Source organism: Salmo salar, chromosome 14 (genome assembly GCF_965601325.2).
Source record: "Salmo salar chromosome 14, fSalSal1, whole genome shotgun sequence".
NCBI lineage: Eukaryota > Metazoa > Chordata > Actinopteri > Salmoniformes > Salmonidae > Salmo > Salmo salar.
The window spans coordinates 44,805,772-44,949,950 of record NC_138304.1 but is presented as its reverse complement, the minus strand read 5'-3'; the positions used below and the strand labels follow the sequence as shown (position 1 = coordinate 44,949,950).

The window sequence follows — 144,179 nt, the reverse complement described above, 5'->3', positions numbered from 1 at the left end:
AGAGGTAGTCATTCAAAAATCATGTTAAACACTATTATTGCACACAGAGTGAGTCCACGCAATTTATTAAGCACATTTTTACTCCTGAACTTATTTAGGCTTGCCATAACAAAGGGGTTAAATACTTATTGACTCAAGATGTTTCAGCTTTTCATTTAGTATTCATTTGTAAACATTTCTAAAAGCATACATTGAACAAAAATGTAAACGTAACATGTAAAGTGTTGGTCCCATGCTTCATGAGCTGAAATAAAAGATCCCAGAAATGTTTGGTAAGCACAACAAGCTTATTTCTCTCAAATGTTGTGCACAAATGTGTTTACATCCGTGTTAGTGAGCAATTCTCCTTTTCCAAGATAATCTATCCACCTGACAGGTGTGGCATATCAGAAGCTAATTAAATAGCATGATCATTACACAGGTGCACCTTGTGCTGGGGGCAAAAAAAGGACAGTCTAAAATGTGCAGTTTTGTCACACAACACAATGCCACAGATATACACGTTTTTATGGAGCGTACAATTGGCAGATAATTGAATGTTCATTTTTCTACCATAAGCCGCCTCCAACATTATTTTAGAGAACTTGGCAGTACATCTAACCAGCCTCACAACCGCAAACCACATATAACCACATCAGCCCAGGACCTACACATCTGGCTTCTTAACATGTGGGATCATCTGAGACCAGCCACCCGGACAGCTGATAACACTGTGCATTTGCCAACTGAAGAATTTCTGTACAAACTGTCAGAAACCGTCTCAGGGAAGATCATCCACGTGGTCGTCGTTCTCACCAGGGTCTTGACCTGACTGCAATTCGGCGTTGTAACCGACTTCAGTGGGAAAAAACTCTCCTTTGATGGCAACTGGCACACTGGAGAAGTGTGCTATTCACGGACTATTCACAGTTTCAACTGTACCGGACAGATGGCAGACAGCATGTGCGTCGTGTAATTTGCTGATGTCAGCAATGTGAACAGGGTGCCTCATGGTGGCGGTGGGGTTATGGTCTGGGCAGGCATAAGCAACAGACAATGAACACAATACGACAGCGTGTTCCAGTTCCAACCAATATCCAGAAACTTCGCACAGCCATTGAAGAGGATTGGGACAACATTCCACAGGCCACAATCAACAGCCTGATCAAGTCAATGCGAAGGAGATGTGTCGCGCTGCATGAGACAAATGGTGGTCACACCAGATACTGACTGGGTTTCTGATCCACGCCCCTACCTGTTTTTTTAAGGTATCTGTGACCAACTGATTCATATCTAAATTCCCAGTCATGTGAAGTCCATAGATTTGGACCTAATGAATTCATTTAAATTGACTGATTTACTTATATGAATTGTTGCATGCTGCGTTTATATTTCTTTCGGTGTAATTCCATTATGAGGTATTGTGTGTAGACCAATGACACATAATCTTAATTTAATCCATTTTAAATTCAGGCCGTAACACAACAAAATGTGGAAAAAGTCAAGGGGTATGAATACTTTCTGAAGGCGCTGTATGATCTGCCATGCTGATCACTGTAAGGTTGTATTCAGCGCGCGTGACAAATAAAATATGTATCTACCATAGAGTTGGATAGAGGGCACTTCTATGTATCTTTGGCATAATGGTTTCTTTGACAGCATTCGCAGCACCATTGAGTACTATATCCAAATATCTCTATCCAACTCTTTGGTATCTACACATTGAGAGACACATTGGTTGGTCAGGTTTGATGTAAATAAATACCTGTCCAATATTCTTTCAGGTGCTCCCTTCATAACGAGTAGGTGGCCATTTTCATTGTCCTCTTGTTCATGAATGGATAGCTTTAAAAGGAGAGAGAGATGGTAGAAGATAAGAGTATATATTAGTGGGAAGTGGTTTTTACATTTTCAACTTTTTATCTTTGCTGTCATTACATATTTGGTGGTTCAAAGGACTTGGATAGTTCTGTAGGTGTTTTTTTACAACAAATAAATTCATTTTGGTTTCTGCAGTTGTTTCTTTGATGTATATGTTTGTGTAGTAAATGGTTGTAGGGGGTAATTATATACCTGGTACTTGTTGGTCGAGTTGAAGGGTATCTCTCCCACTTTGGCGTTTCTTTCTCTCATGGAGCGGACACACCCACAGGAGAGCTCAATACATTTCAACAGAGCAGATTCCGACGCATCGCCCGCAGTGTCCCTCTAAGAAACACACAGCATCAAACAGTCAGTAGGAGACAGTCTATTCACATTGTCAGAATGGGTTGCTGGCTGGGAAAATATTGTCAGTACTTTCAGTATGGAACTCTGCTGTTATTGTAGCAGTAATGAAGGGATTTTATTCGATTCAATGTCTGCTTCCCCAAAACGTTTTTTTTTTTAAAGCAGACGCTTTTATCCAGAGCAACTAACAGTAGTGAATGTATACATTTTCATATTTGTTTTACTGGTCCCTCGTGGGAAACGAACTCACAACCCTGGCGTTCCAAGCACAAATGCTCTACCAACTTTCATATTAAGTGCACTAAATAAGCACCATTTGGAATGCAGACAGTGGGTGTGGCTAAATTATATTTAGTCACATGGGTATAGGTTTAAAGTGGGCCTTCATAGAGTTGGATAGAGCACACCCTTGCTACAAAGCATGTTTTATGTGCCATCTAGCCAACTCTATGTGAACATTCCCTACCTTCAGAATGGGGAAGTTTTCCTGCCCAGCTTTGAACTCAGCACGGTTACAGAGTCCAGCAACACGGGACAGAGCATGCCATGTAGCCGAGCTCTTATCAAAGGTAGCACCTGAGAGAGAGAACACATGAGAAGCATTAGACTTTACAGAGGGAGGGTGTACTGTATCAATGTGACTGAGCTAGGGTTGCAAAATTCTGGTTACTTTCCCCAAATTCCCAGGTTTTCAAGAAATTCCCGGTTGAAGGATTCCCAGATTTCCTGTGTTTTTCATCCTGATTCTGGGAATCTTCCAACTGGGATTTCTGGAAAACCTGGTCATTTTGCAACCCTAGACTTAGAGGAATGATGCACTGTGTCAATGTGAATTAGCTCTATCAGTATCAGCATTCATATTATAATTCAGCTCATTTTTCAGAGCAGAGTAGTCCGCTAATTCAATGTGTCTGGTTGAGTGTAGAAAAGACAGATGATGTCTGTGGGTGGTCTCACCAGACTGGTCCTCCGTAGTGTCGGCCTCATGGATCATGTTGTCGAACCACATGTGGGCCACGGTCATGCGGTTCTGGGTCAGGGTGCCTGTCTTGTCGGAACAGATGGTGGATGTAGAACCCAGGGTCTCCACAGCCTCCAGATTCTTGACCAGGCAGTTCTTCTTGGCCATACGCTTGGCAGTGAGGGTGAGACATACCTGAGAGAGAGAGGGGGAGGGGGTGGGGGGGTTGGATGGATGGATGGATGGATGGATGGATGGAGAGAGAGAGAGAGAGAGAGAGAGAGAGAGAGAGAGATGGATGGATGGAGAGAGAGACAGAGAGAGGTGGATGGAGAGAGAGATGGATGAGAGAGAGAGAGAGATGGATGGAGAGATGTACAGAGAGAGAGAGAGAGATGGATGGAGAGATGATGAATGGAGAAAGATGGATGGATGGAGAAAGAGAGATGGATGGAGACATGGATTGATGGAGGGAGAAAGAGAGATGGATGGAGAGAGAGAGGGAGAGATGGATGGATGGAGAGATGTATGAAGAGAGAGAGATGGATGGAGAGAGAGATGATGGAGAGAGAGAGATGGTTGGATGGAGAAAGAGAGATGGATGGAGACATGGATGGATGGATGGAGAGAGAGGGAGAGATAGATGGATGGATGGAGAGATGTATGAAGAGAGAGAGAGATGGATGGAGAAGGGATGGATGAAGAGAGAGAGAGATGATGGAGAGACAGATGGATGGAGGGAGAGAGGTGGATGGATGAAGAGGGATGGAAAAAGAGAGAGAGAGAGAGAGAGAGAGAGAGAGAGAGAGAGAGAGAGAGAGAGAGATGGATGGATGGATGGATGGATGGATGGATGGATGGATGGATGGATGGATGGAGATGGATGGAGAGAGAGAGAGATGGATGATAGAGAGAGAGAGAGAGAGAGAGAGAGAGAGAGATGGATGGAGAGATGGATGATGGAGAGAGAGAGAGTTTGGGTTTGAATCTGGCCCACTGCTCTTAAGGGCTCCACACAGTCTATGCAATGGATCCTCAATGGATCCGACAGATCTTTGTTTGCGTAGTTCTGCACGTAGTTCTATGTACTTTTGTGCAGCTGAATTTTTTTGCAACGCGACACAAACGGAGCTCCATAGCGTAGATGGTGAGATCCCTCTCCACCTCTCTGTCCTATCCAATAAATAAAACATATGTAAGGAGAAGGACTTCCCCACTGCTTATTAAAAAAATGATTTGGCCCATATAACAGTCAGACTCACAGTGACGGTCGCTTTGACAGACTAGCATCCTGTCCAGGGGTGTACAGGAGATGGGCTCCTGCACTATGGGTCATTCTGGCTCGGACATACAAGGCTTAACTCACAGTGACTGTGGCCAGCAGGCCCTCGGGGACATTGGCGACGATGATGCCAATGAGGAAGATGACGGCCTCCAGCCAGGTATACCCCAGGATGATGGCCAGGATGAAAAAGCTGACCCCCAGGAATACAGCCACGGCCGTGATCAGTTGAATGAAGTGTTCAATCTCCATATTGATGGGAGTCTGGCCCGTCTCCAGCCCAGAGGCCAGGGTGGCAATACGACCCATCACTGTATGGTCTCCAGTCCCTACTACTACACCATGGGCTGTACCTGAGGGAGGGAGTGATGGGGGGGGTCAGGTCAGGTCTCCCTTGTAAAACATGTCTTCTGACTTCAATGGGACTTCCTATATAAATAAAGGTTAAATACAAAATAAATGAATAAAAAGACAGGAAAGGATTTGTCCTACTGACCCTCCACACAGTTGGTTGAGAAGAAGGCGATGTTTCGAGTCTCCAGGGGGTTCTCATGGGTGAACTCCGGTGTGCGTGTCTGAGGCTCTGATTCTCCAGTCAGAGAGGAGTTATCCACCTTCACACACAGACAGAAAAAAGTTATCAAGAAAGAGAGAAAGAGAGAAACTATATGATCCAGCCTTCTTGGACTCCCTCCCATCTCCTCCTCTCCTCTCCTTCCCTCTCCTCCTCCCCTCTAATCTCCTCTCTTCCCCTCCCTTCCACTCCCCTCCCCTCCCCTCTCCTTCCCCCTCCTCCTCCCCTCCCCTCCCCTCTAATCTCCTCTCTTCCCCTCCCTCCCTTCCACTCCCCTCCCCTCCCCTCTCCTTACCTTGCAGCCCGCGGCTGAGACGACTCGGAGGTCGGCAGGGATCCTGTCTCCCCCTTTGATCTCCACCAGGTCTCCCCTCACCACTAGCTCTGCATTGATTGTCATCTTCTCTCCTTCCCTGATCACTAGGGCTTGCTGCCAGGGATGGAGGGTTGGAGGGATGGAGTGAAGGAGGGATGGAGGGATGGAGGGATGGATAAGCGAGAGGAGGGATGAAAGAAAAAGACAAAGGGGAGGATGAAACAAGAGAATTAAACGTTTTTTGGCAAACATTCATTGGCAAATCCAAAGTTGGCTCAAATTATTAGCTGTGTTATGTTGGGTAAGCTTATTATGCTTATCAAGTCAGTGTAAGGCCCACTCGAGGCACTCAAAGGAAAGAAAATGGTCCTCTGAAGCTCAGTTAGTAGAGCTTGGTACTTATAACGCCAGCATAGAGGATTCAATTCCCAGGACCACCCATACATGAATTGTATGCACAAGCAACTGTAAGTCGCTTTGGATAAAAACGTCTGCTAAATGGCATATATTGTTATTATATTACAGAAAATTAGTCTAAATCTAAGACTATACAAGTGTTATAGCCTTTACGAACTGTTATAGCCTTTACGAACTGTCGGCGTCCCAAATTGCACCTTACACACTATATAGTGCATTACCTCTAACCAGCACCCTGGGACCTGGTCAAAAGTAGTGCACTATAGAGGAAATAGGGCCCTGGGCCCTGGTCAAAAGTAGTGCACTATAAAGGAAATAGGGTGCCATTTCGGAATCACACGTACACTGTGCAGTCTCAGCTCACCTGAGGAACCATGTTCTTGAAGGAGTCCATGATGCGGGAGCTCTTGGCCTCTTGGTAGTAGGAGAAACAGCCAGTTATGATGACCACAGCTGACAAGACCACACCCAGGTACAACTATTATGGGAAAGGGAGGGAGGGAAAGAGAGTGAGAGAGAGAGACAGAGAGAGAGAGAGAGAGAGCGACAGAGAGAGACAGAGAGAGAGACAGAGAGAGACAGAGAGAGAGAGAGAAACATTTAACTTGCTTTGGCAATGTAAACATGTTTCCCATGCCAATAAATCCCTTTGAATTTCATTTAATTGAAAGAGAGAGGGAAGAGAGAGAGAGACAATTAGAGAAAGAGAGAGAGAGTTAGACCCAACCAAATCATTTTTTATTTTTTTTTAATAATTACTTGACACATTGGAAAAAAATTACAAAAAAACAGAGCAAACTAGAATGCTATTTGGCCCTAAACAGAGGGTACACAGACCACTGTGACTGACCCAAACTTAAGGAAAGCTTTGACTATAGTACCGTACCAATCAAAAGTTTGGACACAGCTACTCATTCAAGGGTTTTTCTTTATTTTAGAATAATAGTGAAGACATCAAAACTATGACACATAAAACACATGGAATCATGTAGTAACCAAAAAAGTGTTAAACAAATCAATATATATATTTTTTTAGATTCTTCAAAGTAGCCACCCTTTGCCCTGATGACAGCTGGAACTAGAGAGAGACATATCTGCACTCTGGATTGTGGTAAGACGACATCAACAGGACAGGATCAGACTGCTGGAGGAGAAGGTGAGGGGGGTGGTGGAGAGGATCAGACTGCTGGAGGAGAGGGTGAGGGGGGTGGTGTGTGACAGAGAACAACCCATTAGAGAGGTGGCCACCCCCACAGAGAAGCCAGCAGAACAGCCCACCTCAGCACCCAACCAATATCTTGACACCACAGTAGAACAGTCCACCCCAGACCCTGACGACATCACAGCAGGACAGACAAATGAAGAACTCCAAGCCAAGGGGATACCACCCCCTCTGAGCACCCCCCCTGTCAGCCACCCTGATAGCCCTTCTGAAAACCCCCCCACACCCACAGAAGACATATACAAGCCACAGATTGTACACCTTATGGACTCAAATGGGAAATATATACAAGAAAATAAACTTTTTCCCAAACACACAGTGTCTAAACTCTGGTGTCCAAACACCCAGCACGCCCTAGACCTTCTGTCTGAGGACCAACTAGGGTCACCCAACCACATAATAATACACACAGGCAAAAACGACCTGAGAGCACAGCAGGAAAGTGTGGCCACAGCACTCAAGGGAGTGATTGAAAAATCTTCTTCTACTTTCCCCAACGCACGTGGTTATCCCCACCCTGCTACCATACAGCGGGTAAACACAAGTATTTCCCATGACTGTGCCTTACAACCAAATGTTTACCTGGCCCACCACTCCACCCTGGACTTGAACAGCCTTTATGACCAGGTCCACCTATACAAGGCAGCAGTGCCCACCTTCGCCCGGACACTGAAGGACATCGCCCTCAACCACAGCCCCAACACCTCACACAGGAGTAACAGATCAATAGACACACCGCCCAGACCAGCGAGACACTCTCCCAGACCTGCGCCCCCCCGCCAGACCTAGACATAAAGGACCCACGCTGAGAGGACATACATCCAGACCACAGCACCACCAGCCACATCCACACCCCCACCCCAACCAATCAACATCTCCCCAAGTCAACCACACCCCATTTAGGCTCCCTCAGATCAGACCTATGCCCCTCCTGCCCACCCCATGCCCCCCACCCCCGCAAAGTGGGCCTCAACATGGAAGTCACATATAAGCCCAGGCTATGAGCTGGCAAACAAGTGAGGCTCTGCCCTCACTTATTGGTCTGAGACCAAATGACACGACTAACAACATTGGACACTTTATGGAACACAAAGCCTTCACTATCTCATCCTGGAATATCCAAGGCCTGAGGTATTCTGCCTTTGGCCTAAGAGCAGGAACCTGGACTTCACCAAAGAAATCAGAAACACATACATTGTCATCCTACAAGAAACATGGTTTAGAGGAGATGGACCCACTGGCTGCCCTCTAGGTTACAGAGAGCTGGTAGTCCGATTAACCAAACTACCAGGTGTGAAACAGGGAAGGGACTCAGGGGGTATGCTCATTTGGTATAGAGCAGACCAAACTCATTCTATTAAATTAATCAAAACAGGAACATTTTACATTTGGTTAGAAATTCAAAAGGAAATTATCTTAACAGAGAAAAAAGTCCTCCTGTGTGCTACCTACAATTATTCCCCCACTAGAATCCCCATACTTTAATGAAGGCAGCTTCTCCACCCTGGAGGGGGAAATCAATCATTTCCAGGCCCAGGGACATGTACTAGTCTGTGACGACCTAAATGCCAGAACCTGACACCCTCAGCACACAGGGGGACAAACACCTACCTGGAGGTGACAGCATTCCCTCCCAAAAATGTCCCCCTAGCTACAACTATGACAAAACAACAAAAATTGGTCACAACTCCTGCAGCTCTGTCGCACGCTGGGTATGTACATAGTCAATGGTAGGCTTCGTACACTTATCATCTCTTGGCAGTAGTACTGTAGACTACTATCACTGACCTCAACCCAGAGTCTCTCAGAGAGTTCACAGTCAGCCCACTGACACCCCTATCAGATCACAAAAAAATCTCAGTCTACTTGAACAGAGCAATACTCAATCATGAGGCATCAAATCAAAGGAGCTGAATAATATTAAGAAAGGCTATAGATGGAAGGAAAGTAGTGTGGAAAATTACCAAAAAACAATTAGCCAACAATACATTAAATCCCTTTTAGACAACTTCCTGGACAAAACATTCCACTGTAATAGTGAAGGTGTAATCTTGGCAGTAGAAAACCTAAACAGTATATTTGACCACTTAACTTCCCTGTCAAATCTAAAAATGTCAAACATAAATCTGAAGAAAATTAACAACAATGACAAATGGTTTGATGAAGAACGCAAAAACAGAAGAAAGAAATTGAGAAACCTATCCAACCAAAAACATAGGGACCCAGTAAATCTGAGTCTACGCCTTCACTATGGTGAATCCCTAAAACAATACAGAAATACACTACGGAAAAAGAAGGAACAGCACGTCAGAAATCAGCTCAATGTAATTGAAGAATCCATAGACTCTAACCACTTCTGGGAAAACAAACAACAACACAAAGAATTATCTATCCAAAAAGGGGATGTGTGGGTAAACCACTCCTCCAATCTTTTTGGCCCTATAACAAAGAACAAACAGCAAAAACATATACATGATCAAATACAAATCTTAGAATCAACTATTAAAGACTACCAGAACCCACTGGATTCTCCAATTACATTGAATGAACTACAGGACAAAATACAATCCCTCCAACTTAAAAAGGCCTATGGTGTTGATGGTATCCTCAATGAAATGATAAAATATACAGACCACACATTCCAATTGGCTATACTTAAACTCTTTAAATCATCCTTGGCTCTGGCATCTTCGCCAATGTTTGGAAACAAGGTCTGATCACCCCAATCCACAAAAGTGGAGATAAATTTGACCGCAACATATACTGTGGGATATGCGTCAACAGCAACCTTGGGAAAATCCTCTGCATTATCATTAACAGCACACTCGTACATTTACTCAGGGAAAACAATGTACTGAGCAAATGTCAAATTGGCTTTATAGAAAATTATTGTACGACAGACCACGTGTTCACCCTATTTGGCAAACAAACAAACCAAAACAAAGGCAAAGTCTTCTCATGCTTTGTTGATTTCAAAAAAGCTTTTGACTCAATTTGGCATGAGGGTTTGCTATACAAATTGATGGAAAGTGGTGTCGGGAGAACAACATACAACATTATAAAATCCATGTACACAAACAACAAGTGTGCAGTTAAAATTGGCAAAAAACACACACATTTCTTTCCACAGACCCGGAGGGTGAGACAGGGATGCAGCTTAAGTTCCTCCCTCTTCAACATATATATCAGCGAATTGGCGAAGGCACTAGAATAGTCTGCAGCAACTGGCCTCACCCTACTAGAATCTGAAGTCAAATGTCTCCTGTTTGCTAATTATTTGGTGCTTTTGTCCCCAATCATGGAGGGCCTTCAGCAGTACCTAGATCTTCTGCACAGATTCTGTCAGACCTGGGCCCTGACAGTAAATCTCAGTAAGGATAAAATAATGGTGTTCCAAAAAAGGTCCCGTTGCCAGAACCACAAATATAAATTCCATCTAGACACCGTTGCCCTAGAGCGCACAAAAAACTATACATACCTCGGCCTAAACATCAGTGCCACGGGTAACTTCCACAAAGCTGTGAACGATCTGAGAGACAAGGCAAGAAGGGCCTTCTATGCCATCAAAAGGAACATAAAATTCGACATACCAATTAGGATCTGGCTAAAAATACTTGAATCAGTTAAAGAAACCATTGCCTTTTATGGTTGTGAGCTCTGGAGTCCGTTCACCAACCAAGAATTCACAAAATATGACAAACACCAAATTGAGACTCTGCATGCAGATTTCTGCAAAAATATCCTGTGTACAACGTAAAACAACAAATAATGCATGCAGAGCAGAATTAGGCCGATACCCACTAATTATCAAAATCCAGAAAAGAGCAGTTAAATTCTTCAACCATCTAAAAGGATGCAATTCCCAAACCTTCCATATCAAAGCCATCACCTACAGAGATATGAACCGGAGAAGAGTCCCCTAAGCAAGCTGGACCTAATGATGTTCACAAACACAAACAGACCCCACAGAGCCCCAAGACAACAACACAATTTGACCCAACCAAATCATGAGAAAGCAAAAAGACAATAACTTGGAATTTACTTAAAAACAGAGCAAACTAGGATGCTATTTGGCCATAAACAGAGAGTACACAGTGGCAGAATACCTGACCACTGAGACTGACCCAAACTTAAGGAAAGCTTTGACTATCTACAGTCTCAGTGAGCATAGCCTTGCTATTGAGAAAGGTCACCGTAGGCAGACCTGGCTCTCAAGAGAAGACAGGCTATGTGCACACTGCCCACAAAATGAGGTGGAAACTGAGCTGCACTTCCTAACCTCCTGCCCAATGTATGACCGTATTGGAGACACATATTTCCCTCAGATTACACAGATCCACAAAGACTTCGAAAACAAACCCAATTTTGATAAACTCCCATATCTACTGGGTGAAATACCACAGTGTGCCATCACCGCAGCAAGATTTGTGAGCGAGAGAGAGGGAGGTAGAGAGAGAGAGAGGGGGAGGTAGAGAGAGAGTGGGGGAGGTTGAGAGAGAGGGGGGAGGTAGAGAGAGAGAGAGAGAGAGGGGGAGGTAGAGAGAGAGAGAGAGAGAGAGAGAGAGAGAGGGGGGGGGAGGTAGAGAGAGAGAGAGAGAGAGGGGGAGGTAGAGAGAGAGAGGGGGAGGTAGAGAGAGAGGGGGGAGGTAGAGAGAGAGAAAGAGGGGGAGGTAGAGAGAAAGAGAGAGAAGGGGAGGTAGAGAGAGAGACAACAGGATGAGCAGACAAAGGTTATTATCTTCCAACTATTATTTTTTATATTTGACATGTGAAACGGCCACACAGAGCGACAGAGATAATTACAGATACCTGTAATAATCTGAAGTACCCCAAAATACCACTAGATGTCATCTGATAAAATAAAACTTAAAAACGTGAAAATTACCAAAATTCTGGTAGTTTACTGGTAAACGTCAAAAGATTCTAGTAACATAGTTTACAACCCTAATCCAAAGCTATTTACAGTCATGCGTGCACATTTTTTTTTATGTATAGGTTATTGGCTTTGCACTGAACAGTATATGACATAATATCAACATATTAGTCTGTGAAGTGAAGTTTATGTTGATGATGACGATGGTTGTTTGTAGTACGTAGCATGTAATATGTTTGCAGTCAGGTGTGCACTGATTACAATAGGCAGTGTTCGCTAATAACGGTACTGTGACTATATAGCCTGAGTGCCAGTCTGTGACTATATAGCCTGAGTGCCAGTCTGTGACTATATAGCCTGAGTGCCAGTCTGTGACTATATAACCTGAGTGCCAGTCTGTGACTATATAACCTGAGTGCCAGTCTGTGACTATATAGCCTGAGTGCCAGTCTGTGACTATATAACCTGAGTGCCAGTCTGTGACTATATAACCTGAGTGCCAGTCTGTGACTATATAGCCTGAGTGCCAGTCTGTGACTATATAACCTGAGTGTCAGTCTGTGACTATATAGCCTGAGTGCCAGTCTGTGACTATATAGCCTGAGTGCCAGTCTGTGACTATATAGCCTGAGTGCCAGTCTGTGACTATATAGCCTGAGTGCCAGTCTGTGACTATATAACCTGAGTGCCAGTCTGTGACTATATAGCCTTAGTGCCAGTCTGTGACTATATAACCTGAGTGCCAGTGTGTGACTATATAACCTGAGTGCCAGTCTGTGACTATATAGCCTGAGTGCCAGTCTGTGACTATATAGCCTGAGTGCCAGTCTGTGACTATATAGCCTGAGTGCCAGTCTGTGACTATATAACCTGAGTGTCAGTCTGTGACTATATAGCCTGAGTGCCAGTCTGTGACTATATAGCCTGAGTGCCAGTCTGTGACTATATAACCTGAGTGCCAGTCTGTGATTATATAACCTGAGTGCCAGTCTGTGACTATATAGCCTGAGTGTCAGTCTGTGACTATATAGCCTGAGTGCCAGTCTGTGACTATATAGCCTGAGTGCCAGTCTGTGACTATATAACCTGAGTTCCAGTCTGTGACTATATAGCCTGAGTGCCAGTCTGTGACTATATAGCCTGAGTGCCAGTCTGTGACTATATAGCCTGAGTGTCATTCTGTGACTATATAGCCTGAGTGTCAGTCTGTGACTATATAGCCTGAGTGTCAGTCTGTGACTATATAGCCTGAGTGCCAGTCTGTGACTATATAACCTGAGTGCCAGTCTGTGACTATATAGCCTGAGTGCCAGTCTGTTTGTGCTATATCGTGCCATCTCCTTGTTACTCAGTCCCATTACAAAAGGCCAGAGCACACACAGATCTGGGACTCAGGCTAATAACTGACATGAACATATAACGTACAATAGTCTGGCTGATAGACCATGTTAGATGTAAAGAAGGGTTGTAGTGTATAGACTGCTATACTGTAGGGAATCTGGAGTGATTGATAGCCACCGAATGGGATCAAAGGGCCATGGCTGTGCAAAGGACTGGAGTGTTATCGTGTAGTGAACAGATGTTATGTTGTCTAGCCTTGTGGTGGTTCTTACGTTGTCATTGGCTGGCTCGTCCTCTGTGGCCACCTGGATACTGTAGGCCAGGAAGCAGAGGATGGCACCGATCCAGAGGAGCAAGGAGAAACCCCCGAACAGCTGACGGCAGAACTTCACCCACTCTGGGGTGGTGGGAGGAGGAGTCAACACATTGGGCCCCTCCCTGGCCAGCACCTCCAGAGCCTTGGCATTGGTCAGACCCTGGAACACAAGTACCGTCCGTCAAGGAATAAGTCAATAGACACACCATCACTACGGAGACAGTACAATTCACAACAACAGAATCAGGTTTTTTATTTGTAGTTGCCCTTTGTGATAGAAGCACCACATTTCACATCACAACTATGACATGTCTAAAGAAGTATTTTTGACTATAGTGCCATCATTGATTTTGTCTCTGGCGTCCATTTCCAATATGGCCACTGAACAACATTGTGGTTCTGTGTGAGATAAGGTCAGTAGGATTAAAGATGTGATATACAGACCTCTGTTACTTCACTGATATTCACTATAATACCACTGAACACAACTAATAAAGATCCCTTGGCTGCGTTCCAATGTGGGACAGGGATGAGAACCCTGTGGACTCAATTTGGACCACCATGGACCAAAGTAACAGTTGTGTCTGTGTGTGTAGCGAGGATAGAGGCAATAGCTATGTAGAGATTAGATCAGGCCTGGGAGACTAAAGTTATTAAATAGCAGAGCAGAAGGAAGAGAAAGCAGCTGTGTGTGTGTGTGTGTGTGTGTGTGTGTGTGTGTGTGTGTGTGTGTGTGTGTGTGTGTGTGTGTGTGTGTGTGTGTGTGTGTGTGTGTGTGTGTGTGTGTGTGTGTGTGTGTGTGTGTGTGTTGTGTGTGTGTGTGTGTGTGTGTGTGTGTGTGTGTGTGTGTGTGTGTGTGTGTGTGTGTGTGTGTGTGTGTGTGTGTCGGTGTGTGTCGGTGTGTGTCGGTGTGTGTGTGTTTGTGCATGCTTGTTACCCGAGTCAGGTCGACTCCGTAGCGTCTTCCCAGATCGTCCAATGATATCTTGTGATCATCCTGAGAAAGAACAGCAGAATAATCTGACTTCCTCAAATGTACTGTCACAGCCAGGTCACTATTCAAAATCAAACTTAGCACAATCACGTTTTGACACACGTGACAGCCAGATGGCAACCCTATTCCCTGTTAGGTGCTAGTCTGGTCCCTTATCTGTTTGGTGCTAGTCTGGTCCTTTATCTGTTAGGTGCTAGTCTGGTCCCTTATCTGTTTGTGCTAGTCTGGTCCCTTATCTGTTTGGTGCTAGTCTGGTCCCTTATCTGTTAGGTGCTAGTCTGGTCCCTTATCTGTTTGGTGCTAGTCTGGTCCCTTATCTGTTTGGTGCTAGTCTGGTCCCTTATCTGTTTGGTGCTAGTCTGGTCCCTTATCTGTTTGGTGCTAGTCTGGTCCCTTATCTGTTAGGTCCTAATCTGGTCCTTTATCTGTTTGGTGCTTGTCTGGTCCCTTATCTGTTTGGTGCTAGTCTGGTCCCTTATCTGTTAGGTGCTAGTCTGGTCCCTTATCTGTTTGGTGCTAGTCTGGTCCCTTATCTGTTTGGTGCTAGTCTGGTCCCTTATCAGTTTGGTGCTAGTCTGGTCCCTTATCTGTTTGGTGCGAGTCTGGTCCCTTATCTGTTTGGTGCTAGTCTGGTCCCTTATCTGTTAGGTGCTAGTCTGGTCCCTTATCTGTTTGGTGCTAGTCTGGTCCCTTATCTGTTTGGTGCTAGTCTGGTCCCTTATCTGTTAGGTGCTAGTCTGGTCCCTTATCTGTTACGTGCTAGTCTGGTCCCTTATTTGTTTGGTGCTAGTCTGGTCCCTTATTTGTTTGGTGCTAGTCTGATCCCTTATCTGTTAGGTGCTAGTCTGGTCCCTTATTTGTTAGGTGCTAGTCTGGTCCCTTATCTGTTTGTGCTAGTCTGGTCCCTTATCTGTTTGTGCTATCATTCCAAATATGTTTGACATGACAAGGAGTGGCTTGATGGCACTAACAGACTGGTACCCAGACTAATTTGGTGCACTACTGCTCTGGTCAACAGTAGTGCAGTTCATAGATTGTCTTCAGAAAGTATTCATACTCCTTGACTTATTCCACATTGTGTTGTGTTCCAGCCTGAAGTCTTGCCATCCAGGACCTCTACACCAGGCGGTGTCAGAGGAAGGCCCTTAAAATTGTCAAAGACTGGAGCCACGCTAGTCATAGACTGTTCTCTCTGCTACCGCACAGCAAGCTGTACCGGAGTGCCAAGTCTAGGTCCAAGAGGCTTCTAAATAGCTTCTACCCCAAGCCATAAGACTCCTGAACATCAAGTCAAATGGCTACCCAGACTGCTGCTCTTTAATTATTTGTTCCTTTTATTTCTTATTTATTTTAGGTATTTTTCTTAAAACTGCATTGTAGTTTAAGGGCTTGTAAGTAAGCATTTCACTGTAAGGTCTACAACTTCGGCGATTGTGGCAAAATTGATTAAATAGATTTTTTGCTCACCCATCTATATACACACAATGCCCCATAATAACAAAGTGAAAACATAAGTATTCACACCCCTGAGTCAATACATGTTAGAATCACCTTTGGTAGCGATTACATAGATCTTGTCATAGATTTTCAAGCCGATTTAAGTCAAAACTGTTATTAGGCCACTCAGGAACATTCAATGTTGTCTTGGTAAGCAACTACAGTATGTATTTGGCCATGTGTTTTAGGTTATTGTCCTGCTCAAAGGTGAATTTGTCTCCCAGTGTCTGTTGGAAAGCAGATTGAACCAGGTTTTCTTCTAGGATTTTGTCTATGCTTAGCTAAATTCTGTTTATTTTTATTTTAAAAAATCTCCCTAGTCCTTGCCAATGACAAGTATACCCATAACATGATGCAGCGCCCACCATGTTTGACAATATGAAGAGTGGTACTCAGTGATGTGTTGTGTTTGCCCCAAACATAATGCTTTGTATTCAGTACATAAAGTTATTTCCAGTTTTACTTTAGTGCCTTATTGCAAACAGGATGCATGTTTTGGAATATTTTTTATTCTGTAAAGGCTTCTTTCTTCTCATTCTGTCATTTAGGTTAGTATTGTGGAGTAACTAGAATGTTGTTGATCCATCCTCAGTTTTCTCCTATCACAGCCATTAAACTCTGTAACTGTTTTCGTCACCATTGGCCTCATGGTGAAATCTCTGAGGGGTTTCCCTCCTCTCTGGCAACTGTTAGGAAGGATGCCTAAATCTTTGTAGTGAGTGTGTGTATTGATACACCATCCCAAGTGTAATTAATAACTTCACCATGCTCAAAGGGATATTCAATGTCTGCTTTTCTATCTTTTTTACTAATCTACCATTAGGTGCCCTTCTTTGTGAGGCATTGGAAAATCTCCCTGGTCAGTGTGGTTGAATCTGTGTTTGAAATTCACTGCTTGACTGAGGGACCTTACAGATAATTGTATGTGTGGGGTACAGATATTAGTTTAGTCATTCAATAATCATATTAAACACTATTATTGCACACAGAGTGAGTCCATGCATTTTACATTTACATTTTAGTCATTTAGCAGACGCTCTTATCCAGAGCGACTTACAGTAGTGAATGCATACATTTCATTTCATACATTTTTTTTCTTTTTTTTTTTCTGTGCTGGCCCCCCATGAGAATCGAACCCACAACCCTGGCGTTGCAAACACCATGCGTTGCAAACACCATGCTCTACCAACTGAGCTATTACTTTTTAAGCAGATTTGTACTCCTGAATGTATTTAGTCTTGCCATAACAAAGGGGTTGAATACTTATTGACTCAAGACATTTTAGTTTTTCATTTATAATTCAATTGTAAAAATACTGAAAACATAATTCCACTTTGGCATTATGGGGTATTGTGTGTAGGCCAGTGACAAAAAAAAATCTCAATTGAATCATTTTGAACTCAGGCTGTAACACAACAAAATGTGGAATAAGTTAAAGGGTGGGTATACTTTCTCCAAAAGGCGCTGGGTGCCATTTTGGACTTAGCAAGGGGTGTGAATACTTTCGGAAGGCGCGGTAGGTAACAGGGTGCCATTTGGGACCTCTCACCATGGACACCTCCTTCTTGAGCTCATCCAGTTCCTTCTCCTTCTTCTTCTTCTTCCCTTCTCCATTTTCAGCACCACTCTGAGGAATGATTATCACATTAAACAAGCACTTTACTCAAACCTCCCACATACTGACCGACTGAGTGTGTGTGTGTGTGTGTGTGTGTGTGCGTGTGTGCGTGCGTGCGTGTGCGTGTGCGTGCGTTGCTCAGATTGGAACAGTCACTGTTGAAGAATGCAGCATCGTGGATATCATCTGCTGATGTCACTCTCGTTTCCCAGCAGCACGTGTGAATGAGTGAAAGAGCGACAGAGAGAATGAACATGTGTGAGAGAGACACACATTGAAAAAGCAAATCAAAGGCTGTTAGAGAGTAGCGAGCTGGTGGAGTGCAGGAAATGTCTCCCACAGCAATTTCCCCAATTTGCTCTTCTCTATGATACTGTATAACAGACACCTGCTAACAACAAATGTCAGCTAGAATTGAAGAAGTTATACAATTGAAATTCTGTAATATGTGTCAATAGAAATATTTATAATATAATGATGATTCCAGTTATCTAGGCCCTAATCCTACTATCCAGTGTGCTTACAATGTGTCTCTTCACTGCGGCATAACCAGCATCATAGCAGACGCTATTAGAAAAAACAGCTTAGGTTTTCCATCATGCCTTACTATATATATGTGAAATGACTAGCTAACTTTCCCAAAATGTCCAGATTTTTGAGTTTGAAAGATTTCTGGCATCAGCAGGATATCCGGAATCCTCCAACCAAGTTACCGGCATTTTACAACTCTAGATATGACTGGTTGGTGTTAGACAATAGGTTGACCCAACCATAACACAACCATATAGTCATGTGATGGACTGCATGTGTGTGTGTGTGCATGTGTATATATAAAGCAGAGTTTGGGTCAATTCCTTTTCATTTCAGGAAATTCAGGAAGTAAACTGAAATTCAAGTATTCACCAATGTTTTGGAATGCTTTGAGTTTACTTTGTAAATGCAAATAGAATTGAGTCCAGCTCTGGTTTAAAGGATAGCAGAATACCCCTCTGTATATGCATGAATAAGTAGGTTAAGAGAACTTACCCCTTTCCCCATGCTTGCAGCGTTTCAACTCTAGGTTGAAATGTGAAGGACAGACGTTTCGTCCTGACAGACAGACAGACAGTCCTGATCTTTAACACATGGAAAAGACACGGGTGGCTTTTTTTGGGACTGGGACTGACACCCACTCCTTCCCTCCTACCCTTGCCTCTTGCACCCTGTCAGGGTAACCTGAACCTTCCCAGCATCGCTCCCCCGGCCCCTGGGTACACAGAGGGGGCTGTGTGCCGGAACCTGCACCTGTTGTTTCCCTCCCTGTCCCCCTGTGTGAGGAACCACCCCCAGTAGAGCACTGTTAGGCTAGCCCTTCTCTCACCACTACAAACACTAACAACAACAAACAAACCAAAACACTATATCAACCTCATGTGTACCATTAAATAACAACCCTACTTTACACTGATCATTTAGGACTAAATAAACCAGGCAGGAACCAGGGCTAGGGACCACTGTATACAATCTTACCCAAATTTACCAAAGACACAGCCAAACCCAAGTGATTAATCTGGGTAAATCTAACACCACACGGAAAGCTACAGAGAAACACTACTACACTGTATATTTCTAATGTAATCTACTATGACTTCCATAGCAGTTATATTGTGTTACTTGCCACCAAAAAAGGATTGCAAAAGATTAGAAAAGTAGTTATACTAGGCCTTCTCCCATTATTCAAAACCATTGGCAAATAATATAAGTAGATGAACAGTTTTTCTCTTGTTATGTCAGTCACTGACAGTAACTCAATTAGCCCTTGTCAGCTACCATTTTTTAGATTGGTAAATTAGTCTGTAGTAATCATGGTCGAATTACTGACTGGGGAGACTCCATTTATTTTGTTAATCACTCTCACTCAGATATCATATAAAAAAACTGCTAATATTTCTCTCCATCCTATGACAAAATGTGTAGCGTTACAGGAAATTAGCCTAGCAGTTAGAGTGTTGGACCAGTAACCAAAAGGTCACTGGTTCGAATACCCGAGCCGACAAGGTAAAAAATCTGTTGGTGCCCTTGAGCAAGGCACTTACCCCTAATTTTCTTCAGGGCTTCCGTACTACTATGGCTGACCCTGTAAAACAACACATTTTACTGCACCTATCCGGTCTACGTGACCAAAACAAAACATTTTACGCCCTTGCATAGCCTAACAAGCATTCAGAACTACACTAACCACCTTGCATAGCCTAACAAGTATTCAGAACTACACTAACCACCTTGCATAGCCTAACAAGCATTCAGAACTACACTAACCACCTTGCATAGCCTAACAAGCATTCAGAACTACACTAACCACCTTGCATAGCCTAACAAGTATTCAGAACTACACTAACCACCTTGCATAGCCTAACAAGCATACAGAACTACACTAACCACCTTGCATAGCCTAACAAGCATTCAGAACTAGACTAACCACCTTGCATAGCCTAACAAGTATTCAGAACTACACTAACTACCTTGCATAGCCTAACAAGCATTCAGAACTACACTAACCACCTTGCATAGCCTAACAAGCATTCAGAACTACACTAACCACCTTGCATAGCCTAACAAGCATTCAGAACTACACTAACCACCTTGCATAGCCTAACAAGCATTCAGAACTACACTAACCACCTTGCATAGCCTAACAAGCATTCAGAACTACACTAACCACCTTGCATAGCCTAACAAGCATTCAGAACTACACTAACCACCTTGCATAGCCTAACAAGCATTCAGAACTACACTAACCACCTTGCATAGCCTATCAAGCATTCAGAACAGAAGCTCAGAGTAAGGATCTTGAAAGAGAGAGCTGAGGCCTTATCTTTACTGATACATATGGACTTTGGCTTGACTTAACACACAAGATAAGTCTCTCTCTCGCCAAAGTATTTTCCTCCCAGCAACCACCTTCTTTTTTATAATCACATTACCACGGGCAACATCTGAAGTTTACCTCCCTTGTCCTCCCCATAATCTCCCCCTCACTGTGCCAGTGCCTCCTGTAGCCCCCTGCAGTTAACAAACACCTGAAATGAAAAATTATTTTATTTTCCGCTCCTGGAAAATATGCACCAAAAAAATTATAAACACACAGAATCCCCCTCCATGTACAAGGGTAGAAATGTGTGTGCAAACAGTTTGCTCCACCCTATGGCAACACATGTAGAATTGCAGGAAATTAGCTATAAAACTGCTAATTTTTCTCCCGCTTCATGGCAAAATGTGTAGAATTGCAGGAAATTAGCTGTAAAACTGCACATTTTTCTCCCGCCTCATGGCAAAATTTGTAGAATTGCAGTAAATTTGCTTAAAAACTGCTACATTTTCTCTACGTCCCATGGCAAAATGTGTAGAATAGAAGGAAATGAACGCTAAAACTATGAATGTTTTTCTCTGCTGTCAAGATGGGGGCCCCTAAAATGTTTTGCTCGCATGGTGGGGAGGCCAACAACATGTCGCTTAGGGCCTCTAAAAGTCTAAGGCCGGCCCTGATTGCATGTGTGGGTATGCAGACCCGGGAGCCACTGCGGCCCCCTCATGACGCGCTCAGATTTTTTGTGGCCCCCACCTCGATCCCTAAAATAAATGATCCAATGGCTTATCATAATATATTTGACTCAAACAGACATGGAGAATAGACATTTTAAATTGAGTTTATTTTATTCTTCTTATTCAACCGACATGCGTTTGATGCTTACATTTTTATTTACCTTCCCGTTACAACACATTTTACATGACTGTGGAATTTATATTACTAGTACACTTCAATTATAAGCATAAAAAAACATAAAAAATGTAAGGCGCTTAAAATTTCTAAGAAAGGAATGTTATCTAACAACCTAAACTAATGCAGTACACAATACATCCAACAAAACAGTGTGAAGACATTTTAATGCAGTTTGTAGTATTGTATCAGGAGTCTGTGTGGCCGTACTGAAAGAGGAATGAAAGAAACATTCGAACTACACATCTGATGATGGATAGTTGGTTAAACAGTGTTGGGGTAAACAGAGATATCTAGTTCCTGTTGCCTTAATGAACCGTGGTGTGCTTCACACTAGCTCACTCCCTATGACTACAGCTAAAAGAACAGAATGCATTCAAAACTACACTAACCACCTTGAATAGCCTATCAAGCCTTCAGAACTACACTAACCACCCTGAATAGCCTATCAAGCCTTCAGAACTACACTAACCACCTTGCATAGCCTATCAAGCCTTCAGAACTACACTAACCACCTTGCATAGCCTATCAAGCCTTCAGAACTACACTAACCACCTTGCATAGCCTATCAAGCCTTCAGAACTCCACTAACCACCTTGAATAGCCTATCAAGCATTCAGAACTACACTAACCACCTTGAATAGCCTATCAAGCCTTCAGAACAGAAGCTCAGGGTAAGGATCTTGAAAGAGAGAGCTGTCCTCCCCATAATCTCCCCCTCACTGTGCCAGTGCCTCCTGTGGCACCATGCAGTTTACAAACACCTGAAATGAAAAATGATTTTATTTTCCACTCCTGGAAAATATGCACCAAAAACAATGAACAGCCACACAGAATCCTCCTCCAGATACAAGAGCAGAAATGTGATCAAATGTCATAAGAAGATCTATCACATGTCTGCCTCTCTCAAACAAAACATGGTCTCCATGTGTTTTCGTGCACATGTAAAGTAAAATGTAATGTATAACTATTTACTTTAGGGTGACATACATATACACAGTTTTTCCCTCATCTTTTGTTTGACATGACAGTCTGACTAGACACACAGACACATAAAACACACACTTTTGCCACCGGCAGAGAGCTATAGCTAAATTAAAGTCTTCAATGAGAACTAATGAGGATGATTCTGCCCAGTGTCCATCCCTGGCCAATAGTTGGGCAGAAGACAGCGACGTGGCATTCCAACCAGCAGAAATGGTGGGTGAATAAACGTGCAGGGGTGTGGTGGCATTGGTGGGGGAGTGAGAGAGGTGTTGGTGATCAGGGGGGTGGAGGAGAGGAGTGGTGTCCATCACTGAGTTTGAAAAAGAGAGAAGAGGAGGAAGAAGAGGAGGAGGAAGAAGAGGAGGAGGAAGAAGAAGAAAGAATTGCTGAGTTTGTTTGAGATGAGTTTGTCTGATACAGTCTATATCTAATACAGATAGAAGAGGTTTGATAAAGTCTATATCTATACAGATAGAAGAGGTCTGATACAGTCTATATCTATACAGATAGAAGAGGTCTGATACAGTCTATATCTATACAGATAGAAGAGGTCTGTATCTATACAGATAGAAGAGGTCTGATACAGCCTATATCTATACAGATAGAAGAGGTCTGATACAGTCTATATCTATACAGATAGAAGAGGTCTGATACAGTCTGTATCTATACAGGTAGAAGAGGTCTGATACAGTCTATATCTATACAGATAGAAGAGGTCTGATACAGTCTGTATCTATACAGGTAGAAGAGGTCTGATACAGTCTATATCTATACAGATAGAAGACGTCTGATACAGTCTGTATCTATACAGATAGAAGAGGCTTAAGTATGGAGTGGAGAGTGGATTGGGTAATCTATGAGGGAACATAGCTTAGTGTCACTAAAGGATAGAGAGAGAGAGTGTCTGTGTGAGAGAGAGAGACAGAGGGAGAGAGAGAGAAAAAGAGACAGACAGAGAGAGAGATCCAGTTGCCAGCAAGTGCTAAAATAATGATCTGAGTGGGGGAGACACATGCAGGACGGATTAACGGGACCAAAATAACCAGGAGGAGTATAAGGATGAATCACTTGTTGGTATCCCTCTGTTGTCAGGGCCTGAGAATGTCGACTGGCTGTCAACGTGACATAATTTCAAGGACTCAGTCACAACAACAGAGAGAATAGAGTGCCATTCAGGACATACTCTCATTCACAACAACAGAGAGAATAGAGTGCCATTCAGGACATACTCTCAGTCACAACAACAGAGAGAATAGAGTGCCATTCAGGACATACTCTCAGTCACAACAACAGAGAGAATAGAGTATCATTCCGGACATACTCTCAGTCACAACAACAGAGAGAATAGAGTATCATTCCGGACATACTCTCAGTCACAACAACAGAGAGAACAGAATGATATTCGGGATATACTCTCAGTCACAAACGAACAAGTATTTTCCTGTTTTGCAGCTGTTACAGTAATCCTGTATACGCCCTTATGGAGCCAGAAATAACCTAACCTTCAGCATGCACCGACAGCCAAGCAGCAGAGTCCAGTGTAGAACTATGACCTCCATTAGCTCAAATGTGAAGGGATTGAATCACCCGGTGAAATGAACTACGGGTTGAACCCATCGACACAAGCTGAGAGCTTGGAATCATATTTCTCTAACTCGTCAGTGCAGGGTGCACTCACACTCTCTTTCCACACCACTCTCATCTGATCTGATTGAGCCATTGAGCTAAGCAACCAGCAGCAGGAAACATTAATAGAAATTTCAGGAACTATTTGACCCCTCCCTGAAGTCATTAGTATCTCTACATTAGCAGGGTCCATATATTACACTGCATGTCTATACTGGGTCAGCTCTACTTGATGCTAGCTGGAGGGGTTATATGTTGTATATTCTGCAGAGGAGACACTGAGTTTGATAGGACTACTCTTTCATAGGGCTTAATGAGATAGGACAAGTGCATCAGGAGGTGGAGCAGATGGAAAGGGGTGTGGCCTAAAGGGGTGGGGTCTAAATGTGTGTTGTCTAAAGGGGTGTGGTCTAAAGGGGTATGGTCTATGGAAGCTGAAGCAGTCAGGTGGAAGGAAATTAAGACCTTGAGAAATAAGATTCAGAAAATCTATTGGAGAGAAAGAGATAAGGGAAATGAGCGAGAGCAAGAGAGAAGGGGAGAGAGAGGGTGAGAGAGAGCGAGAGAGAGGGGGAGATAAATAGGAAAGAGAGGATGTGAAAGAGTTGGCATTAAAAGTTTTTCAAACCACTTGAACAGTTTGAATGAGAAGAGTCTGAATACAAAGTGTTCCACTGAAAGGAGGAAAGGGAAAGAGAGAACGCCAGTGTGAGGGGGAAGCCAGACTCTGTCTCCCAAATGGCACCCTATTCCTTACATAGGGCACTACTTTTGACCAAGGCCCAGAGTGCACTATGTAGGGAACAAGATGCCATTTGGGACACAGCTGAAAATAACAAATTGGGTTGTCCCTGTATCCAGGACCCTTGTGATGAGTGTCAGACAGACGTGGTAGAGAAATACTGCCTTGCATCAAATCTAAGATGACAGGATGGAAACAAAGCTTTTCAGATATTGTCATCCAACCAGCAGTCAGATGTTGTTATCCAACCATCAGTCAGATGTTGTGGTCTAACCAGCAGTCAGATGATGTGGTCTAACCAGCAGTCAGATGATGTTATCCAACCAGCAGTCAGATGTTGTGGTCTAACCAGCAGTCAGATGATGTTATCCAACCAGCAGTCAGATGATGTTATCCAACCAGCAGTCAGATGATGTTATCCAACCAGCAGTCAGATGATGTGGTCTAACCAGCAGTCAGATGATGTTATCCAACCAGCAGTCAGATGATGTTATCCAACCAGCAGTCAGATGATGTTATCCAACCAGCAGTCAGATGATGTTATCCAACCAGCAGTCAGATGATGTGGTCTAACCAGCAGTCAGATGATGTTATCCAACCAGCAGTCAGATGATGTGGTCTAACCAGCAGTCAGATGATGTTATCCAACCAGCAGTCAGATGATGTTATCCAACCAGCAGTCAGATGATGTTATCCAACCAGCAGTCAGATAATGTTATCCATCCAGCAGTCAGATGATGTGGTCTAACCAGCAGTCAGATGATGTTATCCAACCAGCAGTCAGATGATGTGGTCTAACCAGCAGTCAGATTATGTTATCCAACCAGCAGTCAGATGATGTTATCCAACCAGCAGTCAGATGATGTTATCCAACCAGCAGTCAGATGATGTTATCCAACCAGCAGTCAGATGATGCGATCCAGAAGGCATGTTTCATGACCTGACAGTAACAGTTAGTAGTTGGAGGGTTTTCATTGACTTATCATACTTTTGGAATCACTATTGTGTCTATGTTCTCCTCAGTATTGTGTCTATGTTCTCCTCAGTATTGTGTCTATGTTCTCCTCAGTATTGTGTCTATGTTCACCTCAGTATTGTGTCTATGTTCTCCTCAGTATTGTGTCTATGTTCTCCTCAGTATTGTGTCTATGTTCTCCTCAGTATTGTGTCTATGTTCTCCTCAGTATTGTGTCTATGTTCTCCTCAGTATTGTGTCTATGTTCTCCTCAGTATTGTGTCTATGTTCTCCTCAGTATTGTGTCTATGTTCACCTCAGTATTGTGTCTATGTTCTCTTCAGTATTGTGTCTATGTTCTCTTCAGTATTGTGTCTATGTTCTCCTCAATACTGTGTCTATGTTCTCCTCAATACTGTGTCTATGTTCTCCTCAGTACTGTGTCTATGTTCTCCTCAGTATTGTGTCTATGTTCCCCTCAGTATTGTGTCTATGTTCTCCTCAGTATTGTGTCTATGTTCTCCTCAGTATTGTGTCTATGTTCTCCTCAGTATTGTGTCTATGTTCTCCTCAATACTGTGTCTATGTTCTCCTCAATACTGTGTCTATGTTCTCCTCAGTACTGTGTCTATGTTCTCCTCAGTATTGTGTCTATGTTCTCCTCAGTATTGTGTCTATGTTCTCCTCAGTATTGTGTCTATGTTCTCCTCAGTATTGTGTCTATGTTCTCCTCAGTATTGTGTCTATGTTCTCCTCAGTGTGGCATTAAGATCGTAATGATGATCGTTTCAGTTGTAAAGGCTTAGATCTCGTGGGAAGGAATATACTGTACTAGACAGACTTACTCTGCCTCCCAAACGGCACCTTATTATTCCCTATATAATGCACTACTACCAATAGGGCTCTGGTCTAAAGTAGTGTACTATATAAGGATAGGGTACTATTTGAGACGTAGCCTTTTAGGTCATTAGGACCGCCTCTCTAAGACCCTCCTCTGCTTCTCTCTCCAGTATGATTTCGGACAGTATCGTCCTCCGTTTAAAACCCCTGTCTGTCTCATTCACTTATTTCAGGGTCAGTTTTTTGGTGAGCTGGGACAGGAAACTGGCTGATTTGGCTGAGGAGGACCCACCCCCATTCCCCTCCCCCTCTTTGTCCCCCTTGGAGAGCTCCAGCTCAATGGTCATCAGCACCCTGTCAGGCCTCTCCCCCTTGGGTGAGTCCCCTCCCCATGTTCCTGCTCTCCCTGGCTGTCTCAGTGCTTTGTGCTGGGCTGTGTGGGCTGTGTGGGCTGTGTGGGCTGTGTGGGCTGTATTTTGGGGCTCTAGCTCTCTGCTCTCCGTATCCTATTTCTTATCCTTGCGTGACTCCTGCTTCTTCTTTTCTGAGGCGGCGGTCTTCAGCTTGGACGGGTCCCCGATGGAGAGAACTGGGACCTGTGGAGAGGAGGAGGGAAGAGGGGAGGAGAGGAGTCACTTCAGCAGGAAATGAGGAGTGTGAGAAAGGAGAGAGGGAGGAGAGGGGAGGAGAGAGAGGGGGAGAGGAGAGAGGGAGGAGAGGAGAGAGGAGAGGTGTGTTAGCACGGGGGACATGGGGGAGAGATGGCCGTGTTAAAAATGAGAAAACAGATGGATTAGGATTGAAGGTCTTTACATCAGAGAAGAGAAGAGAGGTCCATTTAGGAGGAAAAGAGACAGAGAGAGGTCCATTTAGGAGGAAAAGAGACAGAGAGAGGTACATTTAGGAGGAAAAGAGACAGAGAGAGGTCCATTTAGGAGGAAAAGAGACAGAGAGAGGTCAATTTAGGAGGAAAAGAGACAGAGAGAGGTCCATTTAGGAGGAAAAGAGACAGAGAGAGGTCAATTTAGGAGGAAAAGAGACAGAGAGAGGTCCATTTAGGAGGAAAAGAGACCGAGAGAGGTCCATTTAGGAGGAAAAGAGACAGAGAGAGGTCAATTTAGGAGGAAAAGAGACAGAGAGAGGTCCATTTAGGAGGAAAAGAGACAGAGAGAGGTCAATTTAGGAGGAAAAGAGACAGAGAGAGGTACATTTAGGAGGAAAAGAGACAGAGAGAGGTCCATTTAGGAGGAAAAGAGACAGAGAGAGGTCCATTTAGGAGGAAAAGAGACAGAGAGAGGTCCATTTAGGAGGAAAAGAGACAGAGAGAGGTCCATTTAGGAGGAAAAGAGACAGAGAGAGGTCCATTTAGGAGGAAAAGAGACAGAGAGAGGTCCATTTAGGAGGAAAAGAGACAGAGAGAGGTCCATTTAGGAGGAAAAGAGACAGAGAGAGGTCCATTTAGGAGGAAAAGAGACAGAGAGAGGTCCATTTAGGAGGAAAAGAGACAGAGAGAGGTCCATTTAGGAGGAAAAGAGACAGAGAGAGGTCCATTTAGGAGGAAAAGAGACAGAGAGAGGTCCATTTAGGAGGAAAAGAGACAGAGAGAGGTCCATTTAGGAGGAAAAGAGACAGAGAGAGGTCCATTTAGGAGGAAAAGAGACAGAGAGAGGTACATTTAGGAGGTAAGGGGTAGGCAAGTGATGGGGGGAGGTCTCCAGGGCTGCAGGGTGTGACAAAACAAGCATCCTTGAGTTAGAGACAGGACTGCTACATACAGATCTAACATCTAACACAGGACTGCTACGCATCTCACATTCAGCTTGTCACTGAATCAACACTGAATCAACACATCTCACATGCTACACATCTCACATTCAGCTTGTCACTGAATCAACACTGAATCAACACATCTCACCTGCTACCCATCTCACATTCAGCTTGTCACTGAATCAACACTGAATCAACACATCTCACATGCTACACATCTCACCTGCTACACATCTCACCTGCTACACATCTCACATGCTACACATCTAACATGGTACATATCTCACATGCTATACATCTCACATTCAGCTTGTCACTGAATCAAAACTGAATCAACACAATCCACATGTGCATCAGTTCACTCACTCATTCATCAGCACTATAGAATGGACCTTGATAATGATAGCAAATGAAATATTTCTGCAAACCCTCATCTTACTGCAGCTAAAGACATGTGAGTGGGCTGGGAAGGCAAGGGCACAGGAGAGAGAGGCCACACACAGGTGGTTACTATTTAAAGGGGTATATTGTAAGTAAGAGGAAGCTCAAGGGGTAAAGGAATAGGGTATATCCCAAATGCCCCCTATTCTCTATATACTGCACTGCTTTTGGCAAGAAACCTATGGGCCCTGGTTTAAAATGAATACACACTAAATAGAATAGGGCTGCCATTGGGGACTCAGCCATGGTTGGTACGGAAAATACAGCGGAGGAAAGTGGCTTCTGAGTTAGTGAAAAGGAAAAGGTCAGACGAATCTAATTGAATGACTAAAAAAGAGACGCTACTAGAAATATACACTGGGCGGCTATGGACAGGGTACAGGGTAGGTACATGGCTCTACAGTGGCTATGGACAGGGTACAGGGTAGGTACATGGTTCTACAGTGGCTATGGACAGGGTACAGGGTAGGTACATGGCTCTACAGTGGCTATGGACAGGGTACAGGGTAGGTACATGGCTCTACAGTGGCTATGGACAGGGTACAGGGTAGGTACATGGTTCTACGGTGGCTATGGACAGGGTACAGGGTAGGTACATGGCTCTACAGTGGCTATGGACAGGGTACAGGGTAGGTACATGGTTCTACGGTGGCTATGGACAGGGTACAGGGTAGGTACATGGCTCTACAGTGGCTATGGACAGGATACAGGGTAGGTACATGGCTCTACAGTGGCTATGGACAGGGTACAGGGTAGGTACATGGCTCTACAGTGGCTATGGACAGGGTACAGGGTAGGTACATGGCTCTACAGTGGCTATGGACAGGGTACAGGGTAGGTACATGGCTCTACAGTGGCTATGGACAGGGTACAGGGTAGGTACATGGCTCTACAGTGGCTATGGACAGGGTACAGGGTAGGTGCATGGCTCTACAGTGGCTATGGACAGGGTACAGGGTAGGTACATGGCTCTACAGTGGCTATGGACAGGGTACAGGGTAGGTACATGGTTCTACGGTGGCTATGGACAGGGTACAGGGTAGGTACATGGCTCTACAGTGGCTATGGACAGGGTACAGGGTAGGTACATGGCTCTACAGTGGCTATGGACAGGGTACAGGGTAGGTACATGGTTCTACAGTGGCTATGGACAGGGTACAGGGTAGGTACATGGCTCTACAGTGGCTATGGACAGGGTACAGGGTAGGTACATGGTTCTACGGTGGCTATGGACAGGGTACAGGGTAGGTACATGGCTCTACAGTGGCTATGGACAGGGTACAGGGTAGGTACATGGTTCTACAGTGGCTATGGACAGGGTACAGGGTAGGTGCATGGCTCTACAGTGGCTATGGACAGGGTACAGGGTAGGTACATGGCTCTACGGTGGCTATGGACAGGGTACAGGGTAGGTACATGGCTCTACAGTGGCTATGGACAGGATACAGGGTAGGTACATGGTTCTACGGTGGCTATGGACAGGGTACAGGGTAGGTACATGGCTCTACAGTGGCTATGGACAGGGTACAGGGTAGGTACATGGCTCTACAGTGGCTATGGACAGGATACAGGGTAGGTACATGGCTCTACAGTGGCTATGGACAGGGTACAGGGTAGGTACATGGCTCAACAGTGGCTATGGACAGGGTACAGGGTAGGTACATGGCTCTAGTTACAGTGGCTATGGACAGGGTACAGGGTAGGTACGTGGCTCTAGTTACAGTGGCTAAGGACAGGATACAGGGTAGGTAGGTGGCTCTATAGTGGCTATGGGCAGGGTACAGGGTAGGTACATGGCTCTAGTTACAGTGGCTAAGGACAGGATACAGGGTAGGTACGTGGCTCTATAGTGGCTATGGACAGGGTACAGGGTAGGTACATGGCTCTACAGTGGCTATGGACAGGGTACAGGGTAGGTACATGGCTCTAGTTACAGTGGCTATGGACAGGGTACAGGGTAGGTAAATGGCTCTAGTTACAGTGGCTATGGACAGGGTACAGGGTAGGTACATGGCTCTACAGTGGCTATGGACAGGATACAGGGTAGGTACATGGCTCTAGTTACAGTGGCTATGGACAGGATACAGGGTAGGTACATGGCTCTAGTTACAGTGGCTATGGACAGGATACAGGGTAGGTACATGGCTCTAGTTACAGTGGCTATGGACAGGATACAGGGTAGGTACATGGCTCTAGTTACAGTGGCTATGGACAGGATACAGGGTAGGTACATGGCTCTAGTTACAGTGGCTATGGACAGGGTACAGGGTAGGTACATTGCTCCAGTTACAGTGGCTATGGACAGATATTGCATTCTAAATGGCACCCTTTTCCCTATACCCTATTCCCTATTACCTAAAACCTATTCACTATACCCTATTCCCTATACCCTATTCCCTATTCCTTGCTACTGCACAACAAAGGCAAAATCTGACTTCAAAGTATTTTTCTGTCTAGACAGACAGCAATTTCTGGCACCCCATGATATATTCTGATCAAGTGGCTTGTTCTTGTGTCATTACAACAGATGAAAGACATTTCACCAAATTCGTAGTTAGTGAGTTTTGCATTTGTAGGGCAGTATACAGTATATATAGTGCACTACTTTTGACCAGGGCCCATACCTATATAGTGCACTACTTTTGACCAGGGCCCATACCTATATAGTGCACTACTTTTGACCAGGCCCATACATATAGTGCACTACTTTTGACCAGAACCCATAGGGAACGGGGTGCCATTTCGGGCGCAGCCAGATAAATCAGTCAGAAGGTGACTAGAGAGGGGTTTAGGAGCTCAGTCCCTGCCTGAATACTAACACAGCTCACTGACAGACAGCGAGACAGGCAGAGAGACAGGTAGAGGTGGGTAGAGGTGGGTAGAGAGATAGAGAGACAGGTAGTGACAGGTAGAGGTGGGTAGAGGTGGGTAGAGACAGGTAGAGAGGTAGAGATAGGTAGAGAGGTAGAGAGACAGGTAGAGAGACAGGTAGACAGGTAGAGACAGGTAGAGAGGTAGAGAGACAGGTAGAGATACAGGTAGAGAGGTAAAGACAGGTAGAGAGATAGAGAGACAGGTAGAGAGGTAGAGACAGGTAGAGAGGTTGAGACAGGTAGAGAGGTAGAGACAGGCAGAGAGGTAGAGAGGTAGAGAGGTAGAGACAGGCAGAGAGGTAGAGAGGTAGAGAGGTAGAGACAGGCAGAGAGGTAGAGAGGTAGAGAGGTAGAGAGGTAGAGACAGGCAGAGAGGTAGAGAGGTAGAGAGGTAGAGACAGGTAGAGAGGTAGAGACAGGTAGAGAGGTAGAGAGGTAGAGAGGTAGAGAGGTAGAGAGGTAGAGACAGGCAGAGAGGTAGAGAGGTAGAGAGGTAGAGAGGTAGAGAGGTAGAGACAGGCAGAGAGGTAGAGAGGTAGAGAGGTAGAGACAGGTAGAGAGGTAGAGACAGGCAGAGAGGTAGAGAGGTAGAGAGGTAGAGACAGGCAGAGAGGTAGAGACAGGCAGAGAGGTAGAGTGACAGGTAGAGGTAGAGACAGGTAGAGGGGTCGAAACAGGTATAGAGACAGGTAGAGAGGAAGAGAGACAGGTAGGGAGGTAGAGAGACAGGTAGAGAGGAAGAGAGACAGGTAGAGATGGGTATAGAGACATGTAGAGAGGTAGAGACAGGTAGAGAGACAGGTAAAGAGGAAGAGAGACAGGTAGGGAGGTAGAGAGACAGGAAGAGATGGGTATAGAGACATGTGGAGAGGTAAAGACAGGTAGAGAGACAGGTAAAGAGGAAGAGAGACAGGTAGGGAGGTAGAGAGACAGGAAGAGATGGGTATAGAGACATGTAGAGAGGTAAAGACAGGTAGAGAGACAGGTAAAGAGGAAGAGAGACAGGAAGAGATGGGTATAGAGACATGTAGAGAGGTAAAGACAGGTAGAGAGACAGGAAGAGATGGGTATAGAGACATGTAGAGAGGTAAAGACAGGTAGAGAGACAGGAAGAGATGGGTATAGAGACATGTAGAGAGGTAAAGATTGGTAGAGAGGTAGAGATTGATTAGAGGATGGATCAGTTAAACATAAACAGATCCAAACGCTAACGACTAACCGGTCACCTGTGGGGAAAAAGACAGAGCAAGAGAAAGAATAAAAGACAGGGGCTTCTCACGGCCATCTGGAGAGAAAAGACGAAGGATAGACAGACAGGAGAAGGAGGGAGGTGTGACTGAAAGAAAGGGGGAGACAGCGCCTGGATAAAGAGAATGTGAATGAGTCAGTGAGAGAGAGGAAGGAGTTGAGGGATGGAGCGTTAGCTGGGATTAATATTAAATGCACTGTATTATCATTCCAGTACAGCCTGATTGTGTGCTGCTGCTTCAGCCTCCAGGGCAGTCAGCTACTAGCTGTTCCACCTCCCTCCCTCCCTCCCTCCCTCAGTAATGGTGAATGAAGAAGCCACACGAGATCTGCATCCCAAATGGCACCCTATTCCCTATATAATAGTGCATTACTTTTGAATGGTACCCTATAATGGTGACTCCCTCCTAAAATAAAGGTAAAATAAAAATAACTAAAATACACCCCATAGGGCCCTGGTCAAAAGTAGTGCACTATAGAGGCTCTGGTCAAAAGTAGTGCACTATATAGGGAATAAGGTGCCATTTGGGATGCAGTTATCGTTGTGCAAGCCCAGCAAACAGAAATAATGAAGATACAGTGGCGGATAAACATTGTGGCGAGTCAGCGTAGCACTAAATAAGGCCATTTTGATCAAACGGGACGTTTTACGACTGTAACCATACCCTATATATGAAAACCCTATTTGTGTCCCAAATGGCACCCTATTCCCTATACTGTATAGTGCACTAATTTGGCTAGGGGCCCAAAGGGCTCTGGTCAAAAGTAGTGCACTATGTACTGCATAGGATGACATTTGGGATGTAGATAAGGCCTGTTTTAGAGTGTAAGTAAACCCTACATATGAAAACCCTGTAAACGTGTTTACATACCACAGGTTTAACCTGTAAACGTGTTAACATACTGTAGGTTTAACCTGTAAATGTGTTAACATACTGTAGGTTTAACCTGTAAACATACTGTAGGTTTAACCTGTAAATGTGTTAACATACCTTAGGTTTAACCTGTAAATGTGTTAACATACTGTAGGTTTAACCTGTAAATGTGTTAACATACCTTAGGTTTAACCTGTAAATGTGTTAACATACTGTAGGTTTAACCTGTAAACATACTGTAGGTTTAACCTGTAAACGTGTTAACATACCATAGGTTTAACCTGTAAATGTGTAAACATACGGTAGGTTAAACCTGTAAACGTGTTAACATACCGTAGGTTTAACCTGTAAATGTGTTAACATGCTATAGGTTTAACCTGTAAACATGTTTACATACCGTAGGTTTAACTTGTAAATGCATTAACATACTGTAGGTTCAACCTGTAAATGTGTTTACATACTGTAGGTTTAACCTGTAAACGTGTTAACATACTGTAGGTTTAACCTGTAAATGTGTAAACATACTGTAGGTTTAACCTGTAAATGTGTAAACATACTGTAGGTTTAACCTGTAAACGTGTTAACATACCGTAGGTTTAACCTGTAAATGTGTTAACATACTATAGGTTTAACCTGTAAACATGTTTACATACCGTAGGTTTAACTTGTAAATGCATTAACATACTGTAGGTTCAACCTGTAAACATGTTTACATACTGTAGGTTTAACCTGTAAACGTGTTTACATACTGTAGGTTCAACCTGTAAACGTGTTAACATACTGTAGGTTTAACCTGTAAACGTGTTAACATACTGTAGGTTCAACCTGTAAACGTGTTTACATACCACAGGTTTAACCTGTAAACGTGTTAACATACGGTAGGTTTAACCTGTAAACGTGTTTATATACTGTAGGTTTAACCAGTAAACGTGTTAACATATGGTAGGTTTAACCTGTAAACGTGTTTACATACTGTAGGTTTAACCTGTAAACGTGTTTACATACTGTAGGTTCAACCTGTAAACGTGTTAACATACTGTAGGTTTAACCTGTAAACGTGTTAACATACTGTAGGTTTAACCTGTAAACGTGTTAACATACGGTAGGTTTAACCTGTAAACGTGTTTATATACTGTAGGTTTAACCAGTAAACGTGTTAACATATGGTAGGTTTAACCTGTAAACGTGTTTACATACTGTAGGTTTAACCTGTAAACGTGTTTACATACTGTAGGTTTAACCTGTAAATGTGTTAACATACGGTAGGTTTAACCTGTAAACGTGTTTACATACTGTAGGTTTAAAAGAGAGCAGCCATTGTGAGGAGAAATGAATCACACATGGGGAGACTTTGTTTATATTTCAGAAACCTTTGGCTTTGTGTTTTATTATTCATTTATGCAGCCAACCTCTGGGCGTTGTGTGACTGACTGTCAGTCATGTGACAGTGTGTGTTTCCCAAGTAGCACTCTATTCCCCGTATAGTCGACTACTTTTGACAAAAATCAAATCAATGTTTATTGTTCACATACACAGGATACAGAGGATTTAACACTATTACTAAAAGAGTGTACTGCTTTTGACCGAGGCCCATAGAGTTCTGCTAGTAGTAGACTATATGGGTCAGTGGTCAGCAACAGGTGGCCCGTGGCCAAAACTGACCAGCGAGTGATTTATTTTGATCCCCAACATTTTGGGGGATTTTTTTTCCTTCGTTTTAGGTCAAAAAATACTAAAATTACCAGGAATTCAACAAGAAATGTTTTAATGTAGGAAATATGTTCCCAAGTATTTTCACAGATAAAAGAGATATGTGATCGTGTCTCAATGAAATCAAGGTATGACATTTGTTTTATTTTCAAGTACAATCTCTTTCTGGGCTTAATTGTGGTCAATTTACAGTATACATATTGTTATAATTCTGTTCCGGCCCCCGGACCATCCGTTCCAACAAAAATCAGCCCGCAGCTGAATCTAGTTACCTACCCCTGATATAGGGAATAGGATTCCATTTGGGATGCAGCCAGGGATCTGTGTGAATATGAGAATTAGTGATCACTCGGGTACTGAGGTAAACAGAAGCGAACCCTGCCTCTAAGCCCTGATACTGTACTGACCTCCAGCCGCAAGCCCACGACCCAGTGCTACAGTATATTCGCTAGCTGCATACTTGCTTTTCTATATATGTTTCTGAACAATGCTATAAGAAAGTGACTACATGCCACACTTTCCCTGGTAGGGTTGTATAATTCTGTCAAATTTCCCAAAATGTCCAGGTTTTCCCAAAATTCCTGCTTCAGGAAATTCTGGATATTTTTTTCAAGTTACCCGAATTTTGCAAACCTAGTCCCTTGACTACTTCCATGAAGATGTCTTAGTTTATTTCATATTTACACTGAGTTGAATTGATCGATAGGATGGAATAATATAGGTATTTAGGTGTTTGTAGTTTAACAGCATGTCATACATCATCATCTATTTAACAAGAAATCTCTCTCACAAAATAATAAAACTTGATTCGCCCTGGAGGAACTCCTGCTAATCCCAAAAGCACACAAGAAATAATGAGTGTTTTATTAATCCAATACTAAGGTCATGTCCCAAAATGGCACCCTATTCCCTATATAATGCACTATTCTGGTCAAAAGTAGTGCAGTGTATAGCGAACAGGGTGCCCTTTTGGCACGCAGCCTAAGAGCTATCCATCCCCAAGCCCTGCACTTATCCGCAGTGTGACTCTGTGTAATTTGGGATAACTGTGAGCCAATAATGGGCCAGTGATTTACATTTGACTCAAAGGAGGTAGAATCAGCAGGTCTCCCTCGTATTCTCCTTTCTCTCCCACTGAGAGCAAATCAGTTCCATTCACAGGGAATTGAATTACTGTACAACAGGACCTTGCTGCAGCCATTTCACAGTGCTGCTCTTCTGTGTTATTATCATTATGCCTTAAAGCTATTTACCCATTGTGTTTGTCTGGCCTTTGAGGAGGTTTAAAATTAAGGGGGGGGATAAGAGATTGGAGGGGTGGTACTTTAGCTCGAGGGGTTCTGGGACTGTGTGGTTCTGGAACTGTGTGGTTCTGGGACTGTGTGGTAATGGGACTGTGTGGTTCTGGGACTGTGTGGTTCTGGGACTGTGTGGTAATGGGACTGTGTGGTTCTGGGACTGTGTGTGTAACCATGGTGTTATAGTATGAGCTGTTATATACTGTAGGTGCTGTACTCTGACATGACTTGTGTTGTAAGGCACTTGTGTGCTGTAGTTGTGAGCTGTTGTTGTGATTGAACTGCTGTCGATGTGTAGTTGTTGTGAGTGAAGTGATGTCGATGTGTAGTTGTTCTGAGTGAGATGCTGTCGATGTGTAGTTGTTCTGAGTGAGATGCTGTCGATGTGTAGTTGTTGTGAGTGAGGTGCTGTCGATGTGTAGTTGTTGTGAGTGAGCTAATGTCGATGTGTAGTTGTTGTGAGTGAGGTGCTGTCGATGTGTAGTTGTTGTGAGTGAGGTGATGTCGATGTGTAGTTGTTGTGAGTGAGGTGATGTCGATGTGTAGTTGTTGTGAGTGAGGTGATGTCGATGTGTAGTTGTTGTGAGTGAGGTGCTGTCGATGTGTAGTTGTTGTGAGTGAGGTGCTGTCGATGTGTAGTTGTTGTGAGTGAGGTGCTGTCGATGTGTAGTTGTTGTGAGTGAGGTGATGTCGATGTGTAGTTGTTGTGAGTGAGGTGATGTCGATGTGTAGTTGTTGTGAGTGAGGTGCTGTCGATGTGTAGTTGTTGTGAGTGAGGTGATGTCGATGTGTAGTTGTTGTGAGTGAGGTGATGTCGATGTGTAGTTGTTGTGAGTGAGGTGATGTCGATGTGTAGTTGTTGTGAGTGAGGTGATGTCGATGTGTAGTTGTTGTGAGTGAGGTGATGTCGATGTGTAGTTGTTGTGAGTGAGGTGATGTCGATGTGTAGATGTTGTGAGTGAGGTGATGTCGATGTGTAGTTGTTGTGAGTGAGGTGATGTCGATGTGTAGATGTTGTGAGTGAGGTGATGTCGATGTGTAGATGTTGTGAGTGAGGTGATGTCGATGTGTAGTTGTTGTGAGTGAGGTGGTGTCGATGTGTAGTTGTTGTGAGTGAGGTGATGTCGATGTGTAGTTGTTGTGAGTGAGGTGATGTCGATGTGTAGTTGTTGTGAGTGAGGTGATGTTGATGTGTAGATGTTGTGAGTGAGGTGATGTCGATGTGTAGTTGTTGTGAGTGAGGTGATGTCGATGTGTAGTTGTTGTGAGTGAGGTGATGTCGATGTGTAGTTGTTGTGAGTGAGGTGCTGTCGATGTGTAGTTGTTGTGAGTGAGGTGCTGTCGATGTGTAGTTGTTGTGAGTGAGGTGCTGTCGATGTGTAGTTGTTGTGAGTGAGGTGGTGTCGATGTGTAGTTGTTGTGAGTGAGTTGATGTCGATGTGTAGTTGTTGTGAGTGAGGTGATGTCGATGTGTAGTTGTTGTGAGTGAGGTGATGTTGATGTGTAGATGTTGTGAGTGAGGTGATGTCGATGTGTAGTTATTGTGAGTGAGGTGATGTCGATGTGTAGTTGTTGTGAGTGAGGTGATGTCGATGTGTAGTTGTTGTGAGTGACGTGCTGTCGATGTGTAGTTGTTGTGAGTGACGTGCTGTCGATGTGTAGTTGTTCTGAGTGCGATGCTAATGTTGTGTAGTCATTGTGAGTGAGCCGACGCTGAGAGGACTTGCCTGTCTCTGCTGAGATCCCTCTTTACCCTTCCCTTTCTTTCCATGTTTGCTGGAGGAAACAAAAGAGAACCAAGTCAGGAGGATGTAGAACCTCTGCCTCCGGTGGTCAAAGGGATGTTCTGCTCCTGTAACAGTATAGTACTGCCTGCCTTATAGCTATCGCAAAGAACACAGCACTGTTTCTCCAGCTAGGTTATGAGACACAGCTACATAGATAGACTTTAAAGTGTCAATAGATGTCAACTTCTTTCCTGTGCAGAGGGCTGGTCTAGGGGCAATGCCTCAGCCTCTGACACACATGGCTAGCTTTGATACAACCTGTCCCTAACTTTCTGCACTTTTATTATCTCTCTCTATCTGTTCAATCAAATCAGATAAAAACCACCTAGTGACAGCTAAGACATACAGAATGAGCTGAAGCTTGGACCTCAGACCCAGGCACAGGGACACTGACCTGACACTGAGGTTGAAGACTCTGCGGGCCACCAGGAACCTCATGAGATAGTAGATGACCACGACGAGCACCAACAGACCCAGCACCGCACCGATGATGGCCCCCGTGATCACTCCAGCCTGGATGGGAACTGGGAGAGTGAAGGGGGGTGGGGAAAGAGAGAGAGAGAGAGAGAGAGAGAGAGAGAGAGAGAGAGAAAAAAAAAGAAAGAAAGAAAGAAAGAAAGAAAGAGTAAGAAAGAGTAAGAAAGAAAGAAAGAAAGAAAGAAAGAAAGAAAGAAAGAAAGAAAGAAAGAAAGAAAGAAAGAAAGAAAGAAAGAAAGAGAAAAACAAATAGAGAAAGAAAGAAAGAAATTGGAAAGAGAGCAAGAGGAATGAGGATGAAAATAGAGAGGGAGGGATGGAGAGAAATATGAAGAAGACAAGAAAACACTTTGACATTAAACAACATATTAGCACAAATAAGGGCTTGCTTAAGTGTGCAGCCTGATTTAGAATTCTGATCATGATTCTGGATGATTGTAGCACTGCGCTGCTTCTGATTGTGATGACGGCCCTTTTAATTCACTACAGTGGTTGATGAAATAGACCTGTCTGTATAAACCTAGATAGAATTTGATCCGTTTCTAGAATTTAAGTTTTCCTGACCAAGATGGCAGATGGATTTATTAGGCATGTTGCTAGGGTGCCAATATCTATTCTAGGAACTGTATACATGTAATCCTATAACCCGGTCCCAGATCTGTTTGTGACATCATGCCGCTCCTTTGCCACTACTTGTCATGCCAAAGCATGGAGTGTAACAAACAGACTGATCCTCAGGCTAGTGATTCTATGCTCTCACCTTTTTCAAAGACCAGCAGTCTGACACTGGAGGCGCGTCCCACTATGTCAGGCGGGTTCTTGGCGTCACAGGTGAAGGTGCCGTTGTCTCCGTAGTCCAGGTTCTTGAGTAGGATGGATCCATCCCGGCGACCAGGGTTCCCCACAAACTCCAGCCTGTCTCTGAACGGTCCCTTGTTGTCCACATAGGGGGCACCACCAGTGTAGTGGAAGACCTGGAGCACAGAACAGGGAAGGTATTCAGTTTCTTTCTTGTGTGGTTTTACATCTAGGCTAAGGTTGAATCCAAAATGGCACCCTATTCCCTATGTAGTGAACTACTTTTGTATTGGTAAAGGTTAAAATTAGGGAATACTAAGGTGCCATTTTAGACCAGCCCATCCAGTAGTGTGAGATGAAATGTGTTAAAAGAAGATGCTTGTGAGTAAAGTTCATTAACTGTTTTTGGAGAGGAGTAAGAAGGAAGGAAGTGATATCATTTCAGAGGGAGGCAAGAAGTAGATGAAAGCGGAGGAGAGAAGGAGATAGATAATGAGAGTAGGAGAGAGAGAGACAGGGGGATAAAAGGGGGAGATTGGGAGCCATGGAGGGCAAGTCACAACGAGGAGAGAGACATAATAAGATGGAAACAGTCAGATAAGGTGAGAGAGACTGAAATGAAAGAGCTGGCACCAGGTGAGAGGACGGGATTGAGGAGGAGATGAGAACCGAGTGAAAGTCTGCATCCTAAGTAGCACCCTATTCCCTATTTAGTGTACTACTTTTGACCAGGGCTCTAGTCAGGGTGAGATGGGGAGATGAGTACAATCAGAAGGAGATGAGGACTGAGTGAGGAGGAGGATAATGGAATGATAGAGAATGGAGTGATAGAGAAAGTTAAAGGAGGATAAGGGAATGATAGAGGAGGATAAAGGAGGATAATGGAGTGATAGAGGATGGAGTGACAGAGAAGGATAGAGGAGGATAGAAGAGGATAATGGAGTGATAGAGGATGGAGTGATAGAGTATGGAGTGATAGAGAAGGATAGAGAAGGATAGAAGAGGATAATGGAGTGATAGAGGATGGAGTGATAGAGAAGGATAGAGGAGGTTAATGGAATGATAGAGGATGGAGTGATAGAGGATGGAGTGATAGAGAAGGATAGAGGAGGATAATGGAATAATAGAGGATGGAGTGATAGAGGATGGAGTGATAGAGAATGATAGAGGAGGATAAGGGAGTGATAGAGGATGGAGTGATAGAGAAGGATAGAGGAGGATAATGGAATGATAGAGGATGAGTGATAGAGGATGCAGTGATAGAGAATGATAGAGGAGGATAAGGGAGTGATAGAGGATGGAGTGATAGAGAAGGATAGAGGAGGATAATGTAGTGATAGAGAATGGAGTGATAGAGAATGGAGTGATAGAGGATGGAGTGATAGAGAATGGAGTGATAGAGAAGGATAGAGGAGGATAATGTAGTGATAAAGAATGGAGTGATAGAGGATGGAGTGATAGAGGATGGAGTGATAGATGATAGAGGAGGATAAGGGAGTGATAGAGGATGGAGTGATAGAGAAGGATAGAGGAGGATAATGGAATGATAGAGGATGGAGTGATAGAGGATGGAGTGATAGAGAATGATAGAGGAGGATAAGGGAGTGATAGAGGATGGAGTGATAGAGAAGGATAGAGGAGGATAATGTAGTGATAAAGAATGGAGTGATAGAGGATGGAGTGATAGAGGATGGAGTGATAGAGGATGGAGTGATAGAGGAGGATAATGGATTGATAAAGAAGAGGTGGTTATATACAGAGATGCTGTCCCTGGCTCCGTCGGCCCGGTAGCTCCAGGAGAAGGTGACGTCATCGGAAGTCCAGCGCCAGGAGAAGAATGAACATGACAGACGGATGTCTGACCCCACCAGGGCGTGACGCTCCCAGCCCGTGTAGATGACGATGGCCTCCGACTGCTGGGGCACTATTGGGGTTAAAGACGGGGTTAAATGACAAAGATGAACACTCATGTGGTTCATAATAACCTCTTTTCACACTTCCTTGTTTACCCCATCACCATTGTAGCATTTTATCTATGTGTGTATGTTTCACCATTGTTCATTTTTATGGCGCTTTCAATACAAAATATAAACACGGAAGATCAGCACTGCACGGTTAAAAACTATTTTTCTGGGGATATAAAAGGACAATACTATAAAAACAGACAAGATGAGAAAGTGGACTGGGGCACGCAGGGTTAAATAAGAAAAATCTTAGCTGCACATGCCAAAACTTTGTCCCTGGGTAATAAGACAGAGACAAAGGGATAGAGTGGAGTAGAGAATGTTTTTGAGTTGCAAGGCGTTTTTTCAAGACTATCCTTCCAGACTATTGTCGAGTCTATCGTTCTAACCCCTTGTATTCACATCAATAAACCAACACAACCTTCAAAACTAGTATGGTTTGGATGGACCATTTAATTTACTTTGAAAAGACAGACAAGTAGACCTAGTGGAATAGACATGTTATTTTCAACATTTTTCTTCGGTTTCAAAACCTTTTACATACACTTCAAAATCCATACACACACAACCACTGTTTATCCAAGGGCACAATGTTTATCCAAGGGCACAATGCCATATGAACATGAGTTATGATGGCAGACAACAAGGATTGGAGTTGATTGATACTAACTAAAAAGCTCAACAAAACAAAAACTATCCACAGAATATAAATATCCATAGCTTATTTTTCTATGTTGTGTCTTTGAAATATGAATGTAAATTCTGTATTTGCAATAAAATCTATATAAAACTAATATAGTAAATGCAATACATACCACAGTACATTAACCACCACCAATGTAATGACATCTACAAACATTGCCATCATCAATTATTATCCCTAGTATTTGGGGGTATTAGGAATTCCTTTTGATTCAAGATACTGACTCGCACACAAATCATGTTATACACTATACAATACCGTTCAAAAGTTTGGGGTCACTTAGAAATGTCCTTGTTTTTGAAAGAAAAGCACATTTTCTGTCTGTTAAAATAACATAAAATTGATCAGAAATACAGTGCAGACATTGTTAATGTTGTAAATGACTATTGTGGCTGGAAACGGTAGATTTTTTATGGAATATCTACATAGGCGTACATAGGCCCATCATCAGCAACCATCACTCCTGTGATCCAATGGCACGTTGTGTTAGCTAATCCAAGTTAATCATTTTAAAAGGCTATTTGATCATTAGAAAAGAGGAGTGGGAGTACATTAGAGTGTCTAGTTTGGGAAACAGACGCCTCACAAGTCCTCAACTGGCAGCTTCATTAAATAGAACCCGCAAAATACCATTCTCAACATCAACAGTGAAGAGGCGACTCCGGGACGCTGGCCTTCTCGGCAGAGTTCCTCTGTCCAGTGTCTGTGTTCTTTTGCCCATCTTAATCTTTTCTTTTTATTGGCCAGTCTGAGATATGGCTTTGTCTTTGCAGCTCTACCTAGAAGGCCAGCGTCCCGGAGTCACCACTTCACTGTTGACGTTGAGACTGGTGTTTTGCAGGTACTATTTAATGAAGCTGCCAGTTGAGGACTTGTGAGGTGTCTGTTTCTCAAACTAGACACTCTAATGTACTTGTCCTCTTGCTTATTTGTGCACCAGGGCCTCCCACTCCTCTTTCTATTCTGGTTAGAGCCAGTTTGTGCTGTTCTGTGAAGGGAGTAGTACACAGCGTTGTACAAGATCTTCAGTTTCTTGGCACAGAATAGCCTTCATTTCTCAGAACAAGAAAAGACTGACGAGTTTCAGAAGAAAGGTCTTTGTTTCTGGCCATTTTGAGCCTGTAATCGAACCCACAATTGCTGATGCTCCAGATATTCAACCAGTCTAAAGAAGGCCAGTTTTATTGCTTCTTTAATCAGAACAACAGTTTTCAGCTGTGCTAACATAATTGCAAAAGGGTTTTCTAATGATCAATTAGCCTTTTAAAATGATAAACTTGGATTAGCTAACACAGCGTGGCATTGGAACACAGGAGTGATGTTTGCTGATAATGGGCCTCTGTACACCTATGTAGATATTCCATAAAGAAATCTGCCGTTTCCAGCTACAATAGTCATTTACAACATTAACAATGTCTACAGTGTATATCGAATCAATTTGATGTTGTTTTAATGGACAAAAAAATGTGCATTTGTTTAAAAAACAAGGACATTTCTAAGTGACCACAAACTTTTGAACGGTAGTGGATATATAAAGAAATGCACATTAAAAATGTTCACAGCAGATCACAACTCCAGCGTCCTTGAATAGCTGATGTCAGCCAGCAGAGAACATGTCAATGGAATAAGACTTGACGTTTTTAATAAACATTTTGACAAAGCTGTAAAAATCAGGGGGAAAGAAAAAGGATCTCTGCTCAAGTGTAAAAATGCTGTCAACACACTGTCTCAGAGTGAGCCCCAATATTGATACCCTCACTCTAACTTTGTGAGCCTTATGGAATTTCGTCACAATATAACATCCGCATAACAATGTGTTACAAGACCAACCAATCATCTGACAGGTTTCCTTTACTTGCCTTCCCTTTAATTAATATCTACCAATATCAGTCACCCAGAGTCACCCAGAGTCACCCAGGTTCACCCAGAGTCAGCGACCGACGGGATTAATTCAATGTACAGCTGAGAATGAAATACCAAGCCTGTGTAAAGCATAGGAGATCATTCATCATATCTGTTATTTATTCAAATTGTGTAACTGACCCTATGTGCTCTTTGACCTTTAACCCAGATGTTGATAAAGGTCTGGCAGCGCTATTCACAAATCAAATTAGAAGGTTTAGTCATAGAATTAACATATTAGAAGTAACTTTTTTTAACCTTAAATTAAAGAAATTGAACGCAGTTACACTTCACATTACAGTGGCCTTATAATTGTGAAAATAATTAGGGTTAGGGCTGAGATTAAGGATATATAAAGACAAATCAAATACCATCTTTACCTATTCCAAGCAGTATGACCGATGCTAGCGCCAAAATGGTCAGCATGGTTCCTGAGTCTTTGGGTTCCTAAAGGGATGTTGCAGACGGAGGAGTCCCACTATGGAGCGATGGAGAGATAGGACAGAGTGATGCACGGTGCCAGGACAGAGGACAACAACAGAACCCTACTGTCCCAGGGTTTATACCCAACCACACCCCTCTCTCTCTCCACGGCCCGGCCCATTCCTCCCTCTCTCCCTCTCTCCACCTACACCTCAAATGTACAACAATCTACACCGTCACTCTTTACCACATCATGTATTGTCCCAGAATGATGTCATTTACTGTGTGTGATAGGACAGGACAGGGGTATTCAAATTCGAGTCTCGAGGTCCCGAGTACTTAAGGTTTTCTGTTCTACCTGATAGTTAATTGCACCCACCTGGTGTCCCAGGTCTATATCAGCCCTTGATTAGAAGGTGGGGGGGGGGGGGGGGGGGGGGGGCTGTCTCTAACGAGGTCAGTGTAACCCTGTCCATCATCCCCCTGTTTTTCCTCTCCCTGCACTTTCACCGGGATGCGGAGAGAGGAATGGAAAACAAAGGTCTCAAGTCTTCCCTCTCTCCCTTTCTCTCTCCTCCCTCTCTCCGAATTCCTGCCTGTTTGCTGACGTCTAGCAGACAAACAATGGAGGGAGAGAGGGACACAGGGGGAGACTGGCCTGTCTTTCAATGGAGCCTTCTTCCTCTCCAACCTCTCTCTCTCCTCTCTCTCTCCATCCAGACAAAGCATTGTATTCTCCTCCTGCCTCCCTCTGCAGATCTCCCACTCCGCTTATTCCTGTAAAACAGAGAGAGAGAGAGAGAGAGAGAGAGAGAGAGAGAGAGAGGGGAGAGACCAGATATATATATAGATGGGTTGACATGAGGACACTGGGACACACAGACATGAGAGCCAACACAGATAGAGAGAGTGGGAAAGACGCAGAGAAAGGTTTTCTTTATAAGTACGAGAGCCATCCACTCCAGGAGGATGCACAATCCATCAACCTGTCATATGACATAAATATTCATTAGTTTAGCCGACGGTGACATCTACGGTGGGTCAATTTAACATTACACTCCTGCTATCCGCTGACCCACTATTAGGTCGCTCTCCTCTCCCTATCAGAACATGTCATGTGGCTTCCCATTAGACCAGGGCTGCATCCCAAATGGCACCCTATTCCCTATATAGTGCACTTCTTTTGACCAGAGCCCATAGGGAGAACAACTAGTGGGCCAGAGGATAGATGGCTCTTGTCAAAAGTAGTGCACTATGTAAGGAGCAGGGTTCCGTTTCAACAACATACCGACGGATCACTTCACTAAACCTGTTGGCAGAGATCTAGCTCAGTGTGTGTTCTAAATGATTAAGGCTTGCCATAAGGCAGAGGAAACAGGAAATATTTTATAAATCTGTCCACTGAAAGGAACGTGTGGCAAACTTCCAAAGTTTTCTGCCGTGGCAGAATGGAGATTGCCATGGCAAACTACTGTATTAGAGAGAGAGAGGAAGAGAGAGAGAGAGAGAGAGAGAGACAGAGAGAGAGACAGAGAGACAGAGAGACAGAGAGTGAGACAGAGAGAGAGAACCCTTTATGGTTGTGAGGTCTGGGGTCCGTTCACCAACCAATAGGGCACTAGAACAGTCTGCAGCACCCGGCCTCAACCTACTAGAATCTGAAGTCAAATGTCTAGATCTTCGGCACAGATTCTGCCAGACCTGGGCCCTGACAGTAAATCTCAGTAAGACAAAAATAATGGTGTTCCAAAAAAGGTCTATTTACCAGGACCATGAATAAAAATTCCATCTAGACACCGTTGTCCTAGAGCACACAAAAAACTATACATATCTTGACCTAAACATCAGCGCCACAGGTAACTTCCACAAAGCTGTGAACGATCTGAGAGACAAGTCAAGAAGGGCCTTCTATTCCATCAAAAGGAACATAATATTCGACATACCAAATAGGATCTGGCTAAACATACATGAATCAGTTATAGAACCCATTGCCCTTTATGGTTGTGAGGTCTGGGGTCCGCTCACCAACCACCCAGCTAGCATAGTGGATCTGGGCCGATTCCGGCTGAGAGTCGGGGCACTCGGCTGAGAGTCAGACTCGGCCGACGTCATGTGGCCCGAGTCTGGGCCGCCTTCCGCAGTATTACTTATGTCTAGGATGCGGGGATTGAACTTTGGCCGATTCCGGTGAGAGTTATCTGGCCCAAATGTATTACTTGGGGCTCGGGCCAATTGCGACGCACAATTGGCCCAGCGTCGTCCAAGTTAGGGAAGGGTTTGGCCGGCCGGGATGTCCTTGTCCCATCACGCTGTAGCGACTCCTCTGGCGGGCCAGGCGCATGCACGCTGACACAGTCACCAAGTCTATGGTGTTTCCTCCAACACAATTTTTTTTTGTGGGTGGGTATAATTTGTATGTATAAAATGTAAATAGTAATATTTAAAATTACTAAATCGGGTAATTTTGAATACATTTATTTAAATTTGCATCGGGCCGCTTCTGGGGGTTTCTGGTAAGATGCCGTCAAAGTCAGCTGAATTCCGGTAGACGGAAACGGCCCGATTCTGGGCAGTCATTCATTTTGATTCCGGGCCGGAGTCTGACACCCGATTCCAGGCCCATTAGTTCCGGCCCCCCGGATGAGGGCTGCTTCTGGGCCGATTCCTCATTGCTAGCTGGGCAAGAATTCACAAAATGGAACAAACACCAAATTAAGACTCGGCATGCAGAATTCTGCAAAATTATCCTCTGTGTACAACGTAAAACACCAAATAATGCATGCAGAGCAGAATTAGGACCATACCCGCTAATTATCAAAACACAGAAAAGACCTGGTAAATTCTACAACCACCTAAAAGGAAGAGATTCCCAAACCTTCCATAACAAAGCCATCACCTACAGAGAGATGAACCTGGGGAAGAGTCCCCTAAGCAAGCTGGTCCTGGGGCTCTGTTCACAAACACAAACAGACCTCACAGGACAGCAACACAATTAGACTCAACCAAATCATGAGAAAACAAAAAGATAATTACTTGACACACAGGAAAGAATTTACCAAAAAACAGAACAAACTGTTATGCTATTTGGCCCTAAACCGAGAGTACACAGTGAAGAATACATGACCACTGTGACTGATCCAAAATTAAGGAAATCATTGACTATGTACAGACTCAGTGAGCATAGCCTTGCTATTGAGAAAGGCTGCCGTAGGCAGACCTGGCTCTCAAGAGAAGACAGGCTACAGTGAGGGAAAAAAGTATTTGATCCCCTGCTGATGTTGTACGTTTGCCCACTGACAAAGAAATGATCAGTCTATAATTTTAATGGTAGGTTTATTTGAACAGTGAGAGACAGAATAACAACAAGAAAATCCAGAAAAACGCATGTCAAAAATTGTATAAATTGATTTGCATTTTAATGAGGGAAATAAGTATTTGACCCCCTCTCAATCAGAAAGATTTCTGGCTCCCAGTTGTCTTTTATACAGGTAACGAGCTGAGATTAGGAGCACACTCTTAAAGGGAGTGCTCCTAATCTCAGCTTGTTACCTGTATAAAAGACACCTGTCCACAGAAGCAATTAATCAATCAGATTCCAAACTCTCCACCATGGCCAAGACCAAAGAGCTCTCCAAGGATGTCAGGGACAAGATTGTAGACCATCGCCAAGCAGCTTGGTGAGAAGGTGACAACAGTTGGTGCGATTATTCACAAATGGAAGAAACACAAAAGAACTGTCAATCTCCCTCAGCCTGGGGCTCCATGCAAGATCTCACCTCGTGGAGTTGCAATGTTCATGAGAACGGTGAGGAATCAGCCCAGAACTACACGGGAGGATCTTGTCAATGATCTCAAGGCAGCTGGGACCATAGTCACCAAGAAAACAATTGGTAACACACTACGCCATGAAGAACTGAAATCCTGCAGCACCCGCAAGGTCCCCCTGCTCAAGAAAGCACATATACATGCCCGTCTGAAGTTTTCCAATGAACATCTGAATGATTCAGAGGACAACTGGGTCAAAGTGTTGTGGTCAGATGAGACCAAAATGGAGCTCTTTGGCATCAACTCGCCGTGTTTGGAGGAGGAGGAATGCTGTCTATAACCCCAAGAACTTGGCTATATTAAAACTGTGTAGGTTATTTCCCTGACATTTGGAATCAAGGACTCATAACCCCAATCTTTAAGAACTGAGACAAATTTGACCCTAATAATTACAGAGGCATTTGTGTGAACAGTAACCTGGGGAAGGTGTTCTGTAGTATCATAAATGTAAGAGTTCTAAACTTCCTTAATAAGCACAATGTCTTGAGTAAAATCCAAATTGGATTTAAACCAAAACATCGCAAAACTGATCATATTTACACCCTACACTTCCAAAAAGCATTTGATTCTATTTGGTATAATAGGACTGTTCTACAAAGTTATTGAAAGTGGTGTAGGGGGTAAAACATATGACATAATAAATTCAATGTATACTGGCAATACGTGCAGCATTAAAATTTGCAAGAAAAGAACAGAATACTTTAACCAGGGGCGGGGCCTTTGCCAGGGTTGCAATCTGAGCCCTGCACTCTTCAATATTTACATCAACGAATTGGCCACTATTCTAGAAAAATCCTCAGCCCCTGGTGTTAGTCTCCACAATTCAGAAGTTAAATGCCTGCTCTTCGCAGATGACCTGTACCTGCTGTCACCCACAGCACATAGCCTACAGCAGAGCCTGGACCTGCTAGAGCAGTATGCCAGACCTGAGCCCTGGCAGTAAACCCCAAAAATACTAAAATAATGATTTTGCAGAGAAGATCCAGATCTCAGGGAATTAGACCAAAGTTCTCAATTGGTACAAAATATACTGCAAATTTTTTTTAAGGGAACACTTAAACAACACATCCTAGATCTGAATGAAAGAAATAATCTTATTAAATACTTTTTTCTTTACATAGTTGAATGTGCTGACAACAAAATCACACAAAAATAATCAATGGAAATCCAATTTATCAACCCATGGAGGTCTGGATTTGGAGTCACACTCAAAATTAAGGTGGAAAACCACACTACAGGCTAATCCAACTTTGATGTAATGTCCTTAAAACAAGTCAAAATGAGGCTCAGTAGTGTGTGTGGCCTCCACGTGCCTGTATGACTTCCCTAAAACGCCTGGGCATGCTCCTGATGAGGTGGCGGATGGTCTCCTGAGGGATCTTCTCCCAGACCTGGACTAAAGCATCCGCCAACTCCTGGACAGTCTGTGGTGCAACGTGGCATTGGTGGATGGAGCGAGACATGATGTCCCAGATGTGCTCAATTGGATTCAGGTCTGGGGAACGGGCGGGCCAGTCCATAGCATCAATGCCTTCCTCTTGCAGGAACTGCTGACACACTCCACCCACATGAGGTCTAGCATTGTCTTGCATTAGGAGGAACCCAGGGCCAACCGCACCAGCATATGGTCTCACAAGGGGTCTGAGGATCTCATCTCAGTACCTAATGGCAGTCAGGCTACCTCTGGCGAGTACATGGAGGGCTGTGCGGCCCCCCAAAGAAATGCCACCCCACACCATGACTGACCCACCGCCAAACCGGTCATGCTGGAGGATGTTTCAGGCAGCAGAACGTTCTCCACGCCGTCTCCAGACTCTGTCACGTCTGTCACATGTGCTCAGTGTGAACCTGCTTTCATCTGTGAAGAGTACAGGGCGCCAGTGGCGAATTTGCCAATCTTGGTGTTCTCTGGCAAATGCCAAACGTCCTGCACGGTGTTGGGCTGTAAGCACAAACCCCACCTGTGGACGTCGGGCCCTCATACCACCCTCATGGAGTCTGTTTCTGACCGTTTGAGCAGACACATGCACATTTGTGGCCTGCTGGAGGTCATTTTGCAGGGCTCTGGCAGTGCTCCTCCTGCTCCTCCTTGCACAAAGGCTGAGGTAGCGGTCCTGCTGCTGGCTTGTTGCCCTCCTACGGCCTCCTCCACGTCTCCTGATGTACTGGCCTGTCTCCTGGTAGCGCCTCCATGCTCTGGACACTACGCTGACAGACACAGCAAACCTTCTTGCCACAGCTCGCATTGATGTGCCATCCTGGATGAGCTGCACTACCTGAGCCACTTGTGTGGGTTGTAGACTCCGTCTCATGCTACCACTAGAGTGAAAGCACCGCCAGCATTCAAAAGTGACCAAAACATCAGCCAGGAAGCATAGGAACTGAGAAGTGGTCTGTGGTCCCCACCTGCAGAACCACTCCTTTATTGGGGGTGTCTTGCTAATTGCCTATAATTTCCACCTGTTGTCTATTCCATTTGCACAACAGCATGTGAAATGTATTGTCAATCAGTGTTGCTTCCTAAGTGGACAGTTTGATTTCACAGAAGTGTGATTGACTTGGAGTTACATTGTGTTGTTTAAGTGTTCCCTTTATTTTTTTGAGCAGTGTATATAGAGTACTGCACACACTACAATTACTTAGGTTTAAAAATAAGCTCAACTGGACACCTTAATGAGGCAGTGAATGAACTGAGAGAGAAAGCACGCAGGGCATTCTACGCCATTAAAAAGCAAATTCAAATTGAAATACCTATTCAAATTTGGCTAAAGCTAATTGAATATGTCATTGAACCAATTGCACTTTATGACAGCAAGGTGTGGGGTCCACTTGCAAAACAAGATTTCATCAAATGGGACAAACACCCCATTGAAACCCTGCATGCAGAGTTCTGTAAGATTCTCCTACATGTCCAGAGGAAAACTACAAACAATGCATGGAGGGCAGAATTAGGCCAATATCCACTAATAATAAAAACTCAAAAAAGAGCAATTAAGTTTTGGAAACATCTCAAATACAGAGACCCCCTCTCATATCATTACCAAGCCCTGCAATGCCAAGAGCTGAGCAAAGAAAAGAGTCCCCTCATCCAGCTGGTCCTGGGGCTGAGTTCACAAACCTGTTCTACTAACACACTGAAGCCTCAGGACCAGAACATCCAATCAATCAGAATAAACCAAATTACAACACAGTCAAAACAAAACTACATTAGGAAACACAAGCACAAACAAAAAGCAAAATCCAGTGCTATCTGGCCCTAAATCGACAGTACACTGTGGCTAACTATTTGACCATGGTTACTGATCAAAACCTTAGAAAAACCTTGACAAAGTACAGGCTCAGTGAGCACAGCCTTATAAAACAATTAGAGAGTGTCATTTTCCCAAATTTGAAACCCTTATTCAAGGTTTCAAAGACCTCTCTGATGAGGATAGGCTACCCGTCCTGTTGGGGGAGGACGCAGAGAGCTGTGGATTGGTAGCGCACTACATTGCTGCCTGCCATATGAGGGACAGTGTCTGACAGACCAATCAACCTGCACATGTCCTCTATTGTATGCTTATTGTTATTGTTCAATGCATGGTTACTTTGACCCTTGGTTATTGTTGCTACAGTTGTCAATTTTGATTCTTATTATTTTCATATTGTAAATATCCAAAATAAGCTTACGTCATGCCAATATAGCAAATTGAATTGAATTGAGAGAGAGAGAGAGAGAGAGAGAGAGAGAGAGAGAGAGAGAGAGAGAGAGAGAGAGAGAGAGAGAGAGAGAGAGGACAGAGAGAGACAGAGAGAGATACCTTCTCACAGCAGGCAGCGATAAAACACTCATGTGGTAAGGCAAGACCATGAACAACACAGAGAGAAGAATTAAGGAGAACTCTCAGGCTGTATCCCAAATTGCACCCTATTGCCTCTATATTGCACTGCTTTTGACCAGAGGAAATAGGGAACAGGGTGCCATTTAGGAGTCACATTTAGGTCTCAGCCCAGATAGAAGAGTGGATTTCAGGAGCATCCCCCTCCTGGGTTTCACCGCTGTGTGAATAAAAACAGCTCAACAGGCCAACTGTCTACAGTGTCTGGGTGTAACAGGCCAGCTGTCTACAGTGTCTGGGTGTAACAGGCCAGCTGTCTACAGTGTCTGGGTGTAACAGGCCAGCTGTCTACAGTGTCTGAGTGTAACAGGCCAGCTGTCTACAGTGTCTGAGTGTAACAGGCCAGCTGTCTACAGTGTCTGGGTGTAACAGGCCAGCTGTCTACAGTGTCTGAGTGTAACAGGCCAGCTGTCTACAGTGTCTGGGTGTAACAGGCCAGCTGTCTACAGTGTCTGAGTGTAACAGGCCAGCTGTCTACAGTGTCTGAGTGTAACAGGCCAGCTGTCTACAGTGTCTGGGTGTAACAGGCCAGCTGTCTACAGTGTCTGAGTGTAACAGGCCAGCTGTCTACAGTGTCTGAGTGTAACAGGCCAGCTGTCTACAGTGTCTGGGTGTAACAGGCCAGCTGTCTACAGTGTCTGAGTGTAACAGGCCAGCTGTCTACAGTGTCTGGGTGTAACAGGCCAGCTGTCTACAGTGTCTGGGTGTAACAGGCCAGCTGTCTACAGTGTCTGGGTGTAACAGGCCAGCTGTCTACAGTGTCTGGGTGTAACAGGCCAGCTGTCTACAGTGTCTGGGTGTAACAGGCCAGCTGTCTACAGTGTCTGAGTGTAACAGGCCAGCTGTCTACAGTGTCTGAGTGTAACAGGCCAGCTGTCTACAGTGTCTGGGTGTAACAGGCCAGCTGTCTACAGTGTCTGAGTGTAACAGGCCAGCTGTCTACAGTGTCTGAGTGTAACAGGCCAGCTGACTACAGTGTCTGAGTGTAACAGGCCAGCTGTCTACAGTGTCTGAGTGTAACAGGCCAGCTGTCTACAGTGTCTGGGTGTAACAGGCCAGCTGTCTACAGTGTCTGAGTGTAACAGGCCAGCTGTCTACAGTGTCTGGGTTGAACAGAGCCAGACAGTGGGATAATTACCAGGCATGTTGGTAGATGAGCACCAGTGGAATGTCTTGGACTGGCCGGGTCGGAGGGTTAGAGGGATCTGCTTAGCGTCTTGAGGGCTGGTGGGAGGTGGCGGGAGGCCGAGGATATGTCCCAAATGGCACACTGGCTTTTCCGTATGCTTTTCCCGATGGGTCAAGGTTAAAAGTAGTGCATTTCACAGGGAATAGGGTGCTATTGGACACAGACAATACTTTCTGGTCATGAGGAAAGAGGTAGGGACAGAGGGAGAGGGAGAGAGAGAAAGAGGGAGGGAGGGTAGGAGGGAGGGAGGGAGGGAGGGTAGGACAGAGGACGGGAGATAGAGAGACAGAGGGAGGGAGGGAGGGAGGGAGGGAGGGAGGGAGGGAGGGAGGGAGGGAGGGAGGGAGGGAGGGAGGGAGGGAGGGAGGGAGGGAGGGAGGGAGGGAAACAGTGGGAGAGAGACAGAGGCCAGAGGGAGAAAGGGAGAGTCAGAGGGAGAGAGACAGAGACTAGAAGGAGAGACAGAGAGGCAGAGAGATAGAGGGACAGAGAGACAGAGAGAGAGGCAGAGGGAGAGACAGGGACAGAGAGACAGAGGGAGAGAGAGATAGAGGGACAGAGAGACAGAGAGAGAGGCAGAGGGAGAGACAGAGGGACAGAGAGACAGAGGGAGAGAGAGATAGAGGGACAGAGAGACAGAGGGACAGACAGAGGCCAGAGACCAGAGTGACAGAGGCATCTAGTCATTTAGCTAATGTCCAAAGAAATGATCCAAAGGAGTTGCCAGACAGTCAGTCAGTCCCTCAGAGGAGCAGCCGTGTGGGCCTACACCAAGCAGCACTGGGGAAAACAACCACTGCTGTGGACTAATCACAACACAAACACCATCAACACCCTGGGCCAATATTAACAAAGCGCATCAGTCAGAGTAGAATTGCCTTATAGATCATAATGAATAAGATTACATGGACAGGGGGCACCTGATCCTGGATCAGCACACCTACTCTGAGACGCTTTATGAATACAGGCCAAGATTCTGCTCCCAAACTGGAGCTAACGGGAGAAAGGAGATCTATCCATCCAAAGCCCAGAGTACCACAAGCAGCCAAACCAGCCATGTGAACACACAGTAGACAACTCCAGAATATCCTGCAGCTTGGGGACTGCAAATCAGGATTAAAAAACAATTATTTCAATAATGGTAGAATATGAATAGAAATAGGATTTAGCTTAATATGGTCTTGGTAGATTGCATTGACGAGACATGCAGGTCTATTGTATTCAATAATATATTACAATAAAATGCCAGTGGAGACTGTGGAAAGAACATGGGGCTGTCTGCATCCCAAATGGCACCCTATACACTATATAATGCACTACTTTTGACCAGGACCCGTAGTGAACTATGTAGTGGATAAGGCACCATTAGGTACTCAGCTAGGGTGATAAAGCTGGCCTGACATCATCAAGTCCATTTATCTAAAGGTTATTGGCCAACGCTTGCTGGTCCTGTGCCTCAAGAAAAACACTCATATTCTGTGGGTTCAGATGAGGACAATGGTAGGGCCTGTCCCTCGCTCCCTCTCTCCCTCGTGCCCTCGCATGGCCCGAGATGTCACAGAAAGTACCAAACAAGGGATGGAGGGGTAGAGAGCGACACAGAGATGGAGGGGTGGAGAGAGAGGGAGCGATGGAAGAGAACGAACACATTGTTCTGGGTTGAGAAAAGGGGTATTGTGTGAAAGACAGATAGCCGTGGTGGGAGAAAGAGGAGAGGAGACAAAAGGACAGAGAGAGGTGAAAACCGTTATTTGTCAAACACCCCGAAAAATTCCTAACTGTTTGAGATAATCCATAAGAGTGTTGAGAGACTCTTGGAGCTCAGGAGGGAGGCTGCGCATTTCAGCCAATTTCTCTGCACTGTTAGCAGGCCTTCCCACTATCCCTCTCTCTCTGAACCACAAGCTAGTGAAACAACATCTCCATTTCATTTGACATCTGTCAACAGAGCTCAGCAGTGATGTCATTTGATGTGTCAGTTGCTTTTTCTTTACATGTACAGTGAGGGAAAAAAGTATTTGATCCCCTGCTGATGTTGTACGTTTGCCCACTGACAAAGAAATGATCAGTCTATAATTTTAATGGTAGGTTTATTTGAAAAGTGAGAGACAGAATAACAACAAAAATATCCAGAAAAACGCATGTCAGAAATGTTATAAATTGATTTGAATTTTAATGGGGAAAATAAGTATTTGACCCTCTCTCAATCAGAAAGATTTCTGGCTCCTAGGTGTCTTTTATACAGGTAACGAGCTGAGATTAGGAGCACACTCTTAAAGGGAGTGCTCCTAATCTCAGTTTATTACCTGTATAAAAGACACCTGTCCACAGAAGCAATTAATCAATCAGATTCCAAACTCTCCACCATGGCCAAGACCAAAGAGCTCTCCAAGGAGGGCAGGGACAAGATTGTAGACCTACACAAGGCTGGAATGGGCTACAAGACCATCGCCAAGCAGCTTGGTGAGAAGGTGACAACATTTGGTGCGATTATTCGCAAATGGACGAAACACAAAAGAACTGTCAATTTCTGGGGCTCCATGCAAGATCTCACCTCGTGGAGTTGCAATGATCATGAGAACGGTGAGGAATCAGCCCAGAACTACATGGGAGGATCTTGTCAATGATCTCAAGGCAGCTGGGACCATAGTCACCAAGAAAACAATTGGTGGAGAAATGAAAGGAATGAAATCCTGCAGCGCCCGCAAGGTCCCCCTGCTCAAGAATACATATACATGCCCGTCTGAAGTTTGCCAATGAACATCTGAATGACTCAGAGGACAACTGGTGAAAGTGTTGTGGTCAGATGAGACCAAAATGGAGCTCTTTGACATCAACTCAACTCGCCGTGTTTGGAGGAGGAGGAATGCTGCCTATGACCCCAAGAACACCATCTCCACCGTCAAACATGGAGGTGGAAACATTATGCTTTGGAGGTGTTTTTCTGCTAAGGGGACAGGACAACTTCACCGCATCAAAGGACGGGGCCATGTACCGTCAAATCTTGGGTGAGAACTTCCTTCCCTCAGCCAGGGCATTGAAAATGGATCGTGGATGGGTATTCCAGCATGACAATGACCCAAAACACACGGCCAAGGTAACAAAGGAGTGGCTCAAGAAGAAGCACATTAAGGTCCTGGAGTGGCCTAGCCAGTCTCCAGACCTTAATCCCATAGAAAATCTGTGGAGGGAGGTGAAGGTTCGAGTTGCCAAACGTCAGCCTCGAAACCTTAATGACTTGGAGAAGATCTGCAAAGAGGAGTGGGACAAAATCCCTTCTGAGATGTGTGCAAACCTGGTGGCCAACTACAAGAAACGTCTGACCTCTGTGATTGCCACCAAGGGTTTTGCCACCAAGTACTAAGTCATGTTTTGCAGAGGGGTCAAATACTTATTTCCCTCATTAAAATACAAATCATTTTATAACATTTTTGACATGCGTTTTTCTGGATTTTTTTGTTGTTATTCTGTCTCTCACTGTTCAAATAAACCTACTATTAAAATTATAGACTGATCACTTCTTTGTAAGTGGGCAAACATACAAAATCAGCAGGGGATCAAATACTTTTTCCCCCCACTGTAGCTACTCCATCAGGGATGTAGACATGTAGCTACTCCATCAGGGATGTAGACATGTAGCTACTCCATCAGGACATGTAGCTACTCCATCAGGACATGTAGCTACTCCATCAGGGATGTAGACATGTAGTTACTCCATCAGGACATGTAGCTACTCCATCAGGGATGCAGACATGTAGCTACTCCATCAGGACATGTAGCTACTCCATCAGGGATGTAGGCATGTAGCTACTCCATCAGGACATGTAGCTACTCCATCAGGGATGTAGACATGTAGCTACTCCATCAGGGATGTAGACATGTAGCTACTCCATCAGGACATGTAGCTACTCCATCAGGGATGTAGACATGTAGCTACTCCATCAGGACATGTAGCTACTCCATCAGGACATGTAGCTACTCCATCAGGGATGTAGACATGTAGCTACTCCATCAGGACATGTAGCTACTCCATCAGGGATGTAGGCATGTAGCTACTCCATCAGGGATGTAGACATGTAGCTACTCCATCAGGGATGCAGACATGTAGCTACTCCATCAGGACATGTAGCTACTCCATCAGGGATGTAGACATGTAGCTACTCCATCAGGACATGTAGCTACTCCATCAGGACATGTAGCTACTCCATCAGGGATGTAGGCATGTAGCTACTCCATCAAGTGCAACATGACAGACCAGGGCACTTCCAAATGGCACACTATTCCCTATATAGTGCACTACTTTTTATATTTTTGGACAAAAGTAGTTCACTATAATGTGAATAGGGTTCCACTTCGGACACGTCCTGGGTTCGGTTTAGCAAGGTTCAGTTTAGGTGGGCGGACTCAGTTGATCAGGTAAATTAATCAGGTCCAACATCAGGTTAGTTAATCTGGTCCAACATCAGGTTAGTTAATATAAACCAACATCAGGTTATTTCATCTGGTCCAACATCAGGTTAGTTAATCTGGTCCAACATCAGGTTAGTTAATCTGGTCCAACATCAGGTTAGTTAATCTGGTCCAACATCAGGTTAGTAATCTGGTCCAACATCAGGTTATTTCATCTGGTCCAACATCAGGTTATTTAATATGGTCCAACATCAGGTTATTTCATCTGGTCCAACATCAGGTTAGTTAATCTGGTCCAACATCAGGTTAGTTAATCTGGTCCAACATCAGGTTAGTTAATCTGCTCCAACATCAGGTTAGTTAATCTGGTCCAACATCAGGTTATTTAATCTCGTCCAACATCAGGTTATTTCATCTGGTCCAACATCAGGTTATTTAATCTGGTCCAACATCAATTTAGTTAATCTGGTCCAACATCAGGTTATTTAATCTGGTCCAACATCAAGTTATTTAATATAAATCAACATCAGGTTAGTTAATCTGGTCCAACATCAGGTTATTTAATCTGGTCCAACATCAGGTTAGTTAATATGGTCCAACATCAGGTTATTTAATATAAACCAACATCAGGTTAGTTAATCTGGTCCAACATCAGGTTATTTAATCTGGTCCAACATCAGGTTATTTAATCTGGTCCAACATCAGGTTATTTCATCTGGTCCAACATCAGGTTAGTTAATATAAACCAACATCAGGTTAGTTAATCTGGTCCAACATCAGGTTATAATATGAACCAACATCAGGTTAGTTAATCTGGTCCAACATCAGGTTAGTTAATCTGGTCCAACATCAGGTTATTTCATCTGGTCCAACATCAATTTAGTTAATCTGGTCCAACATCAGGTTATTTAATCTGGTCCAACATCAAGTTATTTAATATAAATCAACATCAGGTTAGTTAATCTGGTCCAACATCAGGTTATTTAATCTGGTCCAACATCAGGTTATTTAATCTGGTCCAACATCAGGTTAGTTAATATGGTCCAACATCAGGTTATTTAATATAAACCAACATCAGGTTAGTTAATCTGGTCCAACATCAGGTTATTTAATCTGGTCCAACATCAGGTTATTTAATCTGGTCCAACATCAGGTTATTTCATCTGGTCCAACATCAGGTTAGTTAATATAAACCAACATCAGGTTAGTTAATCTGGTCCAACATCAGGTTATAATATGAACCAACATCAGGTTAGTTAATCTGGTCCAACATCAGGTTAGTTAATATAAACCAACATCAGGTTAGTTAATCTGGTCCAACATCAGGTTATTTAATCAGGTCCAACATCAGGTTATTTAATCAGGTCCAACATCAGGTTATTTCATCTGGTCCAACATCAGGCAGTCTATAGCGGAAACAGATGCTATAAATGGAAACCAGGTCTGCATACCAAATGCAACATCAGAGCCCTGGTTGAAGGTAGTGCACCATACAGGGAGTTGATTGCCATCGAGCACAAAACCAGAGCAGTACCCTGCCCTGCAGGCACATGTTCTGAGCCAGCTGCCCCTCCTCCCCCACTCTGCAAACCCACACCACTGTCCTGATACACTACCACAGAAGGATATTCTACAGCTCACATTCTACTGTGCAAACATTAGCTGCTTCTTCATCTTCCTAGTTTCAGGTATTGTTTTATCAGAAGAGACAACCCAGGGACAGAGAGACAGACAACCTAGGGACAGAGAGACAGACATCCCAGGGACAGAGAGACAGTCAACCTAGGGACAGAGAGACAGACATCCCAGGGACAGAGAGACAGACAACCCAGGGACAGAGAGAGACAGTCAACCTAGGGACAGAGACAGACATCCCAGGGACAGAGACACAGACAACCCAGGGACAGAGAGAGACAGTCAACCTAGGGACAGAGACAGACATCCCAGGGACAGAGAGACAGACAACCCAGCTACAGTATGTGTATAAATAGCTTACATTCTACTGTGCAAACATTAGCTGATTCTTTCTTGTTTCAGGTATGAATTAAATATCAAAAAGAATATGTATAAAATCTGCCACAATTTATTCATAATAGAAGTAGCAAGAAAGGCTAGGAGAGAAAACCCACATGGTAAAATTTAGAGAGAGCAAGAAAATCCAATAATTAACAGATGGGAAAGGGGAAGACAATCTAAATGTCCATGCCCAGGCTGGCACAATGAAGCCCTTCTCCTCCCCTGCAGAAGCAGACTGACGCCCCAGCACAGGTCACATCACAACCCCCTCACTTCCAAATGCACGCCACAACACACGCTCACTTTGGGGATACGTCCCAAATAGCACACTATTCCCTACATAGTGCACTACTTTTGACCAAGTAGAAGCCACATACAAACGAAACAACCACCAAGTATGGCATCTTGAAAAACACATAACTAGAGCACACGCCACTCTGATTGTTATTACTGTGCACAGAACTCTAAAATCCATTTTACTCCCTGTAATGACCACGTGACCTTGGCTCTCTTCACTGACCTGCATCGTATTATAGTGGATGGAGTCCAGACTTCCTTCCACAGACTTTGTGGATTTTCATTGTCTAATGCAGGCTGGAAATGCATCTGTTTTGTTCTGCTCCATGAACCGTCAACCCTCTTTGCATTTCATCACATCATACCAGGCGGTGTCCTTGTTTCGTCCTTGTTCTTCTGAATATACACAGAACATTGGAAATTGTTTTACACTGCTATTTTGCATAAATTCATGTCTTGAGGAAATCTCATCTCTTGTTGCATTGTTTTGTTGATTTCTACAGGGAACTTGGATTGTGTGGCTGTTCATTTAACTCTGGTGAACTGTTGAGATGTAACCATGTATGGTGTACACATTGTTACATTGTCTACAGTAATATTTGAATAGTCAATAATTGTAACTGACTTGAGATAAGTTAATAAAGCTTCGTGGGTTATTGGGTAAATTAGAATGAACCTCTTCAGTTCCAAGGATACAAGCAATGTGAGCAATGTTAAGAGTTGACCTTGCCTCACATTCCTGCAAATCAGCTTTAGACTTCAATGATGTAAGTCTACAAGAGGATGAACTGAGAAGTATGGGACCATATTATCTACACAACACAAAAGTATGTGGACACCTCTTCAAATTAGTTGATTTGGCTATTTCAGCCACACCCGTTGATGACAGGTGTGTAAAATCGAGCACACAGCCATGCAATCTCAGAAGACAAACATTGGCAGTAGAATGGCCTTACTGAAGAGCTCAGTAACTTTCAACGTTTCCCAGTCATAGGATGCCACCTTCGCAAGTCAGTTCATCACATTTCTGCCCTGCTAGAGCTAAGTGCTGTTACAGTGAAGTGGAAACATCTAGGAGCAACAACAGGTAGACCTTAGTTCCAGTGAAGGGAAATCTTAACGCTACAGCATACAATGACATTCTAGACGATTCTGCTCTTCCAACTTTGTGGCAACAGTTTGGGGAAGGCCCTTTCCTGTTTCAGCATGACAATATCCCCGTGCACAAAGCAACGTTCATACAGAAACGGTTTGTCTAGATCAGTGTGGAAGAACTTGACTGACCTCAACCCCATTGAACACCTTTGAGATGAATTGGAACGCCGACTGTGAGCCAGGCCTAATCGCCCAACATCAGTGCCCGACCTCACTAATGCTCTTGTGGCTGAATGGAAGCAAGTCCCCACAGCAATGTTCCAACATCTAGTGGAAAGCCTTCCCAGAAGAGTGGAGGCTGTTATAGCAGAAAAGGGGGGGGGACCAACTCCATATTAATGCCAGTGATTTTGGAATGAGATGTTGGACGAGCAGGTGTCCACATACTTTTGGTCAAGTAGTGTATATAGTAGACTGATAGGGCTCAGGTTAAAAGTAGTGCACTATATAGGGAGTATGGTGACAATGACATTAAACCAAGTAGTGCACTATAATAGGGTGCAATTTGGGACACATATGTATGGTAATGAAGCTGTGAGTGAGAGGTACTGAGGGTACTGAGCTTTTTGTTTACTCCTGTGGACTCTATTCAAGTCACTGTGTACTGCAAATATTAAGTGCCATTCAACTCATCTTCATTATACTGGGTGGCACATAGGACAAAGGGAACAAAGTGGTATTCACTCACTGCCTGAATTATAAAACCTTAGAAGACATTAAAAGGATAAAGGGAGCTGCCTAGTCAGTTGTACAACTGAATGCCTTCAGGCTCATACATGCTTAGAACAAGTTATAAAGCATACCTGCGAGTTTCAGGTAAAGCGTTACCTAGATACGCATCAGTACAATCTGAACGATGGAAGTCATCAATAGTCTTGACGTTTTTTTTTACTGCATATGTTGAGAAAAATATGTTTAGTTGCTAAAATGAACACACACAAACAGCATATTATAAAATTGGCAAAAGCCTTTATTCACATACTTTATGATGATTTATGAGTCATTGACAACTGTACTTTATACTGCTGTGTATACAATCCCCCCCCAAAAAAGCCTTAGGCTCAACAACAAAACGTTGAACGTCATAACATTGGCAGAGCCTATATCTAGAAACACAGCTGTTCACAGGGTCTTCGCTTTCATTTTTGCATTGGCAGAGCCTTATTCAGGTTCATCATTTAAAAAAGTATAATTATGTACACATTGAGATTTCACCCGAGTCATTGGCGACTGGACGGTCAGCTGATCAGGTCAGAGGTCAGTAGTAGTCCTCAAGGTCAGCTTTGTCGCCCTGATTCTGAACAACCTGCTGCTTCCTGTATAAATCAGCAATCTAAAATAGAATGACAGAAATCAGTGACTTGATTTCAGAGAGATATACAAATGGTTCTGAGGGAGATGTTGAAATACAGAGAAGGCGCTGTGAAAAACAACAACAAAAAAAAACATACAAATAAATCTCCCCTTGACACCTTCTCAAAACGCACTGGAGAAGGTCCAAGGGGAGGGACCTTGGACCTTCTCCTCCAATACAGTTGAGAGAGAGGAGCGAAGACAGGACGTGAGGAATCGTGGAAAGATGAATTGAGAAAGAGAAATGATGTGCAACAAGACAACTCCAGTGTGTCACAGCAGTGTCTCAATGTACCTGTCCTCCTGAAGTGGCCTCCTCTGGCTTTTTATCATCTCTGATCCTCAGGAAGCGTGGGAACCGAAGAGAAATGCCCTTCTCTGGGTCACACTGGGAGACAGGAGAGAGAAAATACATGAATCACCGGCAACACTGTATTTGGATAGTCCCAAATTGTTTTGTAGAGTGTCAACAACATTTCAACTAACTATGCCGAACCATAACCCTAGCAAACGGTTGAAGCCATTCTCTGGGTCACAAAGAGAGAAGATACGAGGACCAGAGAAAATACATTAAAACAGACCCTCTCAGTGAGTGCGGGTTTGACCTGCTAAAAGAACATGAAAACAGACCCTCTCATTGAGTGCGGGTTTTCCTTTCCCAGTTGATGCATTACTAACCAAGCACCCGAAGACTTGACCAGTAAAGCACTTTGAAACCTGGGCTCTGTCCCAAATGGCACCCTCTTCCCAATGTAGTACACTACTCATAAGGCTCTGCTCAAACGTTATGCACTTTATAGGAAATAGAGGGCCATTTGGGACACAGCCCTTGTATAAATCACAGATTAGGGCCCGTATCGACAAAGAGCTTCAGAGTAGGAGTGTTGATATGAATAGGATTTATGGACAGCAGCACTGCTACTCATACTCTGGCCCTGAGATTTATTTTAACATTTATTTAAGTCTGTTAAGAACAAATTCTTATTTACAATGATGGCCTACCCCAGCCAAACCCTAACCTGGACGACGCTGAGACAATTGTGCGCCGCCCTATGGGACTCCCAATCACGGCCGGTTGTGATACAGCCTGGAATCGAACCAGGGTCTGTAGTGACACCTCTAACACTGAGATGCAGTGCCTTAGACTGCGGCGCCCCTCGGGAGATGTAGCCTAAATATTAGACCTAGGCCTATAGGAGTGTGCATTTAAGTTGTGGGTAACATGGGTTCATGGAAAGTCTATTAATTAATATAATTCCCAAAGGAAAGCAACCAGAGCCATGATCTCACAAGAAATTTGGGGGAACTTTTTAAATACTCAAATCTAGAGACGTAAAGAGTTTGTTGAGAATCAACAACACATTTTAGATTTGCAGAGGGGATTAATGAGGTGAAGAGTCTGTGGCGTTTGCATCCCTGTCGGTCCTCAAAGATGAAATTGCATTGAATCGAATGAATAATTTCCAAATTACTTTGGTTGTGTCCCAAATGGCACCCTATTCCCTATATAGTGCACTACTTTATTGGGACCTGGTCAAAAGTAGTGCACTACAAAAGGAATAGGGCCAGTCTTTATATTATTAGTATTGATGTGCCAGTGTACAAACAAGAGTGGTACTAACCAATCCCATGCCAGCCTTGTAGATCGGCGACAGCGATAGGTCGGCACACTTCACTTCCCATACTTGCACGGCATCGAGCCACAAGTCGGGCTCAGTTGATTGGTCCACACGGTAATAGGGGCGGGGCTTTGGCAAAATATGCTCCTGGAAAAGACAATGGCTTCATAGTTAATTGGATCTAAAGACTTTTGGCAGCTTTGCAACAGAAACGCTGGGCTTTGCTTCACAAACGAGAAAAGAACACAGCAACGGTCGACGTATTGTACCTTTAAGAATTTGTAATGTTGCTCCAAATCTTCATCCTTGAAACCTGTCCCAATCTGCAAAGACAAAAGAACCAGAAAATATATTCCCCTGGGGTAAACCAGATGAGACCTTTAGGAGAGTAGAATAACAGAACTGACAGAATTCCCTGTGTTAAATGCCTTTAGCCTAATTGGCCCGAGGCGCTGTCACCTTTCAAAACAGACAAACCAGCAGAGAGAGGAAAAAAGTCACCTCGCAGGCAAGGCAGGCAGACAGGTACACACACACAGACATACAGCCCACACAAAGAACCCCCCCCTCACACACACACACTGACCTTGCAGACTGACTGGAACTCTTCATTGTCCTCATCGTAGCAGGCGAGCAGAAAGCCTCCATAGGTCCCTGTTCTCTTCCCCTTCCCCAGATACGCTCCGATCACACACAGATCAATCGTGTCCCCCACGCCATCCAGATAATCCTTCTTCAGCTAGACAGAGAGATGGGAAGGATTTATAGAAAACGTATTACAAGTTCTTGTGTGTGTGTGCGCGCGTGTGTTTGCGTGCACGTGTTGTGCAGGGTTCTCACCAAAGAATGTAAGAGGAGCTGCGCCACCTTGTGGACAGGCTGCGCCACTATATATACACAGCACCAGTCAACGTTTGGACACACCTACTCATTCAAGGGTTTTTCTTTATTTTTACTATTTTCTACATTGTAGTATAATAGTGAAGACATCAAAACTAATGCTAACCCAATTGAGATGGTTTGGGATGAGTTGGACCGCAGAGTGAAGGAAAAGCAGCCAACAAGTGCTCAGCATATGTCGGGAAAGCATTCCAGGTGAATACCTCATGAAGCTGGTTGAGAAAATGTCGAGTGTGCAAAGCTGTCATCAAGGCAAAGGGTGTCTATATCTCAAATATATTTAGATTTGTTAACACATTTTTGGTTACTCCATATGTGTTATTTCATAGTATTGATGTCTTCACTATTATTCTACACTGTAAAAAAATAGCAAAAATAAAGAAAAACCCTGGAATGAGTAGATGTTCAAACTTTTGACTGGTACTGTATGTATGTCTGTAAATATAAATATGTATGTATATATAAATGAAAAAGGTAAATATATATTTATTTTTACTTTATTTGTTATATAGAAGGCACTTTTTAGTTCTAGATAGCAGGAAATGGCAGTTAATGATGTTCAAAAACGCAAAACTCTCAGAGTCTTGGGGGGGGGGGGGGCTGCCCCTGTCTGGGCGTCCCCCCGGCTGTACACAGCAGCACCACCTTGTTAAATCCTGGGGAGAACCCTGTGGTGTGTCTGTACCTTGAGCCAGTTGTGAGAGCGCTTGGCGATTTCATAGGTGGCATCTTTCTCCAGAGTCTTCACCATGAGTCCCTCACAGGAGTCTGATGAACCCAGAATTACATACAGAAACATTTACAGTGTGTGCCAAATGTAATTTAAAATGTATTTAAAAACAGGAAATGACAACCGATTCCCTATATAGTGCACTAATTTTGACGAGGGCCCATAGAAACATAACACTTAGTGTGTGTCCCAAATGGCAGCCAATTCCCCATTGTCCTTAGATAGGACGATGGCGAATCGACACGCTATCTGACTTAGGACGACGGAAAATCGACACGCTATCTGACTTAGGACGATGGAAAATCGACACGCTATCTAAGGACAATGGGGAATTGGCTGCCATGTCCTAAACCAGGTAGCGTGTCGGTTCTGCCGGCACTGATCTGTCTCGTATCTTGCAGGGTGATGGGATAACTCAGCTACAATGGGTTGTCTAACAGTATTACCTAGGTGACATCGTCTGCTGAACACAATTTCTGCCTGAAAACAGTCTGAATGAATGTAAGCTAAAACAATACATCTATCAATAATGTTATTGGTGAGGAAGTCTTAGTCGCTCCATTTCACATCTAGCGAAGACTTTTTGTGCTTCTCCGAGCATTTCTGAAGTTTGACAATGGGCATGAAAGCTAGCATAAAATGTCCAACATTAGCTTGCTGAACCAGTCCCTGAAACGATGCTGCTAACCAACCAAGCCTCTTAGTAACACACACAATGTTGAATGCTTCCAACAAAAGCTATCTAAGCAAGCTACTTTAGTAGTGCTGATGCTCACATGATGAGTTTTCATGAAGCAGCTGTTGGTCATAGCAGTCGCCTCCCAAGTCAGCTGCTGTGCTCAGCTGACCCAACCATACAGAGTAACGTTAGCCATCGCAGGGGAAACATGCTGATCTACAAACTGATTTCTGATCAGTCCCTCTTAACTTTGGGGCTGCAAGTCTACAACTTCAGGGTAATTTAAACAAGTTAAGCGAGCTTTAAAAATGTCAGTAAAGGTAGAGCTAGCCCAGCTTACCCCGTCAGTACGACAGCTAGCCCAGCTTACCCCGTCAGTACGACAGCTAGCCCAGCTTACCCCGTCAGTACGACAGCTAGCCCAGCTTACCCCGTCAGTACGACAGCTAGCCCAGCTTACCCCGTCAGTACGACAGCTAGCCCAGCTTACCCCGTCAGTACGACAGCTAGCCCAGCTTACCCCGTCACTACGACAGCTAGCCCAGCTTACCCCGTCACTACGACAGCTAGCCCAGCTTACCCCGTCACTACGACAGCTAGCCCAGCTTACCCCGTCAGTACGACAGCTAGCCCAGCTTACCCCGTCAGTACGACAGCTAGCCCAGCTTACCCCGTCACTACGACAGCTAGCCCAGCTTACCCCGTCAGTACGACAGCTAGCCCAGCTTACCCCGTCAGTATGACAGCTAGCCCAGCTTACCCCGTCAGTACGACAGCTAGCCCAGCTTACCCCGTCAGTACGACAGCTAGCCCAGCTTACCCCGTCAGTACGACAGCTAGCCCAGCTTACCCCGTCAGTACGACAGCTAGCCCAGCTTACCCCGTCAGTACGACAGCTAGCCCAGCTTACCCCGTCAGTACGACAGCTAGCCCAGCTTACCCCGTCAGTACGACAGCTAGCCCAGCTTACCCCGTCACTACGACAGCTAGCCCAGCTTACCCCGTCACTACGACAGCTAGCCCAGCTTACCCCGTCACTACGACAGCTAGCCCAGCTTACCCCGTCAGTACGACAGCTAGCCCAGCTTACCCCGTCAGTACGACAGCTAGCCCAGCTTACCCCGTCAGTACGACAGCTAGCCCAGCTTACCCCGTCACTACGACAGCTAGCCCAGCTTACCCCGTCAGTACGACAGCTAGCCAGAACAGCTAAGCAGCTGATTAAGTCACTGCACTGGCGGCCGACATCTTTGCAAATTTTTTGCAGGAGATAGCCTTTGTTTTAATTTTCTCAAACTATTAAATCATTGTCACAACATTTGTATTACTTTAGCTTGTTATTCTGCCTATTTCATGGAGAGTCATACAAGAGCGCATTGATATAATATTTTAGGAACCGTTTCCATTTTTGAATGGCGGGTGCTCGGGAATCCCAACATTTTAGGATGAGTTCGACGTCCTACAAGACAGATTGATTGAAGGACGAGCGTTGCGTAGGAGTGACGCCATCTGACGTAAGACAACGACAATTCCCTTTCTGCCTCAAATTAGTCCTTCTGGAATGTTCTTGGTAAACCCTTCGCTGTACAGCGCACAGCTTTTTTTTTCAAACTTGTATGTTTTTTTTAAAGGAGTGGGGCAGTCCCACTCCTCACATGTTTGTGTATTGTACAGGATAGAGAGAGAGCGCTAGAGAGGAAAGACGGGGGGTGAAATAGCAGTGGGCTGGATGGTGGCCTCTGCTGCAGCACTATACATGATCCAAGAGGTAGCGGCTTAGAATGCTACACCATCCCTGGCAACCACAGTGACCTTTGACCAGGGACCATAGATAGAGCTCTGGTCTAAAGTAGTGCACTATATAGGGAATAGGGTGTCATTTAGGACACAGCCTAAGACATGAATAAACAAGTCAAGGACAGAAGGAGATCACAGAAGACAAGAGTGACCTCGCAAACATGTGTGCGAACAGACTGCTCACACACGTAAAAAAACACACACAACACAGACTCATCCCACAAACCTCGAACCGATTGCTCCAGGAACTCAGCGATGGCGTCTGTGTTGTCTGAGTCGATGGCACGGGCGAACACAAACTCTCCCTCCTTCTCCTGGAAGCTCTCCTTCAACAGAGCCCTGCGACATGACAAGGACTGCTTCACTAGAGACTGACACACCCAGAGAGAGACCCAGAGAGAGCGAGACCACATTAGAGACATATTTTCCACAGATCCACAAAGAATTTGAAAACAAATCAAACATTCATAATCTCCCATATCCATTAGGCAAAATACCGCAGTGTCAAGATTTGTGGCTGTTGCCATGAGAAAAGGACAACCAGTGGAGCACAAACAATGTAAATACACCCAGAGAGAGAGAACCTGAGGTTTACTGTAAATTGTTTATTATCTACTTAACTTGCTTTGGCAATGAAAACATGTTTCCCATGCCAATAAAGCCCTTTGAATTGATTTTTTTTGAGAGAGACGCACCCACAGAGAGAGGAGAGAGAGAGAAGAGACACACCCAGAGAGAGAGCGAGAGAGAGGAGAGACACACCCAGAGAGAGAGAGGAGAGACACACCCAGAGAGAGAGCGAGAGAGAGGAGAGAGAGACACCCAGAGAGAGAGGGACACCCAGAGAGAGGCACACCCACATTTACATTACATTTTAGTCATTTAGCAGACGCTCTTATCCAGAGCGACTTACAGTAGTGAATTTTTTTTCCTCGTACTGGCCCCCCGTGGGAATCGAACCCACAACCCTGGCGTTGCAAACACCATGCTCTACCAACTGAGCCACACGGGACACACCCAGAGAGAGAGAGAGAGAGAGAGACACCCAGAGAGAGAGGAGAGAGACACCCAGAGAGAGAGAGAGAGAGAGAGAGAGAGAGAGAGACACCCAGAGAGAGAGAGACACACCCAGAGAGAGAGAGAGAGACACACCCAGAGAGAGAGAGAGAGACACACCCAGAGAGAGAGAGAGAGACACCCAGAGAGAGAGAGAGAGAGAGAGAGAGAGAGACACACACCCAGAGAGAGAGAGAGAGAGACACCCAGAGAGAGAGAGAGAGACACCCAGAGAGAGAGAGAGAGAGACACACCCAGAGAGAGAGAGAGAGAGACACACCCAGAGAGAGAGAGAGAGACACACCCAGAGAGAGAGACACACCCAGAGAGAGAGACACACCCAGAGAGAGAGACACACCCAGAGAGAGAGAGAGAGACACACCCAGAGAGAGAGAGAGAGACACCCAGAGAGAGAGAGACACCCAGAGAGAGAGAGAGAGAGACACACACACAGAGAGAGACACACACACAGAGAGAGACACACCCAGAGAGAGAGAGAGAGACACACCCAGAGAGAGAGAGAGAGAGAGAGAGAGAGAGAGAGAGAGAGAGAGAGAGAGAGAGAGAGAGAGAGAGACAGACACCCAGAGAGGAGAGACACACCCAGAGAGAGAGAGAGAGACACCCAGAGAGGAGAGACACACCCAGAGAGAGAGAGAGAGCGAGAGAGAGACAAACCCAGAGAGAGACACCCAGAGAGAGAGAGGAGAGAGACACCCAGAGAGAGAGAGGAGAGAGACACCCAGAGAGAGAAAGGAGAGAGACACCCAGAGAGAGAGAGGAGAGAGACACCCAGAGAGAGAGAGGAGAGAGACACCCAGAGAGAGAGCGAGAGAGACACACCCAGAGAGAGAGAGGAGAGACACACCCAGAGAGAGAGAGGAGAGAGACACCCAGAGAGAGAGCGAGAGAGACACACCCAGAGAGAGGCACACCCAGAGAGAGGCACACCCAGAGAGAGGCACACCCAGAGAGAGAGAGAGAGAGGAGACACCCAGAGAGAGAGAGAGAGGATGTAATGGTGAAGATGACCGTTATTTAGTTATAAGTTAGTTATAGATTCATTTTCCATATTTATATTTTTATATTTATTACATTCTACTATTATTTTATTGTTAATAGTTTTATATTTAATATTGTATTATTATTTACTGCCATTTTATATTATTATTTGTCATTGTATTACAATGTATATTGTATACATTCTTGCTTTGGCAATATTGGCAATGTTTTTAATGCCAATAAAGCAGCTTGAATTTGAATTTGAGGAGAGACACCCAGAGAGAGAGAGGAGAGACACCCAGAGAGAGAGAGGAGAGACACCCAGAGAGAGAGAGGAGAGACACCCAGAGAGAGAGAGGAGAGACACCCAGAGAGAGAGAGGAGAGACACCCAGAGAGAGAGAGGAGAGACACCCAGAGAGAGAGAGGAGAGACACCCAGAGAGAGAGGAGAGAGACACCCAGAGAGAGAGGAGAGAGACACCCAGAGAGAGAGGAGAGAGACACCCAGAGAGAGAGGAGAGAGACACCCAGAGAGAGAGGAGAGAGACACCCAGAGAGAGAGGAGAGAGACACCCAGAGAGAGAGGAGAGAGACACCCAGAGAGAGAGGAGAGAGACACCCAGAGAGAGAGGAGAGAGACACCCAGAGAGAGAGGAGAGACACCCAGAGAGAGAGGAGAGACACCCAGAGAGAGAGGAGAGACACCCAGAGAGAGAGGAGAGACACCCAGAGAGAGAGGAGAGACACCCAGAGAGAGAGGAGAGACACCCAGAGAGAGAGGAGAGACACCCAGAGAGAGAGGAGAGACACCCAGAGAGAGAGGAGAGACACCCAGAGAGAGAGGAGAGACACCCAGAGAGAGAGGAGAGACACCCAGAGAGAGGAGAGAGACACCCAGAGAGAGGAGAGAGACACCCAGAGAGAGGAGAGAGACACCCAGAGAGAGGAGAGAGACACCCAGAGAGAGTCCTGACAAAAATATAAAACAATTAGAGTGTCATTTCTCCAAATGTGAAACCCTTATTCAAGGATTCAAAGATTCAAAGACCTCTCTGATGAGGATAGGCTACCCGTCCTGTTGGGGGAGGACGCAGAGAGCTGTGGGCTGGCAGCGCACTACATTGCTGCCTGACATAAGATGAGGGACAGAGTCTGACAGACCAATCAACCTGCACATGTCCTCTATTGTATGCTTATTGTTATTGTTCAATGCATGGTTACTTTGACCCTTGGTTATTGTTGCTACAGTTGTCAATTTTGATTCTTATTATTTTCATATTGTAAATATCCAAAGTAAGCTTTGGCAATATGTACATTGCTACGTCATGCCAATAAAGCGAATTGAATATGAGAGAGAGAGAGACAGAGAGAGGAGAGACACCCAGAGAGAGAGAGACACCCAGAGAAAGAGACACTATTACCACCAATGAAGTTACAAACACAGCAATCAATGTCTAATTAATTATTATAAACTGGGTGGTTTGAGCCCTGAATGCTGATTGGTTGAAAGCCGTGGTAACCAGTTTATAATAGCAACAAGTCACCTCGGGGGTTTGTGATATATGGCCAATATACCACAGCTAAGGGCTGTATCCAGACTCTCTGTGTTGTGCCTAAGAACAGCCCTTAGCCGTGGTATATTGGCCATATATCACACCCCCTCGGGCCTGATTGCTTAAACATCCCATATGGCACCCTATTCTCTATATAGTGCACTACTCTGGACCAGAAGCCTACGGGCCCTGGTCAAAACTAGTGCACTAAATATGAAAGTGTCCATCTCTAATCGACCTTATAATTACTATTCTCATCCACTCACCTCTCCATTGAGATAAAGCAGGTCGAAGGCGTACACACACACTTGGACCTTGATATCAGCTGCAGCCACATCCTACAGAATATACAGTACAGGTCATTGATATCAGCCACATCCTACAGAATATACAGTACAGGTCATTGATATCAGCCACATCCTACAGAATATACAGTACAGGTCATTGATATCAGCCACATCCTACAGAATATACAGTACAGGTCATTGATATCAGCCACATCCTACAGAATATACAGTACAGGTCATTGATATCAGCCACATCCTACAGAATATACAGTACAGGTCATTGATATCAGCCACATCCTACAGAATATACAGTACAGTACACCCACCCACCCACCCACCCACTAAAAGATGATTCCAACCTAGATGTTTTGGTCCCTGTACTCAGTATATTGTGACAGTGAGAGGGCTTGACAGCCCCTCAGCGCTATGCCGATGGGAGGTAGTCCGACTCCCGGCAGGTCTAACCAAACCAGACAGGTCGAGGGGTTAGACAAAGCAGTCCACTTCTTGATCAGAGCCTGGTAGGAAAAGGATCTACTGAGGAAACTGCCACCTGGACTAATCAGCCATCCAGCTGGAATGAAAATGATTACAGAAACAATGAATATTCAGCATGAGGCCCACTCGTTTCTTTACTGTCACCTTTCTCTTCCGTGTGGTGAGAACCTGGAATGGTTGGATCTGTTTCTTCTCTCTGTCCCAAGCTACTGCCTCAGAGTCCAACACACAGGATACCACAGACTCATTCTTTACCTGAGAGAGACACAGCGAGAGAGAGAGAGAAGAAGAGAGAGAAAGAAGAGAGAGAAAGAGAGAAGAGAGAGAAGAGAGAGAGAAAGAGAGGAGAGAGAAAGAGAGGAGAGAGAAAGAGAGAAAAAGAGAGAGAAAGAGAGAAGGAGAGAGAGAAAGAGAGAAGGAGAGAGAGAAAGAGAGAAGGAGAGAGAGAAGAGAGAAAAGAGAGAAAGAAAGCGAGAGAGAAAGCGAGAGAGACACAGCGAGAGAGAGAGAGAGAGGAGAGAGAAGAAGAGAGAAAGAGAGAGAAGAGAGAGAAGAGAGAGAGAGAAGAGAGAGAGAAAGAGAGGAGAGAGAAAGAGAGGAGAGAGAAAGAGAGAAAAAGAGAGAGAAAGAGAAGAGAGAGGAGAAAGAGAGAGAAGGAGAGAGAGAAAGAGAGAAGGAGAGAGAGAAAGAGAGAAGAGAGAAAGAGAGAGAAAGAAAGAGAGAGCGAGAGACACAGCGAGAAAGAGAGACAGGTATTATTCATGCAGTGTGCTTATGTCCATGATAAAGGGGCTAAGATGATGTCAGATTGTTTCCCGAAATTGCACCCTATTCTCTATGTAGTGTACTCTGGACAAAAGTAGTGCACTATATAGGGAATAGGCTGTCATTTGGGATGCTCAGAGGGTCATTGTTACCGTAGGAATGCGAGAGATGATGTCAGGATATTTGGTGGTATTATCCTCCTGGTTGCGACTGAAAATACGCACTTCCCCGTTCTCCAAGATATGGATCTGCACAATACATACAATTATCAATAGTTGAACCCTTCAACCAACACCAGGACAGTGGGATTCCTGTTGTATGTAGTAGAGTAGAGCTGTGTGGCTCAGTTGGTGGAGTATAACACTTTAAAAAAACACCAGGACAGTGGGTTCAATTCCCGCAGGGGCCACTCATAACAAAATGGAAGCACGCACTACTGTCCGTTGCTTTGAATACGCATCTGCCGACTATCATAATACATGTTATATTAGACAGAAACATGCAGGGTCCACCTGTAAAGATGGAGCTACAAGCCAGCTGTATGTTAGAGCGCCATCTGGTGGCCATTTCAGGAGGCAGACAGCAGCTTAACGACCAACAGGACGACACATCACAGAGCTCTCTACAGCCTCCACTCGGGAGGGCCTCTCTACAGCCTCCACTCGGGAGGGCCTCTCTACAGCCTCCACTCAGGAGGGCCTCTCTACAGCCTCCACTCGGGAGGGCCTCTCTACAGCCTCCACTCGGGAGGGCCTCTCTACAGCCTCCACTCGGGAGGGCCTCTCTACAGCCTCCACTCGGGAGGGCCTCACAGAGCTCTCTACAGCCTCCACTCGGGAGGGTCTCTCTACAGCCTCCACCCGGGAGGTCCTCACAGGGCTCTCTACGGCCTTCACCCGGGAGGGCCTCACAGAGCTCTCGACAGCCTCCACCCGGGAGGTCCTCTCTACAGCCTCCACCCGGGAGGTCCTCTCTACAGCCTCCACCCGGGAGGCCTCTCTACAGCCTCCACCCGGGAGGGCCTCACAGGACACACACAGATATAACAAACATGTAGCTGACACACACACACACAAAAGTGAGCAACCACACACACACACACACACACACACACACACACACACACACCTGTGCTCGTTCTCCATCATACTTGTACTCGCAGGTGAAGGCGGCTTCATCAAATCTCTTCATCACCTCTCCTACACCTTTGGTGGGGTGAGCCAGCATGGGCCTCAACGGTACACCTGAGGAACAGGGGTCAGAAATACCACACTGAAACAAACAATACACACACACCAACAACCCCGATGGTCAGTACCTCATCATCTACTCATAAAAGGCTGTCATTTCCCCTCCCGCTTTAAGTACTTTGGGATTGTTGATGTAATGAAAAGCGCTATAAAAATGTAATAAATGATTATTATTGCCTGGAGTGAGTTTGCAGTGGTTGGGGAGTTGGTCAATCCCCTCCTTCAGAATGACTGGGATGATGACATCATAGTTTGGCATCTCACTGGACGGGACAAACAGAACAAAACCATTAAGAAAATCTAATTCACACAGGCTTTGTCCCAAATGGCACTACATTCCCTACATAGTGTACTACATTGTGCAGAACCCTATGAGCCCTGGTCAAAAGTAGTGCACTATATAGGGAATAGGGGGCTGTTTGGGTAATGAACACACTCACTACAGCTGTATTTAGCAGGTTTAGTACCAGTAAGTCTGTTTGAGGATAAGGCTCTTCTCTTCTATCCAAGCTTTCTGTTTTTCTGCACTCATTCCTTTCCCCGCGTCAATCACCGCCGGAGGGAAGTCTGGAATAGACACACAAACGTCTCAGTTGCATCAAGGGCAGACGTTAATATTGTATGTAGAGGCTATGTTGTGAACAAACATGGTGATAATGTCTGTTGTGAAAACGCTTTGACGATGTTGGGGTAATGTGATAGTATTGTGAAAACGTGCTAAAGTTGGGAGGTAATGTTGTTTAAACATTGTGATAACGTTGGCTGGCTAACCTTGTCCTGGAGGAGTCAGACACACGGCCTGACTCAGGGCAGACAGTACACTCTGTTCAGCCAAGCCAATCCTCAGCTTCCCTGCCAGCGACCTGTCGATCAATCAACCAATCAATACAGACATGCATTGATGATGTCCTGCTTTTTGTCTGATGTTGTACGTAGCAGCTGGTAAACAAACAGTTATAAAGTACTATAGAATTACACATCATTTAATAGTCACAGAGATCCAATCTTATTTGAATGCATTAGCGTACCGACCAGCGGGGTGGCGAATTGTGAATGGGCAGGCAGACAGGAGTGATAATAAGTTCAGCTTGACTAATGAAGCAAGACAACATGCTCAACTATATCCTGTGTAAACCAATAACAGGTGACCGGAAGATACAACAAAATAATAATCGATCACATATAAAATGAACAAAGGCTAGAACTCAGTTAGTGCAGAAAGACAGGTCAATAAGGCTCAGGTGAAAAGTATTGCATTACATAGAGCATAGGCTGCCATTTAGGAGACATCCTCAGTTTGACCAGTAGTAAAGTGAAGGACGTAGTAGACCATCACCTGACAATGTATCTGGCTTCAGAGAAACGACATGCTACAAAGAGACCTTTGATGATGTCAATCTTCTTATTCATGGCCTGCAGGCAGGGGGAGAGAGAGAAAATAATTCATTCATTTTAATCAAATTCTAGACTGATAAAAAAACAATTCATCATCCTATTCCCAGGACAGAGAAGTGCGTTTTCTTAAAATCAGTGAATTTATCAAAACGATTTGAGAATTTTACTGTGTTAAACTCTCACACACACTCACAGAATTCCCACTCATGTTCCCGATGTCTTTCAGTTTGTTGAACACACCCCCCGCAATCAGATTGGCTGGCTGGAACATAATTCTCTGGTTGTTACGGGAACTCTCAGCCACCAAACCCAAGTCTCCCTTCTCCGCAGCCTCCGCCTTGATTTTGTCCAACTGTCGCCCTGGCAACAAGAACAAAGATGTGAGAGAGTTCTAAGCCCAAAAGCAAAGGAAGTTAAATAACAAACAACACTGAGAGAGAGTGTGTGTGTGTGTTGTGTGGGTGTCTCACCAGTAGCTTGTGCGACAGCCTTCATAAGAACAGTTTCTCCCACTCCCAGCTCCAGCCCCATGTAAGCAGGACCCAGCTGATTGAGACACAGGTAGACGCAGCACAGCAGGTCCTCTGAGAAAGAACAACAAGAGAGAAACACTCAGCACACTATCTGCAGCACACTAGTCCCTATATAGCGCACTACTTTTGACAAGGTCCCATAGGGAATCGGGTGGCATTTGGGACATATCCAGGGTATTTCACAGCGTTCCTTTACAGATAGTATAGTGCCGTAGGGTTTGGTCAAAAGTAGTGTACTAAATAGGGAATATTAGAATGCCATTTGGGATGTTGCATCCTGCACCTGGGCTCCACATGTACACACCTTAGGGAAAAACTAAAAAAGCTATTTTACCTGGAGAGAGGACGATAACAGAGCGTAGGAGATTTGATAATGTTTCAATGTTCCTCAATCTAGCAACAAAAAAGTGAAAGAAATGCAATTAGCATGTAAAACAATATAAAAGGGAAAATTACACTACAATAAAACACAGGCTGCCCAAATGGCACCCCATCACCTAGATAGTGCACTACATAGGGAATAGGGTGCCATTTGGGATGCATACAAGAACTAACCAGTTACGACTTGGGAGGTCTATTGAAATCTCTTACCTGCCAGAATCTTCCTCAATCTTTTCAAAGGTGCGTGCAACAGCCAAATACGGGACCCTGTGAAAGAAAAAATTAGACAAAACACTGAATACAACTCCATTGAGAGACTTATTTACAGTATCAAAACACTGAAACATTTTTGAAATCTGACACAGCGGTTGCATTAAGGAGAAGTGCATCTATAATTCTTTGAATAACAGTTGAATATTTTATCAACGTTATGATGAGTATTTCTGTAAATTGATGTGCTCAACCACCGGAAGTTTTGGGAGGCAAAACATTTCTGAACATTACACGCCAATGTAAAATGGGGGTTTTGGATATAAATATGAACTTTATCGAGCAAAACATACATGTATTGTGTAACATGAAGTCCTATGAGTGCCATCTGATGAAGATCATCAAAGGTTAGTGATTAATTTTAGCTGTATTTCTGTTTTTTGTGACACCTCTCCTTCCTTGGAAAATGGCTGTGTGGTTTTTCTTGTCTAGGCGCTGTCCTAACATAATCTAATGTTATGCTTTCGCCGTAATGCCTTTTTGAAATCGGACAATGTGGTTCGATTAACGAGAAGTGCATCTTTAAAATGGGATATAATAGTTGTATGTTTGAGAAATTTGAATTTGAACGCTAGCGTCCCACATACCCCAGAGAGGTTAACCTCTTTGGGCTAGGGGGCAGTATTTAGACATCCAGATGAAAAGCGTGCCCAAAGTAAACTGCCTGTTACTCAGGCCCAGAAGCTAGGATATGCATATAGATTTGGATAGAAAACCCTCTAAAGTTTCTAAATCTGTTAAAATAATGTCTGTGAGTATAACAGAACTGATATGGCAGGCGAAACCCCGAGGACAAACCATCCCCCCAAAAAAGAATTCAGCCTACCACTGTTTCCAATGGCTGGCATGTTAATTATGAGGCGGAAACCTCAGAGATTGCAGTTCCTATGGCTTCCACTAGATGTCAAGTGTTTAGAAAGAGTTTCAGGCTGGTTTTTGGAAAAATTAGCTAGAATTTGTAGTTTTTCTAAGTGGCTCCCATTTTGGCTATAGTGTTTTCAGGCGCGTGGATGAGAGCGCGTTCTTTGTTGTTTATCTTCATTAAAGACAATAATGATTCTCCGCCTTAAATTTGATAGTTTATTTACGTATTAGGGTACCTGAGGATTCATTATAAACATTGTTTGACTTGTTTGGAGAAGTTTATTGGTAACGTTTGGGATTCACTTTGTATGCATTTTGTAGGAGGGAAACCGGTGGATTATTGAATGAAACGCGTCAGCTAAACTGAGTTTCTGAGGATATAAAGGACATTATCAAACAAAAGGACCATTTGTGATGTAGCTGGGACCTTTTGGAGTGCCAACAGAAGAAGATCTTCAAAGGTAAGGCATTTATTTTATTGCTATTTCTGACTTTCGTGGTGCACCTGCTTGGTAGATTTTTTTTTTTAATGCTTTTGTGTGCAGGGCGCTGTACTCAGATAATCGCATGGTGTGCTTTCGCCGTAAAGCCTTTTTGAAATCTGACACAGCGGCTGGATTAACAAGAAGTTAAGATTTATTTTGATGTATGACACTTGTATTTTCATGAAAGTTAAATATTACTATTTCTGTAATTTGAATTTTGCGCTCTGCAATTTCACCGGATGTTGTCAAATCTATCCCGTTAACGGGATTTGATCCATATTAAGGGGGTTGGGCGTACCTCTCTCCCTGCCTCCAGCAGGCGTGGTCTACTGGGTGGTAGTTGGGTCTGGACGGGTCATACTGGGCCTGGGCAGTCTTCTCTCTGGGGGTCAAAGACACTCAGATTAATACAGTATACTGCACTATTCAACTCACTGGAAAAAACATCCAGTAATGTACACGTGTACAGCTACTCCTTCAAAGCGATGGCCAGAGAATCGGGACATAGCCTTTCTTCACCTGCACACTTACAGTGACAGGTTTAAAAGCAATGGGTTATTGTAAATATTGGCTAGAGGGAGATTCCACCATTGACCAAAGCACCAATTTTGGGAAAAGGGTGGAGAATGGGATGAAGCCATGGTGTAAAGTTAACACATTTTCATAACCATCTGTGATTCTCTCTTACCCTTTCTTGTCTTTAACATCCTCCGTGGTACGGGACACCGTCGCCTCTTCCTTTATACACTCCCCGCTCTTCTCCTTTCCGTCTCCCTCGCTCTTCTCTGGTCTCTCCATCTTTACAGCAGCCTTCCTGGGAGCTAGATAACAGAGAAGAAACCAACATTCAGACTTGGAGTTTGGAGCATACGGTTTGTCAAACAAGCTTTTTAAAGTATAAAGTACAAAGGGTGTTACATGTCCTTGTTCCACTGCCATCTCTGCAGTTTACAAGTCTCTTACACTTCTTCAGATCTCTTCAAAACAAAATGTAGGTTAAATCCCAAATGGCACCCTATTCCGTGCCATTTGAGAAGCAATGTTACACTCCTTCAGGTTTCTTCTAAACAAAATGCAGAATGCAAACTCATTCATAGAGATGTTCCTGTGCAAGGCAGGAAGTAAATGGGGAAAAATCTCACCAAAGAAACTGCTGATGGTGGGGGCTTTTGTGGCTTGGGGGCATTCTGACACTTTCTCTTCTTTCAAGTCTTTCCCCTCCTTCACTGCCTTCCTTTCATTTTTAGGACTTCCTTTTTCTTTGTCATCCTTTACCACCTTTTGACCCTTAGGACTTCTCTCTTTAGGACTTCTCTCTTTAACCTTTTGACCCTTAGGACTTCTCTCTTTAGGACTTCTCTCTTTAACCTTTTGACCCTTAGGACTTCTCTCTTTAGGACTTCTCTCTTTAACCTTTTGACTCTTAGGACTTCTCTCTTTAGGACTTCTCTCTTTAACCTTTTGACCCTTAGGACTTCTCTCTTTAGGACTTCTCTCTTTAACTTTTTGACCCTTAGGACTTCTCTCTTTAGCCTTTTCACTTTTTCCTTTTTCCTCCTCAGCCTTCTCAGTCGCAGTCTCTTTCACATCAAGTGCTTTCTCCTTCTCTCCATCTTTGGTCTTCTCTTCATCTGTCTCTTTCTCCTCTGGGTTGTTCTGCGCCACCTCAGGCTTATCCACACTGTTCTCTCCTCCCACATCCATCGTTTCCTCTTCATTCTCTACAGAGAAAGAGAAACGGAGTGATGCAACAGAAGAGAGAAGGAGTAGCAAGGAACACTTGTAATGGAGGAAACCCTTACCGGTGCTGTCCTGTGTCTCCTCAACCTTTGCTCTTTTATTCTGCGGTCCTTGTTCTTCCTCTTCCTTTTCACTGCCACTCCTGCTGTCCAGCTTTCTCTTGGGGAACTGCTTCCGTGCTACAGAGATGATAGAAACACAACTAGTTAGAGATGCATCACTACTCTACAGAGAAGATAGAAACAACTAGAGATGCATCATTGCTGAACACATTTTTGTGGCATTAATGAAATTGAAGTAGTCCTTAGAAATATATTTATTCTGTTCATTTTTTTTTTTAAACAACTTGTGTGGAGGTATTTTCTCTTTGTTATCATTGAATAATTCCCCACGCACCTGCAACAAGTAACCCCAGATATGGAAATGCTTTTTCCTATTTTCAGACATATTTCAACATGCAGGCTGCATTAAATAACAGACAACTTAGTTAACAGTGTGTTAGTAGAGGATGTTGGACTTGTACAGCTAGAGACCGACCGGTGCGGCGTTTGGGTATTCCGGAGGGTGAGATGGAAGTGGGGGTGTCTGGGGTTCCAGGGGTGGGGGAGGCGGCTGGGGTCACTGGAGTGGCGGATGGGGTCACTGGAGTGGCGGATGCTGCTGGGGTCACTGGAGATGCGGGGGACAGGGGGGTGGTAACAGCCTTGAATACTTCATCCTGTGGGGGAGAGACAAAGTTCAGATCTATATGCAGAGTGGGTCACAAACGGCCACTATTTCCTAGATTTGTATTTGTTTACCCAGGTCTCATTTAGGTCAAATCTGTTTTTCAAGAGCGACCTGGTCAAGACGGCACTGTATTGGGAATATGATGCCATTTGGAATGCATACTCAGACGCATCTTTATATACACACACCCTCCTTTGGCTTTACAGTTGTTTCAAATGGTAAAGACCAGAGTAGGGTTGGGTGGTAACCAAATGTTCATTCAGTCATGCTGTTCCTGTATCATACTGGGGTATACGGTATTACCAGCAGCGCACGCAAGGGGCTCTTTAAAACAAAAAAATGTGTTATTGTTTTGACACACAAAACTAATTTAGGCAGCAGGGACCTTGATCCAGGAAGGGCTTGATTGTCTCTGCTGTAAACAAGAAGCTTGATCTTGTAACCTAGCCACTTAGCTAGAGAGTTAGCAAACCAAACGCATAGCTGGGGCACTGAACTGGAGATGATTTGGCACATCTTAGATACTGAACTTAGTTATAAGCAGTGTTGACGGTATTGACAATCATACTGTTGGTATTTGAAAATACCCCGGTATACAGCCCAAGCCTACTGCAGAGTATATAAATCATTTCTGAGTGCCAAAAGGCACCCTATTTCCTATAGTGTGCTACTTTTGACCAGAGCCGTTAGGGCCTGGTCAAAACTGGTGCACTACGTAGGGAATAGGGTGCCATATGGGATGGATCCAATGTCCTGATTAGAGCTTGTGTACGTAGAGGAGGATATGAGGTGGGAAATGTAAAAGCTACCTTGGGTTGCACAGCCTTGTCCTCTTGCTCCTGTTCTATTCCGGCTGGAGCCTGAGCCTCATCATCATCATCACTGTCCAAGATCTGACGACTGCGTTTAGTGAACTTCTTTACTGGCGAATCAGGCTCTTTATGGACCCCATTCTGAACTTTGAGAGGCCTTTTGACTGGTCTAGCAAGGATGGAAAATAAAAATACATTATAGAGAGACACTGCAAATACCTACTCTCATATCGGTCATTCTACACTCTGTTCGCTTTCGCCGTTGCTGATTGCTTTGCTATTCAGGCAAGTACTCTACCACAAACTTCAAGGGTAATCCATTTCCTGTATAGACAACGACACCCAGGGACATGTATTTAACTTAAATATATGGCTCTGGCTACACCCGTGAAAACCCTGCCACCCTCATCCCCTTGCCTTAAACACTTACTCTGGCTTGTCTTTCACCGGCTTGTCTTTCACCGGGCCATCACATTTTTTGCTCTCCTTCTCTTTGCCCGTTTTGGGCTGAAAGAAAGATCTTTAGGGCAGAAGAAAATTTAACAGAAGTCAGAAAGAAAACATATGTAGCTACTGTAAAGGTAAAAAATACATTATGCATGACACAAACACGCTGTTGAGTCTCATGATTCGCTATATATTAAGGCAGGTGTCAAGTAGAATTTTGAGACAGGCACTAACGTTATATGACATTATAAACTGGGTGGTTTGAGCCCTGAATGCTGATTGGCTGACAGCCGTGGTATATCAGACCGTATACCACAGGTATGACAAAACACTTATTTTTACAGCTCTAATTACATTGGTAACCAGTTTATAATAGCAATAAGGCACCTCAGGGGTATGTGATATAGGGTCAATATACCATGGCGTTGCGTCGTGCCTAACAGCCCTTAGAGGTGGCATATTGGCCATATACCACACCCCCTCGAGCCTTATTGCCTAATTATACAACGGCTGGGTCTAATCCTGAATGCTGATTGGTTAAAAGCGCATTCCAGCCAGTGTCTATTCCACAAGTTACCACCAGCTAAATCTATGACATTAAAATGGCCATTTACTCTGTTCATCCAACTGCACAATCCACTGTCTCATCAGCCCAGCCAGGCAAAATATAAACTTGATCTCCACTTTAAAAAGCATCTAGACATTATCTCACATTTCTTTCTGACTAACATTTAGTTTTCAACAGAGGAGATGTGTATAATCCTTGCTGTCTGGCTTAATGACATTTGCAAAAATGTTTCAATATTCAAATTCTATCTCCAGCTGTCCCATAGCAATGAACGTGTCGGGTCGAGACAGACTGCGTTTCTCAGCCAGCTAAATCATGAATCAGCTGGCATAATTAATTTATATATATATATATATATATATATATATATATACACACACACACACACACAAATGTTGCTGGCTAGCTCCTCTGAACAAGTGTCCTGACGAGAGAGCACATTTTCTATGCCAGGTGAAATCGCGCCTCATTAGTTTATTGTTATGTCGGTATCCAAATAAATGTCACTAGAAAACAACTTAAAACAAACGCAGCTGTTATTCTTTTTGACGTTACTTTTAAGTTAGCTGTAGTTGGCTAGCTAGCTAGCGATGAGAACGTTGCCAAGCCAGTATGGAAACGGAACATTTAGAACACACGACTGGGTCGCGTCCATAGATACAGAACAGAAAAACAACTGGTTCTCTGGTAACCGAACCAATACGAGCAGCCGGTTTGGGTACCAACCCTAGTTTATTTTATTTCGGGAATATATATTGTGGAAGCATGAATAAATTAATCAAAAAATAACGTTAATGAAAATATGTCAATTATTATTTGAATATGTTGGTAACCCGTTGTATAAAAGTGATAATGCCCTCTTAGCCGGTGGTTGGAGGATATATGACGAAGTCATTTTCACTTCATTATCAACACAAAGTCCAAGGGGTTTGACCTCGTGTGTGTTGTTCACATATTTGCAACCACAAAGAAGCCAACTAGCTAGTTTCAATGTACCTCAATCCAGTTAGCTAGATGGTGGCAAGGAACTCATTTTGCTAGTGTTGCTAACTAACGTTACCTAGCACAAAAGCCAACAGGCTGAGTTAGCCAACCTAGCTAGCTAACATTACTTGACTAGTGGAGCAAAGACTTACTGCCAGCAGAAACCAATGCTGACTTTACTTACGATATGCTTCGCTGCATGCTTTCTTGTAGTTTTCTGATGTGGTAAATTACTGGTTATACACTACAATTAAAGTTCGTGTTTAGCTAACAACAAAAGGACATTACCCGCGCAGAAATGCGATTGAAACGTTCGGCGCCAAAACAACGTGAGACGTTTCTGCAAGGGAGGGAATCATGTTGCCAGTGTGGTGTCGAGCTAACGGCATTTGCGATACTGCCACCTGCTGGAGTGGAATATATTATATAGCAACAGTATGGCTCTGATCGTGATGATATTTCACATATCATCAGTCTTTTAGGCCTATGTTTTGCTAAAATCATTGAGCACAAAATGGAAATTTGCCTTTTGTCATGCAAAGCAAATTTGCCTTATAATGCAGCGCAACAGTTTGACAATTGAAATATTTTATTGTCATACACAACAGGTACTTCTCTGTTGAAGATTGCTGAGAAAGTAAGTGTACTGTTCATGTCACAGGTTTGTACTACTAAACCTATTTATTTAATGAAATGTAGAATAAGTAAATACACATGCAATATTAAATAGAATAAATATCAAAGTACACTGTGACATTCACATACAATTCATCATACATATCACACAACTGCAATTGTCCTGTTCTATACACAATCCTTTACACAAACAACATCAGTAGTATCCACACTCAATCTGTGAGGAACAATAATATTATAATAATCTCATTTTAATAATAGCCTTTTCAGATTTACTCAAAGGAGAATTTAAAAAGAGAGAGAGAGTAAAAACTACAGACAAAGACATCCCAAACAATAGGACATCTATTATAATGTCAAAAGAGGAAAGACTCTCCCTGGCATTTCTCATCCTCCTCCTTCTCCTCCACTACTCTCCATCATCATTCCCCACATTCCTCCTCCTTCTCCTCCACTACTCTCCATCATCATTCCCCACATGCCTCCTCCTCCTCCTCTTCCTCCTTCTCCTCCACTACTCTCCATCATCATTCCCCACATTCCTCCTCCTCCTTCTCCACTAATCTCCATCATCATTCCCCACATTCCTCCTCCTCCTCCTCTTCCTCCTTCTCCTCCACTACTCTCCATCGTCATTCCCCACATTCCTCCTCCTCTTCCTCCTTCTCCTCCACTACTCTCTATCATCATTCCCCACATTCCTCCTCCTCCTCCTCCTCCTCCTCCTCCTCCACTACATCATCATTCCCCACATTCCTCCTCCTCCTCCTCCTCCTCCTCCACTACTCTCCATCATCATTCCCCACATTCCTCTCTCCTCCTCAGCTCCCACTCTCTTTCCCTCCCAGTCCCACACCAGGCAGGGTTCTGATGATATTGCTCTTGGTATGCCAGCCGTTGAAGCAATTGGGGTTGAGGTGCCAGGGCGGTAGTGGCGGCAGGTGGAAGGCCTGCTAAGAGCTCCCTCAGATTAGGGTTCGAGCTCCCAGGAGGAGGGGGAACAGAGAGGAAGGGGAAGTGGCCCCGAAGAGGGCAACGGGATGGGCTTCGGGAGGCAATACGGCAGAAGGTGAGAGGGTTACCGACTGGAAGGCTGTCGATAAAGAGGAACACAGACAGACGGTCAAACACACATTGATGTACATAAAAAGATGTCAGACATCTTGAACACAAGAGGCCGTATGTAGTGGCTGTATGTATCAACTAAATATTTTGCTGTGACTCTTATGTGGATGAATATTTGTTGGTCTGATGTGATTAATAAGGAGCATCGAGACGCTGCATTTGATTAATTTATGACATTTCTTCTTCCAATTATGAATAAACATGCACCTGTTAAGAAACTGACTGTTAGAACTGTTAAGGCTTCATGGATTGGTGAGGAATTGAAAAACTGTATGGTTGAAAGAGATGGGGCAAAAGAGTGGCTAATACACTGTATATACAAAAGTATGTGGACACCACTTCAAATGAGTGGATTCGGCTATTTCAGCGACACCCGTTGCTGACAGATGTATACAATTGAACACACATCCATGCAATTTCCATAGAGAAACATTGGCAATGGAATGGCCTTACTGAAGAGCTCAGTGTCTTTCAATGTGGCACCATCATACGATGCCACATTTCCAACAATTCAGTTCATCAAATTTCTGCCCTGCTAGAGCTACCCAGGTCAACTGTAAGTGCTGTTATTGTGAACTGGAAATGTTTACGAGCAACAACAGCTCAGTCACGAAGTGGTAGGCCACACAAGCTCGCCGAGTGCTGAAGCGTGTAGAGTGTAAAAATTGGCTGTCCTCGGTTGCGACACTACCGAGTTCCAAACTGCCTCTGGAAGCAATGTCAGCACAAGAACTGTTAGTCTGGAGCTTCATGAAATGGGTTTCCATGGCCGAGCAGCCGCACACAAGCCTAAGATCACCATGCGCAATGCCAAGTGTCGGCTGGAGTGGTGTAAAGCTTGCCGCCATTGGACTCTGGAGCAGTGGAAACGCGTTCTCTGGAGTGATGAATCACGCTTCACCATCTGGCAGTCTGACGGACGAATCTGGGTTTGGCGGATGCCAGGAGAACGCTACCTGCCACAATGCATAGGGAGGAACAGAAGAGGGGCACTCTCGACCAGCTGGGAGTCCAAAAGTAAGTGGTCCATTTCAAAGCCCTAGATCCTTATATGAGATGAGTGAGCTAGTAGGAATATGGTGCCATTTGATACACCTTGAGATAAACAGGGGATATACTGACCTGGTGACAAGGTGGGTGCCCTTGGATGTTGACCAGGATCAGTTTACTGAAGTTAGACTTGTAGGTGAATCTCCCCACCGGGCACAGACATGAATTCAACATCTATTCCACATTGGTTCAACGTAATTTCATTGAAATAAGTACCTGTTGGCATTAAGGAGTAACAGTAGTACTGAACCTGAGTGACTGTATCTATGGGAACAACAGTAGTATTCAGACTGTAGCTGAGTGAGTGTATCTATGGGAAGAACAGTAGTATTCAGACTGTAGCTGAGTGAGTGTATCTATGGGAAGAACAGTAGTATTCAGACTGTACCTGAGTGAGTGTATCTATGGGAACAACAGTAGTATTGAGACTGTACCTGAGTGAGTTTATCTATGGGAACAACAGTTGTATTGAGACTGTACCTGAGTGAGTGTATCTATGGGAACAACAGTAGTATTCAGACTGTACCTAAGTGAGTGTAACTATGGGAACAACAGTAGTATTGAGACTGTAGCTGAGTGAGTGTAACTATGGGAAGAACAGTAGTATTGAGACTGTAGCTGAGTGAGTGTATCTATGGGAACAACAGTTGTATTGAGACTGTACCTGAGTGAGTGTAACTATGGAAACAACAGTAGTATTGAGACTGTAGCTGAGTGAGTGTAACTATGGGAACAACAGTAGTATTGAGACTGTAGCTGAGTGAGTGTATCTATGGGAACAACAGTTGTATTGAGACTGTACCTGAGTGAGTGTATCTATGGGAACAACAGTAGTATTGAGCCTTTCACCTCACCTCATTGTGCTCTGCTCAGCTTGTCATAGTTCATGTGGGGTTTCACTCTTCCCACTGCCTCGCCAGCCTCTCAGCTTGTCGTAGTTCATGTGGGGTTTCTCTCTTCCCACTGCCTCGCCAGCCTCTCAGCTTGTCGTAGTTCATGTGGGGTTTCTCTCTTCCCACTGCCTCGCCAGCCTCTCAGCTTGACAGCCGGGACAAAAGGTCAGGAGGATCAGTCAAAGTAAACGTACAGACACAGGGTGAATCTCCGCTCCAGTCATTACCACGATCCCGTCCTCCCCAATTAAGGTGCCACCAACCTCCTGTAGTGCTGACAGTATGTCATTTCCATGTAATAAATGCATATTGACAATTTAAAGTGGGACCCTTATTTTCATATATTTGTAATGAATAGGGGGTAGATCAGCTTTAATATTGTGGCTAGATTGTAGCTTCCATAAATGTAATTGGCTGCCTCATTTCCAATCTAAAGTGGGACCCTTAGTTTTGCTCCAATATGGTAATGAGAGTGATCTTATGGAGGAAGTACAGTTACACTGCATCTGTAAAATATCTTCATCATCATCATCATCATCACACTGAAGTCAGATATTCAAAAATACCTGTAAAGTTGTTTAATAATCCATTTGACCTCCTCTGTTATAATGTAACACAGTTATATTCCTTTTTACAAATGCCAAACCCTCCTATTCAGTTCGTACATCTTCCCAGTGAAGCAATGTGATTGAATCTTTCCTTGTTGAATGGCCTCCGATAATGCCGCTGAACCATCACGTGGTATTAGTAGTTAAATGTGAATTTAATGATGTCCAAATGTAGCACGACAAAACACAAAAGATATTGTGTGTTGTTAAAACAGGGTATGGCGTCGTTCCTGGTTTGTTAAAGGATGAGTGTATGATGAATAAAACAAACTCTTTCCCCGACTCTCCATCCTGTCTCCCTCCAAGCCACTCCTGCTCTCCTTCTATCTACCATCATCCCTCATTTCTCTTCCTTGTACATTAACAGAGATAGCTTAAAGTGAGTAAGAGGGATGGGATATGATGGGAGAACTGTGTAGATGATTCAGAGTAATGATTCCATAGTGTTTATGATTCAGGGTAATGATTCCATAGTGCAGCCTACCACCCTGCATCCCACTGCTGGCTTGCCTCTGAAGCTAAGCAGGATTGGTCCTGGTCAGTCCCTGAATGGGAGATTAGATGGTGTTGGAGGGCCAGTAGAAGGCACCCTTTCCTCCAGTCCAAAATAAATAAGATATACAATGTGTATATATGACCCAGGGCAATGCTTGGGGACATTACCCTGTGTAAGGTGTTGTCATTCAGATAGGACGTTAAACGGGTGTCCTGACTCTCGGTGGTCACTAAAGATTCCATGACACTTATTGTAAATGGGGTGGTTAGAGTGTTGGGCCAGTAAACGAAAGGTTGCGGCATCGAATCCCTGAGCTGACAAGGTAAAAATCTGTTGTTCTACCCCTGAACAAGGCAGTTAACCTAGTGTTCCCCAGTAGGCTGTCATTGTAAATAATACTTTTTTCTTAACTGACTTGCCTAGTTAAATAAAGGTAAAATAAAAATAAGAGCAGTTGTGTTAACTCCAGTATCCTGGCTAAATTCCCAATCTGATCATCCCCAGCTTCCAATTGGCTCATTCATCCCCAGTATTTATACCCCAGGTTGTTGTTGTAAATGAGAATGTGTTCTCAGTCAACTTACCTGGAAAATTAAGGGTGAAATAAAATATACGATTCAGATTAATGATTCTATAGTGTATATGATTCAGAGTAATGATTCTATAGTGTATATGATTCAGAGTAATGATTCTATAGTGTATATGATTCAGAGTAATATGTATATGATTCAGAGTAATGATTCTATAGTGTATATGATTCAGGGTAATGATTCCATAATGTATTTGAATGTTTTGCAGGACAGGAAAATTGTCCAATTCACACAATTATCAAAACAACACATGGCCATCCATTCTGCCTCTGATCTGGAGGACTCACTAAACACAAATGCATATTTTGTAAATTATGTCTGAGTGTTGGAGTGTGCCCCTGGCTATTCATACATTTTAAAAACAAGAAAATGGTGCAGCCTGCTTTGCTTAATAGAAGGAATTTGAAATGATTTATACTTTTACTTTTGATACCCAACTGTATTTTAGCAATTACATTTACTTTTGATACTTAACTATATTTACAACCAAATACTTTTAGACTTTTACTCAAGTAGTATTAAACTGGGTGACTTTTACTTTAGTAACTTTCTATTAAGGTATCTATACTTTTACTCAAGTATGACAATTGGATACTTTTTCCACCACTGGGCCCTGGTCAAAAGTACTACCTCGTATACAGTAAGGAATAGTGTGCCGTTATGGATGCTGCAGTAGCCTATATGTGAAAGGAGGATGGTGTGGGATGTGGGTCATGTATGATGTATGGGATGGGATGAGGGAATGTATGGGATGGGATGAGGGAATGTATGATGTATGGGATGGGATGAGGGAATGTATGGGATGGGATGAGGGAATGTATGATGTACGGGATGGGATGAGGGAATGTATGACGTATGGGATGGGATGAGGGAATGTATGACGTATGGGATGAGGGAATGTATGGGATGGGATGAGGGAATGTATGATGTACAGGATGGGGGTCATATACAGACAATGAGTTTAGTGGGACTGTCAATTCTCATCATGTGTGTGTGGGAGGCAAAGTGCAAGTCAGAATCTGTGTGTGTTTAACAGGACCTAGAGAGCTGTTTCTTTTTAGTTATTTAACTAGGCAAGTCAGTTAAGAACAAATTCTGCCTTGTTCAGGGGCAGAACGACAGATTTTTACCTCATCAGCTCAGGGATTCGATCTTGCAACCTTTCGGTTACTAATTCAACACTCTAACCACTAGGCTACCTGCCGCCCCAAGACAACTCCAAGCTAAAGATAATTAAATCAAACTTTATTTGTCACATGCACCGAATACAACAAGTGTAGACTTTACCATGAAATGCTTACTTACAAGCCCTTAATCTACAGTGCAGTTCAAGAAGAGTTAAGAAAATGTTTACCAAATAAACTAAAGTTAAAAATAAAAAGTAACACAATAAAATAACAAGAATGAGGCTATACACAGGGGGTACCGGTACCGAGTCAGTGTGCAGGGGTACAGGTTAGTCGAGGCAATTTGTACATGTAGGTATATGCATAGATAAACTGCGAGTAGCAGCAGTGTACAAAACAAATGGGGGGGGGTCAATATAAATAGTCCGGTGTCCATTTGATTAATTGTTCAGCAGTCTTATGGCTTGGGGGTAGAAGCTGTTAAGAAGCCTTTTGGTCCTAGACTTGGCGCTCCGGTACCGCTTGCTGTGCGGTAGCAGAGATCAGTCTATGACTTGGGTGACTGGAGTCTGACAATTTTATAGGCTTTCCTTTGACACCGCCTATTATATAGGTCCTGGATGGCAGGAAGCTTGGCCCCAGTGATGTACTGGGCCGTACGCACTACCCTCAGTAGCGCCTTGCGGTCAAATGCTGAGCAGTTGCCATACCAGGCAGTGATGCAACCGGTGAGGATGCTCGATGGTATCCTCCAAGCTAAAGCCACTTACAGCCAGAAGGCTTGAGGAACAGTTGTCTTCTCCTCCCTCTTTCCTTGGTCACATCCCAAATGGCACCATATTCCCTGTATAGTGCAGGCCCAATAGGGCCCTGGTCAAGAGTAGTGCACTACATAGGGAATAGGGTCCCATTTGGGACATGGCCACCTCTTTTTTCCTGCAGACTTCTCTGTCCCCTGTCTCGTTCTCTCTCCAGGGAGCTCTTTATTTATTATAATAATCGTTTTTGTTTTTCAATGTTACTAATCCTTTCATCTCGTGTCGACAAAATAATGAAACTCGTATGAAACTCAAGAGCCCAAAATGAGCCAGGTTAGGTGTGCATGTGTGGTCATAAAATGTTTTGACACTTTTTGATCACTGGTGCACATCACAAAGCATCATGGAACCTCAACTTTTCATTTGAATAGAATGTGTGTCTGGTGTCCCCCAGGGCTCTGTTCTAGGCCCTCTCCTATTCTCGCTATACACCAAGTCACTTGGCTCTGTTATATCCTCACATGGTCTCTCCTATCATTGCTATGCAGACGACACACAATTAATCTTCTCCTTTCCCCCTTCTGATAACCAGGCGGCGAATCGCATCTCTGCATGTCTGTCAGACATATCAGTGTGGATGACGGATCACCACCTCAAGCTGAACCTCAGCAAGACGGAGCTGCTCTTCCTCCCGGGGAAGGACTGCCCGTTCCATGATCTCGCCATCACGGTTGACAACTCCCTTGTGTCCGCCTCCCAGAGTGCTAAGAACCTTGGCGTGATCCTGGACAACACCCTGTCGTTCTCCACTAACATCAAGGCGGTGACCCGATCCTGTAGGTTCATGCTCTACAACATTCGCAGAGTACGACCCTGCCTCACACAGGAAGCGGCGCAGGTCCTAATCCAGGCACTTGTCATCTCCCGTCTGGATTACTGCAACTCGCTGTTGGCTGGGCTCCCTGCCTGTGCCATTAAACCCCTACAACTCATCCAGAACGCCGCAGCCCGTCTGGTGTTCAACCTTCCCAAGTTCTCTCACGTCACCCCGCTCCTCCGCTCTCTCCACTGGCTTCCAGTTGATGCTCGCATCCGCTACAAGACCATGGTGATTGCCTACGGAGCTGTGAAGGGAACGGCACCTCCATACCTTCAGGCTCTGATCAGGCCCTACACCCAAACAAGGGCACTGCGTTCATCCACCTCTGGCCTGCTCGCCTCCCTACCTCTGAGGAAGCACAGTTCCCGCTCAGCCCAGTCAAAACTGTTCGCTGCTCTGGCACCCCAATGGTGGAACAAGCTCCCTCACGACGCCAGGACAGCGGAGTCAATCACCACCTTCCGGAGACACCTGAAACCCCACCTCTTTAAGGAATACCTAGGATAGGATAAAGTAATCCTTCTAACCCCCCCCCCCCCTTAAAATATTTAGATGCACTATTGTAAAGTGGTTGTTCCACTGGATATCATAAGGTGAATGCACCAATTTGTAAGTCGCTCTGGGTAAGAGCATCTGCTAAATGACTTAAATGTAATGTAAATGTAATGTAACTGACACTGTAATTCCATTATAAAACAGCCTGTGAATGTGTCTGAGTATCTGTAATGCCACTGTTTGGTTTTCATTATTGTATTGTGATTTATTATGTTGTAGTAAACCGTTTTAAAAATATATATAAAAAATAAATAAGAGCCTAAAACACATTGAGATTTTCATACATCATGTCTTTATTGTGTGTAAACAAACTCTGATATGAGCATCATCAGCCAGGTTGTTGATTATTGGCATCATTAACATGATCAATATTGTACATAATATCATGATTAAAACATGATCATTATAATAAATAACAAGATATTTTAAAATACCTATTACTGCTACCGTCACAGTTCTGTCAAGCAGGGTAACCATCTCAAAGAGCTGTATGTGTATCCATCCGTTTGTCACTGTGTGTGTGTGTGTGTGTGTGTGTGTGTGTGTGTGTGTGTATATATATGTGTATCCATCTGTTTGTCACTGTGTGTGTGTGTAAAATGATGCCATTTGTGGTTTAAATGTTTGATTGTCTATATGTAAAATGAGGAATGCGTGTGTGTGTGTGTGTGTGTGTGTGTGTGTTTAAGATCTGGACACATATTCCTGTGTCCAGAGGGTTAATGTGTTAGTAAGTCAAATAACTAACAACTTTGCAGATTCCCGTTAAAATAAGTAACAAGGGTTGCAAAAATAACCCTATCGATTAACAAAACAAAAAATAAAAGTTCTCCAAGAATCAAATCATGTAGTGTTATGCACACAAGTGCAATATCGGCTTAGCAATAATTACTCTTACATGAACAACAACAAATATATTTACAATAAAAAAAAAAAAAAGAACATTGCTGTAAAAAGAAACCTATGACCACATCCGAACCACAGACAGCTTATATGGTTAGATGAAGTGTGTTTGAACATGCAGGTAGTGTGTATAGATTATCTTCAGCAACCGTTTCCTATTACCCTGACTGAATCCCCAACAGCACCCTACTCCCCATTTAGTGCACCACTAGAAGAGTAAGGGGTCTACAACAACCACAGCCTGCCTCTGTCACCAGGGCCTCATCATGGTACATTTAGTGTAGTAAGACCATAGAGTTGGATAGAGAGCACACTTGGTCCAAAGCCAGTTATTTCTAACATGGGCAGAGCCATGGTGGGCTTTCACCACCTTGAAGCTCTCTAGTACATCTCTAAGAGTTCCACTGACAGCTCATGTAAGCTAATAAATGGATAAGAATACAATATTAAACAAGAGCACAATAAAGAGATGATCAGATCACTTGTAACAAACTAGTGTATAAACTGAAGTCCTTGAGGAGAGATGCTTTTTCACGCTGGCTGCCTACCACTACAGTGACTCACAATACTCATATTTTGGTATGTAAGTGTGGGGAATGAGAGTGTGTGTGTATATGTATGTATGTATGTATGTATGTGTGTGTCCAGTCAAATTTCTCCAACTTCTTTAAGGCTTCTAAGTTGCTTTGGAACAAAGACGAACACTCCCACAGACAGATTACGCAGTATAAATATCGACTCCAACATACTGACAGACCTCACTCTGACGATGCCCTAGCAAGCAACCCAATAGGCAGCATATTCCCTATATAGTGCACTACTTCTGATCTTTGACCAGACTGAGCCCTGGTCACAAGTAGTGCACTATTTAGGGAATAGGGTGCCATTTGGGACACAGTCCTAACCTCCCTTCAAACCCAGCTCCATGTCTGGGAAAAGGAGGGTAATTTAGGTGGTGTTCACCTTACACTGGCCTCAATTTAGCTTAATTTGCCTTTCAACAACGCTTCAAGGGTTTTCCAAAACAAATGAATGAATCTCATGTAAAATGCCCCAAAAACAGAACATCTATTCAGGGTTGCGGAGGGACAGTCTTATCCGAGGGCTATGTCATCATTTAAGACTTGGTTCCACTCAGCCATGCCATGATAGGAGGCTCTGGTGTGGCTGCCAGCACCTGCCATAGATAGACTGGCCTAAGCAATGATTAAAACAGGGAAGGGAAAGTAGTTGAACATGTTAAAGCGAACTATTCATCAATTCATGAGTAATGTAGAAGTCAAGCTACTGCTCTTTTAGGAGTTTAGGATATTATTCATCATCCAGTTTGGAAACACAATGACAAAAGATTAAAGGGAAGGAGGGGAACTTCTTGTTTTGAGCTTCAGTTAAATAAATAAAAGGCTCCAGGTAGGGCTAGGCGATATGGCTTAAAAATCATATCTTATGGGCCATACACAATACACACCTAGATTGTTTATGTTCTCTAAGCTTTGTTGTACAATTAAAAAGGTCAAATACTCTACATTTCAAACAGTCAGAAATAATCTAATTAATTCAGGGCTCGTAAAATTAAATCTAGGCTAAATATGAGCCTACCACAATCATCAGACCCACTAACAACTTAATTATTTTAATAGTTTAACCTGCTTTTTTGAAAAAATGAAAATGCCCTTTTTGGTTAGAAATTTAACCAGAACCAAGTATAATACACATTCCCTAATAATGACCAACTTCTTGTAGCAGCATTATAGAAAATGAAACAAATGTCTCAAACAATCTCTCAAGCACAAGCCCACGTGCTAGTGAGTAGCCAACTAATCTCTATGTTTCAAGTTTAGCCAACTTGGATCTTCTAGCTAACAAGGCAAAACAATTGAATTGTTATGAACACACCCTTCTGTCCGTCTCCAATTGTTTGAACAGAATGCTAGTCTGTCCACTTTGTTCAGATGTGGAAATCAAGTGGCCTACCTCATCTCCTAAAGAGAACTAGTTAATATTGGGTGTTATGCTTATTGCACATTTATAAAAGCCAGACTAGACAGCTAGTATAACAGTAATGCCGCGCGCAACACGGAACTTTTATTTTCCAGAATAGATGTTCATTGATGTTCCCGTTTTAGTAGTGTCTGCTCTGCACGTAATTTGAGGAATTGAGACATAAAAAGGGTATCGTTGAAAAGGCTAACTTCTCCTCTTACAGTAAAAATAATGTTGCAATGTTTTTTGGTGTCCATATGACCGATTCTGTTGGACCAAACCACATATCAAGTTGAAACCGCTTGTCAGAGAGGTTGTTGTGTGACAGGGGGAGGGGCTTGGTGTGTGTGTGTAAACAGAGAGGAAGAGGCGAAGCGAGAAGTTTCGCTCACCAAAATAAGCCCAATGCGTTTCTATACCTAAGCTTATCGGCTGCCTTCCCGCCTTTGGGACAACGACTCCCATTGTTATAGCGGAGACATAAGCATCTCATCATTATATACAGATCTCTGGTGCAAATGGGAAGGTGCACAGCACAGAAGGAGCCGAGACCAACAAGACAACCTAAGAACAAGCAGACATAAACGCTCAGAAGAACAATATATAAACTAACTAGATTCTTGCGATACAGGCATTTGGAATAACGCGCAAAAACATCAAATTAATTTGATATATCGCCCAGCCCTACTCAAGGGTGAAGTTCACCCTAGGTACAGATCTAGGATCAGCGTCCCTTCCCACAATCCTGACCTTAACCATTAGTGGGGTAATTACAAAATTGACCCAAGATCAGCGTCTAGGAGCAACTTCACCCTACGCCTGTGTGTGTGTGTGTGTGTGTGTGTGTGTCTATGTGAAGTTCTGTAGGGGCTCACTAACAGGCATGCAGGCCCAGTATAGAGCCCGACCCAGGGTCAGGAGTACCAGCAGGATCAGCATGGCCCAGGAGGCATAGATGCCCCCGTAGGACTGGGCCTTCACCCACGTACCTGCCTACAAAACACAGAGAGGAAGAAGACTTAGAGACGCAGCATGTTACAAGGCTAAGGGTGGTGTGTTTGTGATAGGACTCTGACAGTGTGTCATGTAAAGTGTACAGCGGGTTTTTCCTAAGCTAAAAAAGGGCTTTGGTGATTTGGCGTGGCAGAGGCCATGGTTGTGAAACATGACGATATTATGCCTTTTTTAAACATTGTGTTCTTGGGGGTGTGTTTTTATTGTGAGGTCATCGCCTGGCGTGTCATGTAGACGAGCTTCAATGCCATACAACTCTCCTTCCGTGGCCTCCAACTGCTCTTAAACGCAAGTAAAACTAAATGCATGCTATTCAATCGATCACTGCCCGCACCTGGCCGCACGTCCAGCATCACTAGTCTGGACGGCTCTGACTTAGAATACGTGGACAACTACAAATACCTGGATGTCTGGTTAGACTGTAAACTCTCCTTCCAGACTCACATTAAGCATCTCCAATCCAAAATTAAATCTAGAATCGGCTTCCTATATTGCAACAAAGCATCCTTCACTCATGCTGCCAAACATGCCCTCGTAAAACTGACCATCCTACCGATCCTCAACTTCAGTGATGTCATCTATAAAATAGCCTCCAACACTATCACAGTACCATCCGTTTTGTCACCAAAGCCCCATATACTACCCACCACTGCGACCTGTACGCTCTCATTGGTTGGCCCTCGCGTCATACTCGTCGCCAAAACCACTGGCTCCAGGTCATCTATAAGTCTTTGCTAGGTAAACCCCGCCTTATCTCAGCTCACTGGTCTCCATAGCAGCAACCACCCGTAGCACGCGCTCCAGCAGGTATATTTCACTGGTCACCCCCAAAGTCAATTCATCCTTTGGTCGTCTTTCCTTCCAGTTCTCTGCTGCCAATGACTGGAACGAACTGCAAAAATCACTTAAGCTGGAGTCTCATATCTCCCTCCCTAGCTTTAAGCACCAGCTGTCAGAGCAGCTCACAGATCACTGCACATAGCCCATCTACCTCATCCCCATACCATATTTATTTATTTATTTATCTTGCTCCTTTGCACCCCAGTATCTCTACTTGCACATTCATCTTCTGCACATCTACCATTCCAGTGTTTAATTGCTATATCGTAATTACTTCGCCACCATGGCCTATTTATTGCCTTAACTCCCTTATCTTACCTCATTTGCACTCACTGTATATATACTTTTTGTTCTTTTTTTCCTACTGTATGTTTTGTTTATTCCATGTGTAACTGTGTTGTATGTGTTGAATTGCTATGTTTTATCTTGGCCAGGTCGCAGTTGTAAATGAGAAGTTGTTGTCAACGAGCCTACCTGGTTAAATAAAGATGTAGAGCGGACAGGGTGTACTCACCACCAGACCAGCAGTGGAGATGCTGAAAAGCAAGCATAGTAGAACACACCACAAGCTCCGCCTTCGAGGGTACCTCTGACCAATAGAGGAGCTGCATGTCGAAGGGCGTGACAAAAGAGAAGGGGAAAAGTTTTTTTTTATTACATGAAATATAACCAGAAAAATTGGTGTGACTTGCTTCGGCTGTCCAAAAGCATTTTTATGGTAAATGGAAGAACTTCATAGGTTTAACTTATTAGTTGATGAAGCCAGTCACACTAACAAAGGTTACGTAAGAGTCACTGAGCTCAGACTTGAGATGTTGCACACAAGACCGTAAGGAGCTTATGCTGAAGACTGATGGTATGGGAATCTGACCGACTGACAACTGCCTACAGCTCACAAGGGGACACATACATATTTCAAATATACTATGAAGAACATCAGTGGAGGCTGGTGTGGAAAGGACAACTCATAATAATAGCTGGAATGGAATCAAACACATGGAAAGCATACGTTTGAAAAGTTCCATAAATTCGTTTTAATCTTTACTAGGAGTCTGTCCTCTGATTTTAAGTGCCACCAGCCACCACTGAAGGACTTCATCTTGAGCTTAATTGTGGTATAAGCACAGATGGACTCAGCTGTATTGACCGAGCAGCCTATGGACAGAGAAACCAATAGGTACTCACACTTTCCTGCAGTGTGGGCACCTGGCGAGTGTCCTGTCAGTAAACTCTGTCCACTGAAATACAAGACACTCATGTAAATATAAAATATTATACAGTATGTCAATTCATTAGTCCAGTAGAGTATTATCCATGTTAGCAACACTCAAGAATTCCTGGCCTTCATAACAGCTTTGGTGTACACTGTGGCTCTTTCTCAAATCATCTTTCCTAGATTCCTTTTCCCTTGCATCCTTCTGAAAACGCATTGGACAAGAAGGTCTAAGGGGGAGGAACCTTCTCCTTAACAATCAAGGAGAGAGGAATCATGGAATGACTCATTGAGATAGAGCCTATATACACATACACACTGGCTTTGAGAGAGGTGAAGGGTCGTACCAGGAAAGTGTTGTTGCAGTGTCCACAGGATACGCGAGCTCCGGCCGGCTGGGGTTCAGGGCTGGCTGGACCAGGGTGGACTGGACCCAGGTTTATTATCCTCTTACTGGGGAGCACAATCACATAAACTCACTGTTCAGTCTAAGTCAGTATTACTAGCTAGGTTCAAATACAACAGCGTTACCACACAGGAAAACAAACGTAAAATGAGTCATTTAGCAGATCTTATCCAGAGTGCATTCCACTGACTATAGTAGGGAAAAACAACCAAACAGTCATTGCAAGTAGACCCTTTTTCCAAATAGCCGTTATCATAGTCAGTGCCAGGAATCAGAGAAAAAACAGCAACCACTTCCCTCGCTGTTCAGTCTAAGTCAGTATTACTAGCTAGGTTTAAATGCAACTGAGCGCAAGTTCCATACCGGTCAACGAACTTATCTAGGAGCCTGGGTTAGCCTAACGCAGCCCTTGACGCACTAGTATCAGTGTGAATTAAGGGGTTTCAAATGCTGTATCAACTGTATTCACCAAGTAGACAACATGCCACCTGGACAAACTCTTCATATCCAGGCAGTGGTTACGTTCGAAGTGGCACCCTATTCCCTATATAGTGCACTACTTTTGACCAGGGCCCATATGGCTCTGGTTAAAAGTAGTGCATTATTATAGGGAATAGGGTGCCATTTCGGTCATATGGTGCAGTCGGAAAGTATTCAGACCCCTTCCCCTTTTCCACATTTTGTTATGTTACAGCCTTATTCTAAAATTGATGAAATTACTTTTTACCCCCCACAATGACAAAGAGAAAAACAGGTTTAGACATTTTTGCAAATAAGAAACTGAAATAGGTAAATAAGGTAAGTATTCAGACCCTTTGCTATGAGACTCGAAATTGAGCTCAGGTGCATCTGTGGTAAATTTAATTGATTGGACATAATTTGGAAAGGCACACACACCTGTCTATATAAAAAAGGTCCCACAGTTGACAACGCATATCAGAGCAAAAACCAAGCCATGAGGTCAAAGGAATTGTATTTGCCATATATTTTTCAACTGTGCTGTGAAGTTTCAAAAGTTCTGAACCTTTCTATTCCAACAGTTTCTACTGATTGTAAATTTTATTTTTTTTTGATAAAAATGATTATATTATTGATCAATGGACTTTTCAAATCACTCAGCAGGGCTATTTGCATAGTTAACACCAGGTAAATGTTGCAATTTTTCGGCCTATCTTGAACCTGCGACCAAACAAGTGCATTCGGAAAGAATTCAGACCTCTTTACTTTTTCCACATTGTTACATTAGTCTTATTCTAAAATGTATTAAAATTGAGAGAGGGGGGGGGAACGACGACAATCTACACCCAATAACAAAGCAGAAACAGGTTTAGTAATTTTTGCAAATTTATCAAATACATTTACATAAGTATCCATTGATCATCCTTGAGATGTTTCTACCACAGTTGGAGTCCACCTGTGGTAAATTCAACTGATTGGATTTGGAAAGGCACACACACCTGTCAATATAAGGTCCCACACTTGACAGTGCATGTCAGAGAAGAAACCAAGCCACGTGGTCAACGGAATTGTCCGTAGAGCTCCGAGACAGGATTCTGGCAAGGTACAGATCTGGGGAAGGGTACAAAAAAATAAATAAAAATAAAAAAAATAAAAAAAAGTCTGCAGATTGAAGTTCACCAAGAACCCAGTGGCCTCCACCATTCTTAAATCAAAGAAGTTAGGAACCACTAAGATTCTTCCTACAGCTGGCCACCTGGCAAAACAGAGCAATCGAGGGAGAAGGGCCTTGGTCAGGAAAGTGACCAAGAACCCAATGGTCACTCTGACAGAGCTCTAGAGTTCCTCTGTGGAGATAAAAGAACCTTCCAGAAGGACAACCATCTCTGCAGCACGCCATCAAAATCAGGCCTTTATCAAAGAGTGGCCAGACGGAAGCCCCTCCTCAGTAAAAGGCACATGACAGCCCACTTGGAGTTGCCAAAAAGACATTTTTTGGTACCCTTCCCCAGATCTGTACTTTAACACAATCCTGTCTCGGAGCTCTACAGACAATTACGTCGAGCTCATGGCTTGGTTTTTGCTCTGACATGCACTGTCAACTGTGGGATCTTTACATATACAGGTGTGTGCCTTTCCAAATCATGTCCAATCAATTGAATTTACAACAGGTGGACTCCAAATCAAGTTGTAGAAATATCTCAAGCATGATCAATGAAAACAGAATGCAACGGAGCTCAATTGCAAGTCTCATAGCAAAGGGACTGAATACTTAAGTAAATAAGGTATTTCAATTTTTTTTATTTATAATACATTTGCAAAAATGTCTAAAAACCTGTTTCCACTTCATCATTATGGGGTATTGTGTGAGATTAATTAAATAAACCATTTCCTCATCAATATTAGAACAAGGCTGTAACGTAACAAAATGTGGAAAAAGGGAAGGGGTCTGAATACTTTTCGAATGCACTGTATATCAATTATTTAAATGGTCCGACCGCATTCTGTCCCCCATTAAATATTTTGGTGCCAGAGATAATGACATAAGAAAGTAGTCAAGACGACTAGCTTGATTGAGCCTCCGCCATGTATATCTCACTAGGTCAGGGTATTAAACCTCCTCCATGTATATCTCACTAGGTCAGGGTATTAAACCTCCTCCATGTATATCTCACTAGGTCAGGATATTAAACCTCCTCCATGTATCTCTCACTAGGTCAGGGTATTAAACCTCCTCCATGTATATCTCACTAGGTCAGGATATTAAACCTCCTCCATGTATATCTCACTAGGTCAGGATATTAAACCTCCTCCATGTATCTCTCACTAGGTCAGGGTATTAAACCTCCTCCATGTATCTCTCACTAGGTCAGGGTATTAAACCTCCTCCATGTATATCTCACTAGGTCAGGGTATTAAACCTCCTCCATGTATATCTCACTAGGTCAGGGTATTAAACCTCCTCCATGTATATCTCACTAGGTCAGGGTATTAAACCTCCTCCATGTATATCTCACCAGGTCAGGGTATTAAACATCCTCCATGTATATCTCACTAGGTCAGGGTATTTAAGCCTCCATATATGCACTAGTACCAAAATGTCCATAATATTTGTTATTTCCTTAAGGCCATGAGGGTAATCATTTGTAGTGTGATTTCCTTTAAGGTCCATTGATGTACTTAAAACCGTATTATAAACTCACCATAATAATTAAGTCATGTATTGCTCGAGATATATATAAGTCGGAAGTTTACATACACTTAGGTTTGAGTCATTAAAAATTGTTGTTCAACCACTCCACAAATTCCTTGTTAACAAACTATAGTTTTGGCAATTCGGTTAGGACATCTACTTGGTGGATGACAAGTAATTGTTCCAACAATTGTTTACAGACAGATTATTTCACTTATAATTCACTGTCACAATTCCAGTGGGTCAGAAGTTTACATACACAAGATTGATTAAACAGCATGGAAAATTAAAGAAAATGATGTCATGGCTTTAGAAGCTTCTGATAGGCTAATTGACATCATTTAAGTTAATTGGAGGTGTAACTGTGGAAGTATTTCAAGGCCTACCTTCTAACTAAGTACCTCGTCGCTTGACATCATGGGAAAATCTAAAGAAATTAGCCAAGACCTCAGAAAAGAAATTGTAGACCTCCACAAGTCTGGTTCATCCTTGGGAGCAATTTCCAAAACGCCTGAAGGTACCATGTTCATCTGTACAAACAATAGTATACAAGTATAAACAACATGGGACCACGCAAACGTCATACCACTCAGGAAGGAGACGCATTCTATCTCCTAGAGATGAACATACTTTGGTGCGAAAAGTGCAAATCAATCCCAGAACAACAGCAAAGGACCTTGTGAAGATGCTGGAGGAAACGGGTACAAAGTATCTATATCTACAGTAAAACGAGTCCTATATCGACATAACCTGAAAGGCCGCTCAGCAAGGAAGAAGCCACTGCTCCAAAACCACCATAAAAAAGCCAGACTACAGTTTGCAATTAAACATGGAGACAAAGATCGTATTTTTGGAGAAATGTCCTCTGGTATGATGAAACAAAAATAGAACTGTTTGGCCATAATGACCATTATGTTAGGAGGAAAAAGGGGGAGGCTTGCAAGCCGAAGAACACCATCCCAACCGTGAAGCATGGGGGTGGCAGCATCATGTTGTGGGGGTGCTTTGCTGCAGGAGGGACTGGTGCACGTCACAAAATAGATGGCATCATGAGGGAGGAAAATTATGTGGATATATTGAAGCAACATCTCAAGACATCAGTCAGGAAGTTAAAGCTTGGTCGCAAATGGGTCTTCCAAATGGACAATGACCCCAAGCATACTTCCAAAGTTGTGGCAAAATGGCTTAAGGACAACAAAGTCAAGGTATTGGAGTGACCATCACAAAGCCCTGACCTCAATCCTATAGAAAATTTGTGGGCAGAACTGAAAAAGCGTGTGCGAGCAAGAAGGCCTACAAACCTGACTCAGTTACACCAGCTCTGTCAGGAGGAATGGGCCAAAATTCACCCAACTTATTGTGGGAAGCTTGTGGAAGGCTACCCAAAACATTTGACCCAAGTTAAACAATTTACACTCAATTAGTATTTGGTAGCATTGCCTGTATGTAAACTTCTGACACTCTGGGAATGTGATGAAAGAAATAAAAGCTGAAAGAAATACCTCTACTATTATTCTGACATTTCCCATTCTTAAAATAAAGTGGTGATCCTAACTGAACTAAAACATGGAATTTTTCCTGGGATTTAATGTCAGGAATTGTGAAAAACTTAGTTCAAATGTATTTGGCTAAGGTGTATGTAAACTTCCGACTTCGACTGCATGCATGCATGTACAGTCATGGCCAAAAGTCTTGAGAATGACAAATATTAATTTCCAAAGTTTGCTGCTTCAGTGTCTAGATATTTTTGTCAGATGTTACTATGAAATAATGATGTATAATTACAAGCATTTCATAAGTGTCAAAGGCTTTTATTGACAATTACATGAAGTTGATGCAGAGTCAATATTTGCAGTGCTTACCCTTCTTTTTCAAGACCTCTGCAATCCGCCCTGGCATGCTGTCAATTAACTTCTGGGCCACATCCTGACTGATGGCAGCCCATTCTTGCATAATCAATGCTTGGAGTTTGTCAGAATTTGTGGGTTTTTGTTTGTCCACCTGCCTCTTGAGTATTGACCAAGTTCTCAATGGGATTAAGGTCTGGGGAGTTTCCTGGCCATGGACCCAAAATATCGATATTTTGTTCCCCGAGCCACTTAGTTATCGCTTTTGCCTTATGGCAAGGTGCTCCATCATGCTGGAAACGCCATTGTTCGTCACCAAACTGTTCCTGGATGGTTGGGAGAAGTTGCTCTCGGAGGATGTGTTGGTACCATTCTTTATTCATGGCTGTGTTCTTAGGCAAAATTGTGAGTGAGCCCACTCCCTTGGCTGTGAAGCAACCCCACACATGAATGGTCTCAGGATGCTTTACTGTTGGCATGACACAGGACTGATGGTAGCGCTCACCTTGTCTTCTCCTGACAAGCATTTTTTCCAGATGCCCCAAACAATCAGAAAGGGGATTCATCAGAGAAAAATGACTTTACCCCAGTCCTCAGCAGTCCATTCCCTGTACCTTTTGCAGAATATCTGTCTGTCCCTAACGTTTTTCCTGGAGAGAAGTGGCTTCTTTGCGGCCCTTCTTGACACCAGGCCATCCTCCAAAGGTCTTTGACTCACTATGCGTGCAGATGCACTCACACCTGCCTGCTGCCATTCCTGAGCAAACTTTAAGAGACGGTCCTGGCTCTTGCTGGACTTTCTTGGGCGCCCTGCAGCCTTCTTCACAACAATTGAACCGCTCTCCTTGAAGTTCTTGATGATCCGATAAATGGTTGATTTAGGTGCAATCTTACTGGCAGCAATATCCTTGCCTGGGAGGCCCTTTTTGTGCAAAGCAATGATGACGGCACATGTTTCCTTGCAGGTAACCATGTTTGACAGAGGAAGAACAATGATTCCATGCACCACCCTCCTTTTGAAGCTTCCAGTCTGTTATTCGAACTCAATCAGCATGACAGCGTGATCTCCAGCCATGTCCTCGTCAACACTCACCTGTGTTAACGAGGGAATCACTGACATGATGTCAGCTGGTTCTTTTGTGGCAGGGCTGAAATGCAGTGGAAATGTTTTTGGGGGATTCAGTTCATTTGCATGGCAAAGAGGGACTTTGCAATTCATCTGATCACTCTTCATAACATTCTGGCGTATATGCAAATTGCCATCATACAAACTGAGGCAGCAGACTGAAAATTTATATTTGTGTCATTCTCAAAACTTTTGGCCATGACTGTATGTATGCATTTATTTATTTTTTAAAGCAGCGTGGACCATCATTATTTGGACAGTAGATTAATGAGCCAAATCTGTTTATGGTCCAATATCATATTTAAAAGGATCCACCTTATTTGCAAATCTGTTTGAACAGTTTGCACATTCGGATCGAAATTGTTCATTAATATCATCACCCCTTTTTGGTTTCTAAATATATAAAAATTAGCCCCCCTACCAGTAGGGGCGGGGACAGGCGATCCTCTGAGAGGTGACTTTGCAGATGAGTAGACAGTTACAGGGACAGCGGACATACTTCTTCCCTGCTGGTGCATTCTTGATTGGCTACAGAGGGAGACAGAGACACACAAGAGGAGGAATAGGACGAGGAGGAGGAATAGGATGAGAGGAAGAGGAGAGGGAGAGGAAGGAAGAGAGGAAGGAAGAGGGGGAACAAGCCAAACAAGATGAACAAGAAGTCATTATCAGGGTACCATTTTGCACGCAACCTAAATGAACACGCAGGTAGATGTAAGGTACACATAGGGCTCTGTTCAGAAGTAGTGCACTACACAGTGAACATTTGAGACGCAACCTAAATGAACATGCAGGCAGTAAACACTAAACAGGTTAGCCACCGTAGCCTCGTTGCAGACCCCACACTTGACCACATGCTGGTGGAGCTTCCCCTCCACGCTGATGAGGCTTTGACACACCCTACAGCTGATGACTGGCGCGCTGCCACTCTCTGGGGAGGTGAGGGGGGAGTACGGAGGAGGGTCCTCCCCCAGGAGCACTGAGGGCTGGGTGGGGCTGGGGAAGGGAGGGAAGCCTGAAATACAGAGAGGGAGGCACATTTAAAATGTTGGTCATTTTAGCTGACACTCTTATTCAGAGCAACTTGCATTCAACTAACTAAGGCCTTAACAAAATGTACACATAGTGGCAGAGTAGTGCACTGCCGCTGAAACAAGAAAGAGTTACACACAGAATTTGAGGCTGGAGTTCCAGCTGAAAAGGAGCTTGATAAAAGGACTGCAGGGACTTCTCTCTCTCACTCCATGTGTATGGAACTTAACATAATTGTAGTACGATTGACAGAAATCAGCAGTTACCACTATACAAATAACTTCAAATAAATAAGTTGTTTGTAAATAAATACATTAAAAAGGCATATTGTGAACACCTGTTTTACCCCCAACTCATGCCATTGTTCTAATATGTAGGTAAGTACAGTAGCCCCTCCCAATTACTGTCTCCGTTGGTCGTCGTCTTATATTGCAGTAATTATGAGCTTCCCTAGTGGCCCAGAGCGGTGTCAATCAAATCAGGTGTTTTGGTTACATACAACAGAGATTTGCAAACTAGCTAGCTAGACATCACTGGCGGTATATCTTCAAATAACTATAGAAATATTACACTACTAGCTATAATTTTATAATAGGCCACCAACATATCTCAGAATTACCAACAATATTATAACACGTGGAATATTGCATACTATACTGAGCAATTAGCTAGTTGGGCTACTTAGCCAGCTAGCCATCTTTGGGTAGACAGTTATAGTTAGTTCCATACATAAAACGCAAAACATCATGGGCGTTTCTGTTTAGTACAACCCTGAAACTATGATGACTAGCCAACAAAATGCAGAAAAAGCCAAACCGTTACAAAAATCGAGCCAATTAGCTGTCCAGGTGACTAGCTAGTTATTCAGTTTGATGGGCGTAGCAGGCAGCTAACCGCTAGTTAGCTAGCTAACAGGCATGCTTGCATCAACAGCTGGCTAGCAACCACGATTCACTCCCCAGATACTAACTGTCCATGTAGATACCAAGAAAGCAACCTTTCGTGCTCTTGACTATCTGCAAATCATAGGGACCGACGCTTTGGCTAGGTAGGAGAGCATCCATGGATACTCACTTTGTGGTTTATTTGGTAGACCATAGGGAGCCGAGCCTGGTGACACTCCGCCGACAAGAGCACCATCTCCAAGATCTGCTAGTAACGGGGACCTCTCACCGTCCGCCATACCGAGAGCAAAGGCGTGGGAGGAGCAGAACCGTGCAGCGCAATGATATGGAGCCGTTATATTGTTGTGTCCAGGATTTTGTCTGAAACGTATGCGTCACATGATCACACGTTCGCCGCTGTGACTGTCAGACCATGCACACTTCCCCATAATTGGTCAACACAGCCCACAACTGCCTATGATAACACAGCATATTGCATAGTAACAAACAAGAATGGTAACGCTAAAATATAGCAAAGGGTGTTGGTGAATATACCACAAAGAGGAAAATAAACCAGACAAATGTATTTATTGAAACGCTGCCAATATATTCCACCGAACAGAAAAAAATATATTCAATGAACAGATTAAATGGTCAGAGTTTATAATGAAAACCATGGAACTCTTCAAACAAACAAGTCATCTATATTGCGAGAAATTTACAATACTCATCTCTTCTGCTTCATGACAGAAGACAGAGGCTCTGCTCTCACCTGTGCACAGGTCAGGTAAGTAGGAACTGAATGAACCCCTAGGTAAGTAGGAACTTCAGGACTTCAGGAACCCAAAACCACATGCACCTGTCCTCCAAGATTTGCTTAATTTCCTCTCGAGTTCAGTTTGCTCCTCAATTATTTTTCCTTTCTCCTAACTTTCTCTCATCGTTGCAGGTTGATTTGGTCCATGAGGCGGTTCATTGGTAGAGTGACCTCCAGCTCCTGTCTTTCACTGTAGAACTGGGCTTTTCCATCCTGACTGTGGACTGGGTGAGGAAGGTGTAGGCCCAGTTTACTGTGTGGAGAGAGAAGAAAGGATTTAAAGCTAGAATCCTTAATTGCTACATCCATTTTTGGACTTATGAATTACTTATATAAACCCATTTATTGTGAAGAATGTAACTTAAAAATGCCTTATTTTACTGTTATTTTACTATTATTTTAGTGCTGCACTCTGATTATTTGTTATTTTTTACTTATCTATTTACTTAACACTTATTTTTCTTAAAACTGCATTGTTGGTTAAGGGCTTGTAAGTAAGCATTTCACTGTAAGGTCTACACCTGTTGTATTGGGCACATGTAACAAATAAAATGTGGTTTGATCTTAGTTAAACTGTCATACCCCATCAGAACCTAACATGTAAACAATGTAAATGTAAACAAACACTATATAGCCTCAAAACATGGTTAAAACGATAAGTCCTTGCATCCATAGCCCTGTCTTATTAATTTGAGAGTTACAATTTTTCCAGGCCCATTCTTTTTTTACCAAAACAGAGGCGGGGTCCCCGCTTTGTTATGGTTTCAATTAAGGATTCTAGCTTTAATGAGTAAAATAGATATGAGAGAAAGAAAGAGCGAGAGACAGAAATACATTGTGAGTGTGTGAGAGAGAGAGAGAGAGAGAGAGAGAGACAACGACACGTGCTTTAGATAGAGATAAATATAGAGATAAAGCATTCTTTATGAAGAAAGAAGGAGCAAGAGACAAGTTCAGTAAATAGTAGCAAATAGTTTTCTGGCTGTGGATAGAAAGTCTGGAACTCTTTACAGAAGGATGACAGGCAGGCAACATTCTAAAGAATTTTCTAAAGAATCTTACAAGTTTGGCGTTCGTAGATCAAGGAATTTCTCCTTCACATCCAAGACTACATCTGTTGCTTTGGTGTCTGGCAGTTTGATTTTCACCTGAGGAGATAGAGTTTATATTATTATTATATTATTGTTCTGTACTATAAATTTCAGATGGGTGTAATAGACTCCAAAAAAATTTCCCTCAACCCAGATGGAGAACATTCTATTCATCTATTCAAGCCAAGTAATAGATGCAAGAAGATGTAACATTGCATTACAGAGCACAACACTGTAGCTACATGGTTACCAACAGCATAGAATTACATACAGGAACCTATAGAATTATGTATAGAATCCTATAGAATGATGTATAGAATGAATTATAGGATCTCTATGGTTACCAGCATGCTGTCACAGCACATGGAAGAGGGGTCTTTTCTGCTCATCCCAAGAAACACGTCCTCTGTTCCAACATTCTGCTTCAGCAATATGTCATACCTGAACACACAACAATGGCGGAGAAATCAGATGTGAGGGATAGGAGTACCAATTGCCTTGTCTGGGATGTTGTTTTCTTTTTCATGGTGTTAGACTGCAAACTTGACTTACTCAGGCTTTGGCCGGGTGTCTGTGAGGTCATCAAACTGCGACCCCTCTGTCACCTCCTCCTCACTCCAGATGGCTTTACTGTCCTTCTTGGTGTAGGCTGTTGTAACCATAGAATTAGTGATTTCATAAGATCTCTATGGTTGTAACTACATTTTTGAAATATATATTTAACCTTTATTTAACTAGGCCAGTCAGTTAAGAACAAATTGTTATTTACAATGACGGTCTACCCTGGCCAAACCCTAACCCGGATGACGCTGGGACAATTGTGCCCAGCCCTATGGGACTCCCAATCACAGCTGGTTGTGATACAGCCTGGAATCGAACCAGGGTCTGTACCAGGGTCAAGCCAGGGTCTCTAGCACTGAGATGCATTGCTTTAGACCACTGCGCCACGTAAGAGCCCCAAACATACACAGCTTGTTACTGTTGTAACTACATCCACAGCTTGTTACTGTTTACATCCCAAATGGCACCATATTCAATATTCCACAGCTTTGTTGGTACAGGCCATCTGATAAAAACAGACCTGATTTGTTGGCAGCAGGTGAAGGGAGACCAATATCTCCAGGTCCCATTACTGCGGATGATGTCATATTCTGTTCAGAAAATATTTCAAAGAATAAATCACTTTCAAAGAGTGACATAGAAAGCAAGCGCAAAGTAGCTGTTGTCACATATCTAACGTTAACTACCTGCATGATCATCGGATTTTTGCTAGCATGCTAACTGGACAAGTTATTACATTTTGTTTGCCAAAACCAATTTTATTAGCTAGCTTGTTTAGGCAAAACTAACGTTGGAGAAGTGCAATTTATCTAAATGATTAACGTTAGCAATGCCTTACTCTACAATTATATTCCTCATCCTCGTCCCGCGTGGATAAGAGTGCAGAGAGTGCTTGTAGATTCTGGACTGATGACAAACCCTCCATTGACATTGTGAAAGAATATTCACTTGCTCGTGTAAAGGCTTGCCAAAGTCAGCTAACGTTAGCAAGTTACAACAAACAATATTGCTGGATACGTCAATCTCGCGTTAAACCTAACGGCTAATCTCTGTGTACCTAAAATAGGCGAATCAAGATTATCTAAACAAAATAAATTCACAGAGACAGGATATATTCCTGTCCCAAAGGGGAAAGTAAAATATTATTTTATAACTAAACCTATCTGTGGGAATGTGTTGGGCAACTGTTTCCAGGGAGATGGTCGCTCGGCTTGTTTCGATGCCATGGAAACCGCGACGTCATCTTGTGGGCGTGACGAGAACCACACAAGTTTAAATAGAACCACAGAACTTTCCAGACTGCCATCCGTGTACTCCGATCTGAAAAACAATATAGGGAAAAACTCCAGCCAGCTAATCAGAAGGCGAGGTTAAACGTATTCATTATTTTCAGATCTAAAGGAGTGCCTAAGTGTTTGGGGGAATTCAGCACATCTCGATTTGATAATCTGGTCCTCAGCATTCATTGAACCTTTATTCCTTTCTGGGTCCCTGCCCTCTCACTGCTTTTTGCCGCGTTCACGTATTAGTCAGAACTAGTAAAAATCGGACAATTCAGACCTGTTAACTCCTTGTACCTACGTGACCAGGCCGCTCAACCAAGTCAGACATTTCCGAGTTTCCTAGTTCCGACTTGCAATTGAATGCGGCATTAGACCCCTGTTACCTAGGAGACAGAGGGAGGGGACCCATGACTGTGCCAAGCAACAGGCCTGAGCACTTTAGTGCCACAATGTGAACAAAATAGTCTCTTCTCACAGATGCTGTGCCGAATGAATAATCTGGCAAACTTCTGATCCGTCAAGTATTGCCAGTGCCCAGAATGTCTCAACCCCCCAAAAAAACATTTAGACAAATGGACAGATTTTCAGTGAAACAGTGAATACTCACAAGGATAAATATTGCAAATTGCAGATGACCACACTGATAAAAGTGAGAGCAAAGAGGAAGAAAGTTGGTGTGGAATATAGTTTATTAATTTTGATAGATAATAATTCTGATTTTTTTATATTAAAAACATCAAGTAAAAAGGCTCATATGTACACAGCAGCAGAAGCAGGAGTTTGGGGTGAGTAGAGCAGGACACAGTTGTGCTTAAATCCTAAGAGGCTATAGAAAGAAAATATTTCATTGTGCTACTTACTTTCTACGTGAAAGCACACAGAAACATTCCCAAGAGAGAAAATACTTGGTTTTGTTAGATGAATACTTCCACTAGTCTCCAGTTGGGACATCGTCAGTGATAAGCTACAGTACATATGATGTGACCCTTTAAAATTGTTAACACAGTAATGATTCTACATCTAAATTAATCACAAAATGGTGGTTGTTTTAATGTAATCTTAATGTACACTTCTATATAATCTTTTAAAACAATCCTTGTTTTTTTTAGAGATAAAGAGATTTAGAGATACTATTTCAATCGATTCCTTGATATGCTCTATACATGCTAAAGTGAAAAACCATACATGTTCTCTTCTATCACACTATCCATAATACATCATCCTTTTATACATTGACTCCCCCATTCACCAACACACCTCTTTCTATCTCTCTGAACGTTCCAGGATGTTCCAAAACACAGTTCTCTTTCTATGTCTCTGAACATTCCATTATCTCACCTGGCTGAACAACATCCTCTTTCCTGACAAAGAATTGTCAATACTTAATTCTTAAAAAAAAAAAAAAAAAAAAAAAGTGTATTAATTAATATAATGTATGTTGTTGTTAGAGGATATTGGAGGTATAACAATAGAATATAATTATAGTAAAGCACAGACATTCATGGTAATAATGAAATATCACCAGAGAAATGAAAGACAAAATTGAATTGATATAATTTGTCATGTCCAAGTCAATGTTATCCAACACAGCAATGGAGGAGCAAAATGGACCATTTAAACCACCCAAATGGTTCTATGAAAAATGTTCTATGGCTGTATGTTATACATTAGCTAAAAGTAATTTACAGTACTGCAGTTGTGGTTCATCCTGTCATGACATTTATAGTACTGTGGACCAGGGCTCTGCTCAAAATAAGTGCACTGCATAGGGGATAGGGTGCCCCAAACTACTTTAGGCCTCTGATTCTGACTGGTCAGTGGTGACACTTCCATTCAACTCCCCTGGTCCGGATTGTTCTTCTATTCCAGTGATCTCACCAACAATAAATGAAACAGGGCCAACGACCCCTCCTTTCCCATTGTCTAGCTGCTTCCCTGATTGATTGGTCAGAGAAGATCCCTCCCATTTCTCTTCGTCCAATTTACTGGAGATCGACCAATAGAGATGAGCCTCCAATCGGGCCGCAGCCAATGAGAGTTCGTGCGCTGAGCAGGAGGGAGTGTCCACCTACGGAAGAGAGGGGTATGAGTGGCGGTTACTGTATCAGACAACTTGGAAAATAACTTTCAGAATCAGGGTAAAATCATTTGTGTGACATGACAAGAGTAAGTGAGGAGACATGCCAGACTGACAAATGGTTAAGGTGTGTTGTGTTGTTCTGTACTAGTGGCAGTGATCACATGGTACATGATTAAAAGCAGCGGGCCGTCATTGTCCATTCATTTCCACATGTTGAGTCGCCACCCAGCTGGTGATGGCTAACACAGCAACCTTGTTGCTTTTAGCCTTTCTGGAGTGTTGTGTGTGTGTGTGTGTTCTTACCTCAAAGGTTTGATGGAAGGCGCCATAGTCAATGTCAAAGAAGCCTTCGGCCAGTGACATCATCGGACTAAACCTGTGACCCCACTGGACCTCGTCTGCCAGGTAAGAGCTCCGCGCCTGGCATGTCATACCTGGGGTTATGAACACATACACACTTTGTAAGAACACATTAACCTCCTCTGGCAGCGCCCCTTCAGCTACTATGACTATGACTAAGCAAATATTTTCTCAGTGGGCGGGAAAGCCACTTCCACTTCCAAGGCATGGTGCACCCATAGAGATCCTATAATTGGCAACCTATTCTGGTCACACCACTTTTTACCAGAGCCTTATGGGAACCTGAAGAAACTGTAAGCGGAATGCGTCGTTGATTCACTGAAAATGAAAAGTAAATGGTAGAGTCGGTTGCCTGTCTTTCATAGTGTGCAGTTTTAAAAACTTGTTTTAGAATAAGTTGCCATTTGGGACTCAACCATGGACTAACCTGTGGCCTCCACCATTCCCTCCAGAATGACAACCATCTCAAAGTCGTCCTTCTCCAGCTGGCCCTGAGACATGTCCCAGAAGGGCGAGCGGCAGTCGATCTCGTGGGAGATGACCAGTGGAGACACCAGGAACAGGCGGTCGTCCCCCGTCTCAAAACCCACACTGATGTCTGTCTGGTCCAGAGGGATAAACTCACCTGGAGAGGGGGAGAGAGTTGGAGAAAGGGGGACGAGAGAGAAGTGAGTTATAAAACCTTGAGGGACGGTTTCCTGGATACAGATTAAGCCTAGTCCTGAGGGACGTCCCAATCCACTTTATTTGCGACCTCTTCCCTCCTCCCCTCCCCCTCGCTCGGGAAAGGCTCCCTTGGGGAAACATCATACATACGTCACTGAGTGTTCACTCAAAGTGAAGGGAGGAAGAGAAGATGATAATTTGGAACGGAATGCAGCCCTGGACAAAAAAAAATACTCAATCAATCATCAAATCTATAAAGCCCTTTTTACATCAGCAAAGTGCTTTACAGATCCCCAGCCTAAAACCCCAGAGAGAAAGCGATACAGATGCAGAAGCACAGTGGCTAGGAAAAAATAAGAACCAGGCTCCGAGGGGTGGCCAGTCCTCTTCTGGGTGTACCGGGTAGAGATTTAAGAGTACCTGTGGCTATTAAGGCCAGATCGGTTTTCAATACTCAATGCTTCCCACAGTTGTGTCAAGTTGGCTGGATGTCCTTTGGCTGGTGGACCATTGTTGATGCACGCGGGAAACTGGAGCGTGAAAAACCCAGGAGTGCTGCCATTCTTGACACAAACTGGTGCGCCTGGCACCTACTACCATACTTTGTTCAAAGGCACTTAAATCTTTTGTTTTGCCCATTCACCCTCTGAATGGCACACATACACAATCCATGTCTCAATTGTCTCAAGGCTTAAGAAATCCTTCTTTAACTTGTCTCCTCCCCTCCTTCCCTTCACTGATTGAAGTGGATTTAACAAGTAACATCAATAAGGATCATACAGTGCATTCGGGAAGTATTCAGACCTCTTCCTTTTTTCCACATTTTGCTCCGTTACAGCCTTATTCTAAAATTGATTAAATAATTTATTTTCCTTCAATCTACATACAATACCCCATAATGACAAAGCGAAAATAGGTTTTTAGAAATGTTTGCCAATTTATTACAAATAAAAACAGAAATAACTTATTTACATACTGTAAATATTCATACCCTTTTATGGTAAATGTAATTGATTGGACATGATTTGGAAAGGCACACACCTGTCTACAGTATATAAGGTCCCACAGTTGACAATGCATGTCAGAGCAAAAACCAAGCCATGAGGTCGAAGGAGTGTGGCCTCCATCATTCTTAAATGGAATAAGTTTGGAACCACGACCAAACTGAGCAATCAGGGGAGAAGGGGCTTGGTCAGGGAGGTGACCAAGAACTCGATGGTCTTTCTGACAGAAAACATAAAGGGGTCTGAATACTTTGCATTGTAGCTTTCACCTGGAGTCACCTGGTCAGTCTATGTCATGGAAAGAGCCTTAATATTTTGTACACAGTATATCACTTCCATACTAGAAAATAACATGTGGAGTGTTCTTGTTTGAATCTCAAATGGCACTCTATTCCCCATGTAGTGCACTACTTCTGACTGGGGCCCATAGAGCTCTGGTCAAAAGTAGTGCACTATATAGGTAATAGGGTGCCATTTGGGATGCAGACCTTGTATGGCGGTTGATTGTATACTAGCCTCACCTTCCTGAGTCTGTTTAGACTTGATGAGTTTGGCCCTCATGTTGGCTCCTACAATGTGCGAGCTGCGCAGGTCTCCCACCCGGAACATCAGACACAGTCTGTCGTCTCTCAGAGAGATCACTGCATTCTTAGAAAACACCAGGGTCTCCGCACGTTTATTGGGCTGAGAGATCTTCACAAACATACAGCCCACCTGAGGAGAAGAAGATCACTTCGTTGTCCAAACAAAGGTCCAATGGAAATGTGACTTCCGCTTCATCCCAACAGCTCCAAAAGGCATAGACGGAGAAAAGGTCATTTTTAAGGGGCAGCTTTTTGATATGATTACAAGTTCTTCAAACTATTTGTACGATGGAGAAAAACAGATGTGATTGTATTAGTGTAAGAATATGTCCTTAGGGTACAGTAAAAAATACAGTAGGGACTGTATGGGCCTGCATCTCAAATGGCACCTTATTCCCTATATAGTGCACTACTTTTAACCAGCGCCTTTGACCAGAACACTATGGGCCCTGGTCAAAATTTGTTCACTACGTAGGGAGCCATTAGGGGTGCAGACAATGAGTCTCACCATGAAGGCGTTGACCATAGATCCCAGTATGGCCTGGAGCAGGAGCAGCATGGTGCCCACTGGACACTGGTCAGTGATGACACGGTGGCCGTAACCAATGGTGGTCTCTGTCTCGATGGAGAAGAGGAAGGCAGAGATGAAGCCATTCACGTTGTTGACGCACGGTGTCCATGTCTCATCCTCCAGATGATCTAGATCCCCTCTGGGAGGGGAGAAAGAACTTTTTTTTTTATTATGTTGTTTTTGTAAATTGTGTACATGCAGGGCTCCCTTGTAAAAGAGACCTTGGTCTCAATGGGACTCTACTAAAATAAAGGTGAAATAAATAAAAATAGGGGGAGAAGGGTGCAGTGGAAAGAGAGAAAGTATGGGAGAGAGAGCGAGAGAGAGAGAGAGAGGAGAGGTAGAGAGGAGCAAACAAAAATATAGGTTGTGAAAAACTATCCATTTACTAATATACTTGCTCTACAGAGAAGAAATGGCATCATGTAGAGTGACTCTCTGACAGTGATACCATTGCTGTATCTGAAATGGCATCCCATTCCCTATATAGTGCACTACAAGAGAATAGGGTGTCATTTGGGACTATCCCAAGTGTCCCCTGGCCTGCTGTCTGTCTGTTTGTCCCTCTCACCGGAGGTAGGCTATCAGGTACCAAATGGCCCCGAAGAAGAGCCAGGTGATGGCGTAGGCCATGACGAAGACGAAAAGTGAGCAGCGCCAGTTGAGGTCCACCAGCGTGGTGAAGATATCTGTCAGATAACGGTACGTCTCCCTCATGTTGCCGTGTGAAACGTTACAGCGACCATTCTTCTCCACATAGCGCTGAGTCTTACGTCTCTTGGCTGCAGGCAGGAAACCAGGCCAGGAAGGGAGGGAAGGAAGGGGAGAGAGAGAGAGAGGAGTGAGAGAGAGAGAGAGGGAAAGACTACAGTGACATATCGGCAGTAGAACTATGGGACTAAGGGAATGAGCAATAGGAAGATGGGTTGGGGGGGAGAAACCAGAGGAACAGGCATTTTACACAGGATGGGAGGAGGGTAGAGGAGGAGGGGAGGGGTAGAGGAGGAGGAGGGGGGTAGAAGTGGAGGAGGGGAGGGGGTAGAGGAGGAGGGGGTAGAGGAGGAGGAGGGGAGAGGAGGAGGGAGTAGAAGTGGAGGAGGGGAGGGGGTAGAGGAGGAGGGGAGGGGGTAGAGGAGGAGGAGGGGGTAGAGGAGGAGGGGGTAGAAGTGGAGGAGGGGAGGGGAGGAGGGGGTAGAGGAGGAGGGGGATAGAAGTAGAAGAGGAGGGGGAGTAGGGGGGAGGGGGTAGAGGAGGAGGAGGGGAGGGGAGGGGGTAGAAGTGGAGGAGGGGAGGGGAGGGGGTAGAGGAGGAGGGGATAGAGGAGGAGGAGGGGGTAGAAGTGGAGGAGGGGGGGGGTAGAGGAGGAGGGGGGTAGAGGAGGAGGAGGGGAGGAGGAGGGGGTAGAAGTGGAGGAGGGGAGGGGAGGGGGTAGAGGAGGAGGGGGATAGAGGAGGAGGAGGGGAGGAGGAGGGTAGAAGTGGAGGAGGTAGAGGAGGAGGAGGGGAGGGGAGGAGGAGGGGGTAGAAGTGGAGGAGGGGAGGGGGTAGAGGAGGAGGGGGATAGAAGTAGAAGAGGAGGGGGAGTAGGAGGGAGGGGGTAGAGCAGCAGGAGGAGGGGGGTAGAGGAGGAGGAGGGGAGAGGAGGAGGGAGTAGAAGTGGAGGAGGGGAGGGGGTAGAGGAGGAGGGGGGTAGAAGTGGAGGAGGGGAGGAGGGGGTAGAGGAGGAGGGGGATAGAAGTAGAAGAGGAGGGGGAGCAGGAGGAGGGGGGGTAGAGGTGGAGGGGGGGTGGAGGTGGGGGGGGGGTGGAGGTGGAGGAGATAGAGGTGGAAGAGGAGGAGGGAGAGAGAAGATGCATTCAATAACCACCTATCTGCAGACCGTAGAGAGCCAGAGAGAACACAGTGGTTGCGTCCCAAATGACACCCTAATATATAGGAAATAGGGTGTCATTTGGGATTTAGCCTGTCTGTCAGTGTAAATCATTTAAAGCCAAACACAAAACCTTACATTGGTCACAGAACACTGTCAGACGGTCGCTTAGTAACCTCTCGTTCTAGATAGATTCACTCTCGTGGCGCCAACAATGTCTCAGGGCAGAAAAGAAGAACAGTCCTGAGAGAGAAATAAAGTGCGTTCCAAATGGCCCTTATTCACTACATAGTGCCCTACTTTTGACCAGAGCCTTATGAGATGCAAATAGGGTGCCAATTTTGGACACCGATAAAGGCAACAGCACTACTACTCACCCCAGCCAAATCTACCCCTCTCCTTCTCCACCACCCGAGGCAGCTTCTTAACGTACTCCTCGGATGCTGCATTGGCCTGCCTCTCTGCCAACTTGGACTTCCACGATCTGTTAACACCAGGCTGGGCGGTATCCGTGGTAACCACATGGCCCAGATCCTCAGACACATCAAACACTCCGGTGGAGGCTGTCACCTCAGTAGCCTCTTCCACTGGTCCCTTCCCTTTCTCCACCACGGGCAGAGAGAGGGACTCTGGCCGCGAGGTGAAGGCAGAGTCTTCAAGCGCCATCAGGAATGACGGTGTGTTTTTGATATTTCCCCTATGGCAGACTCTGTCCAATGGTTATTGACTGTTTAATCCGGTTCTTTACGTTAAGGTCCTAGGATACAAAACAAGAAGGGGGAAATTGATCCAAATTGTTATTGTGAGATCATAGAAGTGTGGGGTATTTAGAGGGCTCTGCATGCTGAAAATATGTTCTACAGGGAGTGTTGAAGGGCTAGTGTTGAGCATAACTTATGCCCTTCACTATACTGAATAACACTATGTTTTCATTCCAAATGGCAACCTATTCCCTTCATAGTATGCTACTTTTGAACAGAGCCCTATGGACAAAATATGTGCACTATAGGAATTAGGGTGGCATTTGGGAAGTAGTCTTCTGTCCCTCAAGAAATGGTCCTGACTCAATACCCATGTCTCCATCTGTCCTGACTCAATACCCATGTCTCCATCTGTCCTGACTCAATACCCATGTCTCCATCTGTCCTGACTCAATACCCATGTCTCCATCTGTCCTGACTCAATACCCATGTCTCCATCTGTCCTGACTCAATACCCATGTCTCCATCTGTCCTGACTCAATACCCATGTCTCCATCTGTCCTGACTCAATACCCATGTCTCCATCTGTCCTGACTCAATACCCATGTCTCCATCTGTCCTGACTCAATACCCATGTCTCCATCTGTCCTGACTCAATACCCATGTCTCCATCTGTCCTGACTCAAAACCCATGTCTCCATCTGTCCTGACTCAATACCCATGTCTCCATCTGTCCTGACTCAATACCCATGTCTCTATCTGTCCTGACTCAATACCCATGTCTTCATCTGTCCTGACTCAATCCATCTGTCCTGACTCAATACCCATGTCTCCATCTGTCCTGACTCAAACCATCTGTCCTGACTCAATACCCATGTCTCCATCTGTCCTGACTCAATACCCATGTCTATCTGTCCTGACTCAATACCCATGTCTATCTGTCCTGACTCAATACCCATGTCCCATCTGTCCTGACTCAATACCCATGTCACCATCTGTCCTGACTCAATACCCATGTCTCCATCTGTCCTGACTCAATACCCATGTCTCCATCTGTCCTGACTCAATACCCATGTCTCCATCTGTCCTGACTCAATACCCATGTCTCCATCTGTCCTGACTCAATACCCATGTCTCCATCTGTCCTGACTCAATACCCATGTCTCCATCTGTCCTGACTCAATACCCATGTCTCCATCTGTCCTGACTCAATACCCATGTCTCCATCTGTCCTGACTCAATCCATCTGTCCTGACTCAATACCCATGTCTCCATCTGTCCTGACTCAATACCCATGTCTCCAGCTGTCCTGACTCAATACCCATGTCTCCAGCTGTCCTGACTCAATACCCATGTCTTCATCTGTCCTGACTCAATACCCATGTCTCCATCTGTCCTGACTCAATACCCATGTCCTCATCTGTCCTGACTCAATCCATCTGTCCTGACTCAATACCCATGTCTTCATCTGTCCTGACTCAATCCATCTGTCCTGACTCAATACCCATGTCCCATCTGTCCTGACTCAATACCCATGTCTCCATCTGTCCTGACTCAATACCCATGTCTCCATCTGTCCTGACTCAATACCCATGTCTCCATCTGTCCTGACTCAATCCATCTGTCCTGACTCAATACCCATGTCTTCATCTGTCCTGACTCAATCCATCTGTCCTGACTCAATACCCATGTCCCATCTGTCCTGACTCAATACCCATGTCTCCATCTGTCCTGACTCAATACCCATGTCTCCATCTGTCCTGACTCAATACCCATGTCTCCATCTGTCCTGACTCAATACCCATGTCTCCATCTGTCCTGACTCAATACCCATGTCTCCATCTGTCCTGACTCAATACCCATGTCTCCATCTGTCCTGACTCAATACCCATGTCTCCATCTGTCCTGACTCAATACCCATGTCTCCGTCTGTCCTGACTCAATACCCATGTCTGTCTGTCCTGACTCAATACCCATGTCTCCATCTGTCCTGACTCAATACCCATGTCTCCATCTGTCCTGACTCAATACCCATGTCTCCATCTGTCCTGACTCAATACCCATGTCTCCATCTGTCCTGACTCAATACCCATGTCTCCGTCTGTCCTGACTCAATACCCATGTCTGTCTGTCCTGACTCAATACCCATGTCTGTCTGTCCTGACTCAATACCCATGTCTCCATCTGTCCTTTACTCAACTTTCTCTCCACAAACCCTCCTATTACCTTCAGTACGGTCTAATCTATATTAATGGAATAGGTCAGATGTTACAGGGAGGAATGAGTGAAGCCCTGATCTACGTCCCAAATGGCACCATATTTCCTATGTAGTGTACTACATTTGACTAGGGGCCCATAGGGCTCTGGTCAAAAGTAATGAAGGGACTAGGGTGCCATTTGAGAGTCAGAGCTGAATAATTCCAGTGACAATGACAGATGGGTTATTTCTCCTGTCTGACTGTGGGGGATGGGGAAAGTGAATTTGGTCCGAGAAAGAGTCACATATTGCCGAGACAAAACCACATGCTGTACATATAGCCTTAAGAATAAGGTCATTAGATTGGTCATGCATAGCCTGTGTCTGTCTGTTATGGGAGCACAATAAATTACAGGAATCTTTTCACGGAGTAAGGGGGCTATTATTTCTCAGAAAACGTACAATGTCACTTTTAACGTATTCTGTAATATAGGCCTATAAGAACACAAAACAGCAATAAGACAGGTTCCATTCTAATAATGTGCATAATCACCGTGTAACATATAAAATGGAGCCCGGTTTCCTCCAGTGATATAAAACACTACCTGGATAGAATATTCGGTAACTAAACGCGTGGGGTGATGGAATAGCCTATAGCCTACGGTGTTGACTATTCAACAATGACGCATTAAACATTTCTTAATGTATTCGATCAGAAAACACACATTTATCAATCATAAAGAAAACAACAGTGATGTATCTTACCTGTAGTGGGGTTTGTCCCGCTTTCATCTGGTAATTGCCTTATCCTATTAAAATAATATCCCGTCCCCTTATTTATTTATTTATAAAGGACCTTACAGATGAGTGGCTGGTCCAAGAGTGAACCTCGGAGATCGTCCGCTCAAGTTCGATCATCCGACAATTGTTTTGAATGTTTACCATCGGCTCTGCTGATCAGGAGGGTGTTCGACGCAGCATCAGTTCAGTCCTCTACTCTCTCAACAGGAAACAAAGGCAACCCCAACCAAACGACTCTGCTTTTTAGATGTCTGTAATCCTCAACGAACAGCGTGCTGACAAATAGCATATTCTTATATTTTCCAAGTTTGTCTTCAAAGAGTTTAAAATGGTGGCAGTTCGTCCGTATAGACCATTGGGTATAGACAGTGCACCCAGCAGCAGCGATCCGCATCAGATAAAATTGTATGAATTACCGGCAGCTGCGCAGGTGTTAGATCATGGGAGCGACAGTCGAGGAGGATGCTGTCATCGCCATCATTCATAAACCATCACCCAGATTCATGATCACGACAGGCATTAGATATTTAAACCATTGTGCTGTTTTGTCAACTGTTTTACACAGATGGTAAAGTCTGGACATTTTAGATGCCGATGATGTGAGGAGGCATTTACAACCCGAGGTTGCTATAGAGACAATTTTATGATCCAGTTGACCTATTCTTCGATAGGCTTGCAGGAGGTGGAAATGATATTCGGTCTGTGGAGGATGACGTTTTGAAAATAAATGAATTCATATCCATGTGAAACAACCAGTTTCTGAACATCCAAATAGCCTAACAGCATTTCAATTATAGTATTTAATACTGTTTTTTCAGAAATAATTGGTCTTCTGATGCATTCAATGGTTAATCACATTTAGGCTATTATTTTTTATTATAAGGGTTTATTTGATGTATTATTAGGTCGCCTCTGTGTGCAATACCACTTCCAATGCAGCAGGTGACGCACCTTTTCTGTATTTGTCACACGCTGATAAAGCGACCGGAAGCGTAAAAGTGTTCCTTTTTCAAGATGTCGGTGTATGGCCCCGTGGTGAAAATTCACCCTGTCGTTCTCGCCTCCATCGGCGATTCTTACGAACGGAGAAATGAGGGAGCGAGTCGTGTGATCGGAACCTTGCTTGGTAATTTAACTATAAACGTACTTTAGCTCTAATCTAATGAAAATGGAGTAGACGCGCAGGGAGGCTAACAGCCTGTCTCAGCTAGCTACGGCGAACTTAGCTTGCATCACTTTGCTGATGCATTGCCAGGCTATCACATCCTCTTCATCCGAAAATATACCAAAGTATTACAATATTTTAGCTTGCCTAGATTACTGTGGAATGTTTGTTGTTGAAACGAGTAACAGGTTCCATAGAATAGTTAAATTTGTCCCCGTAACGTAGGCACAACACGAGGATCGTAACGTAATGCATTTCTTGTCTTCCTCAGGCACCATTGACAAGCACTCTGTTGAGGTCACCAACTGTTTCTCTGTCCCCCACAATGAGTCTGAAGACGAGGTGATGAGAAGTGTCACTGATACAACTATATACTATCTAGCTATTGTTGTAGTGTAGAAATTTAGGAAAGCTTGCACATGTAGTCCTAGAAGTGACACTGGTGTCTTTGTGATGGTGACAGGTTGCTGTGGACATGGAGTTTGCCAAGAACATGTATGATCTTCATAAGAGGGTGTCACCCAGCGAGGTCATTGTTGGATGGTGAGTAGGCTTATATTCTTCCCTAGTCCCATTAGAAAAAAGCTTTTGTCCCCCGCCGGTACTAACAATTATTGACAACTTATTCGATTAAATAGAAAGAAAAAAAGTACATTTGTTCAAAGTGAATCTGTGTGCTTGTGTCAGAACACTGCTCTAAAGTCAAACCGTTTTCCTTCCACAGGTATGCCACAGGCTTTGAGATCACTGAGCACTCTGTGTTGATCCATGAGTATTACAGCCGAGAGGCTACGAACCCCATTCACCTGACCATGGACACCGCCCTGCAGAGTGGCAAGATGAACATCCGTGCCTACGTCAGGTCTGTGACAGCCCTCACTTCAACCAGTCTCTCTTCTTCTGTCTCAGTCATTTAGTTGGTCCACTGAAAAGCTATTGTTGACTCCATCCCAGGCAGAGTTGCTTCAACTCCCTGTGACTTCCTGATCTCATCGTTCAGTTGTTTTGTTATGTTGGCATTTGCTGTTTCATTACTTTGCTTTACTTTAAGCACTTTGGTATTCCTTATGATAGTTTAAATAAATTCATATTTTTTTCCATTGCTTCGTTTGCCATGACAGTGCCCAGATGGGTGTGCCGGGAAAGACTGTCGGTGTGATGTTCACTCCCCTGAGTGTGAAATACAAGTATTACGACACTGAGAGGATAGGAGGTAAGAACCTTAATTCTTCTTTCCTTGTTTTCTGTCCAGCTAACAATTCTCTGTCCCAATTGTTCCAGGTTTGGACATGGTTTTATTTGTTGAGTCATGTCTTCTTGTTGGGGTGGGGAAATCCTTAATAAAATTGATAAAATAATTTGTATATTCTAGTTGACCTTCTCCAGAGGACGAGAGATGCCCCTAACACCACCAATGGGCTGACCTCTGACCTCTGCCAGGTGGGCGGGGCAGCAGGCCGCGTTCAGGACATGCTGGCCACGGTACTGACCTACATTGAGGACGTGTTGGTGAGTAGCCTACACACACAGAGCCTATATATGGCTGCATCCCATATTACATTACGGAGACGTCCGTTATGTCAACCTTTTTACCGTATGCAGCTCATCGGAAAAGTTGAGTTACGACTTAATTTGTGTTTCTGCGTCTCTGTGGCCATAACCTAAGCCTTTCTTCCTGTATGTTTCTCAGTCTGGTAAGCAGACGGCAGATAACAGTGTTGGACGGTACCTGATGGATCTGGTCAACAAGGTTCCTAAGATCACAGCAGAGGACTTTGAGACCATGCTCAACTCCAACATCAACGTAATTATGCCTCTTTTGGATTTGGGCCTGTATTTATCAAGTGCTGGTTTAGGATCAGTTTTGCCTTTTTTTTACATCAAGATTACATGGACGGGAATCTGATCCTAGATCAGCACTCCTACTCTGAGACGCTTGATTCATACGGCCCCTCATCTGTGGAATTGATTCAGTTGAACAGCTATAGTAAATATTTGTCCCTTGCACTCATGACATTTGTGAGAATGTATACCGTTTCTCTTTCACAGGACCTGTTGATGGTGACCTATCTATCTAATCTGACTCAAGCACAGATCGCCCTGAATGAGAAGATTGTGGTACTCTGAGCATTGAGGGATCAGGATTGTTTAGTTCTTAATAAAGAGTGATGGATATTGAATTTTTTGGTATACTTCTTTAGCTCAAATTAATAAAGGTGATATACAGTACAGTGTGTAATTGCAATGTTTGCTTGCTACAACTGAAGTGATGTTTTATAGCTAAAATAATTTATTTGCAGATTCCACAATGTGTTCCTGAATGGGACAATGCATGCCTAGTAACATTTATATTTCTGGAAAAGCAGTATGAATATAAATTAAAGCTCAGAAGCATTTGCTTGTGTGAGTACTCTCCCCTGTTGGTGGTTCCAGAAGTAATGCAAACAGGCCTTGTATTTAGGGCCCTGTGTTTTCTGCAATCATGGGACATAGCAATGTTTTATCCTGCATTTTAATCCTCATTCAGAAATGAGAATTGGACCAAGACTGTGCAAAACACAGGGCCCTACTCATACAGTATGATGACAATGCAGATTAGTTACCAGTTCCTAGGATAAAATCCCTATTTGGTCCACAGGGTGGCACCAAAGAGCTCAGATCTTTTGCCTGGCACAGTGAGGGGTCTCCTAGGCAACAGGGGTCATAGATAGAGGGCAGGGACTAGGAGAAGATCAAAGGTCCAATGAATTCTGATGACCATAGGGTCAAAGAGATGTTCTGTATAACCCAAAACCCATATGGACCCTGATCAAAAGTAGGGAATACGGAGCCATTTGACAGCATACCCTGCATCTAATAGTCATCTTCAGTATCCCCTTTCTGGGCGGAGTCAACAGTTACAGTTGAAGTCAGAAGTTTACATACACCTTAGCCAAATGCATTTAAACTCAATTTTTCACAATTCCTGACATGTATTCCTAGTGAAAATGCCCTGCTTTAGGTCAGTTAGGATCACCACTTTATTTTAATAATGTGAAATGTCAGAATAATAGTGATTTATTTCAGCTTTTATTTCTTTCATCACATTCCCAGTGGGTCAGAAGTTTACATACACTCAATTAGTATTTGGTAGCATTGCCTTTAAATTGTTTAACTTGGGTCAAATGTTTCGGGTAGCCTTCCACAAGCTTCCCACAATAAGTTGGGTGAATTTTGGCCCATTCCACCGGACAGAGCTGGTGTAACTGAGTCAGGTTTGTAGGCCTCCTTGCTCGCACACGCTTTTTCAGTTCTGCCCACAAATCTTCTATAGGATTGAGGTCAGGGCTTTGTGATGGCCACTCCAATACCTTGACTTTGTTGTCCTTAAGCCATTTTGCTACAACTTTGGAAGTATGCTTGGGGTCATTGTTCATTTGGAAGACCCATTTGTGACCAATCTTTAACTTCCTGACTGATGTCTTGAGCTGTTGCTTCAATATATCCACATCATTTTCCGTCCTCATGAAGCCATCTATTTTGGGAAGTGCACCAGTCCCTCCTGCAGCAAAGCACCCCCACAACATGATGCTGCCACCCACGTGCTTCACGGTTGGGATGGTGTTCTTCGGCTTGCAAGCCTCCCCCTTTTTCCTCCAAACATAACGATAGTCATTATGGCCAAACAGTTCTATTTTTGTTTCATCAGACCAGAGGACATTTTTCCAAAAAGTACAATCTTTGTCCCCATGTGCAGTTGCAAACCGTAGTCTGGCTTTTTTATGGCGGTTTTGGAGCAGTGGCTTCTTCCTTGCTGAGCGGCCTTTCAGGTTATGTCGATATAGGACTCGTTTTACTGTGGAAATAGATACTTTTGTACCTGTTTCCTCCAGCATCTTCTCAAGGTCCTTTGCTGTTGTTCTGGGATTGATTTGCACATTTCGCACCAAAGTACATTAATCTCTAGAAGACAGAACGCGTCTCCTTCCTGAGTGGTAAGACGGCTGTGTGGTCCCATGGTGTTTATACTTGCGTACTATTGTTTGTACAGATGAACGTGGTACCTTCAGGCGTTTGGAAATTGCTCCCAAGGATGAACCAGACTTGTGGAGGTCTTCAATTCTTTTCTGAGGTCTTGGCTGATTTCTTTTGATTTTTGCATGATGTCAAGCAAAGAGGCACTGAGTTTGAAGGTAGGCCTTAAAATAGATCCACAGGTACACCTCCAATTGACTCAAATTATGTCAATTGGCCTATCAGAAACTTCTAAAGCCATGACATCATTTTCTGGAATTTTCCAAGCTGTTTAAAGGCAAAGTCAATAGCGTATGTACACTTCTGATCCACTGGAATTGTGATACAGTGAATTATAAGTGAAATAATCTGTCTGTAAACAGTTGGAAAAATTACTTGTGTCATGCACAAAGTAGATGTCCTAACCGACTTGCCAAAACTATAGTTTGTTAACAAGAAATTTGTGGAGTGGTTGAAAAACGAGTTTTAATGACTGCAACCTAAGTGTATGTAAACTTCCGACTTCAACTGTATGTACATCATATTTATCAACAGACCCTCCTTTCCGGTTCCATGTGGCTCACTTGGTAGAGCATGGGACTTGTTGTGGGTTCAATTCCAACAGGGGACCAGTATAAAAATGTATGCGCTCCACTGTAAGTCGCCCTGGATAAGAGTGTCGACTAAATGAGCTAAAATATAAGTATGATTTCTTCCTACGATTGAGACACTTAAAGCAAACCTAATTCATGCATCCATTCATTTCTTTGAATCTTGATTTTTTTAAAGTTGAATGAAATAGACAAAATTCTGCCTTTTCCCCCTGTTGTTATCATGAATAGAGTTACAGTGTAGAGGGGTTTCAGAGTACATGAACCAAGCGTTGACATTCTCATCCTATGAGTGGGATTAATGTAGCTGTATTGCAAAAAGACTCATCTAATTCTAACATACTGCCCAACAAACCTGTTAAAGACTAATAGTATATTGAATGTAAAACCCGCTATTACAGTATTATGATCTGAGGTACTGGGGTTTGTCTACGTCCAAAATAGCAGCCTATGCACTGCTGCTGACCAGAGCCCTATGTACTATAGGGAATTGGGTGCCATTTGGGATGTATGTATTCTTCTTCTTCTTCGAGAGAGAGAAGCTGGAAGGGGATAGTGGATCAGGGTAGTCAGCAGCAGTAGAATGGTGTAGCTGTAGTTAGTTATGGTCAGTAAGTAACAAATGCAAAACAACAACAAAAGGAGTTCTGCATTTCTCCATGGAAACTGCCTGTCCCTTTGTGGAACCCTGAAAGGGTACTGGTCTAACACAAGAACACAACAGCCATGTGTCTTCATACAGCTTTAAACTCCTCATTAGTTTGGTCCTAGTGAACATATCTGTGGCCCAAATGGTACCCTATTCTCTATATAGTGCACTACTTTAGACAAGAGCCCTATGGGTTGTCTTAATGAGACTCGAGCTTGTAAAGCCTCCCTTTAGAGAACAGTACCATAGTTCTAAAGTCTTACCTACAGTAGCTCTGGGTCTTTGCAGTATGTGTGATGATCTACAATAAGCATCCATTCAAGCACTGTATTTAGTCTTGCTGCTCTTTAGGTAATGCCACAATACAAAAGATCTCTCAGCCCAATTTGGTTTAGATAATTAAAGTGTCAGTAGTTTATAGTGTTTTCCCATCGTATGCTTCACAGTTGAACCACGTGTGATTCACAAGCACTAATTCTAGTTTTTAATGAGAGGCCATCGTGTGTAAACCCTGCCAGGCCAAAATTATAGGCGCAATGGAAATGTATGCTTTTCTTTCGTGGAATGAAGTCATGAATTTGTGACTCTGCGAGATTGTCGCTGTCGTTCCCTTTGCTTTGTTTTAGTTGTGCCACTTGACATGAACATAAATACATCTCTTCTGAGGATAGGGATGAATTCATGTTTGTTGTCACAGACACCCTATTAAATACACACTGCACTCCTTTTGACCACGGCCCATAGGGCTCTGGTCAAAAGTAGAGAATGATATAGTAAATAGGTTGCCATTTGGGATACAGATACTATCTGACCCTCCCATGGCTTATCTCCAAGGAATGCCAGTGAGTCACAACATTCCAACTGGGAACAGAACATTGGCCTGCTGGTTTGTTTGTTGGAGAACTGTACAGTGCTCTAGATGGAATACTATTGTGTGTGTGGGACATTTTTCACCCCAGCGCTCAGTCTTTGATTAACTATGTCCTGACAATTAGGTCTTATGCACATATATTACTGTGTTATAGTTCCACGAAGAGCCATATATTGAATATATTGGAAATATTCTATATTCTAAATATAGCTCTGGTTCCATGTATATGCTACAGGGCAGTGGCTGTAGGTTGTTCTTACAAAGTATTTACCAAGTCAACAAACATTCCCAAAAGACACAGTTATTCTGTCTTCACATTATATAGTTAGTTCTCTGATAGTTTCTCCATGAGTTCAGGAACTGTAGTGTACTTTATTTTGCCTGGGACATTTCTCCACATTTCTAGCAGCGAGGATTCATTTGAGAAGGATTTGACAAAGTCCCAAATGGCATCCTATTCGCTATTCAGTACACTACTTTTGACCAGGGTCCATAGGGCTCTAGGTAAAAATGTTATGGTACTTATTGGATAGTTTCTCTCTCATTTTACAGTCTGTCCAGGGTCTTGAAGTGTCCAGCAACAAGATGAACCATAAGGCTACACCACAAGTCTTTGTGGCAAAACCCAAAACAGCATCCCTATTTCTATAGTCTTTTTATATCTTCTAGATAGATGATGAGAAAGCATATGTTTTTATGGAATATTTCACTTTCTGAGGGCCCACACTGGTAGTTCAATTCAGATGACAGTGTTAGAGAATGTGGGTGCATCTCAAATGGCGCCTTATTCCCTTTAAAGTGCACTTCTTTTCACCAGAGCTCTATGGACCTTTGTCAAGTGTAGTACATACACTATATATGGATTAGGGGGCCATTAGGGTCGCGTCCTGTGTCTCCAGTATGACCCAACTTCCATAAGAACTAAATGCTACTTGTGGCTTTTCATTTTACTGCTTTTCTGTTACACTCCTCTGTAATAATCTGAGTATTAATGAAAGTTGTAATTTTGTATCAAAATGATTTTATTACCCAGTGAGTCAACCCTCTGTTCTGAAACAGGCCCAACATGGCTTCTGTTAGGGTTGGGATCAGACAGGCCCAACATGGCTTCAGTTAGGGTTGAGGTCAGACAGGCCCAACATGGCTTCAGTTAGGGTTGAGGTCAGACAGGCCCAACATGGCTTCAGTTAGGGCAAGACCACCCATGGACTGCCAGACTGACAGGGGTAAAAATAATGATACGTTAGCAATTTTTTTAGCCAATATTGCTGACAATGGAGTGGGGTATGAGACACTGGAGCAATGATGAGCAATGAGAACATAGACATGTGGCTCAGTTGGTAGAGCATGGTGTTTGCAACGCCAGCATGGTGTTTGCAACGCCAGCATGGTGTGTGCAACGCCAGGGTTGTGGGTTTGATTCCCACGGGGGGCCAGTACAAAAAAAAAAATGCATGGTATGAAATGTATGTATTCAATACTGTAAGTCGCGCTGGATAAGAGTGTCTGCCAAATGTAAATAATGTAAATGTAATAATAGATTTCATATGAAACAGATATGAACTTAAAACTCAATTTCCTCATCTCTTACAGCTTGTTGTTGACTGCCACATCTTTACAGGAATTGTAATTGTAACAACAAAAAACAAATAGGTCTTGCCCCTGTCCAGGACATCCACTCAACCTTCTGCCAGTCCTTTCAGTGGCAATGCAGACATTAAGTATAACTAGATTTAGCAAACGTTTTGTCACAATTCTAAGCTAGGAAGCATACGTGGTATTCATCCAGCTAGCTAGCTGGTTTAACATACAAAAAAACGATCTAAAACAAAAAACTAAAGGTAAAACCTACATGGCTAGTTGGCAAGCGAATTAGCCTGTTTGTCCCATTGACTTAGCATGGGTTTTGGTTAGCATGCTGATTGATTAGCATGCACCCCAGTGTTAATATATTTATGTCAGTTAGAAATGACAAACTGAACACTGTATGTATTAATGAATTGACAACATTTCCCTCCAAAACAGGAGCAGATTTTCTCCCTCTTCAGCTCAAAAACTTCTGCCACGTTTTCCCAAAATATTTTAGAACCGCAGACTGATCACATTACCAATATCTGTGCTGTGATTGGAGGATTATTAAAAATTGCCCACTAAGTGGCACTGCCGATAAAAAATTCCCAGATTATAAAAACTTGCACATTTTCTATGGAAAAATGTTGCAGCAACCATTCCTGACATATTGCCCCACCCCTCCAAAATTGCAAATGTATCACGGCCTTAAGACTGAATGAATTCCCCTCTGTCATTTAATGATATACTCTTATTACAGTGGCAGGAAAACACTTCTAGCTAGTAGTATTGTAATGCCACCCTATTAGTGTACTACTTATGACCAGAGCCCATAGGGATATGCACTATGTAGGGAATAGGGTGCCAAGAGTGTCCAGCCTTGCCTCATCAGGGAGGCAGCAGTGCTGGAAAAGATGATGCAGCACTCAGCGTTGGTGTTCACAACTGGCAGGATCTGTAATCTGATTGGACGTCAAACACAAGGCCGGAGCCTGAGCCTTCCTGTGGCGGGAGATACTGCTGTCATCGCCTAAAGCAGTAGGGTTGCGTCCCAAAAGGCATTCTATTCCCTTCGTAGTGCACTACCTTTGACCAGGGACCTTAGGGCTCTGGACCTTAGGGCTCTGGAATAGGGCACCATTTGGGGAAAACCACAGGATGGGCATCAAAGAGGAGGTCTCTCAAAAACACCGCTGCTGATAAGAGTGGACAAACGCATCCTCTACTACTAGACCCTCTCTACAGTAAGAGAAGAGACTACTACACCCTCTCTACAGTAAGAGAAGAGACCACTACACCCTCTCTACAGTAAGAGAAGAGACTACTAGACCCTCTCTACACCATAATAAGAGAAGAGACTACTAGACCCTCTCTACAGTAAGAGAAGAGACTACTAGACCCTCTATACACTATAATAAGAGAAGAGACTACTAGACCCTCTCTACAGTAAGAGAAGAGACTACTAGACCCTCTATACACTATAATAAGAGAAGAGACTACTAGACCCTCTATACACTATAATAAGAGAAGAGACTACTAGACCCTCACTACAGTAAGAGAAGAGACTACTAGACCCTCTATACACTATAATAAAAGAAGAGACTACTAGACCCTCACTATAATAAGAGAACAGACTACTAGACCCTCTCTACAGTAAGAGAAGAGACTACTAGACCCTCACTACAATAAGAGAAGAGACTACTAGACCCTCTCTACACTGTAATAAGAGAAGAGACTACTAGACCCTCTCTACACTATAATAAGAGAAGAGACTACTAGACCCTCTCTACAGTAAGAGAAGAGACTACTAGACCCTCTATACACTATAATAAGAGAAGAGACTACTAGACCCTCTATACACTATAATAAGAGAAGAGACTACTAGACCCTCTATACACTATAATAAGAGAAGATACTACTAGACCCTCTCTACAGTAAGAGAAGAGACTACTAGACCCTCTCTACACTATAATAAGAGAAGAGACTACTAGACCCTCTCTACACTATAATAAGAGAAGAGACTACTAGACCCTCTATACACTATAATAAGAGAAGAGACTACTAGACCCTCTCTACAGTAAGAGAAGAGACTACTAGACCCTCTCTACACTATAATAAGAGAAGAGACTACTAGACCCTCTATACACTATAATAAGAGAAGAGACTACTAGACCCTCTCTACACTATAATAAGAGAAGAGACTACTAGACCCTCTCTACACTGTAATAAGAGAAGAGACTACTAGACCCTCTCTACAGTAAGAGAAGAGACTACTAGACCCTCTCTACACTATAATAAGAGAAGAGACTACTAGACCCTCTCTACAGTAAGAGAAGAGACTACTAGACCCTCTCTACAGTAAGAGAAGAGACTACTAGACCCTCTCTACACTATGATAAGAGAAGAGACTACTAGAATCTCTCTACAGTAGGAGAAGAGACTACTAGACCCTCTCTACAGTAAGAGAAGAGACTACTAGACCCTCTCTACACTATAATAAGAGAAGAGACTACGAGACCCTCTCTACAGTAAGAGAAGAGACTACTAGACCCTCTCTACACTATAATAAGAGAAGATACTACTAGACCCTCTTTACAGTAAGAGAAGAGACTACTAGACCCTCTCTACACTATAATAAGAGAAGAGACTACTAGACCCTCTCTACAGTAAGAGAAGAGACTACTAGACCCTCTCTACAGTAGGAGAAGAGACTACTAGACCCTCTCTACAGTAAGAGAAGAGACTACTAGACCCTCTATACACTAAGAGAAGAGACTACTAGACCCTCTCTACAGTAAGAGAACAGACTACTAGACCCTCTCTACACTATAATAAGAGAAGAGACTTCTAGACCCTCTCTACAGTAAGAGAAGAGACTACTAGACCCTCTATACACTAAGAGAAGAGACTACTAGACCCTCTCTACAGTAAGAGAAGAGACTACTAGACCCTCTCTACACTATAATAAGAGAAGAGACTACTAGACCCTCTCTACACTAAGAGAAGAGACTACTAGACCCTCACTATAATAAGAGAACAGACTACTAGACCCTCTCTACAGTAAGAGAAGAGACTACTAGACCCTCTCTACAGTAAGAGAAGAGACTACTAGACCCTCTCTACACTATAATAAGAGAAGAGACTACTAGACCCTCTCTACTGTAGGAGAAGAGACTACTAGAAACTCTATACACTATAATAAGAGAAGAGACTACTAGACCCTCTCTACAGTAAGGGAACAGACTACTAGACCCTCTATACACTATAATAAGAGAAGAGACTACTAGACCCTCACTATAATAATAGAACAGACTACTAGACCCTCTCTACAGTAAGAGAAGAGACTACTAGACCCTCACTACAATAAGAGAAGAGACTACTAGACCCTCTCTACACTGTAATAAGAGAAGAGACTACTAGACCCTCTCTACAGTAAGAGAAGAGACTACTAGACCCTCTCTACAGTAAGAGAAGAGACTACTAGACCCTCTCTACACTATAATAAGAGAAGAGACTACTAGACCCTCTCTACACTATAATAAGAGAAGAGACTACTAGACCCTCTATACACTATAATAAGAGAAGAGACTACTAGACCCTCTCTACACTATAATAAGAGAAGAGACTACTAGACCCTCTCTACAGTAAGAGAAGAGACTACTAGACCCTCTCTACACTATAATAAGAGAAGAGACTACTAGACCCTCTCTACAGTAGGAGAAGAGACTACTAGACCCTCTCTACAGTAAGAGAAGAGACTACTAGACCCTCTCTACAGTAAGAGAAGAGACTACTAGACCCTCTCTACACTATGATAAGAGAAGAGACTACTAGAATCTCTCTACAGTAGGAGAAGAGACTACTAGACCCTCTCTACAGTAAGAGAAGAGACTACTAGACCCTCTCTACACTATAATAAGAGAAGAGACTACGAGACCCTCTCTACAGTAAGAGAAGAGACTACTAGACCCTCTCTACACTATAATAAGAGAAGATACTACTAGACCCTCTTTACAGTAAGAGAAGAGACTACTAGACCCTCTCTACACTATAATAAGAGAAGAGACTACTAGACCCTCTCTACAGTAAGAGAAGAGACTACTAGACCCTCTCTACAGTAGGAGAAGAGACTACTAGACCCTCTCTACAGTAAGAGAAGAGACTACTAGACCCTCTATACACTAAGAGAAGAGACTACTAGACCCTCTCTACAGTAAGAGAACAGACTACTAGACCCTCTCTACACTATAATAAGAGAAGAGACTTCTAGACCCTCTCTACAGTAAGAGAAGAGACTACTAGACCCTCTATACACTAAGAGAAGAGACTACTAGACCCTCTCTACAGTAAGAGAAGAGACTACTAGACCCTCTCTACACTATAATAAGAGAAGAGACTACTAGACCCTCTCTACACTATAATAAGAGAAGAGACTACTAGACCCTCACTACAGTAAGAGAAGAGACTACTGGACCCTCTCTACACTATAATAAGAGAAGAGACTACTAGACCCTCACTATAATAAGAGAACAGACTACTAGACCCTCTCTACAGTAAGAGAAGAGACTACTAGACCCTCTCTACAGTAAGAGAAGAGACTACTAGACCCTCTCTACACTATAATAAGAGAAGAGACTACTAGACCCTCTCTACTGTAGGAGAACAGACTACTAGACCCTCACTATAATAAGAGAACAGACTACTAGACCCTCTCTACAGTAAGAGAAGAGACTACTAGACCCTCTCTACAGTAAGGGAACAGACTACTAGACCCTCTATACACTATAATAAGAGAAGAGACTACTAGACCCTCACTATAATAATAGAACAGACTACTAGACCCTCTCTACAGTAAGAGAAGAGACTACTAGACCCTCACTACAATAAGAGAAGAGACTACTAGACCCTCTCTACACTGTAATAAGAGAAGAGACTACTAGACCCTCTCTACAGTAAGAGAAGAGACTACTAGACCCTCTCTACAGTAAGAGAAGAGACTACTAGACCCTCTCTACACTATAATAAGAGAAGAGACTACTAGACCCTCTCTACACTATAATAAGAGAAGAGACTACTAGACCCTCTATACACTATAATAAGAGAAGAGACTACTAGACCCTCTCTACACTATAATAAGAGAAGAGACTACTAGACCCTCTCTACAGTAAGAGAAGAGACTACTAGACCCTCTCTACAGTAAGAGAAGAGACTACTAGACCCTCTCTACACTATGATAAGAGAAGAGACTACTAGAATCTCTCTACAGTAGGAGAAGAGACTACGAGACCCTCTCTACAGTAAGAGAAGAGACTACTAGACCCTCTCTACACTATAATAAGAGAAGAGACTACTAGACCCTCTCTACAGTAAGAGAAGAGACTACTAGACCCTCTCTACACTATAATAAGAGAAGAGACTACTAGACCCTCTCTACAGTAAGAGAAGAGACTACTAGACCCTCTCTACAGTAGGAGAAGAGACTACTAGACCCTCTCTACAGTAAGAGAAGAGAGTACTAGACCCTCTATACACTAAGAGAAGAGACTACTAGACCCTCTCTACAGTAAGAGAACAGACTACTAGAACCTCTCTACACTATAGTAAGAGAAGAGACTACTAGACCCTCTCTACAGTAAGAGAAGAGACTACTAGACCCTCTATACACTAAGAGAAGAGACTACTAGACCCTCTCTACAGTAAGAGAAGAGACTACTAGACCCTCTCTACACTATAATAAGAGAAGAGACTACTAGACCCTCTCTACAGTAAGAGAAGAGACTACTAGACCCTCTCTACACTATAATAAGAGAAGAGACTACTAGACCCTCTCTACACTATAATAAGAGAAGAGACTACTAGACCCTCTCTACAGTAAGAGAAGAGACTACTGGACCCTCTCTACACTATAATAAGAGAAGAGACTACTAGACCCTCTCTACAGTAAGAGAAGAGACTACTAGACCCTCTCTACAGTAAGAGAAGAGACTACTAGACCCTCTCTACACTAAGAGAAGACTACTAGACCCTCTCTACACTATAATAAGAGAAGAGACTACTAGACCCTCTCTACAGTAAGAGAAGAGACTACTAGACCCTCTCTACACTATATTAAGAGAAGAGACTACTAGACCCTCTCTACAGTAAGAGAAGAGACTACTAGTCCCTCTCTACAGCAGGAGAAGAGACTACTAGACCCTCTCTACAGTAAGAGAAGAGACTACTAGACCCTCTTTACACTAAGAGAAGAGACTACTAGACCCTCTCTACAGTAAGAGAACAGACTACTAGACCCTCTCTACACTATAATAAGAGAAGAGACTACTAGACCCTCTCTACAGTAAGAGAAGAGACTACTAGACCCTCTATACACTAAGAGAAGAGACTACTAGACCCTCTCTACAGTAAGAGAAGAGACTACTAGACCCTCTCTACACTATAATAAGAGAAGAGACTACTAGACCCTCTCTACAGTAAGAGAAGAGACTACTAGACCCTCTCTACACTATAATAAGAGAAGAGACTACTAGACCCTCTCTACAGTAAGAGAAGAGACTACTAGACCCTCTCTACACTATAATAAGAGAAGAGACTACTAGACCCTCTCTACAGTAAGAGAAGAGACTACTAGACCCTCTCTACATTATAATAAGAGAAGAGACTACTAGACCCTCTCTACAGTAAGAGAAGAGACTACTAGACCCTCTCTACAGTAGGAGAAGAGACTACTAGACCCTCTCTACAGTAAGAGAAGAGACTACTAGACCCTCTATACACTAAGAGAAGAGACTACTAGACCCTCTCTACAGTAAGAGAAGAGACTACTAGACCCTCTCTACACTATAATAAGAGAAGAGACTACTAGACCCTCTCTACAGTAAGAGAAGAGACTACTAGACCCTCTATACACTAAGAGAAGAGACTACTAGACCCTCTCTACAGTAAGAGAAGAGACTACTAGACCCTCTCTACACTATAATAAGAGAAGAGACTACTAGACCCTCTCTACAGTAAGAGAAGAGACTACTAGACCCTCTCTACACTATAATAAGAGAAGAGACTACTAGACCCTCACTACAGTAAGAGAAGAGACTACTGGACCCTCTCTACACTATAATAAGAGAAGAGACTACTAGACCCTCACTATAATAAGAGAACAGACTACTAGACCCTCTCTACAGTAAGAGAAGAGACTACTAGACCCTCTCTACAGTAAGAGAAGAGACTACTAGACCCTCTCTACACTATAATAAGAGAAGAGACTACTAGACCCTCTCTACTGTAGGAGAACAGACTACTAGACCCTCACTATAATAAGAGAACAGACTACTAGACCCTCTCTACAGTAAGAGAAGAGACTACTAGACCCTCTCTACAGTAAGGGAACAGACTACTAGACCCTCTATACACTATAATAAGAGAAGAGACTACTAGACCCTCACTATAATAATAGAACAGACTACTAGACCCTCTCTACAGTAAGAGAAGAGACTACTAGACCCTCACTACAATAAGAGAAGAGACTACTAGACCCTCTCTACACTGTAATAAGAGAAGAGACTACTAGACCCTCTCTACAGTAAGAGAAGAGACTACTAGACCCTCTCTACAGTAAGAGAAGAGACTACTAGACCCTCTCTACACTATAATAAGAGAAGAGACTACTAGACCCTCTCTACACTATAATAAGAGAAGAGACTACTAGACCCTCTATACACTATAATAAGAGAAGAGACTACTAGACCCTCTCTACACTATAATAAGAGAAGAGACTACTAGACCCTCTCTACAGTAAGAGAAGAGACTACTAGACCCTCTCTACAGTAAGAGAAGAGACTACTAGACCCTCTCTACACTATGATAAGAGAAGAGACTACTAGAATCTCTCTACAGTAGGAGAAGAGACTACGAGACCCTCTCTACAGTAAGAGAAGAGACTACTAGACCCTCTCTACACTATAATAAGAGAAGAGACTACTAGACCCTCTCTACAGTAAGAGAAGAGACTACTAGACCCTCTCTACACTATAATAAGAGAAGAGACTACTAGACCCTCTCTACAGTAAGAGAAGAGACTACTAGACCCTCTCTACAGTAGGAGAAGAGACTACTAGACCCTCTCTACAGTAAGAGAAGAGAGTACTAGACCCTCTATACACTAAGAGAAGAGACTACTAGACCCTCTCTACAGTAAGAGAACAGACTACTAGAACCTCTCTACACTATAGTAAGAGAAGAGACTACTAGACCCTCTCTACAGTAAGAGAAGAGACTACTAGACCCTCTATACACTAAGAGAAGAGACTACTAGACCCTCTCTACAGTAAGAGAAGAGACTACTAGACCCTCTCTACACTATAATAAGAGAAGAGACTACTAGACCCTCTCTACAGTAAGAGAAGAGACTACTAGACCCTCTCTACACTATAATAAGAGAAGAGACTACTAGACCCTCTCTACACTATAATAAGAGAAGAGACTACTAGACCCTCTCTACAGTAAGAGAAGAGACTACTGGACCCTCTCTACACTATAATAAGAGAAGAGACTACTAGACCCTCTCTACAGTAAGAGAAGAGACTACTAGACCCTCTCTACAGTAAGAGAAGAGACTACTAGACCCTCTCTACACTAAGAGAAGACTACTAGACCCTCTCTACACTATAATAAGAGAAGAGACTACTAGACCCTCTCTACAGTAAGAGAAGAGACTACTAGACCCTCTCTACACTATATTAAGAGAAGAGACTACTAGACCCTCTCTACAGTAAGAGAAGAGACTACTAGTCCCTCTCTACAGCAGGAGAAGAGACTACTAGACCCTCTCTACAGTAAGAGAAGAGACTACTAGACCCTCTTTACACTAAGAGAAGAGACTACTAGACCCTCTCTACAGTAAGAGAACAGACTACTAGACCCTCTCTACACTATAATAAGAGAAGAGACTACTAGACCCTCTCTACAGTAAGAGAAGAGACTACTAGACCCTCTATACACTAAGAGAAGAGACTACTAGACCCTCTCTACAGTAAGAGAAGAGACTACTAGACCCTCTCTACACTATAATAAGAGAAGAGACTACTAGACCCTCTCTACAGTAAGAGAAGAGACTACTAGACCCTCTCTACACTATAATAAGAGAAGAGACTACTAGACCCTCTCTACAGTAAGAGAAGAGACTACTAGACCCTCTCTACACTATAATAAGAGAAGAGACTACTAGACCCTCTCTACAGTAAGAGAAGAGACTACTAGACCCTCTCTACATTATAATAAGAGAAGAGACTACTAGACCCTCTCTACAGTAAGAGAAGAGACTACTAGACCCTCTCTACAGTAGGAGAAGAGACTACTAGACCCTCTCTACAGTAAGAGAAGAGACTACTAGACCCTCTATACACTAAGAGAAGAGACTACTAGACCCTCTCTACAGTAAGAGAAGAGACTACTAGACCCTCTCTACACTATAATAAGAGAAGAGACTACTAGACCCTCTCTACAGTAAGAGAAGAGACTACTAGACCCTCTATACACTAAGAGAAGAGACTACTAGACCCTCTCTACAGTAAGAGAAGAGACTACTAGACCCTCTCTACACTATAATAAGAGAAGAGACTACTAGACCCTCTCTACAGTAAGAGAAGAGACTACTAGACCCTCTCTACACTATAATAAGAGAAGAGACTACTAGACCCTCTCTACACTATAATAAGAGAAGAGACTACTAGACCCTCTCTACAGTACGAGAAGAGACTACTGGACCCTCTCTACACTATAATAAGAGAAGAGAGTACTAGACCCTCTCTACAGTAAGAGAAGAGACTACTAGACCCTCTCTACAGTAAGAGAAGAGACTACTAGACCCTCTCTACACTAAGAGAAGAGACTACTAGACCCTCTCTACACTATAATAAGAGAAGAGACTACTAGACCCTCTCTACAGTAAGAGAAGAGACTACTAGACCCTCTCTACACTATATTAAGAGAAGAGACTACTAGACCCTCTCTACAGTAAGAGAAGAGACTACTAGTCCCTCTCTACAGAAGGAGAATAGACTAGTAGACCCTCTCTACAGTAAGAGAAGAGACTACTAGACCCTCTTTACACTAAGAGAAGAGACTACTAGACCCTCTCTACAGTAAGAGAACAGACTACTAGACCCTCTCTACACTATAATAAGAGAAGAGACTACTAGACCCTCTCTACAGTAAGAGAAGAGACTACTAGACCCTCTATACACTAAGAGAAGAGACTACTAGACCCTCTCTACAGTAAGAGAAGAGACTACTAGACCCTCTCTACACTATAATAAGAGAAGAGACTACTAGACCCTCTCTACAGTAAGAGAAGAGACTACTAGACCCTCTCTACACTATAATAAGAGAAGAGACTACTAGACCCTCTCTACACTATAATAAGAGAAGAGACTACTAGACCCTCTCTACAGTAAGAGAAGAGACTACTGGACCCTCTCTACACTATAATAAGAGAAGAGACTACTAGACCCTCTCTACAGTAAGAGAAGAGACTACTAGACCCTCTCTACAGTAAGAGAAGAGACTACTAGACCCTCTCTACACTAAGAGAAGAGACTACTAGACCCTCTCTACACTATAATAAGAGAAGAGACCACTAGACCCTCTCTACAGTAGGAGAAGAGACTACTAGACCCTCTTTACAGTAAGAGAAGAGACTACTAGACCCTCTCTACACTATAATAAGAGAAGAGACTACTACACCCTCTCTACAGTAAGAGAAGAGACTACTAGACCCTCTCTACACTATAATAAGAGAAGAGACTACTAGACCCTCTCTACACTATAATAAGAGAACAGACTACTAGACCCTCTATACAGTAAGAGAAGAGACTACTAGACCCTCTCTACAGTAAGTGAAGAGACTACTAGTCCCTCTGTACAGTAAGAGAAGAGACTACTAGACCCTCTCTACAGTAAGAGAAGAGACTACTAGACCCTCTCTACAGTAAGAGAAGAGACTACTAGACCCTCTCTACAGTAAGAGAAGAGACTACTAGACCCTCTCTACAGTAAGAGAAGAGACTACTAGACCCTCTCTACACTATAATAAGAGAAGGGACTACTAGACCCTCTCTACAGTAAGAGAAGATACTACTAGACCCTCTCTACACTAAGAGAAGAGACTACTAGACCCTCTCTACAGTAAGAGAAGAGACTACTAGACCCTCTCTACACTATAATAAGAGAAGAGACTACTAGACCCTCTCTACAGTAGGAGAAGAGACTACTAGACCCTCTCTACAGTAAGAGAAGAGACTACTAGACCCTCTCTACACTATAATAAGAGAAGAGACTACTAGACCCTCTCTACAGTAAGAGAAGAGACTACTGGACCCTCTCTACACTATAATAAGAGAAGAGACTACTAGACCCTCTCTACAGTAAGAGAAGAGACTACTAGACCCTCTCTACAGTAAGAGAAGAGACTACTAGACCCTCTCTACACTAAGAGAAGAGACTACTAGACCCTCTCTACACTATAATAAGAGAAGAGACCACTAGACCCTCTCTACAGTAGGAGAAGAGACTACTAGACCCTCTTTACAGTAAGAGAAGAGACTACTAGACCCTCTCTACACTATAATAAGAGAAGAGACTACTACACCCTCTCTACAGTAAGAGAAGAGACTACTAGACCCTCTCTACACTATAATAAGAGAAGAGACTACTAGACCCTCTCTACACTATAATAAGAGAACAGACTACTAGACCCTCTATACAGTAAGAGAAGAGACTACTAGACCCTCTCTACAGTAAGTGAAGAGACTACTAGTCCCTCTGTACAGTAAGAGAAGAGACTACTAGACCCTCTCTACAGTAAGAGAAGAGACTACTAGACCCTCTCTACAGTAAGAGAAGAGACTACTAGACCCTCTCTACAGTAAGAGAAGAGACTACTAGACCCTCTCTACAGTAAGAGAAGAGACTACTAGACCCTCTCTACACTATAATAAGAGAAGGGACTACTAGACCCTCTCTACAGTAAGAGAAGATACTACTAGACCCTCTCTACACTAAGAGAAGAGACTACTAGACCCTCTCTACAGTAAGAGAAGAGACTACTAGACCCTCTCTACACTATAATAAGAGAAGAGACTACTAGACCCTCTCTACAGTAGGAGAAGAGACTACTAGACCCTCTCTACAGTAAGAGAAGAGACTACTAGACCCTCTCTACACTATAATAAGAGAAGAGACTACTAGACCCTCTCTACAGTAAGAGAAGAGACTACTGGACCCTCTCTACACTATAATAAGAGAAGAGACTACTAGACCCTCTCTACAGTAAGAGAAGAGACTACTAGACCCTCTCTACAGTAAGAGAAGAGACTACTAGACCCTCCCTACACTAAGAGAAGAGACTACTAGACCCTCTCTACACTATAATAAGAGAAGAGACTACTAGACCCTCTCTACAGTAGGAGAAGAGACTACTAGACCCTCTCTACAGTAAGAGAAGAGACTACTAGACCCTCTCTACACTATAATAAGAGAAGAGACTACTAGACCCTCTCTACAGTAAGAGAAGAGACTACTAGACCCTCTCTACACTATAATAAGAGAAGAGACTACTAGACCCTCTCTACACTATAATAAGAGAACAGACTACTAGACCCTCTATACAGTAAGAGAAGAGACTACTAGACCCTCTCTACAGTAAGAGAAGAGACTACTAGACCCTCTCTACAGTAAGAGAAGAGACTACTAGACCCTCTCTACAGTAAGAGAAGAGACTACTAGACCCTCTCTACACTAAGAGAAGAGACTACTAGACCCTCTCTACATTAAGAGAAGAGACTACTTGACCCTCTCTACAGTAAGAGAAGAGACTACTAGACCCTCTCTACACTATAATAAGAGAAGGGACTACTAGACCCTCTCTACAGTAAGAGAAGAGACTACTAGACCCTCTCTACACTATAATAAGAGAAGAGACTACTAGACCCTCTCTACACTATAATAAGAGAAGAGACTACTAGACCCTCTCTACAGTAAGAGAAGAGACTACTAGACCCTCTCTACAGTAAGAGAAGAGACTACTAGACCCTCTCTACAGTAAGAGAAGGGACTACTAGACCCTCTCTACAGTAAGAGAAGAGACTACTAGACCCTCTCTACACTATAATAAGAGAAGAGACTACTAGACCCTCTCTACAGTAGGAGAAGAGACTACTAGACCCTCTCTACAGTAAGAGAAGAGACTACTAGACCCTCTCTACACTATAATAATAGAAGAGACTACTAGACCCTCTCTACAGTAAGAGAAGAGACTACTAGACCCCCTCTACACTATAATAAGAGAAGAGACTACTAGACCCTCTC

The 144,179-nt window shown here is 43.6% G+C and overlaps 7 protein-coding genes across 9 annotated transcripts in view; 1 reads left to right on the top strand and 6 right to left on the bottom strand.

Annotated features, from left to right (window-relative positions):
- The window catches only part of atp1a2a (ATPase Na+/K+ transporting subunit alpha 2a), a 36,593-nt gene extending 17,795 nt beyond the window's left edge, over positions 1-18,798 (bottom strand). The window contains exons 1-12 of the mRNA XM_014141076.3: positions 18,646-18,798; positions 17,551-17,628; positions 14,448-14,507; positions 13,467-13,670; positions 6,123-6,236; positions 5,321-5,455; positions 4,948-5,065; positions 4,536-4,804; positions 3,166-3,364; positions 2,675-2,784; positions 2,053-2,187; positions 1,745-1,824 (exon numbers count right to left, since the gene is read on the bottom strand). Of these exons, the coding sequence (XP_013996551.1) occupies positions 1,745-1,824; positions 2,053-2,187; positions 2,675-2,784; positions 3,166-3,364; positions 4,536-4,804; positions 4,948-5,065; positions 5,321-5,455; positions 6,123-6,236; positions 13,467-13,670; positions 14,448-14,507; positions 17,551-17,628; positions 18,646-18,657 (1,514 nt within the window). The 5' untranslated portion in view covers positions 18,658-18,798. The remainder of the gene's footprint in view (positions 1-1,744; positions 1,825-2,052; positions 2,188-2,674; positions 2,785-3,165; positions 3,365-4,535; positions 4,805-4,947; positions 5,066-5,320; positions 5,456-6,122; positions 6,237-13,466; positions 13,671-14,447; positions 14,508-17,550; positions 17,629-18,645) is intronic.
- Positions 18,799-21,289: 2,491 nt separating this feature from the next.
- Positions 21,290-44,905, bottom strand: mpz (myelin protein zero). 2 transcript variants are annotated; one of them, NM_001140077.1, is given in 6 exon segments: positions 21,290-22,673; positions 38,466-38,514; positions 38,920-39,049; positions 39,763-39,976; positions 41,558-41,724; positions 44,750-44,887. In NM_001140077.1, coding segments are annotated over 6 exon segments (609 nt in total). In that variant the 5' UTR covers positions 44,796-44,887; the 3' UTR covers positions 21,290-22,670.
- Positions 44,906-62,509: 17,604 nt separating this feature from the next.
- lig1 (ligase I, DNA, ATP-dependent) lies at positions 62,510-84,595 on the bottom strand. 2 transcript variants are annotated; one of them, XM_014141073.3, is made up of 27 exons: positions 84,445-84,595; positions 82,692-82,781; positions 82,259-82,430; positions 81,258-81,438; positions 80,783-80,899; positions 80,123-80,701; positions 79,669-79,801; positions 79,279-79,362; positions 77,572-77,628; positions 77,315-77,373; positions 76,918-77,031; positions 76,641-76,807; positions 76,389-76,465; positions 75,824-75,915; positions 75,520-75,619; positions 75,230-75,315; positions 74,931-75,046; positions 73,955-74,050; positions 73,182-73,292; positions 72,519-72,590; positions 68,867-69,011; positions 66,120-66,202; positions 65,121-65,273; positions 64,804-64,857; positions 64,538-64,681; positions 63,211-63,303; positions 62,510-62,895 (listed from the first exon to the last, which is right to left on the bottom strand). In XM_014141073.3, the coding sequence occupies exons 1-27, from the start codon at positions 84,459-84,461 to the stop codon at positions 62,821-62,823; spliced, it is 3,267 nt and encodes a 1,088-aa protein (XP_013996548.1). In that variant the 5' UTR covers positions 84,462-84,595; the 3' UTR covers positions 62,510-62,820. The 2 variants fall into 2 exon arrangements, with proteins under 2 accessions (XP_013996548.1, XP_082817128.1); XM_082961002.1 differs by lacking the exons at positions 62,510-62,895; positions 63,211-63,303 and adding an exon at positions 63,378-63,452.
- An 8,652-nt stretch (positions 84,596-93,247) lies between these two features.
- On the bottom strand, positions 93,248-107,812 carry LOC106569577 (type I phosphatidylinositol 4,5-bisphosphate 4-phosphatase-A). Its single transcript, XM_014141070.3, has 7 exons — positions 107,568-107,812; positions 106,283-106,476; positions 105,883-105,989; positions 99,279-99,384; positions 98,904-98,956; positions 98,233-98,323; positions 93,248-96,857 (listed from the first exon to the last, which is right to left on the bottom strand). The coding sequence occupies exons 1-7, from the start codon at positions 107,674-107,676 to the stop codon at positions 96,714-96,716; spliced, it is 804 nt and encodes a 267-aa protein (XP_013996545.1). The 5' UTR covers positions 107,677-107,812; the 3' UTR covers positions 93,248-96,713.
- A 136-nt stretch (positions 107,813-107,948) lies between these two features.
- Positions 107,949-111,068, bottom strand: dnaaf6 (dynein axonemal assembly factor 6). Its single transcript, XM_014141071.3, has 6 exons — positions 110,685-111,068; positions 110,367-110,436; positions 109,838-109,934; positions 109,630-109,726; positions 109,257-109,342; positions 107,949-108,447 (listed from the first exon to the last, which is right to left on the bottom strand). Exons 1-6 carry the CDS (start codon positions 110,775-110,777, stop codon positions 108,315-108,317), a joined length of 576 nt encoding a protein of 191 aa, XP_013996546.1. The 5' UTR covers positions 110,778-111,068; the 3' UTR covers positions 107,949-108,314.
- Positions 111,069-111,799: 731 nt separating this feature from the next.
- LOC106569574 (G protein-activated inward rectifier potassium channel 3) lies at positions 111,800-122,813 on the bottom strand. The gene is made up of 8 exons (XM_014141066.3): positions 121,927-122,813; positions 118,641-119,020; positions 116,966-117,176; positions 116,332-116,533; positions 115,761-115,953; positions 113,997-114,194; positions 113,513-113,643; positions 111,800-113,197 (listed from the first exon to the last, which is right to left on the bottom strand). Exons 2-8 carry the CDS (start codon positions 118,927-118,929, stop codon positions 112,922-112,924), a joined length of 1,500 nt encoding a protein of 499 aa, XP_013996541.1. The 5' UTR covers positions 118,930-119,020; positions 121,927-122,813; the 3' UTR covers positions 111,800-112,921.
- A 103-nt stretch (positions 122,814-122,916) lies between these two features.
- On the top strand, positions 122,917-125,356 carry LOC106569576 (eukaryotic translation initiation factor 3 subunit F). Its single transcript, XM_014141069.3, has 8 exons — positions 122,917-123,088; positions 123,399-123,469; positions 123,591-123,670; positions 123,852-123,989; positions 124,249-124,340; positions 124,500-124,636; positions 124,818-124,931; positions 125,177-125,356. The coding sequence occupies exons 1-8, from the start codon at positions 122,977-122,979 to the stop codon at positions 125,252-125,254; spliced, it is 822 nt and encodes a 273-aa protein (XP_013996544.1). The 5' UTR covers positions 122,917-122,976; the 3' UTR covers positions 125,255-125,356.
- The last annotated feature ends 18,823 nt before the right edge of the window (positions 125,357-144,179 follow it).

Bases quoted from the DNA above. Each gene is read 5' to 3' on its own strand.
- LOC106569576 (XM_014141069.3), top strand. From the start codon at position 122,977: ATGTCGGTGTATGGCCCCGTGGTGAAAATTCACCCTGTCGTTCTCGCC. The intron at 123,089-123,398 runs GTAATTTAACTA...TGTCTTCCTCAG, and splicing joins TGTGATCGGAACCTTGCTTG to GCACCATTGACAAGCACTCT. The intron at 123,671-123,851 runs GTGAGTAGGCTT...TTCCTTCCACAG, and splicing joins AGCGAGGTCATTGTTGGATG to GTATGCCACAGGCTTTGAGA.
- lig1 (XM_014141073.3), bottom strand. The intron at 80,702-80,782 runs GTAAGGGTTTCC...CTTTCTCTGTAG, and splicing joins GGAGACACAGGACAGCACCG to AGAATGAAGAGGAAACGATG. The intron at 76,466-76,640 runs GTGAGTGTGTGT...CCCTGCCTGCAG, and splicing joins GGAACATGAGTGGGAATTCT to GCCATGAATAAGAAGATTGA.
- LOC106569577 (XM_014141070.3), bottom strand. From the start codon at position 107,676: ATGGCGGACGGTGAGAGGTCCCCGTTACTAGCAGATCTTGGAGATGGT. The intron at 106,477-107,567 runs GTGAGTATCCAT...TCTGTATTTCAG, and splicing joins TCTACCAAATAAACCACAAA to GCTTCCCTCCCTTCCCCAGC. The intron at 96,858-98,232 runs GTGAGTACACCC...TGTGTTTTGTAG, and splicing joins TCTCCACTGCTGGTCTGGTG to GCAGGTACGTGGGTGAAGGC.
- dnaaf6 (XM_014141071.3), bottom strand. From the start codon at position 110,777: ATGTCAATGGAGGGTTTGTCATCAGTCCAGAATCTACAAGCACTCTCT. The intron at 110,437-110,684 runs GTAAGGCATTGC...TTTTCTGAACAG, and splicing joins ATGAGGAATATAATTGTAGA to AATATGACATCATCCGCAGT. The intron at 108,448-109,256 runs GTAAGATTCTTT...CTCTCCACACAG, and splicing joins GATCTACGAACGCCAAACTT to TAAACTGGGCCTACACCTTC.
- mpz (XM_014141044.3), bottom strand. From the start codon at position 44,795: ATGCTGACCATTTTGGCGCTAGCATCGGTCATACTGCTTGGAATAG. The intron at 39,977-41,557 runs GTATATAACCAC...TCTGTGCTCCAG, and splicing joins GAGCCAGGGACAGCATCTCT to GTCTTCCACTACACTGGTGG. The intron at 27,123-38,465 runs GCAAGTCCTCTC...TCCTCTCCACAG, and splicing joins AGGGATCTCAGCAGAGACAG to GTCCCAGTTCTCTCCATCGG.
- LOC106569574 (XM_014141066.3), bottom strand. From the start codon at position 118,929: ATGGCGCTTGAAGACTCTGCCTTCACCTCGCGGCCAGAGTCCCTCTCT. The intron at 116,534-116,965 runs GTGAGAGGGACA...CTCCCCTCCCAG, and splicing joins TACCTGATAGCCTACCTCCG to AGGGGATCTAGATCATCTGG. The intron at 115,954-116,331 runs GTGAGACTCATT...TCTTCTCCTCAG, and splicing joins CTATGGTCAACGCCTTCATG to GTGGGCTGTATGTTTGTGAA.